This window comes from Opisthocomus hoazin, chromosome Z (assembly GCF_030867145.1).
Source record: "Opisthocomus hoazin isolate bOpiHoa1 chromosome Z, bOpiHoa1.hap1, whole genome shotgun sequence".
NCBI lineage: Eukaryota > Metazoa > Chordata > Aves > Opisthocomiformes > Opisthocomidae > Opisthocomus > Opisthocomus hoazin.
Genome location: NC_134454.1, coordinates 5,843,788 through 5,987,966, shown reverse-complemented (window position 1 = coordinate 5,987,966; position 144,179 = coordinate 5,843,788).

Here is a 144,179-nt window from a genome sequence, read left to right as displayed (position 1 = left end):
CAGCACACGCATGAATGCAAGCTTAGAACAAGTTCTTCCGGATGCGGAGACCGTGAACTGACATTGCTTTGTGTGATGGAAGAACCCCCCCTCAAAACACATCGACATCTTTTAAAGATTTTTTGCTCCTCCATTCAAAAAGTTACAGCCCGAGTGGATGCTTCTTTCATGCGGATTAACATCGTACAGGCTGCCAAGCACTGCTGGTGCGTCCTGAGAACTCTGGGGTGTGTGTGCCAGGGGACACACGTCAGAGACATCAGCCTGAAAGCTTCTGTGTTAAGTCTGTTATCAACATACTTTTTCTAGAGCATTTGTTAAGTAACAAAACCTCCATCGTTTCCTCTATCACATTTTCTGTTATGGTGGTCTTCTTTCTGAACAAACTCAATCTAAAGCACAGGAGCAGTAGAATTTCACATTAAAAAACTACATAAACGTTTTCCTCCCCCTATTGCCACTTATCAATCAAACTGCTGATTATCAATCAATTCTAAAAATCCAATTGTAAAGAGTCCAGTTACAGCTGTCAGTGCTGACAGGTATGATTATATATTGCCACAATGTAGAAAGTGTACAAGAGGAAAGTGTACAAGAGGAAGAGAATAACACACAGGGTTAGGCAGATGCAAGCTCCTCCCAGGTAGACCCCTCCCTCCCCTGTTCTCCAGTTTCATGAACCTCCTCAAAGCTCTGCTGCGGCTGCGCTTCCTGCGCCTCTCCAAATGCTCTTCATCATCACATGAGGGAGAGGATGTGGAGCCACTGTTGTGGACTCTGTGTCTCTGACCGCAAACATTTAAACAAACAAAACTTAATTTTTCTTAGGAAGGTAGAACGCTTCACTGTTTCCCAAAGAAATTTCACAAAAATACCTACTCATTTTGTCCCACCCCTTCCTCTCACACACACACACAAATACAGAACCACAGAATCACAGAATGGTCGGGGTTGGAAGGGACCTCTGTGGGTCATCTAGTCCAACCCTCCTGCCGAAGCAGGGTCACCTACAGCAGGCTGCACAGGACCGCGTCCAGGGGGGGGTCTTGAATGTCTCCAGAGAAGGAGACTCCACAACCTCCCTAGGCAGCCTGTGCCAGGGCTCCGTCAGCCTCAGAGGGAAGAAGTTCTTCCTCATCTTCAGACGGAACTTCCTCTGCTTCAGTTTGTGCCCGTTGCCCCTTGTCCTGTCACTGGGCACCACTGAAAAGAGCTTGGCCCCATCCTCCTGACACCCACCCTTTAGATATTGATAAGCATATATTACGTCCCCTCGCAGCCTTCTCTTCTTCGGGCTGAACAAGCCCACCTCCCTCAGCCTTTCCTCGTAGGAGAGATGCTCCAGTCCCCTCACCATCCTCGTAGCCCTCCGCTGGACTCTCTCCAGTAGCTCCGCATCTTTCTTGAAGTGGGGAGCCCAGAACTGGACAGAGTACTCTAGATGGGGCCTCACTAGGGCAGTGTAGAGGGGAAGGAGAGCCTCCCTCGACCTGCTGGCCACACTCCTCCTAATGCATCCCTCGCCCACCCCAGCCTCCCCCCGGACGCATACTCACTGCTGGCCAAGACTGTACTGGGGCAGTGCTGTTGGCTGGTGCCCTTCTATATCCACCCCCATTGTGACGCGTCCCCTGTGATGTCACGGGTGTCTTAGCGCATCACAGTCTCGCCCGCCGGCCATTGGCCCCACCCCGGCTCAGCGACCCACAGCTGCCCTGGTGTACTGGTTGAGGCTGGCCTGCAGATCATGTTCTTCACAGGAGCTTGCACCATGCTTCATTCTGGAGATGTTATCACCTGCCTGCCACTCGGAATCTCCTAATCATACAATATCCTGAGTTGGAAGGGACCCACGAGGATTCCGAGTCCAACCCCTGAGTCCACACCGGGCAACCTTAAGTTTGATCATCGAATCGTAGAACCATCGAATCATTTAGGTTGGAAAAGATCCTTCAGATCATCGAGTCCAACCGCAAACCCGACACTGCCAACTCCATCACCATACCGTGTCCCAAAGCGCCACGTCCACACAACTTTCAAATACCTGCAGGCATGCTGCCTCAAGCACTTCCCTGGGCAGCCTGTTCCAATGCTCGGCAACCCTTTCAGGGAAGACAGTTTTCCTAATAGCCAACTGGAAAAAGTCTCCTTCTCTGGAGATATTCAAGACCCGCCTGGAGAAGGTCCTCTACAGCCTGCTGTAGGTGACCCTGCTTCGGCAGGAGGGTTGGACTAGATGACCCACAGAGGTGCCTTCCAACCCCTACTATTCTGTGATTCTGTGTGAAACCTCCCCTTGCGGGAGTCGGTTGGGCCGAGGGCGGCCTTGATGGTCTTGATGGAATAGAGTCATATCTCTGAGCTAATTATTTTGCGCACCTGTGGTTGAAAAACAGGAGGAAAGGAGCGAAGAAACAGGATGGGAAAATCCACCTCTTTGATAAGCGTGAAGGTCGTGTGAACGGACACATGATGACCAATCAGAAGAACAAAGGAGTGTGACATGCCAAAAGACCCTCACCAGTGAGACTCTGGGGGTGGGGAACAAGGGGATATAAAAATGTTATGATTAACCATTACAGTGCTTCTGCTGCTGCTTCTGTTTGCTTTTGCTTGCCTTGTGACTGCCGTAACTTCTTGTGGCGTGTCGCCACAACTAACGATGACACGAAGTTTGGGCTCAGCAAGTAACGATTTGCATTGTGCAATTAGGACTTGAATTACAGGACACAAGCTGCGTTTCAGGCCCCTTCCCGCGTCCAGCCCGTGGCTGGCAGGATGCTGCCTGGAAGCAGGAAAGAAGGGGTTTTCCCGGCCGACAGCAAGCGGCCCCGTGGCACCAAGCCTGCCTGCGTACTCCGCACGGCGATTTGGCTCCAAGGCAAGCTACAGAACTCCCGCGACACCTCCCCAGCCTCCGCGCATCTCACTACTGAATTACCTTTTAACTCACATACAGTGTAGTTTGTAATGCTGCAGTATCACCTCCTGTTTCCAAAACAACATTTTCAATTTTCTTGTGTCCTGCACACTCCAGAAAGTCCACGTCACGACGAAACCTGACGTAAGGAGCAGGTTTTCTTGTGCTTATGAGCAGGCTCGAACTCACACTGCCTTCTCCTCAAGCCTGCAAGGAATTCATAGCCTAGCCTGCTATTCGCACCGACCTCTTTTCACAAAACTCGCGGGAAATTCACTACCTTGGTGAAGATCCTCTCTTCTCACCACTTCAGCTGATTTTGGCTGATGAGGTCAGCAGTTTTGGGGGCCAAGTTAAACACACAGTGACCAAACGCAGCCCTTCTCAGAAACCAGGTTAAAAAGGCAATCCCTAAGGAATTACCAGTACTTACCTTCTCGATAGTCTTCTTTTTCTTGGCCTGATTTCAGCTTTGCCAACTGCCTCCATGAAGAAAGAGGACAGAGGAAAGGAGAAAAGAATTCTTGTACAGAAGTATTCTATCGCATCATGCTGTATTGCATTGCATAGTCCCCCCTTAAGGCTGGGAACTTCACCAAGTTTACAACCCGGTGCTCCAGGTCATCCCAAGAAAAGCCTGGAGACAACAAAGAGGGTTCAGATCCCAAGCCTGCTGCGTACCACACACACAAAGTTTTCTCAGGACAGACATTCCCCAACCTGCGTGTCTTCAAGTCTCAACAGGGCAAGTAATATCTCTCTACCCAAAGTGGTGGAGAGATCTCCAAGCAGTTGGGAGAAGATGCATGTTTTTTATACAAGCACAAGATTTTGATGAAGAACAGTGATTCTCGTTCCGAGACACTGGCACTGATATTAACATAATCGTACTCCCCTGCAGATTTTTAGCTGTAGATTTATCACCATGTGACTCCTTGGGCACGCTTTCGCTTTTCCTTTTCATTCTATAAATTCAACAGAGATTAAACACTTAGAAATACCTTGTAAAGTGTCTTTGCTGGACATTTTCACTTAATATTTCCATGCTTTTGTCAAAGCTAGAGTCTGTACAGGGTGGCATGTTTTTTCTCATTGATCTTAAACAGCGTCCATTGAAACATTCAGTTTTGACAACGAATGTTTGGACAAACACATGAGGCAGAAGCAAAGAAAACGGAAACACACCTCCAAAACCAAGCCCACACGGAGGGATTGCACAGTTTGGCATTCAGCGTCACCGCACCTTGCGTATGGGAGGTGGCCTAACGCAACAGCCATGGATCCTGCCACACAGTTTATGGCAACTGAAAGAAAATTTGATTCTCGTAAAATTCAACTTTGCTTATGCTGTTATCAATTTAAAAAAAAAAAAAAACTGTCAAAGGAACTGAGAGACATTTTCTCTGCTCAAGAGGCATGCAGACATCTTCAAAACAGGGTACTGCTTTGCTTTGACTTAAATATAGTTAGCACGATCCTCCAGCACCAAGAAGATTGTCACCGTTACAAGCCAGACTCAACTTTATCTCAGAAAGTTACAGCAGTCAGTCTCGCTTTGTTTCAAGTCTGGTTGCTTTGACAGGCAAAAATATGCCATCACAAAAGCTCTTCTGTTGGTGGAAAAAGGGTTTCTCCGAGATCTCGTCTTGAGATGGTGGATTCTGTGAAAGCCACCTGAGGTGCTACCAGGTCATTAAAAGAAATCACCTCTGAACTGCATGAAGAGGTTTCTAAAGCATTTACTTGTCACAAGCCTAAACGAGATTGCTTGAAAACTTTGATTTAATATGCAGTGGACTGTCCAGCACCACAGACCACTTCAGAAAACTCTATCGCCACAAGCTGAAAACAATGATAAAAGTTCATCAAGTTTTCCATCGTCTCCTTCTAAAGAGAGGCACTGAAACGTCTGGGAGATGTTCAGGTCTGCAGCGTTCCAAAGGCAATCACAGAGGGATGTCTCATAAAAATATGTACCTAGCTGTTGGGCAAAAATATCAAATAAATGCAGCCAAACGTCTACAGCTTTCTTAATAAATTTTAATATATATTTGGTATCTGTATAAATAAATATGTAGCAGTAATCTATTGAATTCTGCAGACAACAAACAGCGCGTCACGAAAAGAACACCTTCCAGAGCTGAAGTCAAGTCTGCTGAAATCCAGTGTCACTGTGTGCGCGTGAAGGCTGCAATTTCTTTCTTCATTTCCTAGTAAGAAAAACAGACAAGCCAGCAGTCAGCATGAAGAAAAGCTCAAGCACCCTGTTTATTTCTTCATCAAAAGAATAGAGAGTCTGTACATACATACAACTGTTAGAAGCATTTAGCAAATACATGTACTCCCACCACCAGCACAGTGTCCTTCCAGCGTCTCTCTAGCTTCAAACGCGTCCTTACGCATCCAAACTAGAGAGCAGGCCAGAGGGAGTGGAGGGATCTGTATCAGCAGTGGCTTCAACAATTGGAAAGAGGAGCCAGTTCCTGAAAAGCCACAGCTAAAAGCTGGAAATTCTGTTTTCTGCATTCTGAATAATAATAAGAGAGACTTGTTCAAGTCTCTCTCTTTGTACGCTACAGCTTGCCCCTGAGCGACTTGCGCAGCCAAGGATCTGAGGATCCTGAATCGGAAGGCCGAAGATCCATCCCATCTAAATCGACTCAGTACTGGGAATGCCTGACTGGGACCACGGGTGCCTCTGCAAGATTTCTGCCACGTTCTGACAACTCAGAAAACCTCTCTTAGAGGAAGAGATCCGAGCATTTGACTCATCAGCATTAAAGCGGCATGGTTTTGCAATAGGGACCAACTTCTTCCAGACTGAAATGAGAAAGTCTTGAAACACAGGCACCTGAGCAGTACAGAGGAACGCTACATAGGCGTGACGTCCGGAGCGCACGCGTACATACCCGTAACACACACATGCGTCACAGTGATGGAAAGGGCTAGAAGACAAAAAAAATTTACCTTCACCAATTCAGTTTTGTCATCATCTTCCCGATGGCGGTAAATGCACTGACTGAGAATAGCGTACAGTCTTTCCAACTGAACTAGAGTGAAGTTGTTTGTTGTCTCAGTGACAAAATGCAGCAGTTTCTGAAGAAAGAAAAATGGAAACTGCAAGTTTAGAATAGCACAGGATCCTTTGAACAAGCTCGTCATGTTTTCCAAAGCTAAACAATAACAGTACAACACAAGGGACATCCTGCTTTCTTATATTGCTAAATAAAATAGGAGTGACACTTCAGAGAACAGATGAAATCTCTCACAAGCTGTAACTGGAGAAAATGCGTTCATTTTTCGTACTTCAAAGTGGCTCTGCCTGTAGCAGATCACCAGCTCTCACACAGTCCTTTCTGGGCCCAAAGCTGTGAATGGCATCGCCTCTGGGAAAGCAACCCCAACAAGCCAGCGGCAGCACCTGCTTCCACTGCGGCCGCTGTGCAGTGGCCACGTGTTGTGTGAGGCTGTAGAGACGGAGCTCAAGAGAGCAGCCACTCCAAAGGAAAATATTACTGCCTCGCCGCTGCCTGTCATCACACTCTGCCTCCCTCACATCAGCCAGCACAGAACCGGAGTATTCCCCTCAGCTTCCTGCTACACAACATGCAGGTTAAGACGCACACAATACACGCAGCGTGCTTTCAGCTGCTGCAAACAGAAAAGGCAGGCTGTGACAGAGGCTTATGGTCAACGTCCCGTGGGAAACTAGTTCTAACTGCTGCCACACAGACGACCGCATGCTCTTCTCTATCTTCCTAAAGTTCTAGTCCTACTGCCAAGCAAAGAAACAAACAAAACTCTCCCCCCAAAAAACCAAGCCGCTCCATTTGGGAGGTTCACCTCGCTTATTCACTGCAAGCAAGCTCCAAAGAGGCTGTCTGGTACGAGCAACTAGTTCCAGCGGCACCCATGTTAATGAGCAAAGTTTTCTAAAAGACGCGTTTCCTGACTGTAGCTCTGCTCAGAGCTGAAAGCTATAGAAGCTGAACCATATATACGGGCTCTACTGTAGCATTTCTCCAATGCAAAATTCTAACAGTAGATTCTGAAAGAATTTCAGAAAAGGAGACAGTAGTATTTTCTCCTGCTGACTTCAGCGTTGAAGTCACCACTGCTAGAAATAAAGGTCCTTTTCAGGTTCTCAATACATGAAAACACGCAAAACCCAACCCAAACCCCCAAAGCCGTCATAAAAACTGTCACCACATTAATAACCAACACTACTACTACTAGTAGGCTGTCAGTGGGCTCTTTGAAAATTCAACAAGCCCTTCTAAATCAACAATCAGCAAGACAACCCAGTCTCCTCAAATGTAGTTCTCCAAAAGCCACAACAGCAGTCTGCACCAGGTGTGCAAACACAACACTCATAGGCCATTACAAGCTGACTTCTTTCACAAGCTCTATATCCTTCCCATACACTGTTTTAAGTGGCATTGGTTAACAACTAACTTCATTTACAACTCTCCATGGAGCAAGAAAACGTTCTTCTTCAGTATTAACAAAATTGAAATGAGACTTACTTTCAGCTGGGTGAGAATTCCCTGTGCTTTCTCCACACCCATCACATGTTGCTCTTCCATGCAAGAACGTCTCGCCCGAGCCACACAGCGTACCCACGAATCTGGAATGACACACAGCTCTTAGGCAGGGATTTTTGTTTCTCTGCCATACAGCATCAGTGAAGTGTCCTGCACCTGGAATGCAGTCTCTCTCTGCAATGACAGACACAGACCCCTTTTTTCCGCTGAGAAATCCCTGACTTGTACTTTCTTTCTGGTAAAAGTCCCTGTTCCATCAAAATTCCAAACTCGGACACAAAAGAAAACCCACCAGAGAAGAAGGCAGGGCAAAACCAGGAAAAAAAAAACGACAGTCCTGTTGCCATTACAGCACTGCATGGTAAAACTCCAAGGTAATTTCGGTTAGGAGACACACCCTATCACAGAATCCCAGAATGCGAGGGTTGGAAGGGACCTCTGTGGGTCACCTAGTCCAACCCCCCTGCCAGCGGAGCAGGGTCACCCAGAGCAGGCTGCACAGGACCCCGCCTGCAACCACGTGGACATAAGTCTCCTATTCCACAGGCGACTCTGGACCCACACTGCTGCTGGAAGAACGTTTCCATTTTCTTCCAGAGAAGAATCCTGGGTGGACCCACCTTCAGTGAAAGTGATCTTAGGAACATGTTTTTCTGAAGGCTCTTCCTGACTCTCGGCTTCATTTTGGTCTTCCAGAACATTCTTCTCTTTCTTGAACTGAAAATTCCTCCTCTTTGCTGCAATACGGGGCTCAGGCAGGGCTCATTGAGAGGGTTTTAAACTAGGTTCGAAGGGGGAAGGGGATATTGCCCAGCTCACTAGGGATGAGCATAGGCTTGGCGTGCCAAGGCCAGGGGTGAGATTGACAGCCCAGCTCAAGTGTGTTTACACCAATGCACGTAGCATGGGCAATAAACAGGAGGAGCTGGAAGCCATTATACAGCAGGACTGCTACGACTTGGTCGCCATCACAGAAACGTGGTGGGACAACTTGCATGACTGGCATGCTGTCATAGATGGCTACAGACTCTTTAGGAAAGACAGACCAACAAGGAGAGGTGGGGGAGTTGCTCTATATGTGAGGGAGCAAGCAGAATGCATTGAGCTTGGCGTGGGGGCAAATGAGGAACAAGTTGAAAGCTTGTGGGTTAGAATTAAGGGACAGGCTCATAAGGGTGACATTACAGTGGGTGTGTACTACAGGCCACCTGAGCAGGAGGAGGAGGTTGATGAGGCCTTCTACAGGCAGCTGCAAGCAGCCTCACAGTCACAGGCCCTGGTTCTCATGGGGGACTTCAACCACCCTGACATCAGCTGGGAAGACCATACAGCTAGGCAGGCGCAATCCAGGAGGTTCCTACAGAGCATCGATGATAACTTTCTGATGCAAGTGGTGGAGGAACCAACAAGGAAAGGCGCGCTGCTGGACCTTGTGTTAACAAACAAGGAGGGACTGGTGGAGGATGTGAAGGTTGGAGGTAGACTCAGCTGCAGTGACCATGAAATGGTCGAGTTCAGGATCCTGCGTGGAGGAAGCAGGGCAATAAGCAGGATCAAAACGCTGGACCTCAGCAGGGCTGACTTTGCCCTCTTCAAGGAGCTACTGGGAGGAATCCCGTGGGCCAGGGCTCTCGAAGGCAGGGGTGTCCATGAGTACTGGTCGCTCTTTAAACAACACTTCTTCCATGCACAGGAGCAATGCATCCGCCTGAGAAAGAAATCTAGCAAAGGAGGCAGGAGACCTGCATGGTTAAACAAGGAGCTTCTAGCAGAGATCAGGCAGAAGAGAAAGGTCCATGGAATGTGGAAAGAGGGGCAGGCCACTTGGGAAGAGTACAGAAACGTGGTGAGAGCATGCAGGGATGCGACGAGGAAGGCCAAGGCCCACCTGGAATTGAAGCTGGCAAGGGATGTCAAAAACAACAAGAAGGGCTTCTTCAACTACATCAGCAGCAAAAGGAAGACTAGGGACAATGTGTGGCCACTGCTGAATGAGGCGGGTGTCCTGGTGACGGAGGATGCGGAGAAGGCAGAGCTACTGAATGCCTTCTTTGCTTCAGTCTTCAGTGCTAAGACTGGCCCTCAGGAATCCCAGGCCCCGGAGGTAAGAGAAGAAGCCTACAAAGAGGATGACTTTCCCTTGGTCGAGGAGGACTGTGTGAGGGATCGCTTAAGCGATCTGGATGTCCACAAATCCATGGGCCCCGATGGAATGCACCCACGAGTGCTGAGAGAGCTGGCGGATGTCATGGATTCACCAAGGGGAAATCATGCCTGACCAATCTAATAGCTTTCTACGATGACATGACTGGCTGTGTAGACGAAGGGAGAGCCGTGGATGTTGTCTACCTGGACTTCAGCAAGGCTTTCGACACAGTCTCCCATGATATCCTCCTAGGGAAGCTGAGGAAGTGTGGGCTGGATGAGTGGTCGGTGAAGTGGATAGAGAACTGGCTGAATGGCAGAACTCAGAGGGTTGTCATCAGCGGCGCTGAGTCTAGTTGGAGGCTGGTAACAAGTGGTGTCCCCCAGGGGTCAGTACTGGGCCCAGTCTTGTTTAACTTCTTCATCAACAACCTGGATGAAGAGTTAGAATGTAACCTCAGCAGGTTTGCTGATGACACCAAACTGGGAGGTGTGGTAGACACACCGGAAGGCTGTGCTGCCATTCAGCGTGACCTGTGATAGGCTGGAAAGCTGGGCAGAGAGGAACCTGATGAGGTTCAACAAAGGCAAACGCAGGGTCCTGCACCTGGGGAGGAACAACCTCATGCACCAGTACAGGCTTGGGACGGACCTGCTGGAGTGCAGCTCTGCGGAGAGGGACCTGGGTATCCTGGTGGACGACAGGTTAACCATGAGCCAGCAGTGTGACCTGGCTGCCAAGAAAGCCAATGGAATCCTGGGGTGCATCAAGAAGAGTGTGGCCAGCAGGACGAGGGAGGTTCTCCTTCCCCTCTACACTGCCCTGGTGAGGCCCGATCTGGAGTACTGTGTCCAGTTCTGGGCTCCCCAGTTCAAGAAAGATGAAGAGCTACTGGAGAGAGTCCAGCGGAAGGCTACGAGGATGATGAGGGGACTGGAACATCTCCCCTACGAGGAGAGGCTGAGGGAGCTGGGCTTGTTCAGCCTGAAGAAGAGAAGGCTGCGAGGGGACCTAATAAATGCTTATAAATATCTGAAGGGTGGGTGTCAGGAGGATGGGGCCAAGCTCTTTTCAGTGGTGCCCAGTGACAGGACAAGGGGCAATGGGCACAAACTGAGGCACAGGAAGTTCCGTCTGAAGATGAGGAAGAACTTCTTCCCTCTGAGGGTGACAGAGCACTGGAACAGGCTGCCCAGGGAGGTTGTGGAGTCTCCTTCTCTAGAGATATTCAAGACCCGCCTGGACGAGGTCCTGTGCAGCCTGCTGCAGGTGACCCTGCTTCAGCAGGAGGGTTGGACTAGATGACCCACAGAGGTCCCTTCCAACCCCTACTATTCTGTGATTCTGTGATTCTGTGATTCTGTAATACCTGAAGATGTTTTGTTCGTTCTGCGCTTTCTTTTTGACCTATCTACAAAGAGATATCAGAAAAAGTAAGCCATCACATTACGAAAACAGTCCTTCCTTCAAAATCCACCATCCTCATCCATGGTAGCAATTTAGAAGCCTTTAAAAGTCAGCTAGGCCGTCAAGGCCAGGGTCTCACACCGTAAAGCAACCACGGCACTTGAACTTCATAACCATCTGGAATGAATCCCCTCTGGCTTTACCTCACATTTTGAAACTTTTAGTCAACTTACGGTACTCAGACACAAGCATATGAAAAAGTATTGATTACCACCAAAGCATGTACTTTCTAGCTGTTAAGTCACCATTAGCAAAGTTTTATACGTGGAATAACCTCACCTGCGTTGCTTTTTGACGCAGGACTTTTAGCAGCTTGATTGATAATGATGTCCTCAAAAAACATTCTTCTTTCTTCCTTGGTAGGTAGCTGGATTTTGAAAACTTGTCCATAAGCATTCATAAACAATTCTTTGATCTAAAGCATGAGGAGAAAATGTATTTCAGATAGAAGGCCACACAAATTCATATTCTATTCCAAAAAGATCAGTATCTCTCTACGTTAAGCTGAATAAACATCTGGATAAGACAAACTGGGAACAGTTATCTTCTTGGCCTCAAAAGGTGAATTAAAATATCTTCTCAAAGGAACACCTCAAGAGAACACACGCTGCTCTGAGAAGGGACCTTATCATACACTGAGGAAGTGGTGACAGTCACCACCTCCAAGACTGCTTATTTTGTGTTTACCTGCCTCACTGTCCTTTCGTTTCAATCGTTATGGCGGCTACAGAGGGAAGAGGCAGGCTTCAAACAAGTGCCAGGGCCTTTTGGTAAGGTGGCTTTTTGGTCTGGGCTTTGTTTTTTCTTTTTTCAATGAATTACTTCAAATGATGTGTCTGAAGTTGCATACTTCCAAGTTTTACTCCCATTTTTCAGTCTCTACTACCATCAGGTCTGGAAGGAATTCCAGTACTTAGTTGAGAAGGCATTTATTAGCAGCATGAAAAACTTCTGCAGAAAGTTAAGCTAACATATCTTTCACTTTTCAGAAACAATGTTTTCGGTCCAAATAGCTTTTTCCCATTTCCATTTCAAGCACCGTGTATTCCTGACTAAGTACATACCGAACCACCTTGAGGTCACTGCAATTACTGTCTCAAGTCAATTTAGACATTTCTCTCCGAAGCATGACGGTGTGAGAAGGGGAGAAAGTTGGGTCAAAGCCAATCTCTTGACTCAGAAAACACTTCAGACACACGCTTTCAGCACTCTTTTGGTTAAGGAAATTTGAAGAGACCTGGTGAGGGTGCTTGAGTAATACCAGCATGAATTTGCTGAAGAGTGCACCGCACTCCAATGCTTAAAGGATTTCTCCACTAACAGGAAGTCGAAGAAAAAAGCAAGAAAAGTATCGACAGAAATACCTCTTCTGGGAGATCTGCGTGACACACATCAGATGTTGCAAGCAGCAAAACTGGAGCAGAAGTCGGGATGTTCTGCAGTAGTGTCCTAAAAGTAAGTCTGAGTGGAATTCCAGCAGCCTCCCACCACAAATGGATATGGGGGATGTAAATTATGCTTGGTGTCGTTCTTTGAGCGTCTCGCATCATCTGGGAAAGTGAAAGCTTGGATCAGAACACTAAACCGTGTAGAACAGGACCTACGTATCGGTCAGATCTGAATCTCTGCCTGGTTTCAAAACTGCTTAGGAGGAAGATAACTCCTGGAGAGCCTCACAACTCAGCCGGTGTGGTGGTCTGCCTGAAAGGACAAGACTGACCCTTCAGCAAGACCTAGACGTGGTAGTTACGTGACCGCAGATGCAAGCATCACAGAACAGAAAAGGGATTACTCCTCTGTGTGACAGAAAGAGTATCCAGCCATGTCATGTGTCTGTCCTTACTCGTACAGCTCTCAAATGCTGCTACAACAGGTCAAAATATTTGAATACAGTGATGCCATCCAGGGAAATGCATTTCCTGCCTAACAGGAAAAAAGAAGACAGCACTAATTCTGCTTCGATTTCCTTTTCCTAGTTAAGAAAAACACACCCGTGTACAAAAGGTCCATCAGTTTTAATGCATTTACTGCATATACTGCAGCAATACCAGCTGTACATTGTTCAGATAAGAAACACTTCTTTTCCACAGAACCTTGATTGCCTTAGAAATACAACAAAAAAGAAGGCTACCAGAAGTGCCTGACCCGCAGTCAGGCTGATGCACAGCCATCTACTGGGAGCACAGAGCCTTAAAAAGCAAGGAAAACAACCTGCTGGGTCCCACCAGGATGGGCAGCATTTCTTGCCCATGAAGAGCGGATTATCAGCAGCACCTCCCAGCTTCCTGAGCTGCTAGCAGCATCCTCACCGTTTCATTTGGAATGGAAAAAATGCGCATGTAAAGCATCCTTACTGGGTGTCATTCAGTCTAGAAGATAAGCGGATTCCCAGGACTAAACCTAACAGCACACTCAAACCAGGCCAACTCCATGAACAATGACTTTTCCTTACTCTACAGACAGTTCATTCATCCCATGACATTAAAGAGAGAAAAAAAGATACCTGTGCACATGTTTCTTCCGGTGGTGTGGTGCTAGCAAACAAAATGGATAGGTCTAGCGTATAAACGGGGAACTTCTCCAGGGCATGTATTACTGCAGGTGCCAGATGAGACGCTTGCCCATATCCTGCCTCTCCAACTAGTAAGAACCGTGGCTTCCAGGACATTGGCTGGTAATAAGCGTTTCTAGAACAACAACAAGAAAATACGTCTAAAAATGAAGTGGAAGTGATCAATAGGCACACAGATCTTCAAATGTTTTTCCTATCTATCTATCTATCTATCTATTGAAATACTCTCCATATTCCAGCACCATATTAATATCCAGACGACTCTCAGAGCCCATTTTGTTACAAACTTGTACCATACCTCCCCGAAGAAATCCTGCCTGGGTGAAGTAACAGCTCTCAAATCACACAGGGGGATTGTCCAGCTAAACACACACACGACAAGCGGTCAGGAGCCTGAGATGGGCAAGAATAACCACTCTCTCTCTCTCTCTCTCAACACACACCAATCTGGATCTCTTCAGCGCCCGTACACACCAATTTTCAGTAGGTCGTGAGCTGAAGTAACTGTGAGATCTCTACACCTGTCAAGTGTAGCTCAAATTTGGCCATGGAGCTAGTGGGAAGAAAGGAGCAGAACAACATTTCTAGAGAAAAATCACCGTGGGCACTGAAACACGCTTGCTGTATCTGAAGAAGTACACAAATGGATTGGTTGAATTTGAGCAGTACTCTAAATAGGCAGAAGATTTATATCTATTCAGTCAGAAATTCTAACTGCTTAATCTTTGAAGCGTGTATTCATTTCCTACTCCTCTTGCTTGACTAGCATGAAACACATTTGGGAAGAGCACTTGTTTTTTCCACCACAATACTGTTGGACATTTGCTGGCTGAAATCCAAGATCCTACAGACCTATTGAAGCTCCGCACGTCAGAAGATTTTCTGGACAGCACAGCAATAGATACTGAGAAAAAGAACTGACCCAACAGTGATGACAACATTCTATTTCTTCAACCCTTGGCTTATATGACTTCCACAGTAAAATGTCAAAAGATTAACATCAGCTTAGGAGGCTAAAGGCACAAACCACAGACATGGTTTAGGTTTTTCTCACGCTGTTGTAACAAACCATTTCTCTATTTTGTTTCTGCTACAGAATTGACGAATGCTTCAACGATCTTGGGAGGCAGAAGGGCAAAAGATGGCTACACAAATCCATACAGCTTTTATCGTTAAAAGGACAGACAGCGCACTTCTTTGGTCTTGAGTCTTTCAAGGAATACCATGGATCAAATCAACACGCTAGAATGGTCTGTGGACCACTCTGACTTCGGAGGAGAGGGCTGGGCCGTTCACTTGGATGGTTTCTGGCCATGTACTCCATTAGAACGTTAGCACCCAGCTGGATCTCCACACTTACTTCTTACAAATAGTGATCAACGCACACGCACACATTTTACTCCTTCAGCTACCACCCATCACACCAAAACTGCTTTCAGACCCAGCCATCTTTCAAATGGAAACATACAGCTGACAAATCTTTACCTGCTAAAATGGAGGCATGTTTTCTGCTGTGTACCAGGCACTTGATGTGTTGCCTGATCTTCAAAGATTGATGGTGATTCCTCATCACTGTCAACTGCACCGTTTCTTAAAACATCATGGAAAGTGTCTGAAAGACAAGAGAGGTTGGTTAACTTTCCTCAATAGTCTGTATCTGGCTCCTGCATTAATACAGCTTCTCAGTAGGTACTGGAGACCCCTTAGCTTGTAGTTCTTCATTTGAGGGCACATGTTGATTGCTGAAGAGTTCTTCCTACCACAGATTTAGGGAGACTGCACAAGTCTCTACAAAGCTGTCCTGCATCCCGTGATTTGCTTAAGGTGTATCTCGCTGGCGGTGAAAACTTGGAGGATTCTTCCTTAGAATAAAAATGACTGCGGACAAGGTCTGTAGTTCCTAGACACCTGAAAAACTCCACAAGGCCACTTCCTTCTGGAGCAGGCTCGCCCACTGGAAGTCGGGGAATTAAGTGAAGGTGATGGCCGCAGACTTCCATTTGTCTGCGACTGGCGAGTCAGAACATACAGACCAACCCATCTTCTAAAGAAGGCTCCTCAAAGATCACCGGGCAGGGAGATAACGGAAGGCGGACAGCGGAGAGGGGACACAGTTACCAATCCGCCGGCCTCTCTGCTTTTATTTTGCTGGTGGATTTCTGCCTCTCTTTTACCAACGCAAACCTGTCTCCCAGCTCTACTGCGGTTGACACTGGTAGGATATTCTCAAGGGATCAGCATCCGAACTCCTCAGGGATCTCCACTAATCAGCAGTGGAGTGAGCTAAACAATTTATTTGCTCTCACCAACAGACAGACTAAATTTGATCCCAGCTGATGCAGTTAGGAGCGTGAACTCACATGTGCTATGCAAGCCAAGCCCCAGAGTACGCACTACTAAAACATTCGGAGCTCACATGCAAGTGCACAGTGTGATCCACAAACATCTAAACGATGAGAACGTGGTTAAAAATCATGAGAGCTAAAACAGTATTTAGCTGAAGCCATTTAGATTTGTATTGTGGTCCTGACATTCTCCAGACAGGAATTAGAAGCATTCCTGGGAAGACGCCCTTCTCCCCCCCGATTTAGGTATTTGTTTTGAAGGAGGTGCCTCTCCTACATGAAGCCTTAAATCCCTCTCTACAAATGATACATCTCAGCTGCTGTCAGAAACAGGGTGCTCTAGCACAGAACGCATCCTTCTCTGCTGCTTTTTGCGAGGCATGCACAGCTCCCACCCAGCACTTCAGTGCAGAATCCAGCATAAAAACTACGCACGGTATTCCTGAAATAAAGGCGTGCACATGCACGCGATAGAATTCTACTGTCATCGCGCCTGGGAGGTTTGTGTATGTCAGTTGCACCAGTCAGAAGTTTTTGCTCTGGCAGAATTTGAAAGAAGTGGATGTTACTGGTCTACCTTGCTGTTGGTTCTTCTCTAGCGCAAGCTCTGCGTGAGGAAATACTTCCTGCAAGGCTTCTAAAATTCTTGCTAGTGTGTTTTCCAGCAGTGGTTTTGACATAGGTGGTAGCGCTCGCCCAGCTGAAGCCACAGCCCTCTGTGAAGCTGGAACAATCTTCTGCATCGCCACCACAAAATCCTTTGCTCTTATTTCAATAGAAGCGACATCTAACTGCAGTTTCTCACGACTTTGGTAGATCTGAGGATAGTGCCGGCGCAAAGCACACAGGGCAGCTTCAGCACACAAGGCTTTAATATCAGCGCCACAGTATCCTAATAAACAAAACAAGAATCAAAGGTTACGTTGGTCTCAGGCAACACAGAAGCCAAGGTTGCCCAAGTGCAACACTGAAAGATTTTGTATGCAGCCACAAATTGAGAGGTTCAGAGAGAACTGACAGAGTTACTGCACTGCAGAGAAGTTCTGTTACGGGGCTCGCAGCCTGAGACCCAGCACCTTGGAAGCAGCCTCCTAAGCAAAGCTCTGCTCCTGAGGAAGATGCCCAAAACCCATTCAATGTTCTGAGAGACAAAGAAAATGAAAAGAAAAGAAGCATCTGACTTTGTCTGCCCGCAGGGCGAGCCAGCTGCCTCACTGCCTCGCCCTGCGGCAAGGCACAGGAGCTCGGGGGCTGCCCGGTAGAAGCTCAGGTTCCCGAGGACTCCAGTCACGCGCAGCAACTCACTTGGTTTTCCAACTTACCAACGCATTTTTCAGCTAGCTCTTCCAGAAACGTGTCCAATGGTTTAGGGGTCCACTCTCGTGTGTGAATCTTGAAAATCTCTTTTCTAGCCTGGAAACAAAATGGTTGCCTTTGAGCTTGTCCTAAGTTTTCTCTTCAAATCCAATCATTCTCAACTTGTTACATTCAACTTTTTTCCTGGGGGCCTGCAGCCAAATAAAAGGCATTTATAGCTTCCATAAAAAGTTCGTTTCCACAGGTATCAAACTTAATGATCCTGAGGAAAAAAAACTGTAGTCCAAAGCTTCTCTGCAATCAGCGATTTTTCCTCACAGAAAATTCTCTCACATTTCTCTGATCTTAACAAGACTTTCACTGAAGGATTTCTTGCTACACAGAATAATTATGGCAGACTTCTAGAATTCTTCCCCAGCAGGGAATCGCACTACTACATCTGTTTCATGGCACCTCCTCTGCTGTCCCGGAAACCAGATAAAGCCGGAGACAAAGGTTTGTGTTAAATACCCTCCTTGGTGCACTTCTACTGGCCTTCAACCCAACAAGCGGTAGTAAAACAAGTAGCAGTGACAGCCAGAGAAAAACCACAAAAACAGGGTTCCGGTTTCGCACAGTATCTTCTCCCCCACACGTATTTTTTGCTTGCTTGATACATATTTTTTCATTGCTTAGCTGTCGCCATTGAACTAGAAGCTTCCCAAACCCTGCACCTGGGCAGTGTACCACATCCTTCTCCAACTCCCTGTTAGGAAGTGCCAGTGAGAAGGTCAGATCCGACAATACGTGATTGGGGAATGAAAAATTTGAATTTGCTCCAGCTGGACCAGCCTCAAGAAGAGTTTTTTGTCAGCAAAAAGGAATTCTTGTGCACGCACCACACCTTTCATTTTCAAGATGAGACTGCAGTAATTGATAGCTAATTCAGACATTCATCCTTACTTACACATTTCAGGGACTAGCAGCATCCCATTTTCCTGGCTGGTCCCAGTCAAACCAAAACTAGTTCTAAAACCAAATCCCTGTTGAAATCAGCTGAATCCTACATACTCAGTACCAGATCTGCCCTCCACAGTACGACACCATCTCTCCAGATAGCCCTCCTTTGCCCAAGTTGCGCGACACTGATTGTGACTTTAACTGCTCCATGATACTGCATTGTCAGGTAGCTCTAGCATAAAGGTGGACTTGGCCACGTCAGCATTAAGGCTGAGCTGAAGTTCTGACCTCTTTATTCGGCAAGCTGAAGAGGAGCTCTCGATCAAAGCGTCCGGGTCTTCGCAAAGCCGGATCTATAGAATCCAGTCTGTTGGTGGCTCCGATGACCACAATTTCTCCTCTGCTGTCTAAGCCATCCATAAGTGTCAGAAGTGTTGATACAATAGAGCTAACAGAAAAATTACTAGTTTAGTAAATTTTGTTCTGTTCTACACACCACCTTCTCCAGTGATCTCACAAAAATGACAAGCTTTTGTTGATGAGACGCTGATTAGTGAAAGATTCATTTTAGCACTTGAAAAAAACAGACAAGGTAACACAGACCGCATGCTGTTATCAAGCTTAGTGAATTGTGTTCGATTATTGCTTAAAAATCATCTGACATTTTGTAGCACTCAGTTACTAGTTTTCAGGAGAAACGAGTGGGTCACATTAAGCTAAATAGGTTGGGGGCTTCTTTTCACAAAGATCAAGCAGCTTCTGTGTAGATACATAAAATGTACTACCTGTGAATGTGGTCTTGTCTACTGGACCGCACCGGAGCAAGACCATCTATCTCATCAAAGAAAATAATGGAAGGTTGCATCTGGTAGGCCTAGAAGGAAAACACAGGAATATCGACTCCAGTAAAACAGCGCCATTTGAAAGAGAAAATGCATGGAATACATGATGGTTGGAAAGTCATTGGAGCTAGATGTTTCACACTAGCATCAGGGATCTCTACTCATTGAGCTAATGCAGTAAGTGGCACGAGTAACACAAGACAGCAGCCTCTGTCAGCCCGCTGAGACGGGGTGACAGGGAGCAAATCACACCAGCAGTTCTTACAGCCATTTGGCAACCGCCGAGAACAGAGCCGGGACTTCATTCAATTACAGCTTCTGGAAGCAACCAAACAACCCTGCTTTCAGCCTGCATCTCTTTCCCTCTGATCTAAGGCCACCATCTCCTGCCTCCTGCAGCCTTTTTTGTGGCTGGACTGTTGTTTTTGGGTTATTTTTAAGGCTGGGGGAGGGGCTTGCTTTGCGAGGTTTTCTCATTGGTTTTATTAACCTTTCCCAATACATCTGGAGATTTCAAGCCCCTAAGAACCCACTGAAAAACAAAACCCTGACAATCCCCTTTCAGTGACAAGAACTGGTGAAACACAAAAAATGAGTGAGTTCTCCTTAAAAACACTGACCGCAGAAAAGGACAGTTACAACTTGGACAGAACACACAGCGCATTTTGGCCTTACCTGATCAAATAATAAATGAAGCTGTCGTTCAGATTCTCCCACCCATTCACTCAGGTAGTCGGCACCATTTCTCATAAAAAAGGCTATTCTCCTGGCACCTTGGCTACATTCATTAGCAAGGGCACGAGCAACCAGTGTCTTTCCAGTTCCTGGTGGACCATGGAATAGAAAGCGTCTGCAATTGAAAGAAAAAAGATTCACCTAGGAAAAAAGCCTCGTGGAAAAGTAGCTCTTACTACCTCCACCCCTAAAACACCCAACTCTTCTCTCCTAACCGAAGCACTTCATGCATTAGACAGTGGTAGCAGCTCAAGTGTGAGAAAAGTCAAAACAGATGGAGGTTTTTGTTCCTACACAATTCAAGAAGGCAGCAAACAAAAAGAGCACAGAGGACAAGGCAGACGTAGAAAAACTCGAGAATAGATGGCAGTGTCCCAGAAGGACCCTTCCAGAGCTGCTGACAAACTAACAGGGGTGCTTACAGCACCGCGGAGCCAAACAGGAACAAACGGCAGCACAAAATCGGAGACTGGGCTAACTCGCGAATCAGCAGCTCACTCTTCAGCGAGACACTGCCCATTCATTTGGGTGTCACAAAAGGCAAGATCTGATATTGAAGCATTGAATTCTCCCTTGAAAAGCTTGAAGTTGCTGGATTTGGTTTCCGGGGAATTCTAAAGCTGGGAAGGTATTCTGCATTTCCAGATAAATATAGCCATAAACTGGAAAAGCCAATGCACTGCTGTTTCAAAGAGCATTTCAACAAATAACGGAGCAAAACACAGATTTCATTTTGTTATTGGCAATACTTTGAACGTTACTGAAAGCAAAGAACTTAAAGTTGCACCTCAATATACCGTGATTGAGTTTTGCTGAGCAAGAACCTATCAAGTCAAGTATTAAATCTCTAAAAATTGCATTTCATAATGCACAACGAGTTTAGCTGGGTAAGGAGCAGATCGATTCCTACTCAGCCCAAGCACAACAAACACTACAAGGTCCTATCCATTGGAAAACTGATACTTCCGCACTTCAAAAACAGAGTTGGTGGGAGAGCCAAGTGGACTTCGAAGAAACCAATTACAGTTGACTAGCAGGAGATAATTCCAATTAGAATTTTTAGGTTTAAACAATCTCTGTTACCTTGGCGGCTGAATTTTGAATCTCTCAAAGACTTCCGGGTAAAGCAAGGGAAAAACGACCGTCTCTTTTAGAGATGAAATGTGGTCAGAAAGGCCACCCACGCCATCAAATCGTACCTAAAGATAAATTCAACAGAACACATTGGATAAGTTAAAGAAAGCTGCAACCTCGATAAGGTTCCATCAGAAATTATCTGTCAGCACAAAGGAAATGTCCTGGGCAATTTTCAAATTGCTCCAGAGAAAACTGTAAACCAAGGCATCTGTAGGCAGCACGCTACTGAAGGCTTTCACCAACACTGACACAATGAACTAGAAATACTTACCGAACAATCTATTTTCATTGGATCCACATCAGCCAGACTTGCTCCGATTTCCATTTGATCCTGGTGAATTCCCTTTAACTCCTCTTCCCCAAAGTTAAGTGGAAGACACCTGATTTCAATGAAGGACAAAGAGAAAGGCACTTTCTAACTTCAGATTTTTGCTTTCAGCATCATGGCAAGGGAATGCGGAAGACCTTATAAATGAGCATAAACTTCCCAAATAGTTAAATATACCTTCAGACTCTCTTGCATTTGATGTCCATGAGTAAATGCAAGAAAATAAAATTGCTCCAGACATTAAACTGAGTTAATGATTTTAACACGAATAGCCATGCTAGTCAGCACAGCACACGCATGAATGCAAGCTTAGAACAAGTTCTTCCGGATGCGGAGACCGTGAACTGACATTGCTTTGTGTGATGGAAGAACCCCCCCTCAAAACACATCGACATCTTTTAAAGATTTTTTGCTCCTCCATTCAAAAAGTTACAGCCCGAGTGGATACTTCTTTCATGCGGATTAACATCGTACAGGCTGCCAAGCACTGCTGGTGCGTCCTGAGAACTCTGGGATGTGTGTGCCAGGGGACACACGTCAGAGACATCAGCCTGAAAGCTTCTGTGTTAAGTCTGTTATCAACATACTTTTTATAGAGCATTTGTTAAGTAACAAAACCTCCATCGTTTCCTCTATCACATTTTCTGTTATGGTGGTCTTCTTTCTGAACAAACTCAATCTAAAGCACAGGAGCAGTAGAATTTCACATTAAAAAACTACATAAACGTTTTCCTCCCCCTATTGCCACTTATCAATCAAACTGCTGATTATCAATCAATTCTAAAAATCCAATTGTAAAGAGTCCAGTTACAGCTGTCAGTGCTGACAGGTATGATTATATATTGCCACAATGTAGAAAGTGTACAAGAGGAAAGTGTACAAGAGGAAGAGAATAACACACAGGGTTAGGCAGATGCAAGCTCCTCCCAGGTAGACCCCTCCCTCCCCTGTTCTCCAGTTTCATGAACCTCCTCAAAGCTCTGCTGCGGCTGCGCTTCCTGCGCCTCTCCAAATGCTCTTCATCATCACATGAGGAAGAGGATGTGGAGCCACTCTTGTGGACTCTGTGTCTCTGACCGCAAACGTTTAAACAAACAAAACTTAATTTTTCTTAGGAAGGTAGAACGCTTCACTGTTTCCCAAAGAAATTTCACAAAAATACCTACTCATTTTGTCCCATCCCTTCCTCTCACACACACACACAAATACAGAACCACAGAATCACAGAATGGTCGGGGTTGGAAGGGACCTCTGTGGGTCATCTAGTCCAACCCTCCTGCCGAAGCAGGGTCACCTACAGCAGGCTGCACAGGACCGCGCCCAGGGGGGGGATCTTGAATGTCTCCAGAGAAGGAGACTCCACAACCTCCCTAGGCAGCCTGTGCCAGGGCTCCGTCAGCCTCAGAGGGAAGAAGTTCCTCCTCATGTTCAGACGGAACTTCCTCTGCTTCAGTTTGTGCCCGTTGCCCCTTGTCCTGTCACTGGGCACCACTGAAAAGAGCTTGGCCCCATCCTCCTGACACCCACCCTGCAGATATTGATAAGCATATATTACGTCCCCTCGCAGCCTTCTCTTCTTCGGGCTGAACAAGCCCACCTCCCTCAGCCTTTCCTCGTAGGAGAGATGCTCCAGTCCCCTCACCATCCTCGTAGCCCTCCGCTGGACTCTCTCCAGTAGCTCCGCATCTTTCTTGAAGTGGGGAGCCCAGAACTGGACAGAGTACTCTAGATGGGGCCTCACTAGGGCAGTGTAGAGGGGAAGGAGAGCCTCCCTCGACCTGCTGGCCACACTCCTCCTAATGCATCCCTCGCCCACCCCAGCCTCCCCCCGGACGCATACTCACTGCTGGCCAAGACTGTACTGGGGCAGTGCTGTTGGCTGGTGCCCTTCTATATCCACCCCCATTGTGACGCGTCCCCTGTGATGTCACGGGTGTCTTAGCGCATCACAGTCTCGCCCGCCGGCCATTGGCCCCACCCCGGCTCAGCAACCCACAGCTGCCCTGGTGTACTGGTTGAGGCTGGCCTGCAGATCATGTTCTTCACAGGAGCTTGCACCATGCTTCATTCTGGAGATGTTATCACCTGCCTGCCACTCGGAATCTCCTAATCATACAATATCCTGAGTTGGAAGGGACCCACGAGAATTCCGAGTCCAACCCCTGAGTCCACACCGGGCAACCTTAAGTTTGATCATCGAATCGTAGAACCATCGAATCATTTAGGTTGGAAAAGATCCTTCAGATCATCGAGTCCAACCGCAAACCCGACACTGCCAACTCCATCACCATACCGTGTCCCAAAGCGCCACGTCCACACAACTTTCAAATACCTGCAGGCATGCTGCCTCAAGCACTTCCCTGGGCAGCCTGTTCCAATGCTTGGCAACCCTTTCAGGGAAGACAGTTTTCCTAATAGCCAACTGGAAAAAGTCTCCTTCTCTGGAGATATTCAAGACCCGCCTGGAGAAGGTCCTCTACAGCCTGCTGTAGGTGACCCTGCTTCGGCAGGAGGGTTGGACTAGATGACCCACAGAGGTGCCTTCCAACCCCAACCATTCTGTGGTTCTGTGATTCTGTGTGAAACCTCCCCTTGCAGGAGTCGGCTGGGCCGAGGGCGGCCTTGATGGTCTTGATGGAATAGAGTCATATCTCTGAGCTAATTATTTTGCGCACCTGTGGTTGAAAAGCAGGAGGAAAGGAGCGAAGAAACAGGATGGGAAAATCCACCTCTTTGATAAGCGTGAAGGTCATGTGAACGGACACATGATGACCAATCAGAAGAACAAAGGAGTGTGACATGCCAAAAGACCCTCACCAGTGAGACTCTGGGGGTGGGGAACAAGGGGATATAAAAATGTTATGATTAACCATTACAGTGCTTCTGCTGCTGCTTCTGTTTGCTTTTGCTTGCCTTGTGACTGCCGTAACTTCTTGTGGCGTGTCGCCACAACTAACGATGACACGAAGTTTGGGCTCAGCAAGTAACGATTTGCATTGTGCAATTAGGACTTGAATTACAGGACACAAGCTGCGTTTCAGGCCCCTTCCCGCATCCAGCCCGTGGCTGGCAGGATGCTGCCTGGAAGCAGGAAAGAAGGGGTTTTCCCGGCCGACAGCAAGCGGCCCCGTGGCACCAAGCCTGCCTGCGTACTCCGCACGGCGATTTGGCTCCAAGGCAAGCCACAGAACTCCCACGACACCTCCCCAGCCTCCGCGCATCTCACTACTGAATTACCTTTTAACTCACATACAATGTAGTTTGTAATGCTGCAGTATCACCTCCTGTTTCCAAAACAACATTTTCAATTTTCTTGTGTCCTGCACACTCCAGAAAGTCCACGTCACGACGAAACCCGACGTAAGGAGCAGGTTTTCTTGTGCTTATGAGCAGGCTGGAACTCACACTGCCTTCTCCTCAAACCTGCAAGGAATTCATAGCCTAGCCTGCTATTCGCACCGACCTCTTTTCACAAAACTCGCGGGAAATTCACTACCTTGGTGAAGATCCTCTCTTCTCACCACTTCAGCTGATTTTGGCTGATGAGGTCAGCAGTTTTGGGGGCCAAGTTAAACACACAGTGACCAAACGCAGCCCTTCTCAGAAACCAGGTTAAAAAGGCAATCCCTAAGGAATTACCAGTACTTACCTTCTCGATAGTCTTCTTTTTCTTGGCCTGATTTCAGCTTTGCCAACTGCCTCCATGAAGAAAGAGGACAGAGGAAAGGAGAAAAGAATTCTTGTATAGAAGTATTCTATCGCATCATGCTGTATTGCATTGCATAGTTCCCCCTTAAGGCTGGGAACTTCACCAAGTTTACAACCCGGTGCTCCAGGTCATCCCAAGAAAAGCCTGGAGACAACAAAGAGGGTTCAGATCCCAAGTCTGCTGCGTACCACACACACAAAGTTTTCTCAGGACAGACATTCCCCAACCTGCGTGTCTTCAAGTCTCAGCAGGGCAAGTAATATCTCTGTACCCAAAGTGGTGGAGAGATCTCCAAGCAGTTGGGAGAAGATGCATGTTTTTTATACAAGCACAAGATTTTGATGAAGAACAGTGATTCTCGTTCCGAGACACTGGCACTGATATTAACATAATCGTACTCCCCTGCAGATTTTTAGCTGTAGATTTATCACCATGTGACTCCTTGGGCACGCTTTCGCTTTTCCTTTTCATTCTATAAATCCAACAGAGATTAAACACTTAGAAATACCTTGTAAAGTGTCTTTGCTGGACATTTTCACTTAATATTTCCATGCTTTTGTCAAAGCTAGAGTCTGTACAGGGTGGCATGTTTTTTCTCATTGATCTTAAACAGCGTCCATTGAAACATTCAGTTTTGACAACGAATGTTTGGACAAACACATGAGGCAGAAGCAAAGAAAACGGAAACACACCTCCAAAACCAAGCCCACACGGAGGGATTGCACAGTTTGGCATTCAGCGTCACCGCACCTTGCGTATGGGAGGTGGCCTAACGCAACAGCCATGGATCCTGCCACACAGTTTATGGCAACTGAAAGAAAATTTGATTCTCGTAAAATTCAACTTTGCTTATGCTGTTATCAATTTAAAAAAAAAAAAAAACTGTCAAAGGAACTGAGAGACATTTTCTCTGCTCAAGAGGCATGCAGACATCTTCAAAACAGGGTACTGCTTTGCTTTGACTTAAATATAGTTATCACGATCCTCCAGCATCAAGAAGATTGTCACCGTTACAAGCCAGACTCAACTTTATCTCAGAAAGTTACAGCAGTCAGTCTCGCTTTGTTTCAAGTCTGGTTGCTTTGACAGGCAAAAATATGCCATCACAAAAGCTCTTCTGTTGGTGGAAAAAGGGTTTCTCCGAGATCTCGTCTTGAGATGGTGGATTCTGTGAAAGCCACCTGAGGTGCTACCAGGTCATTAAAAGAAATCACCTCTGAACTGCATGAAGAGGTTTCTAAAGCATTTACTTGTCACAAGCCTAAACGAGATTGCTTGAAAACTTTGATTTAATATGCAGTGGACTGTCCAGCACCACAGACCACTTCAGAAAACTCTATCGCCACAAGCTGAAAACAATGATAAAAGTTCATCAAGTTTTCCATCGTCTCCTTCTAAAGAGAGGCACTGAAACGTCTGGGAGATGTTCAGGTCTGCAGCGTTCCAAAGGCAATCACAGAGGGATGTCTCATAAAAATATGTACCTAGCTGTTGGGCAAAAATATCAAATAAATGCAGCCAAACGTCTACAGCTTTCTTAATAAATTTTAATGTATATTTGGTATCTGTATAAATAAATATGTAGCAGTAATCTATTGAATTCTGCAGACAACAAACAGCGCGTCACGAAAAGAACACCTTCCAGAGCTGAAGTCAAGTCTGCTGAAATCCAGTGTCACTGTGTGCGCGTGAAGGCTGCAATTTCTTTCTTCATTTCCTAGTAAGAAAAACAGACAAGCCAGCAGTCAGCATGAAGAAAAGCTCAAGCACCCTGTTTATTTCTTCATCAAAAGAATAGAGAGTCTGTACATACATACAACTGTTAGAAGCATTTAGCAAATACATGTACTCCCACCACCAGCACAGTGTCCTTCCAGCTTCTCTCTAGCTTCAAACGCGTCCTTACGCATCCAAACTAGAGAGCAGGCCAGAGGGAGTGGAGGGATCTGTATCAGCAGTGGCTTCAACAATTGGAAAGAGGAGCCAGTTCCTGAAAAGCCACAGCTAAAAGCTGGAAATTCTGTTTTCTGCATTCTGAATAATAATAAGAGAGACTTGTTCAAGTCTCTCTCTTTGTACGCTACAGCTTGCCCCTGAGCGACTTGCGCAGCCAAGGATCTGAGGATCCTGAATCGGAAGGCCGAAGATCCATCCCATCTAAATCGACTCAGTACTGGGAATGCCTGACTGGGACCACGGGTGCCTCTGCAAGATTTCTGCCACGTTCTGACAACTCAGAAAACCTCTCTTAGAGGAAGAGATCCGAGCATTTGACTCATCAGCATTAAAGCGGCATGGTTTTGCAATAGGGACCAACTTCTTCCAGACTGAAATGAGAAAGTCTTGAAACACAGGCACCTGAGCAGTACAGAGGAACGCTACATAGGCGTGACGTCCGGAGCGCACGTGTACATACCCGTAACACACACATGCGTCACAGTGATGGAAAGGGCTAGAAGACAAAAAAAATTTACCTTCACCAATTCGGTTTTGTCATCATCTTCCCGATGGCGGTAAATGCACTGACTGAGAATAGCGTACAGTCTTTCCAACTGAACTAGAGTGAAGTTGTTTGTTGTCTCAGTGACAAAATGCAGCAGTTGCTGAAGAAAGAAAAATGGAAACTGCAAGTTTAGAATAGCACAGGATCCTTTGAACAAGCTCGTCATGTTTTCCAAAGCTAAACAATAACAGTACAACACAAGGGACATCCTGCTTTCTTATATTGCTAAATAAAATAGGAGTGACACTTCAGAGAACAGATGAAATCTCTCACAAGCTGTAACTGGAGAAAATGCGTTCATTTTTCGTACTTCAAAATGGCTCTGCCTGTAGCAGATCACCAGCTCTCACACAGTCCTTTCTGGGCCCAAAGCTGTGAATGGCATCGCCTCTGGGAAAGCAACCCCAACAAGCCAGCGGCAGCACCTGCTTCCACTGCGGCCGCTGTGCAGTGGCCACGTGTTGTGTGAGGCTGTAGAGACGGAGCTCAAGAGAGCAGCCACTCCAAAGGAAAATATTACTGCCTCGCCGCTGCCTGTCATCACACTCTGCCTCCCTCACATCAGCCAGCACAGAACAGGAGTATTCCCCTCAGCTTCCTGCTACACAACATGCATGTTAAGACGCACACAATACACGCAGCGTGCTTTCAGCTGCTGCAAACAGAAAAGGCAGGCTGTGACAGAGGCTTATGGTCAACGTCCCGTGGGAAACTAGTTCTAACTGCTGCCACACAGACGACCGCATGCTCTTCTCTATCTTCCTAAAGTTCTAGTCCTACTGCCAAGCAAAGAAACAAACAAAACTCTCCCCCCAAAAAACCAAGCCGCTCCATTTGGGAGGTTCACCTCGCTTATTCACTGCAAGCAAGCTCCAAAGAGGCTGTCTGGTACGAGCAACTAGTTCCAGCGGCACCCATGTTAATGAGCAAAGTTTTCTAAAAGACGCGTTTCCTGACTGTAGCTCTGCTCAGAGCTGAAAGCTATAGAAGCTGAACCATATATACGGGCTCTACTGTAGCATTTCTCCAATGCAAAATTCTAACAGTAGATTCTGAAAGAATTTCAGAAAAGGAGACAGTAGTATTTTCTCCTGCTGACTTCAGCGTTGAAGTCACCACTGCTAGAAATAAAGGTCCTTTTCAGGTTCTCAATACATGAAAACACGCAAAACCCAACCCAAACCCCCAAAGCCGTCATAAAAACTGTCACCACATTAATAACCAACACTACTACTACTAGTAGGCTGTCAGTGGGCTCTTTGAAAATTCAACAAGCCCTTCTAAATCAACAATCAGCAAGACAACCCAGTCTCCTCAAATGTAGTTCTCCAAAAGCCACAACAGCAGTCTGCACCAGGTGTGCAAACACAACACTCATAGGCCATTACAAGCTGACTTCTTTCACAAGCTCTATATCCTTCCCATACACTGTTTTAAGTGGCATTGGTTAACAACTAACTTCATTTACAACTCTCCATGGAGCAAGAAAACGTTCTTCTTCAGTATTAACAAAATTGAAATGAGACTTACTTTCAGCTGGGTGAGAATTCCCTGTGCTTTCTCCACACCCATCACATGTTGCTCTTCCATGCAAGAACGTCTCGCCCGAGCCACACAGCGTACCCACGAATCTGGAATGACACACAGCTCTTAGGCAGGGATTTTTGTTTCTCTGCCATACAGCATCAGTGAAGTGTCCTGCACCTGGAATGCAGTCTCTCTCTGCAATGACAGACACAGACCCCTTTTTTCCGCTGAGAAATCCCTGACTTGTACTTTCTTTCTGGTAAAAGTCCCTGTTCCATCAAAATTCCAAACTCGGACACAAAAGAAAACCCACCAGAGAAGAAGGCAGGGCAAAACCAGGAAAAAAAAACGACAGTCCTGTTGCCATTACAGCACTGCATGGTAAAACTCCAAGGTAATTTCGGTTAGGAGACACACCCTATCACAGAATCCCAGAATGCGAGGGTTGGAAGGGACCTCTGTGGGTCACCTAGTCCAACCCCCCTGCCGAAGCAGGGTCACCCAGAGCAGGCTGCACAGGACCCCGCCTGCAACCACGTGGACATAAGTCTCCTATTCCACAGGCGACTCTGGACCCACACTGCTGCTGGAAGAACGTTTCCATTTTCTTCCAGAGAAGAATCCTGGGTGGACCCACCTTCAGTGAAAGTGATCTTAGGAACATGTTTTTCTGAAGGCTCTTCCTGACTCTCGGCTTCATTTTGGTCTTCCAGAACATTCTTCTCTTTCTTGAACTGAAAATTCCTCCTCTTTGCTGCAATACGGGGCTCAGGCGGGGCTCATTGAGAGGGTTTTAAACTAGGTTCGAAGGGGGAAGGGGATATTGCCCAGCTCACTAGGGATGAGCATAGGCTTGGCGTGCCAAGGCCAGGGGTGAGATTGACAGCCCAGCTCAAGTGTGTTTACACCAATGCACGTAGCATGGGCAATAAACAGGAGGAGCTGGAAGCCATTATACAGCAGGACTGCTACGACTTGGTCGCCATCACAGAAACGTGGTGGGACAACTTGCATGACTGGCATGCTGTCATAGATGGCTACAGACTCTTTAGGAAAGACAGACCAACAAGGAGAGGTGGGGGAGTTGCTCTATATGTGAGGGAGCAAGCAGAATGCATTGAGCTTGGCGTGGGGGCAAATGAGGAACAAGTTGAAAGCTTGTGGGTTAGAATTAAGGGACAGGCTCATAAGGGTGACATTACAGTGGGTGTGTACTACAGGCCACCTGAGCAGGAGGAGGAGGTTGATGAGGCCTTCTACAGGCAGCTGCAAGCAGCCTCACAGTCACAGGCCCTGGTTCTCATGGGGGACTTCAACCACCCTGACATCAGCTGGGAAGACCATACAGCTAGGCAGGCGCAATCCAGGAGGTTCCTACAGAGCATCGATGATAACTTTCTGATGCAAGTGGTGGAGGAACCAACAAGGAAAGGCGCGCTGCTGGACCTTGTGTTAACAAACAAGGAGGGACTGGTGGAGGATGTGAAGGTTGGAGGTAGACTCAGCTGCAGTGACCATGAAATGGTCGAGTTCAGGATCCTGCGTGGAGGAAGCAGGGCAATAAGCAGGATCAAAACGCTGGACCTCAGCAGGGCTGACTTTGCCCTCTTCAAGGAGCTACTGGGAGGAATCCCGTGGGCCAGGGCTCTCGAAGGCAGGGGTGTCCATGAGTACTGGTCGCTCTTTAAACAACACTTCTTCCATGCACAGGAGCAATGCATCCGCCTGAGAAAGAAATCTAGCAAAGGAGGCAGGAGACCTGCATGGTTAAACAAGGAGCTTCTAGCAGAGATCAGGCAGAAGAGAAAGGTCCATGGAATGTGGAAAGAGGGGCAGGCCACTTGGGAAGAGTACAGAAACGTGGTGAGAGCATGCAGGGATGCGACGAGGAAGGCCAAGGCCCACCTGGAATTGAAGCTGGCAAGGGATGTCAAAAACAACAAGAAGGGCTTCTTCAACTACATCAGCAGCAAAAGGAAGACTAGGGACAATGTGTGGCCACTGCTGAATGAGGCGGGTGTCCTGGTGACGGAGGATGCGGAGAAGGCAGAGCTACTGAATGCCTTCTTTGCTTCAGTCTTCAGTGCTAAGACTGGCCCTCAGGAATCCCAGGCCCCGGAGGTAAGAGAAGAAGCCTACAAAGAGGATGACTTTCCCTTGGTCGAGGAGGACTGTGTGAGGGATCGCTTAAGCGATCTGGATGTCCACAAATCCATGGGCCCCGATGGAATGCACCCACGAGTGCTGAGAGAGCTGGCGGATGTCATGGATTCACCAAGGGGAAATCATGCCTGACCAATCTAATAGCTTTCTACGATGACATGACTGGCTGTGTAGACGAAGGGAGAGCCGTGGATGTTGTCTACCTGGACTTCAGCAAGGCTTTCGACACAGTCTCCCATGATACCCTCCTAGGGAAGCTGAGGAAGTGTGGGCTGGATGAGTGGTCGGTGAAGTGGATAGAGAACTGGCTGAATGGCAGAACTCAGAGGGTTGTCATCAGCGGCGCTGAGTCTAGTTGGAGGCTGGTAACAAGTGGTGTCCCCCAGGGGTCAGTACTGGGCCCAGTCTTGTTTAACTTCTTCATCAACAACCTGGATGAAGAGTTAGAATGTAACCTCAGCAGGTTTGCTGATGACACCAAACTGGGAGGTGTGGTAGACACACCGGAAGGCTGTGCTGCCATTCAGCATGACCTGTGATAGGCTGGAAAGCTGGGCAGAGAGGAACCTGATGAGGTTCAACAAAGGCAAACGCAGGGTCCTGCACCTGGGGAGGAACAACCTCATGCACCAGTACAGGCTTGGGACGGACCTGCTGGAGTGCAGCTCTGCGGAGAGGGACCTGGGTATCCTGGTGGACGACAGGTTAACCATGAGCCAGCAGTGTGACCTGGCTGCCAAGAAAGCCAATGGAATCCTGGGGTGCATCAAGAAGAGTGTGGCCAGCAGGACGAGGGAGGTTCTCCTTCCCCTCTACACTGCCCTGGTGAGGCCCGATCTGGAGTACTGTGTCCAGTTCTGGGCTCCCCAGTTCAAGAAAGATGAAGAGCTACTGGAGAGAGTCCAGCGGAAGGCTACGAGGATGATGAGGGGACTGGAACATCTCCCCTACGAGGAGAGGCTGAGGGAGCTGGGCTTGTTCAGCCTGAAGAAGAGAAGGCTGCGAGGGGACCTAATAAATGCTTATAAATATCTGAAGGGTGGGTGTCAGGAGGATGGGGCCAAGCTCTTTTCAGTGGTGCCCAGTGACAGGACAAGGGGCAATGGGCACAAACTGAGGCACAGGAAGTTCCGTCTGAAGATGAGGAAGAACTTCTTCCCTCTGAGGGTGACAGAGCACTGGAACAGGCTGCCCAGGGAGGTTGTGGAGTCTCCTTCTCTAGAGATATTCAAGACCCGCCTGGACGAGGTCCTGTGCAGCCTGCTGCAGGTGACCCTGCTTCAGCAGGAGGGTTGGACTAGATGACCCACAGAGGTCCCTTCCAACCCCTACTATTCTGTGATTCTGTGATTCTGTGATTCTGTAATACCTGAAGATGTTTTGTTCATTCTGCGCTTTCTTTTTGACCTATCTACAAAGAGATATCAGAAAAAGTAAGCCATCACATTACGAAAACAGTCCTTCCTTCAAAATCCACCATCCTCATCCATGGTAGCAATTTAGAAGCCTTTAAAAGTCAGCTAGGCCGTCAAGGCCAGGGTCTCACACCGTAAAGCAACCACGGCACTTGAACTTCATAACCATCTGGAATGAATCCCCTCTGGCTTTACCTCACATTTTGAAACTTTTAGTCAACTTACGGTACTCAGACACAAGCATATGAAAAAGTATTGATTACCACCAAAGCATGTACTTTCTAGCTGTTAAGTCACCATTAGCAAAGTTTTATACGTGGAATAACCTCACCTGCGTTGCTTTTTGACGCAGGACTTTTAGCAGCTTGATTGATAATGATGTCCTCAAAAAACATTCTTCTTTCTTCCTTGGTAGGCAGCTGGATTTTGAAAACTTGTCCATAAGCATTCATAAACAATTCTTTGATCTAAAGCATGAGGAGAAAATGTATTTCAGATAGAAGGCCACACAAATTCATATTCTATTCCAAAAAGATCAGTATCTCTCTACGTTAAGCTGAATAAACATCTGGATAAGACAAACTGGGAACAGTTATCTTCTTGGCCTCAAAAGGTGAATTAAAATATCTTCTCAAAGGAACACCTCAAGAGAACACGCTGCTCTGAGAAGGGACCTTATCATACACTGAGGAAGTGGTGACAGTCACCACCTCCAAGACTGCTTATTTTGTGTTTACCTGCCTCACTGTCCTTTCGTTTCAATCGTTATGGCGGCTACAGAGGGAAGAGGCAGGCTTCAAACAAGTGCCAGGGCCTTTTGGTAAGGTGGCTTTTTGGTCTGGGCTTTGTTTTTTCTTTTTTCAATGAATTACTTCAAATGATGTGTCTGAAGTTGCATACTTCCAAGTTTTACTCCCATTTTTCAGTCTCTACTACCATCAGGTCTGGAAGGAATTCCAGTACTTAGTTGAGAAGGCATTTATTAGCAGCATGAAAAACTTCTGCAGAAAGTTAAGCTAACATATCTTTCACTTTTCAGAAACAATGTTTTCGGTCCAAATAGCTTTTTCCCATTTCCATTTCAAGCACCGTGTATTCCTGACTAAGTACATACCGAACCACCTTGAGGTCACTGCAATTACTGTCTCAAGTCAATTTAGACATTTCTCTCCGAAGCATGACGGTGTGAGAAGGGGAGAAAGTTGGGTCAAAGCCAATCTCTTGACTCAGAAAACACTTCAGACACACGCTTTCAGCACTCTTTTGGTTAAGGAAATTTGAAGAGACCTGGTGAGGGTGCTTGAGTAATACCAGCATGAATTTGCTGAAGAGTGCACCGTACTCCAATGCTTAAAGGATTTCTCCACTAACAGGAAGTCGAAGAAAAAAGCAAGAAAAGTATCGACAGAAATACCTCTTCTGGGAGATCTGCGTGACACACATCAGATGTTGCAAGCAGCAAAACTGGAGCAGAAGTCGGGATGTTCTGCAGTAGTGTCCTAAAAGTAAGTCTGAGTGGAATTCCAGCAGCCTCCCACCACAAATGGATATGGGGGATGTAAATTATGCTTGGTGTCGTTCTTTGAGCCTCTCGCATCATCTGGGAAAGTGAAAGCTTGGATCAGAACACTAAACCGTGTAGAACAGGACCTACGTATCGGTCAGATCTGAATCTCTGCCTGGTTTCAAAACTGCTTAGGAGGAAGATAACTCCTGGAGAGCCTCACAACTCAGCCGGTGTGGTGGTCTGCCTGAAAGGACAAGACTGACCCTTCAGCAAGACCTAGACGTGGTAGTTACGTGACCGCAGATGCAAGCATCACAGAACAGAAAAGGGATTACTCCTCTGTGTGACAGAAAGAGTATCCAGCCATGTCATGTGTCTGTCCTTACTCGTACAGCTCTCAAATGCTGCTACAACAGGTCAAAATATTTGAATACAGTGATGCCATCCAGGGAAATGCATTTCCTGCCTAACAGGAAAAAAGAAGACAGCACTAATTCTGCTTCGATTTCCTTTTCCTAGTTAAGAAAAACACACCCGTGTACAAAAGGTCCATCAGTTTTAATGCATTTACTGCATATACTGCAGCAATACCAGCTGTACATTGTTCAGATAAGAAACACTTCTTTTCCACAGAACCTTGATTGCCTTAGAAATACAACAAAAAAGAAGGCTACCAGAAGTGCCTGACCCGCAGTCAGGCTGATGCACAGCCATCTACTGGGAGCACAGAGCCTTAAAAAGCAAGGAAAACAACCTGCTGGGTCCCACCAGGATGGGCAGCATTTCTTGCCCATGAAGAGCGGATTATCAGCAGCACCTCCCAGCTTCCTGAGCTGCTAGCAGCATCCTCACCGTTTCATTTGGAATGGAAAAAATGCGCATGTAAAGCATCCTTACTGGGTGTCATTCAGTCTAGAAGATAAGCGGATTCCCAGGACTAAACCTAACAGCACACTCAAACCAGGCCAACTCCATGAACAATGACTTTTCCTTACTCTACAGACAGTTCATTCATCCCATGACATTAAAGAGAGAAAAAAAGATACCTGTGCACATGTTTCTTCCGGTGATGTGGTGCTAGCAAACAAAATGGATAGGTCTAGCGTATAAACGGGGAACTTCTCCAGGGCATGTATTACTGCAGGTGCCAGATGAGACGCTTGCCCATATCCTGCCTCTCCAACTAGTAAGAACCGTGGCTTCCAGGACATTGGCTGGTAATAAGCGTTTCTAGAACAACAACAAGAAAATACGTCTAAAAATGAAGTGGAAGTGATCAATAGGCACACAGATCTTCAAATGTTTTTCCTATCTATCTATCTATCTATCTATTGAAATACTCTCCATATTCCAGCACCATATTAATATCCAGACGACTCTCAGAGCCCATTTTGTTACAAACTTGTACCATACCTCCCCGAAGAAATCCTGCCTGGGTGAAGTAACAGCTCTCAAATCACACAGGGGGATTGTCCAGCTAAACACACACACGACAAGCGGTCAGGAGCCTGAGATGGGCAAGAATAACCACTCTCTCTCTCTCTCTCTCAACACACACCAATCTGGATCTCTTCAGCGCCCGTACACACCAATTTTCAGTAGGTCGTGAGCTGAAGTAACTGTGAGATCTCTACACCTGTCAAGTGTAGCTCAAATTTGGCCATGGAGCTAGTGGGAAGAAAGGAGCAGAACAACATTTCTAGAGAAAAATCACCGTGGGCACTGAAACACGCTTGCTGTATCTGAAGAAGTACACAAATGGATTGGTTGAATTTGAGCAGTACTCTAAATAGGCAGAAGATTTATATCTATTCAGTCAGAAATTCTAACTGCTTAATCTTTGAAGCGTGTATTCATTTCCTACTCCTCTTGCTTGACTAGCATGAAACACATTTGTGAAGAGCACGTGCTTTTTCCACCACAATACTGTTGGACATTTGCTGGCTGAAATCCAAGATCCTACAGACCTATTGAAGCTCCGCACGTCAGAAGATTTTCTGGACAGCACAGCAATAGATACTGAGAAAAAGAACTGACCCAACAGTGATGACAACATTCTATTTCTTCAACCCTTGGCTTATATGACTTCCACAGTAAAATGTCAAAAGATTAACATCAGCTTAGGAGGCTAAAGGCACAAACCACAGACATGGTTTAGGTTTTTCTCACGCTGTTGTAACAAACCATTTCTCTATTTTGTTTCTGCTACAGAATTGACGAATGCTTCAACGATCTTGGGAGGCAGAAGGGCAAAAGATGGCTACACAAATCCATACAGCTTTTATCGTTAAAAGGACAGACAGCGCACTTCTTTGGTCTTGAGTCTTTCAAGGAATACCATGGATCAAATCAACACGCTAGAATGGTCTGTGGACCACTCTGACTTCGGAGGAGAGGGCTGGGCCGTTCACTTGGATGGTTTCTGGCCATGTACTCCATTAGAACGTTAGCACCCAGCTGGATCGCCACACTTACTTCTTACAAATAGTGATCAACGCACACGCACACATTTTACTCCTTCAGCTACCACCCATCACACCAAAACTGCTTTCAGACCCAGCCATCTTTCAAATGGAAACATACAGCTGACAAATCTTTACCTGCTAAAATGGAGGCATGTTTTCTGCTGTGTACCAGGCACTTGATGTGTTGCCTGATCTTCAAAGATTGATGGTGATTCCTCATCACTGTCAACTGCACCGTTTCTTAAAACATCATGGAAAGTGTCTGAAAGACAAGAGAGGTTGGTTAACTTTCCTCAATAGTCTGTATCTGGCTCCTGCATTAATACAGCTTCTCAGTAGGTACTGGAGACCCCTTAGCTTGTAGTTCTTCATTTGAGGGCACATGTTGATTGCTGAAGAGTTCATCCTACCACAGATCTAAGGAGACTGCACAAGTCTCTACAAAGCTGTCCTGCATCCCGTGATTTGCTTAAGGTGTATCTCGCTGGCGGTGAAAACTTGGAGGATTCTTCCTTAGAATAAAAATGACTGCGGACAAGGTCTGTAGTTCCTAGACACCTGAAAAACTCCACAAGGCCACTTCCTTCTGGAGCAGGCTCGCCCACTGGAAGTCGGGGAATTAAGTGAAGGTGATGGCCGCAGACTTCCATTTGTCTGCGACTGGCGAGTCAGAACATACAGACCAACCCATCTTCTAAAGAAGGCTCCTCAAAGATCACCGGGCAGGGAGATAACGGAAGGCGGACAGCGGAGAGGGGACACAGTTACCAATCCGCCGGCCTCTCTGCTTTTATTTTGCTGGTGGATTTCTGCCTCTCTTTTACCAACGCAAACCTGTCTCCCAGCTCTACTGCGGTTGACACTGGTAGGATATTCTCAAGGGATCAGCATCCGAACTCCTCAGGGATCTCCACTAATCAGCAGTGGAGTGAGCTAAACAATTTATTTGCTCTCACCAACAGACAGACTAAATTTGATCCCAGCTGATGCAGTTAGGAGCGTGAACTCACATGTGCTATGCAAGCCAAGCCCCAGAGTACGCACTACTAAACATTCGGAGCTCACATGCAAGTGCACAGTGTGATCCACAAACATCTAAACGATGAGAACGTGGTTAAAAATCATGAGAGCTAAAACAGTATTTAGCTGAAGCCATTTAGATTTGTATTGTGGTCCTGACATTCTCCAGACAGGAATTAGAAGCATTCCTGGGAAGACGCCCTTCTCCCCCCCGATTTAGGTATTTGTTTTGAAGGAGGTGCCTCTCCTACATGAAGCCTTAAATCCCTCTCTACAAATGATACATCTCAGCTGCTGTCAGAAACAGGGTGCTCTAGCACAGAACGCATCCTTCTCTGCTGCTTTTTGCGAGGCATGCACAGCTCCCACCCAGCACTTCAGTGCAGAATCCAGCATAAAAACTACGCACGGTATTCCTGAAATAAAGGCGTGCACATGCACGCGATAGAATTCTACTGTCATCGCGCCTGGGAGGTTTGTGTATGTCAGTTGCACCAGTCAGAAGTTTTTGCTCTGGCAGAATTTGAAAGAAGTGGATGTTACTGGTCTACCTTGCTGTTGGTTCTTCTCTAGCGCAAGCTCTGCGTGAGGAAATACTTCCTGCAAGGCTTCTAAAATTCTTGCTAGTGTGTTTTCCAGCAGTGGTTTTGACATAGGTGGTAGCGCTCGCCCAGCTGAAGCCACAGCCCTCTGTGAAGCTGGAACAATCTTCTGCATCGCCACCACAAAATCCTTTGCTCTTATTTCAATAGAAGCGACATCTAACTGCAGTTTCTCACGACTTTGGTAGATCTGAGGATAGTGCCGGCGCAAAGCACACAGGGCAGCTTCAGCACACAAGGCTTTAATATCAGCGCCACAGTATCCTAATAAACAAAACAAGAATCAAAGGTTACGTTGGTCTCAGGCAACACAGAAGCCAAGGTTGCCCAAGTGCAACACTGAAAGATTTTGTATGCAGCCACAAATTGAGAGGTTCAGAGAGAACTGACAGAGTTACTGCACTGCAGAGAAGTTCTGTTACGGGGCTCGCAGCCTGAGACCCAGCACCTTGGAAGCAGCCTCCTAAGCAAAGCTCTGCTCCTGAGGAAGATGCCCAAAACCCATTCAATGTTCTGAGAGACAAAGAAAATGAAAAGAAAAGAAGCATCTGACTTTGTCTGCCCGCAGGGCGAGCCAGCTGCCTCACTGCCTCGCCCTGCGGCAAGGCACAAGAGCTCGGGGGCTGCCCGGTAGAAGCTCAGGTTCCCGAGGACTCCAGTCACGCGCAGCAACTCACTTGGTTTTCCAACTTACCAACGCATTTTTCAGCTAGCTCTTCCAGAAACGTGTCCAATGGTTTAGGGGTCCACTCTCGTGTGTGAATCTTGAAAATCTCTTTTCTAGCCTGGAAACAAAATGGTTGCCTTTGAGCTTGTCCTAAGTTTTCTCTTCAAATCCAATCATTCTCAACTTGTTACATTCAACTTTTTTCCTGGGGGCCTGCAGCCAAATAAAAGGCATTTATAGCTTCCATAAAAAGTTCGTTTCCACAGGTATCAAACTTAATGATCCTGAGGAAAAAAAACTGTAGTCCAAAGCTTCTCTGCAATCAGCGATTTTTCCTCACAGAAAATTCTCTCACATTTCTCTGATCTTAACAAGACTTTCACTGAAGGATTTCTTGCTACACAGAATAATTATGGCAGATTTCTAGAATTCTTCCCCAGCAGGGAATCGCACTACTACATCTGTTTCATGGCACCTCCTCTGCTGTCCCGGAAACCAGATAAAGCCGGAGACAAAGGTTTGTGTTAAATACCCTCCTTGGTGCACTTCTACTGGCCTTCAACCCAACAAGCGGTAGTAAAACAAGTAGCAGTGACAGCCAGAGAAAAACCACAAAAACAGGGTTCCGGTTTCGCACAGTATCTTCTCCCCCACACGTATTTTTTGCTTGCTTGATACATATTTTTTCATTGCTTAGCTGTCGCCATTGAACTAGAAGCTTCCCAAACCCTGCACCTGGGCAGTGTACCACATCCTTCTCCAACTCCCTGTTAGGAAGTGCCAGTGAGAAGGTCAGATCCGACAATACGTGATTGGGGAATGAAAAATTTGAATTTGCTCCAGCTGGACCAGCCTCAAGAAGAGTTTTTTGTCAGCAAAAAGGAATTCTTGTGCACGCACCACGCCTTTCATTTTCAAGATGAGACTGCAGTAATTGATAGCTAATTCAGACATTCATCCTTACTTACACATTTCAGGGACTAGCAGCATCCCATTTTCCTGGCTGGTCCCAGTCAAACCAAAACTAGTTCTAAAACCAAATCCCTGTTGAAATCAGCTGAATCCTACATACTCAGTACCAGATCTGCCCTCCACAGTACGACACCATCTCTCCAGATAGCCCTCCTTTGCCCAAGTTGCGCAACACTGATTGTGACTTTAACTGCTCCATGATACTGCATTGTCAGGTAGCTCTAGCATAAAGGTGGACTTGGCCACGTCAGCATTAAGGCTGAGCTGAAGTTCTGACCTCTTTATTCGGCAAGCTGAAGAGGAGCTCTCGATCAAAGCGTCCGGGTCTTCGCAAAGCCGGATCTATAGAATCCAGTCTGTTGGTGGCTCCGATGACCACAATTTCTCCTCTGCTGTCTAAGCCATCCATAAGTGTCAGAAGTGTTGATACAATAGAGCTAACAGAAAAATTACTAGTTTAGTAAATTTTGTTCTGTTCTACACACCACCTTCTCCAGTGATCTCACAAAAATGACAAGCTTTTGTTGATGAGACGCTGATTAGTGAAAGATTCATTTTAGCACTTGAAAAAAACAGACAAGGTAACACAGACCGCATGCTGTTATCAAGCTTAGTGAATTGTGTTCGATTATTGCTTAAAAATCATCTGACATTTTGTAGCACTCAGTTACTAGTTTTCAGGAGAAACGAGTGGGTCACATTAAGCTAAATAGGTTGGGGGCTTCTTTTCACAAAGATCAAGCAGCTTCTGTGTAGATACATAAAATGTACTACCTGTGAATGTGGTCTTGTCTACTGGACCGCACCGGAGCAAGACCATCTATCTCATCAAAGAAAATAATGGAAGGTTGCATCTGGTAGGCCTAGAAGGAAAACACAGGAATATCGACTCCAGTAAAACAGCGCCATTTGAAAGAGAAAATGCATGGAATACATGATGGTTGGAAAGTCATTGGAGCTAGATGTTTCACACTAGCATCAGGGATCTCTACTCATTGAGCTAATGCAGTAAGTGGCACGAGTAACACAAGACAGCAGCCTCTGTCAGCCCGCTGAGACGGGGTGACAGGGAGCAAATCACACCAGCAGTTCTTACAGCCATTTGGCAACCGCCGAGAACAGAGCCGGGACTTCATTCAATTACAGCTTCTGGAAGCAACCAAACAACCCTGCTTTCAGCCTGCATCTCTTTCCCTCTGATCTAAGGCCACCATCTCCTGCCTCCTGCAGCCTTTTTTGTGGCTGGACTGTTGTTTTTGGGTTATTTTTAAGGCTGGGGGAGGGGCTTGCTTTGCGAGGTTTTCTCATTGGTTTTATTAACCTTTCCCAATACATCTGGAGATTTCAAGCCCCTAAGAACCCACTGAAAAACAAAACCCTGACAATCCCCTTTCAGTGACAAGAACTGGTGAAACACAAAAAATGAGTGAGTTCTCCTTAAAAACACTGACCGCAGAAAAGGACAGTTACAACTTGGACAGAACACACAGCGCATTTTGGCCTTACCTGATCAAATAATAAATGAAGCTGTCGTTCAGATTCTCCCACCCATTCACTCAGGTAGTCGGCACCATTTCTCATAAAAAAGGCTATTCTCCTGGCACCTTGGCTACATTCATTAGCAAGGGCACGAGCAACCAGTGTCTTTCCAGTTCCTGGTGGACCATGGAATAGAAAGCGTCTGCAATTGAAAGAAAAAAGATTCACCTAGGAAAAAAGCCTCGTGGAAAAGTAGCTCTTACTACCTCCACCCCTAAAACACCCAACTCTTCTCTCCTAACCGAAGCACTTCATGCATTAGACAGTGGTAGCAGCTCAAGTGTGAGAAAAGTCAAAACAGATGGAGGTTTTTGTTCCTACACAATTCAAGAAGGCAGCAAACAAAAAGAGCACAGAGGACAAGGCAGACGTAGAAAAACTCGAGAATAGATGGCAGTGTCCCAGAAGGACCCTTCCAGAGCTGCTGACAAACTAACAGGGGTGCTTACAGCACCGCGGAGCCAAACAGGAACAAACGGCAGCACAGAATCGGAGACTGGGCTAACTCGCGAATCAGCAGCTCACTCTTCAGCGAGACACTGCCCATTCATTTGGGTGTCACAAAAGGCAAGATCTGATATTGAAGCATTGAATTCTCCCTTGAAAAGCTTGAAGTTGCTGGATTTGGTTTCCGGGGAATTCTAAAGCTGGGAAGGTATTCTGCATTTCCAGATAAATATAGCCATAAACTGGAAAAGCCAATGCACTGCTGTTTCAAAGAGCATTTCAACAAATAACGGAGCAAAACACAGATTTCATTTTGTTATTGGCAATACTTTGAACGCTACTGAAAGCAAAGAACTTAAAGTTGCACCTCAATATACCGTGATTGAGTTTTGCTGAGCAAGAACCTATCAAGTCAAGTATTAAATCTCTAAAAATTGCATTTCATAATGCACAACGAGTTTAGCTGGGTAAGGAGCAGATCGATTCCTACTCAGCCCAAGCACAACAAACACTACAAGGTCCTATCCATTGGAAAACTGATACTTCCGCACTTCAAAAACAGAGTTGGTGGGAGAGCCAAGTGGACTTCGAAGAAACCAATTACAGTTGACTAGCAGGAGATAATTCCAATTAGAATTTTTAGGTTTAAACAATCTCTGTTACCTTGGCGGCTGAATTTTGAATCTCTCAAAGACTTCCGGGTAAAGCAAGGGAAAAACGACCGTCTCTTTTAGAGATGAAATGTGGTCAGAAAGGCCACCCACGCCATCAAATCGTACCTAAAGATAAATTCAACAGAACACATTGGATAAGTTAAAGAAAGCTGCAACCTCGATAAGGTTCCATCAGAAATTATCTGTCAGCACAAAGGAAATGTCCTGGGCAATTTTCAAATTGCTCCAGAGAAAACTGTAAACCAAGGCATCTGTAGGCAGCACGCTACTGAAGGCTTTCACCAACACTGACACAATGAACTAGAAATACTTACCGAACAATCTATTTTCATTGGATCCACATCAGCCAGACTTGCTCCGATTTCCATTTGATCCTGGTGAATTCCCTTTAACTCCTCTTCCCCAAAGTTAAGTGGAAGACACCTGATTTCAATGAAGGACAAAGAGAAAGGCACTTTCTAACTTCAGATTTTTGCTTTCAGCATCATGGCAAGGGAATGCGGAAGACCTTATAAATGAGCATAAACTTCCCAAATAGTTAAATCTGCCTTCAGACTCTCTTGCATTTAATGTCCATGAGTAAATGCAAGAAAATAAAATTGCTCCAGACATTAAACTGAGTTAATGATTTCAACACGAATAGCCATGCTAGTCAGCACAGCACACGCATGAATGCAAGCTTAGAACAAGTTCTTCCGGATGCGGAGACCGTGAACTGACATTGCTTTGTGTGATGGAAGAACCCCCCCTCAAAACACATCGACATCTTTTAAAGATTTTTTGCTCCTCCATTCAAAAAGTTACAGCCCGAGTGGATACTTCTTTCATGCGGATTAACATCGTACAGGCTGCCAAGCACTGCTGGTGCGTCCTGAGAACTCTGGGGTGTGTGTGCCAGGGGACACACGTCAGAGACATCAGCCTGAAAGCTTCTGTGTTAAGTCTGTTATCAACATACTTTTTATAGAGCATTTGTTAAGTAACAAAACCTCCATCATTTCCTCTATCACATTTTCTGTTATGGGGGTCTTCTTTCTGAACAAACTCAATCTAAAGCACAGGAGCAGTAGAATTTCACATTAAAAAACTACATAAACGTTTTCCTCCCCCTATTGCCACTTATCAATCAAACTGCTGATTATCAATCAATTCTAAAAATCCAATTGTAAAGAGTCCAGTTACAGCTGTCAGTGCTGACAGGTATGATTAAATATTGCCACAATGTAGAAAGTGTACAAGAGGAAAGTGTACAAGAGGAAGAGAATAACACACAGGGTTAGGCAGATGCAAGCTCCTCCCAGGTAGACCCCTCCCTCCCCTGTTCTCCAGTTTCATGAACCTCCTCAAAGCTCTGCTGCGGCTGCGCTTCCTGCGCCTCTCCAAATGCTCTTCATCATCACATGAGGAAGAGGATGTGGAGCCACTCTTGTGGACTCTGTGTCTCTGACCGCAAACGTTTAAACAAACAAAACTTAATTTTTCTTAGGAAGGTAGAACGCTTCACTGTTTCCCAAAGAAATTTCACAAAAATACCTACTCATTTTGTCCCATCCCTTCCTCTCACACACACACACAAATACAGAACCACAGAATCACAGAATGGTCGGGGTTGGAAGGGACCTCTGTGGGTCATCTAGTCCAACCCTCCTGCCGAAGCAGGGTCACCTACAGCAGGCTGCACAGGACCGCGTCCACGGGGGGGTCTTGAATGTCTCCAGAGAAGGAGACTCCACAACCTCCCTAGGCAGCCTGTGCCAGGGCTCCGTCAGCCTCAGAGGGAAGAAGTTCTTCCTCATCTTCAGACGGAACTTCCTCTGCTTCAGTTTGTGCCCGTTGCCCCTTGTCCTGTCACTGGGCACCACTGAAAAGAGCTTGGCCCCATCCTCCTGACACCCACCCTTTAGATATTGATAAGCATATATTACGTCCCCTCGCAGCCTTCTCTTCTTCGGGCTGAACAAGCCCACCTCCCTCAGCCTTTCCTCGTAGGAGAGATGCTCCAGTCCCCTCACCATCCTCGTAGCCCTCCGCTGGACTCTCTCCAGTAGCTCCGCATCTTTCTTGAAGTGGGGAGCCCAGAACTGGACAGAGTACTCTAGATGGGGCCTCACTAGGGCAGTGTAGAGGGGAAGGAGAGCCTCCCTCGACCTGCTGGCCACACTCCTCCTAATGCATCCCTCGCCCACCCCAGCCTCCCCCCGGATGCATACTCACTGCTGGCCAAGACTGTACTGGGGCAGTGCTGTTGGCTGGTGCCCTTCTATATCCACCCCCATTGTGACGCGTCCCCTGTGATGTCACGGGTGTCTTAGCGCATCACAGTCTCGCCCGCCGGCCATTGGCCCCACCCCGGCTCAGCGACCCACAGCTGCCCTGGTGTACTGGTTGAGGCTGGCCTGCAGATCATGTTCTTCACAGGAGCTTGCACCATGCTTCATTCTGGAGATGTTATCACCTGCCTGCCACTCGGAATCTCCTAATCATACAATACCCTGAGTTGGAAGGGACCCACGAGGATTCCGAGTCCAACCCCTGAGTCCACACCGGGCATCCTTAAGTTTGATCATCGAATCGTAGAACCATCGAATCATTTAGGTTGGAAAAGATCCTTCAGATCATCGAGTCCAACCGCAAACCCGACACTGCCAACTGCATCACCATACCGTGTCCCAAAGCGCCACGTCCACACAGCTTTCAAATACCTGCAGGCATGCTGCCTCAAGCACTTCCCTGGGCAGCCTGTTCCAATGCTCGGCAACCCTTTCAGGGAAGACAGTTTTCCTAATAGCCAACTGGAAAAAGTCTCCTTCTCTGGAGATATTCAAGACCCGCCTGGAGAAGGTCCTCTACAGCCTGCTGTAGGTGACCCTGCTTCGGCAGGAGGGTTGGACTAGATGACCCACAGAGGTGCCTTCCAACCCCTACTATTCTGTGATTCTGTGTGAAACCTCCCCTTGCGGGAGTCGGCTGGGCCGAGGGCGGCCTTGATGGTCTTGATGGAATAGAGTCATATCTCTGAGCTAATTATTTTGCGCACCTGTGGTTGAAAAGCAGGAGGAAAGGAGCGAAGAAACAGGATGGGAAAATCCATCTCTTTGATAAGCGTGAAGGTCATGTGAACGGACACATGATGACCAATCAGAAGAACAAAGGAGTGTGACATGCCAAAAGACCCTCACCAGTGAGACTCTGGGGGTGGGGAACAAGGGGATATAAAAATGTTATGATTAACCATTACAGTGCTTCTGCTGCTGCTTCTGTTTGCTTTTGCTTGCCTTGTGACTGCCGTAACTTCTTGTGGCGTGTCGCCACAACTAACGATGACACGAAGTTTGGGCTCAGCAAGTAACGATTTGCATTGTGCAATTAGGACTTGAATTACAGGACACAAGCTGCGTTTCAGGCCCCTTCCCGCGTCCAGCCCGTGGCTGGCAGGATGCTGCCTGGAAGCAGGAATGAAGGGGTTTTCCCGGCCGACAGCAAGCGGCCCCGTGGCACCAAGCCTGCCTGCGTACTCCGCACGGCGATTTGGCTCCAAGGCAAGCCACAGAACTCCCGCGACACCTCCCCAGCCTCCGCGCATCTCACTACTGAATTACCTTTTAACTCACATACAATGTAGTTTGTAATGCTGCAGTATCACCTCCTGTTTCCAAAACAACATTTTCAATTTTCTTGTGTCCTGCACACTCCAGAAAGTCCACGTCACGACGAAACCCGACGTAAGGAGCAGGTTTTCTTGTGCTTATGAGCAGGCTGGAACTCACACTGCCTTCTCCTCAAACCTGCAAGGAATTCATAGCCTAGCCTGCTATTCGCACCGACCTCTTTTCACAAAACTCGCGGGAAATTCACTACCTTGGTGAAGATCCTCTCTTCTCACCACTTCAGCTGATTTTGGCTGATGAGGTCAGCAGTTTTGGGGGCCAAGTTAAACACACAGTGACCAAACGCAGCCCTTCTCAGAAACCAGATTAAAAAGGCAATCCCTAAGGAATTACCAGTACTTACCTTCTCGATAGTCTTCTTTTTCTTGGCCTGATTTCAGCTTTGCCAACTGCCTCCATGAAGAAAGAGGACAGAGGAAAGGAGAAAAGAATTCTTGTACAGAAGTATTCTATCGCATCATGCTGTATTGCATTGCATAGTTCCCCCTTAAGGCTGGGAACTTCACCAAGTTTACAACCCGGTGCTCCAGGTCATCCCAAGAAAAGCCTGGAGACAACAAAGAGGGTTCAGATCCCAAGTCTGCTGCGTACCACACACACAAAGTTTTCTCAGGACAGACATTCCCCAACCTGCGTGTCTTCAAGTCTCAGCAGGGCAAGTAATATCTCTGTACCCAAAGTGGTGGAGAGATCTCCAAGCAGTTGGGAGAAGATGCATGTTTTTTATACAAGCACAAGATTTTGATGAAGAACAGTGATTCTCGTTCCGAGACACTGGCACCGATATTAACATAATCGTACTCCCCTGCAGATTTTTAGCTGTAGATTTATCACCATGTGACTCCTTGGGCACGCTTTCGCTTTTCCTTTTCATTCTATAAATCCAACAGAGATTAAACACTTAGAAATACCTTGTAAAGTGTCTTTGCTGGACATTTTCACTTAATATTTCCATGCTTTTGTCAAAGCTAGAGTCTGTACAGGGTGGCATGTTTTTTCTCATTGATCTTAAACAGCGTCCATTGAAACATTCAGTTTTGACAACGAATGTTTGGACAAACACATGAGGCAGAAGCAAAGAAAACGGAAACACACCTCCAAAACCAAGCCCACACGGAGGGATTGCACAGTTTGGCATTCAGCGTCACCGCACCTTGCGTATGGGAGGTGGCCTAACGCAACAGCCATGGATCCTGCCACACAGTTTATGGCAACTGAAAGAAAATTTGATTCTCGTAAAATTCAACTTTGCTTATGCTGTTATCATTAAAAAAAAAAAAATAACTGTCAAAGGAACTGAGAGACATTTTCTCTGCTCAAGAGGCATGCAGACATCTTCAAAACAGGGTACTGCTTTGCTTTGACTTAAATATAGTTATCACGATCCTCCAGCATCAAGAAGATTGTCACCGTTACAAGCCAGACTCAACTTTATCTCAGAAAGTTACAGCAGTCAGTCTCGCTTTGTTTCAAGTCTGGTTGCTTTGACAGGCAAAAATATGCCATCACAAAAGCTCTTCTGTTGGTGGAAAAAGGGTTTCTCCGAGATCTCGTCTTGAGATGGTGGATTCTGTGAAAGCCACCTGAGGTGCTACCAGGTCATTAAAAGAAATCACCTCTGAACTGCATGAAGAGGTTTCTAAAGCATTTACTTGTCACAAGCCTAAACGAGATTGCTTGAAAACTTTGATTTAATATGCAGTGGACTGTCCAGCACCACAGACCACTTCAGAAAACTCTATCGCCACAAGCTGAAAACAATGATAAAAGTTCATCAAGTTTTCCATCGTCTCCTTCTAAAGAGAGGCACTGAAACGTCTGGGAGATGTTCAGGTCTGCAGCGTTCCAAAGGCAATCACAGAGGGATGTCTCATAAAAATATGTACCTAGCTGTTGGGCAAAAATATCAAATAAATGCAGCCAAACGTCTACAGCTTTCTTAATAAATTTTAATATATATTTGGTATCTGTATAAATAAATATGTAGCAGTAATCTATTGAATTCTGCAGACAACAAACAGCGCGTCACGAAAAGAACACCTTCCAGAGCTGAAGTCAAGTCTGCTGAAATCCAGTGTCACTGTGTGCGCGTGAAGGCTGCAATTTCTTTCTTCATTTCCTAGTAAGAAAAACAGACAAGCCAGCAGTCAGCGTGAAGAAAAGCTCAAGCACCCTGTTTATTTCTTCATCAAAAGAATAGAGAGTCTGTACATACATACAACTGTTAGAAGCATTTAGCAAATACATGTACTCCCACCACCAGCACAGTGTCCTTCCAGCGTCTCTCTAGCTTCAAACGCGTCCTTACGCATCCAAACTAGAGAGCAGGCCAGAGGGAGTGGAGGGATCTGTATCAGCAGTGGCTTCAACAATTGGAAAGAGGAGCCAGTTCCTGAAAAGCCACAGCTAAAAGCTGGAAATTCTGTTTTCTGCATTCTGAATAATAATAAGAGAGACTTGTTCAAGTCTCTCTCTTTGTACGCTACAGCTTGCCCCTGAGCGACTTGCGCAGCCAAGGATCTGAGGATCCTGAATCGGAAGGCCGAAGATCCATCCCATCTAAATCGACTCAGTACTGGGAATGCCTGACTGGGACCACGGGTGCCTCTGCAAGATTTCTGCCACGTTCTGACAACTCAGAAAACCTCTCTTAGAGGAAGAGATCCGAGCATTTGACTCATCAGCATTAAAGCGGCATGGTTTTGCAATAGGGACCAACTTCTTCCAGACTGAAATGAGAAAGTCTTGAAACACAGGCACCTGAGCAGTACAGAGGAACGCTACATAGGCGTGACGTCCGGAGCGCACGCGTACATACCCGTAACACACACATGCGTCACAGTGATGGAAAGGGCTAGAAGACAAAAAAAATTTACCTTCACCAATTCAGTTTTGTCATCATCTTCCCGATGGCGGTAAATGCACTGACTGAGAATAGCGTACAGTCTTTCCAACTGAACTAGAGTGAAGTTGTTTGTTGTCTCAGTGACAAAATGCAGCAGTTTCTGAAGAAAGAAAAATGGAAACTGCAAGTTTAGAATAGCACAGGATCCTTTGAACAAGCTCGTCATGTTTTCCAAAGCTAAACAATAACAGTACAACACAAGGGACATCCTGCTTTCTTATATTGCTAAATAAAATAGGAGTGACACTTCAGAGAACAGATGAAATCTCTCACAAGCTGTAACTGGAGAAAATGCGTTCATTTTTCGTACTTCAAAGTGGCTCTGCCTGTAGCAGATCACCAGCTCTCACACAGTCCTTTCTGGGCCCAAAGCTGTGAATGGCATCGCCTCTGGGAAAGCAACCCCAACAAGCCAGCGGCAGCACCTGCTTCCACTGCGGCCGCTGTGCAGTGGCCACGTGTTGTGTGAGGCTGTAGAGACGGAGCTCAAGAGAGCAGCCACTCCAAAGGAAAATATTACTGCCTCGCCGCTGCCTGTCATCACACTCTGCCTCCCTCACATCAGCCAGCACAGAACCGGAGTATTCCCCTCAGCTTCCTGCTACACAACATGCAGGTTAAGACGCACACAATACACGCAGCGTGCTTTCAGCTGCTGCAAACAGAAAAGGCAGGCTGTGACAGAGGCTTATGGTCAACGTCCCGTGGGAAACTAGTTCTAACTGCTGCCACACAGACGACCGCATGCTCTTCTCTATCTTCCTAAAGTTCTAGTCCTACTGCCAAGCAAAGAAACAAACAAAACTCTCCCCCCAAAAAACCAAGCCGCTCCATTTGGGAGGTTCACCTCGCTTATTCACTGCAAGCAAGCTCCAAAGAGGCTGTCTGGTACGAGCAACTAGTTCCAGCGGCACCCATGTTAATGAGCAAAGTTTTCTAAAAGACGCGTTTCCTGACTGTAGCTCTGCTCAGAGCTGAAAGCTATAGAAGCTGAACCATATATACGGGCTCTACTGTAGCATTTCTCCAATGCAAAATTCTAACAGTAGATTCTGAAAGAATTTCAGAAAAGGAGACAGTAGTATTTTCTCCTGCTGACTTCAGCGTTGAAGTCACCACTGCTAGAAATAAAGGTCCTTTTCAGGTTCTCAATACATGAAAACACGCAAAACCCAACCCAAACCCCCAAAGCCGTCATAAAAACTGTCACCACATTAATAACCAACACTACTACTACTAGTAGGCTGTCAGTGGGCTCTTTGAAAATTCAACAAGCCCTTCTAAATCAACAATCAGCAAGACAACCCAGTCTCCTCAAATGTAGTTCTCCAAAAGCCACAACAGCAGTCTGCACCAGGTGTGCAAACACAACACTCATAGGCCATTACAAGCTGACTTCTTTCACAAGCTCTATATCCTTCCCATACACTGTTTTAAGTGGCATTGGTTAACAACTAACTTCATTTACAACTCTCCATGGAGCAAGAAAACGTTCTTCTTCAGTATTAACAAAATTGAAATGAGACTTACTTTCAGCTGGGTGAGAATTCCCTGTGCTTTCTCCACACCCATCACATGTTGCTCTTCCATGCAAGAACGTCTCGCCCGAGCCACACAGCGTACCCACGAATCTGGAATGACACACAGCTCTTAGGCAGGGATTTTTGTTTCTCTGCCATACAGCATCAGTGAAGTGTCCTGCACCTGGAATGCAGTCTCTCTCTGCAATGACAGACACAGACCCCTTTTTTCCGCTGAGAAATCCCTGACTTGTACTTTCTTTCTGGTAAAAGTCCCTGTTCCATCAAAATTCCAAACTCGGACACAAAAGAAAACCCACCAGAGAAGAAGGCAGGGCAAAACCAGGAAAAAAAAACGACAGTCCTGTTGCCATTACAGCACTGCATGGTAAAACTCCAAGGTAATTTCGGTTAGGAGACACACCCTATCACAGAATCCCAGAATGCGAGGGTTGGAAGGGACCTCTGTGGGTCACCTAGTCCAACCCCCCTGCCAAAGCAGGGTCACCCAGAGCAGGCTGCACAGGACCCCGCCTGCAACCACGTGGACATAAGTCTCCTATTCCACAGGCGACTCTGGACCCACACTGCTGCTGGAAGAACGTTTCCATTTTCTTCCAGAGAAGAATCCTGGGTGGACCCACCTTCAGTGAAAGTGATCTTAGGAACATGTTTTTCTGAAGGCTCTTCCTGACTCTCGGCTTCATTTTGGTCTTCCAGAACATTCTTCTCTTTCTTGAACTGAAAATTCCTCCTCTTTGCTGCATTACGGGGCTCAGGCGGGGCTCATTGAGAGGGTTTTAAACTAGGTTCGAAGGGGGAAGGGGATATTGCCCAGCTCACTAGGGATGAGCATAGGCTTGGCGTGCCAAGGCCAGGGGTGAGATTGACAGCCCAGCTCAAGTGTGTTTACACCAATGCACGTAGCATGGGCAATAAACAGGAGGAGCTGGAAGCCATTATACAGCAGGACTGCTACGACTTGGTCGCCATCACAGAAACGTGGTGGGACAACTTGCATGACTGGCATGCTGTCATAGATGGCTACAGACTCTTTAGGAAAGACAGACCAACAAGGAGAGGTGGGGGAGTTGCTCTATATGTGAGGGAGCAAGCAGAATGCATTGAGCTTGGCGTGGGGGCAAATGAGGAACAAGTTGAAAGCTTGTGGGTTAGAATTAAGGGACAGGCTCATAAGGGTGACATTACAGTGGGTGTGTACTACAGGCCACCTGAGCAGGAGGAGGAGGTTGATGAGGCCTTCTACAGGCAGCTGCAAGCAGCCTCACAGTCACAGGCCCTGGTTCTCATGGGGGACTTCAACCACCCTGACATCAGCTGGGAAGACCATACAGCTAGGCAGGCGCAATCCAGGAGGTTCCTACAGAGCATCGATGATAACTTTCTGATGCAAGTGGTGGAGGAACCAACAAGGAAAGGCGCGCTGCTGGACCTTGTGTTAACAAACAAGGAGGGACTGGTGGAGGATGTGAAGGTTGGAGGTAGACTCAGCTGCAGTGACCATGAAATGCTCGAGTTCAGGATCCTGCGTGGAGGAAGCAGGGCAATAAGCAGGATCAAAACGCTGGACCTCAGCAGGGCTGACTTTGCCCTCTTCAAGGAGCTACTGGGAGGAATCCCGTGGGCCAGGGCTCTCGAAGGCAGGGGTGTCCATGAGTACTGGTCGCTCTTTAAACAACACTTCTTCCATGCACAGGAGCAATGCATCCGCCTGAGAAAGAAATCTAGCAAAGGAGGCAGGAGACCTGCATGGTTAAACAAGGAGCTTCTAGCAGAGATCAGGCAGAAGAGAAAGGTCCATGGAATGTGGAAAGAGGGGCAGGCCACTTGGGAAGACTACAGAAACGTGGTGAGAGCATGCAGGGATGCGACGAGGAAGGCCAAGGCCCACCTGGAATTGAAGCTGGCAAGGGATGTCAAAAACAACAAGAAGGGCTTCTTCAACTACATCAGCAGCAAAAGGAAGACTAGGGACAATGTGTGGCCACTGCTGAATGAGGCGGGTGTCCTGGTGACGGAGGATGCGGAGAAGGCAGAGCTACTGAATGCCTTCTTTGCTTCAGTCTTCAGTGCTAAGACTGGCCCTCAGGAATCCCAGGCCCCGGAGGTAAGAGAAGAAGCCTACAAAGAGGATGACTTTCCCTTGGTCGAGGAGGACTGTGTGAGGGATCGCTTAAGCGATCTGGATGTCCACAAATCCATGGGCCCCGATGGAATGCACCCACGAGTGCTGAGAGAGCTGGCGGATGTCATGGATTCACCAAGGGGAAATCATGCCTGACCAATCTAATAGCTTTCTACGATGACATGACTGGCTGTGTAGACGAAGGGAGAGCCGTGGATGTTGTCTACCTGGACTTCAGCAAGGCTTTCGACACAGTCTCCCATGATACCCTCCTAGGGAAGCTGAGGAAGTGTGGGCTGGATGAGTGGTCGGTGAAGTGGATAGAGAACTGGCTGAATGGCAGAACTCAGAGGGTTGTCATCAGCGGCGCTGAGTCTAGTTGGAGGCTGGTAACAAGTGGTGTCCCCCAGGGGTCAGTACTGGGCCCAGTCTTGTTTAACTTCTTCATCAACAACCTGGATGAAGAGTTAGAATGTAACCTCAGCAGGTTTGCTGATGACACCAAACTGGGAGGTGTGGTAGACACACCGGAAGGCTGTGCTGCCATTCAGCGTGACCTGTGATAGGCTGGAAAGCTGGGCAGAGAGGAACCTGATGAGGTTCAACAAAGGCAAACGCAGGGTCCTGCACCTGGGGAGGAACAACCTCATGCACCAGTACAGGCTTGGGACGGACCTGCTGGAGTGCAGCTCTGCGGAGAGGGACCTGGGTATCCTGGTGGACGACAGGTTAACCATGAGCCAGCAGTGTGACCTGGCTGCCAAGAAAGCCAATGGAATCCTGGGGTGCATCAAGAAGAGTGTGGCCAGCAGGACGAGGGAGGTTCTCCTTCCCCTCTACACTGCCCTGGTGAGGCCCGATCTGGAGTACTGTGTCCAGTTCTGGGCTCCCCAGTTCAAGAAAGATGAAGAGCTAGTGGAGAGAGTCCAGCGGAAGGCTACGAGGATGATGAGGGGACTGGAACATCTCCCCTACGAGGAGAGGCTGAGGGAGCTGGGCTTGTTCAGCCTGAAGAAGAGAAGGCTGCGAGGGGACCTAATAAATGCTTATAAATATCTGAAGGGTGGGTGTCAGGAGGATGGGGCCAAGCTCTTTTCAGTGGTGCCCAGTGACAGGACAAGGGGCAATGGGCACAAACTGAGGCACAGGAAGTTCCGTCTGAAGATGAGGAAGAACTTCTTCCCTCTGAGGGTGACAGAGCACTGGAACAGGCTGCCCAGGGAGGTTGTGGAGTCTCCTTCTCTAGAGATATTCAAGACCCGCCTGGACGAGGTCCTGTGCAGCCTGCTGCAGGTGACCCTGCTTCAGCAGGAGGGTTGGACTAGATGACCCACAGAGGTCCCTTCCAACCCCTACTATTCTGTGATTCTGTGATTCTGTGATTCTGTAATACCTGAAGATGTTTTGTTCATTCTGCGCTTTCTTTTTGACCTATCTACAAAGAGATATCAGAAAAAGTAAGCCATCACATTACGAAAACAGTCCTTCCTTCAAAATCCACCATCCTCATCCATGGTAGCAATTTAGAAGCCTTTAAAAGTCAGCTAGGCCGTCAAGGCCAGGGTCTCACACCGTAAAGCAACCACGGCACTTGAACTTCATAACCATCTGGAATGAATCCCCTCTGGCTTTACCTCACATTTTGAAACTTTTAGTCAACTTACGGTACTCAGACACAAGCATATGAAAAAGTATTGATTACCACCAAAGCATGTACTTTCTAGCTGTTAAGTCACCATTAGCAAAGTTTTATACGTGGAATAACCTCACCTGCGTTGCTTTTTGACGCAGGACTTTTAGCAGCTTGATTGATAATGATGTCCTCAAAAAACATTCTTCTTTCTTCCTTGGTAGGCAGCTGGATTTTGAAAACTTGTCCATAAGCATTCATAAACAATTCTTTGATCTAAAGCATGAGGAGAAAATGTATTTCAGATAGAAGGCCACACAAATTCATATTCTATTCCAAAAAGATCAGTATCTCTCTACGTTAAGCTGAATAAACATCTGGATAAGACAAACTGGGAACAGTTATCTTCTTGGCCTCAAAAGGTGAATTAAAATATCTTCTCAAAGGAACACCTCAAGAGAACACGCTGCTCTGAGAAGGGACCTTATCATACACTGAGGAAGTGGTGACAGTCACCACACCTCCAAGACTGCTTATTTTGTGTTTACCTGCCTCGCTGTCCTTTCGTTTCAATCGTTATGGCGGCTACAGAGGGAAGAGGCAGGCTTCAAACAAGTGCCAGGGCCTTTTGGTAAGGTGGCTTTTTGGTCTGGGCTTTGTTTTTTCTTTTTTCAATGCATTACTTCAAATGATGTGTCTGAAGTTGCATACTTCCAAGTTTTACTCCCATTTTTCAATCTCTACTACCATCAGGTCTGGAAGGAATTCCAGTACTTAGTTGAGAAGGCATTTATTAGCAGCATGAAAAACTTCTGCAGAAAGTTAAGCTAACATATCTTTCACTTTTCAGAAACAATGTTTTCGGTCCAAATAGCTTTTTCCCATTTCCATTTCAAGCACCGTGTATTCCTGACTAAGTACATACCGAACCACCTTGAGGTCACTGCAATTAGTGTCTCAAGTCAATTTAGACATTTCTCTCCGAAGCATGACGGTGTGAGAAGGGGAGAAAGTTGGGTCAAAGCCAATCTCTTGACTCAGAAAACACTTCAGACACACGCTTTCAGCACTCTTTTGGTTAAGGAAATTTGAAGAGACCTGGTGAGGGTGCTTGAGTAATACCAGCATGAATTTGCTGAAGAGTGCACCGTACTCCAATGCTTAAAGGATTTCTCCACTAACAGGAAGTCGAAGAAAAAAGCAAGAAAAGTATCGACAGAAATACCTCTTCTGGGAGATCTGCGTGACACACATCAGATGTTGCAAGCAGCAAAACTGGAGCAGAAGTCGGGATGTTCTGCAGTAGTGTCCTAAAAGTAAGTCTGAGTGGAATTCCAGCAGCCTCCCACCACAAATGGATATGGGGGATGTAAATTATGCTTGGTGTCGTTCTTTGAGCCTCTCGCATCATCTGGGAAAGTGAAAGCTTGGATCAGAACACTAAACCGTGTAGAACAGGACCTACGTATCGGTCAGATCTGAATCTCTGCCTGGTTTCAAAACTGCTTAGGAGGAAGATAACTCCTGGAGAGCCTCACAACTCAGCCGGTGTGGTGGTCTGCCTGAAAGGACAAGACTGACCCTTCAGCAAGACCTAGACGTGGTAGTTACGTGACCGCAGATGCAAGCATCACAGAACAGAAAAGGGATTACTCCTCTGTGTGACAGAAAGAGTATCCAGCCATGTCATGTGTCTGTCCTTACTCGTACAGCTCTCAAATGCTGCTACAACAGGTCAAAATATTTGAATACAGTGATGCCATCCAGGGAAATGCATTTCCTGCCTAACAGGAAAAAAGAAGACAGCACTAATTCTGCTTCGATTTCCTTTTCCTAGTTAAGAAAAACACACCCGTGTACAAAAGGTCCATCAGTTTTAATGCATTTACTGCATATACTGCAGCAATACCAGCTGTACATTGTTCAGATAAGAAACACTTCTTTTCCACAGAACCTTGATTGCCTTAGAAATACAACAAAAAAGAAGGCTACCAGAAGTGCCTGACCCGCAGTCAGGCTGATGCACAGCCATCTACTGGGAGCACAGAGCCTTAAAAAGCAAGGAAAACAACCTGCTGGGTCCCACCAGGATGGGCAGCATTTCTTGCCCATGAAGAGCGGATTATCAGCAGCACCTCCCAGCTTCCTGAGCTGCTAGCAGCATCCTCACCGTTTCATTTGGAATGGAAAAAATGCGCATGTAAAGCATCCTTACTGGGTGTCATTCAGTCTAGAAGATAAGCGGATTCCCAGGACTAAACCTAACAGCACACTCAAACCAGGCCAACTCCATGAACAATGACTTTTCCTTACTCTACAGACAGTTCATTCATCCCATGACATTAAAGAGAGAAAAAAAGATACCTGTGCACATGTTTCTTCCGGTGATGTGGTGCTAGCAAACAAAATGGATAGGTCTAGCGTATAAACGGGGAACTTCTCCAGGGCATGTATTACTGCAGGTGCCAGATGAGACGCTTGCCCATATCCTGCCTCTCCAACTAGTAAGAACCGTGGCTTCCAGGACATTGGCTGGTAATAAGCGTTTCTAGAACAACAACAAGAAAATACGTCTAAAAATGAAGTGGAAGTGATCAATAGGCACACAGATCTTCAAATGTTTTTCCTATCTATCTATCTATCTATCTATTGAAATACTCTCCATATTCCAGCACCATATTAATATCCAGACGACTCTCAGAGCCCATTTTGTTACAAACTTGTACCATACCTCCCCGAAGAAATCCTGCCTGGGTGAAGTAACAGCTCTCCAATCACACAGGGGGATTGTCCAGCTAAACACACACACGACAAGCGGTCAGGAGCCTGAGATGGGCAAGAATAACCACTCTCTCTCTCTCTCTCTCAACACACACCAATCTGGATCTCTTCAGCGCCCGTACACACCAATTTTCAGTAGGTCGTGAGCTGAAGTAACTGTGAGATCTCTACACCTGTCAAGTGTAGCTCAAATTTGGCCATGGAGCTAGTGGGAAGAAAGGAGCAGAACAACATTTCTAGAGAAAAATCACCGTGGGCACTGAAACACGCTTGCTGTATCTGAAGAAGTACACAAATGGATTGGTTGAATTTGAGCAGTACTCTAAATAGGCAGAAGATTTATATCTATTCAGTCAGAAATTCTAACTGCTTAATCTTTGAAGCGTGTATTCATTTCCTACTCCTCTTGCTTGACTAGCATGAAACACATTTGTGAAGAGCACTTGTTTTTTCCACCACAATACTGTTGGACATTTGCTGGCTGAAATCCAAGATCCTACAGACCTATTCAAGCTCCGCACGTCAGAAGATTTTCTGGACAGCACAGCAATAGATACTGAGAAAAAGAACTGACCCAACAGTGATGACAACATTCTATTTCTTCAACCCTTGGCTTATATGACTTCCACAGTAAAACGTCAAAAGATTAACATCAGCTTAGGAGGCTAAAGGCACAAACCACAGACATGGTTTAGGTTTTTCTCACGCTGTTGTAACAAACCATTTCTCTATTTTGTTTCTGCTACAGAATTGACGAATGCTTCAACGATCTTGGGAGGCAGAAGGGCAAAAGATGGCTACACAAATCCATACAGCTTTTATCGTTAAAAGGACAGACAGCGCACTTCTTTGGTCTTGAGTCTTTCAAGGAATACCATGGATCAAATCAACACGCTAGAATGGTCTGTGGACCACTCTGACTTCGGAGGAGAGGGCTGGGCCGTTCACTTGGATGGTTTCTGGCCATGTACTCCATTAGAACGTTAGCACCCAGCTGGATCTCCACACTTACTTCTTACAAATAGTGATCAACGCACACGCACACATTTTACTCCTTCAGCTACCACCCATCACACCAAAACTGCTTTCAGACCCAGCCATCTTTCAAATGGAAACATACAGCTGACAAATCTTTACCTGCTAAAATGGAGGCATGTTTTCTGCTGTGTACCAGGCACTTGATGTGTTGCCTGATCTTCAAAGATTGATGGTGATTCCTCATCACTGTCAACCGCACCGTTTCTTAAAACATCATGGAAAGTGTCTGAAAGACAAGAGAGGTTGGTTAACTTTCCTCAATAGTCTGTATCTGGCTCCTGCATTAATACAGCTTCTCAGTAGGTGCTGGAGACCCCTTAGCTTGTAGTTCTTCATTTGAGGGCACATGTTGATTGCTGAAGAGTTCTTCCTACCACAGATCTAAGGAGACTGCACAAGTCTCTACAAAGCTGTCCTGCATCCCGTGATTTGCTTAAGGTGTATCTCGCTGGCGGTGAAAACTTGGAGGATTCTTCCTTAGAATAAAAATGACTGCGGACAAGGTCTGTAGTTCCTAGACACCTGAAAAACTCCACAAGGCCACTTCCTTCTGGAGCAGGCTCGCCCACTGGAAGTCGGGGAATTAAGTGAAGGTGATGGCCGCAGACTTCCATTTGTCTGCGACTGGCGAGTCAGAACATACAGACCAACCCATCTTCTAAAGAAGGCTCCTCAAAGATCACCGGGCAGGGAGATAACGGAAGGCGGACAGCGGAGAGGGGACACAGTTACCAATCCACCGGCCTCTCTGCTTTTATTTTGCTGGTGGATTTCTGCCTCTCTTTTACCAACGCAAACCTGTCTCCCAGCTATACTGCGGTTGACACTGGTAGGATATTCTCAAGGGATCAGCATCCGAACTCCTCAGGGATCTCCACTAATCAGCAGTGGAGTGAGCTAAACAATTTATTTGCTCTCACCAACAGACAGACTAAATTTGATCCCAGCTGATGCAGTTAGGAGCGTGAACTCACATGTGCTATGCAAGCCAAGCCCCAGAGTACGCACTACTAAAACATTCGGAGCTCACATGCAAGTGCACAGTGTGATCCACAAACATCTAAACAATGAGAACGTGGTTAAAAATCATGAGAGCTAAAACAGTATTTAGCTGAAGCCATTTAGATTTGTATTGTGGTCCTGACATTCTCCAGACAGGAATTAGAAGCATTCCTGGGAAGACGCCCTTCTCCCCCCCGATTTAGGTATTTGTTTTGAAGGAGGTGCCTCTCCTACATGAAGCCTTAAATCCCTCTCTACAAATGATACATCTCAGCTGCTGTCAGAAACAGGGTGCTCTAGCACAGAACGCATCCTTCTCTGCTGCTTTTTGCGAGGCATGCACAGCTCCCACCCAGCACTTCAGTGCAGAATCCAGCATAAAAACTACGCACGGTATTCCTGAAATAAAGGCGTGCACATGCACGCGATAGAATTCTACTGTCATCGTGCCTGGGAGGTTTGTGTATGTCAGTTGCACCAGTCAGAAGTTTTTGCTCTGGCAGAATTTGAAAGAAGTGGATGTTACTGGTCTACCTTGCTGTTGGTTCTTCTCTAGCGCAAGCTCTGCGTGAGGAAATACTTCCTGCAAGGCTTCTAAAATTCTTGCTAGTGTGTTTTCCAGCAGTGGTTTTGACATAGGTGGTAGCGCTCGCCCAGCTGAAGCCACAGCCCTCTGTGAAGCTGGAACAATCTTCTGCATCGCCACCACAAAATCCTTTGCTCTTATTTCAATAGAAGCGACATCTAACTGCAGTTTCTCACGACTTTGGTAGATCTGAGGATAGTGCCGGCGCAAAGCACACAGGGCAGCTTCAGCACACAAGGCTTTAATATCAGCGCCACAGTATCCTAATAAACAAAACAAGAATCAAAGAAACGTAAGTTGGTCTCAGGCAACACAGAAGCCAAGGTTGCCCAAGTGCAACACTGAAAGATTTTGTATGCAGCCACAAATTGAGAGGTTCAGAGAGAACTGACAGAGTTACTGCACTGCAGAGAAGTTCTGTTACGGGGCTCGCAGCCTGAGACCCAGCACCTTGGAAGCAGCCTCCTAAGCAAAGCTCTGCTCCTGAGGAAGATGCCCAAAACCCATTCAATGTTCTGAGAGACAAAGAAAATGAAAAGAAAAGAAGCATCTGACTTTGTCTGCCCGCAGGGCGAGCCAGCTGCCTCACTGCCTCGCCCTGCGGCAAGGCACAAGAGCTCGGGGGCTGCCCGGTAGAAGCTCAGGTTCCCGAGGACTCCAGTCACGCGCAGCAACTCACTTGGTTTTCCAACTTACCAACGCATTTTTCAGCTAGCTCTTCCAGAAACGTGTCCAATGGTTTAGGGGTCCACTCTCGTGTGTGAATCTTGAAAATCTCTTTTCTAGCCTGGAAACAAAATGGTTGCCTTTGAGCTTGTCCTAAGTTTTCTCTTCAAATCCAATCATTCTCAACTTGTTACATTCAACTTTTTTCCTGGGGGCCTGCAGCCAAATAAAAGGCATTTATAGCTTCCATAAAAAGTTCGTTTCCACAGGTATCAAACTTAATGATCCTGAGGAAAAAAAACTGTAGTCCAAAGCTTCTCTGCAATCAGCGATTTTTCCTCACAGAAAATTCTCTCACATTTCTCTGATCTTAACAAGACTTTCACTGAAGGATTTCTTGCTACACAGAATAATTATGGCAGATTTCTAGAATTCTTCCCCAGCAGGGAATCGCACTACTACATCTGTTTCATGGCACCTCCTCTGCTGTCCCGGAAACCAGATAAAGCCGGAGACAAAGGTTTGTGTTAAATACCCTCCTTGGTGCACTTCTACTGGCCTTCAACCCAACAAGCGGTAGTAAAACAAGTAGCAGTGACAGCCAGAGAAAAACCACAAAAACAGGGTTCCGGTTTTGCACAGTATCTTCTCCCCCACACGTATTTTTTGCTTGCTTGATACATATTTTTTCATTGCTTAGCTGTCGCCATTGAACTAGAAGCTTCCCAAACCCTGCACCTGGGCAGTGTACCACATCCTTCTCCAACTCCCTGTTAGGAAGTGCCAGTGAGAAGGTCAGATCCGACAATACGTGATTGGGGAATGAAAAATTTGAATTTGCTCCAGCTGGACCAGCCTCAAGAAGAGTTTTTTGTCAGCAAAAAGGAATTCTTGTGCACGCACCACACCTTTCATTTTCAAGATGAGACTGCAGTAATTGATAGCTAATTCAGACATTCATCCTTACTTACACATTTCAGGGACTAGCAGCATCCCATTTTCCTGGCTGGTCCCAGTCAAACCAAAACTAGTTCTAAAACCAAATCCCTGTTGAAATCAGCTGAATCCTACATACTCAGTACCAGATCTGCCCTCCACAGTACGACACCATCTCTCCAGATAGCCCTCCTTTGCCCAAGTTGCGCAACACTGATTGTGACTTTAACTGCTCCATGATACTGCATTGTCAGGTAGCTCTAGCATAAAGGTGGACTTGGCCACGTCAGCATTAAGGCTGAGCTGAAGTTCTGACCTCTTTATTCGGCAAGCTGAAGAGGAGCTCTCGATCAAAGCGTCCGGGTCTTCGCAAAGCCGGATCTATAGAATCCAGTCTGTTGGTGGCTCCGATGACCACAATTTCTCCTCTGCTGTCTAAGCCATCCATAAGTGTCAGAAGTGTTGATACAATAGAGCTAACAGAAAAATTACTAGTTTAGTAAATTTTGTTCTGTTCTACACACCACCTTCTCCAGTGATCTCACAAAAATGACAAGCTTTTGTTGATGAGACGCTGATTAGTGAAAGATTCATTTTAGCACTTGAAAAAAACAGACAAGGTAACACAGACCGCATGCTGTTATCAAGCTTAGTGAATTGTGTTCGATTATTGCTTAAAAATCATCTGACATTTTGTAGCACTCAGTTACTAGTTTTCAGGAGAAACGAGTGGGTCACATTAAGCTAAATAGGTTGGGGGCTTCTTTTCACAAAGATCAAGCAGCTTCTGTGTAGATACATAAAATGTACTACCTGTGAATGTGGTCTTGTCTACTGGACCGCACCGGAGCAAGACCATCTATCTCATCAAAGAAAATAATGGAAGGTTGCATCTGGTAGGCCTAGAAGGAAAACACAGGAATATCGACTCCAGTAAAACAGCGCCATTTGAAAGAGAAAATGCATGGAATACATGATGGTTGGAAAGTCATTGGAGCTAGATTTTTCACACTAGCATCAGGGATCTCTACTCATTGAGCTAATGCAGTAAGTGGCACGAGTAACACAAGACAGCAGCCTCTGTCAGCCCGCTGAGACGGGGTGACAGGGAGCAAATCACACCAGCAGTTCTTACAGCCATTTGGCAACCGCCGAGAACAGAGCCGGGACTTCATTCAATTACAGCTTCTGGAAGCAACCAAACAACCCTGCTTTCAGCCTGCATCTCTTTCCCTCTGATCTAAGGCCACCATCTCCTGCCTCCTGCAGCCTTTTTTGTGGCTGGACTGTTGTTTTTGGGTTATTTTTAAGGCTGGGGGAGGGGCTTGCTTTGCGAGGTTTTCTCATTGGTTTTATTAACCTTTCCCAATACATCTGGAGATTTCAAGCCCCTAAGAACCCACTGAAAAACAAAACCCTGACAATCCCCTTTCAGTGACAAGAACTGGTGAAACACAAAAAATGAGTGAGTTCTCCTTAAAAACACTGACCGCAGAAAAGGACAGTTACAACTTGGACAGAACACACAGCGCATTTTGGCCTTACCTGATCAAATAATAAATGAAGCTGTCGTTCAGATTCTCCCACCACTTCACTCAGGTAGTCGGCACCATTTCTCATAAAAAAGGCTGTTCTCCTGGCACCTTGGCTACATTCATTAGCAAGGGCACGAGCAACCAGTGTCTTTCCAGTTCCTGGTGGACCATGGAATAGAAAGCGTCTGCAATTGAAAGAAAAAAGATTCACCTAGGAAAAAAGCCTCGTGGAAAAGTAGCTCTTACTACCTCCACCCCTAAAACACCCAACTCTTCTCTCCTAACCGAAGCACTTCATGCATTAGACAGTGGTAGCAGCTCAAGTGTGAGAAAAGTCAAAACAGATGGAGGTTTTTGTTCCTACACAATTCAAGAAGGCAGCAAACAAAAAGAGCACAGAGGACAAGGCAGACGTAGAAAAACTCGAGAATAGATGGCAGTGTCCCAGAAGGACCCTTCCAGAGCTGCTGACAAACTAACAGGGGTGCTTACAGCACCGCGGAGACAAACAGGAACAAACGGCAGCACAGAATCGGAGACTGGGCTAACTCGCGAATCAGCAGCTCACTCTTCAGCGAGACACTGCCCATTCATTTGGGTGTCACAAAAGGCAAGATCTGATATTGAAGCATTGAATTCTCCCTTGAAAAGCTTGAAGTTGCTGGATTTGGTTTCCGGGGAATTCTAAAGCTGGGAAGGTATTCTGCATTTCCAGATAAATATAGCCATAAACTGGAAAAGCCAATGCACTGCTGTTTCAAAGAGCATTTCAACAAATAACGGAGCAAAACACAGATTTCATTTTGTTATTGGCAATACTTTGAACGTTACTGAAAGCAAAGAACTTAAAGTTGCACCTCAATATACCGTGATTGAGTTTTGCTGAGCAAGAACCTATCAAGTCAAGTATTAAATCTCTAAAAATTGCATTTCATAATGCACAACGAGTTTAGCTGGGTAAGGAGCAGATCGATTCCTACTCAGCCCAAGCACAACAAACACTACAAGGTCCTATCCATTGGAAAACTGATACTTCCGCACTTCAAAAACAGAGTTGGTGGGAGAGCCAAGTGGACTTCGAAGAAACCAATTACAGTTGACTAGCAGGAGATAATTCCAATTAGAATTTTTAGGTTTAAACAATCTCTGTTACCTTGGCGGCTGAATTTTGAATCTCTCAAAGACTTCCGGGTAAAGCAAGGGAAAAACGACCGTCTCTTTTAGAGATGAAATGTGGTCAGAAAGGCCACCCACGCCATCAAATCGTACCTAAAGATAAATTCAACAGAACACATTGGATAAGTTAAAGAAAGCTGCAACCTCGATAAGGTTCCATCAGAAATTATCTGTCAGCACAAAGGAAATGTCCTGGGCAATTTTCAAATTGCTCCAGAGAAAACTGTAAACCAAGGCATCTGTAGGCAGCACGCTACTGAAGGCTTTCACCAACACTGACACAATGAACTAGAAATACTTACCGAACAATCTATTTTCATTGGATCCACATCAGCCAGACTTGCTCCGATTTCCATTTGATCCTGGTGAATTCCCTTTAACTCCTCTTCCCCAAAGTTAAGTGGAAGACACCTGATTTCAATGAAGGACAAAGAGAAAGGCACTTTCTAACTTCAGATTTTTGCTTTCAGCATCATGGCAAGGGAATGCGGAAGACCTTATAAATGAGCATAAACTTCCCAAATAGTTAAATATACCTTCAGACTCTCTTGCATTTGATGTCCATGAGTAAATGCAAGAAAATAAAATTGCTCCAGACATTAAACTGAGTTAATGATTTTAACACGAATAGCCATGCTAGTCAGCACAGCACACGCATGAATGCAAGCTTAGAACAAGTTCTTCCGGATGCGGAGACCGTGAACTGACATTGCTTTGTGTGATGGAAGAACCCCCCCTCAAAACACATCGACATCTTTTAAAGATTTTTTGCTCCTCCATTCAAAAAGTTACAGCCCGAGTGGATACTTCTTTCATGCGGATTAACATCGTACAGGCTGCCAAGCACTGCTGGTGCGTCCTGAGAACTCTGGGGTGTGTGTGCCAGGGGACACACGTCAGAGACATCAGCCTGAAAGCTTCTGTGTTAAGTCTGTTATCAACATACTTTTTCTAGAGCATTTGTTAAGTAACAAAACCTCCATCATTTCCTCTATCACATTTTCTGTTATGGGGGTCTTCTTTCTGAACAAACTCAATCTAAAGCACAGGAGCAGTAGAATTTCACATTAAAAAACTACATAAACGTTTTCCTCCCCCTATTGCCACTTATCAATCAAACTGCTGATTATCAATCAATTCTAAAAATCCAATTGTAAAGAGTCCAGTTACAGCTGTCAGTGCTGACAGGTATGATTAAATATTGCCACAATGTAGAAAGTGTACAAGAGGAAAGTGTACAAGAGGAAGAGAATAACACACAGGGTTAGGCAGATGCAAGCTCCTCCCAGGTAGACCCCTCCCTCCCCTGTTCTCCAGTTTCATGAACCTCCTCAAAGCTCTGCTGCGGCTGCGCTTCCTGCGCCTCTCCAAATGCTCTTCATCATCACATGAGGAAGAGGATGTGGAGCCACTCTTGTGGACTCTGTGTCTCTGACCGCAAACATTTAAACAAACAAAACTTAATTTTTCTTAGGAAGGTAGAACGCTTCACTGTTTCCCAAAGAAATTTCACAAAAATACCTACTCATTTTGTCCCATCCCTTCCTCTCACACACACACACAAATACAGAACCACAGAATCACAGAATGGTCGGGGTTGGAAGGGACCTCTGTGGGTCATCTAGTCCAACCCTCCTGCCGAAGCAGGGTCACCTACAGCAGGCTGCACAGGACCGCGCCCAGGGGGGGGATCTTGAATGTCTCCAGAGAAGGAGACTCCACAACCTCCCTAGGCAGCCTGTGCCAGGGCTCCGTCAGCCTCAGAGGGAAGAAGTTCCTCCTCATGTTCAGACGGAACTTCCTCTGCTTCAGTTTGTGCCCGTTGCCCCTTGTCCTGTCACTGGGCACCACTGAAAAGAGCTTGGCCCCATCCTCCTGACACCCACCCTTTAGATATTGATAAGCATATATTACGTCCCCTCGCAGCCTTCTCTTCTTCGGGCTGAACAAGCCCACCTCCCTCAGCCTTTCCTCGTAGGAGAGATGCTCCAGTCCCCTCACCATCCTCGTAGCCCTCCGCTGGACTCTCTCCAGTAGCTCCGCATCTTTCTTGAAGTGGGGAGCCCAGAACTGGACAGAGTACTCTAGATGGGGCCTCACTAGGGCAGTGTAGAGGGGAAGGAGAACCTCCCTCGACCTGCTGGCCACACTCCTCCTAATGCATCCCTCGCCCACCCCAGCCTCCCCCCGGACGCATACTCACTGCTGGCCAAGACTGTACTGGGGCAGTGCTGTTGGCTGGTGCCCTTCTATATCCACCCCCATTGTGACGCGTCCCCTGTGATGTCACGGGTGTCTTAGCGCATCACAGTCTCGCCCGCCGGCCATTGGCCCCACCCCGGCTCAGCGACCCACAGCTGCCCTGGTGTACTGGTTGAGGCTGGCCTGCAGATCATGTTCTTCACAGGAGCTTGCACCATGCTTCATTCTGGAGATGTTATCACCTGCCTGCCACTCGGAATCTCCTAATCATACAATATCCTGAGTTGGAAGGGACCCACGAGGATTCCGAGTCCAACCCCTGAGTCCACACCGGGCATCCTTAAGTTTGATCATCGAATCGTAGAACCATCGAATCATTTAGGTTGGAAAAGATCCTTCAGATCATCGAGTCCAACCGCAAACCCGACACTGCCAACTCCATCACCATACCGTGTCCCAAAGCGCCACGTCCACACAACTTTCAAATACCTGCAGGCATGCTGCCTCAAGCACTTCCCTGGGCAGCCTGTTCCAATGCTCGGCAACCCTTTCAGGGAAGACAGTTTTCCTAATAGCCAACTGGAAAAAGTCTCCTTCTCTGGAGATATTCAAGACCCGCCTGGAGAAGGTCCTCTACAGCCTGCTGTAGGTGACCCTGCTTCGGCAGGAGGGTTGGACTAGATGACCCACAGAGGTGCCTTCCAACCCCTACTATTCTGTGATTCTGTGTGAAACCTCCCCTTGCGGGAGTAGGTTGGGCCGAGGGCGGCCTTGATGGTCTTGATGGAATAGAGTCATATCTCTGAGCTAATTATTTTGCGCACCTGTGGTTGAAAAACAGGAGGAAAGGAGCGAAGAAACAGGATGGGAAAATCCACCTCTTTGATAAGCGTGAAGGTCGTGTGAACGGACACATGATGACCAATCAGAAGAACAAAGGAGCGACATGCCAAAAGACCCTCACCAGTGAGACTCTGGGGGTGGGGAACAAGGGGATATAAAAATGTTATGATTAACCATTACAGTGCTTCTGCTGCTGCTTCTGTTTGCTTTTGCTTGCCTTGTGACTGCCGTAACTTCTTGTGGCGTGTCGCCACAACTAACGATGACACGAAGTTTGGGCTCAGCAAGTAACGATTTGCATTGTGCAATTAGGACTTGAATTACAGGACACAAGCTGCGTTTCAGGCCCCTTCCCGCGTCCAGCGCATGGCTGGCAGGATGCTGCCTGGAAGCAGGAAAGAAGGGGTTTTCCCGGCCGACAGCAAGCGGCCCCGTGGCACCAAGCCTGCCTGCGTACTCCGCACGGCGATTTGGCTCCAAGGCAAGCTACAGAACTCCCGCGACACCTCCCCAGCCTCCGCGCATCTCACTACTGAATTACCTTTTAACTCACATACAGTGTAGTTTGTAATGCTGCAGTATCACCTCCTGTTTCCAAAACAACATTTTCAATTTTCTTGTGTCCTGCACACTCCAGAAAGTCCACGTCACGACGAAACCCGACGTAAGGAGCAGGTTTTCTTGTGCTTATGAGCAGGCTGGAACTCACACTGCCTTCTCCTCAAGCCTGCAAGGAATTCATAGCCTAGCCTGCTATTCGCACCGACCTCTTTTCACAAAACTCGCGGGAAATTCACTACCTTGGTGAAGATCCTCTCTTCTCACCACTTCAGCTGATTTTGGCTGATGAGGTCAGCAGTTTTGGGGGCCAAGTTAAACACACAGTGACCAAACGCAGCCCTTCTCAGAAACCAGGTTAAAAAGGCAATCCCTAAGGAATTACCAGTACTTACCTTCTCGATAGTCTTCTTTTTCTTGGCCTGATTTCAGCTTTGCCAACTGCCTCCATGAAGAAAGAGGACAGAGGAAAGGAGAAAAGAATTCTTGTACAGAAGTATTCTATCGCATCATGCTGTATTGCATTGCATAGTCCCCCCTTAAGGCTGGGAACTTCACCAAGTTTACAACCCGGTGCTCCAGGTCATCCCAAGAAAAGCCTGGAGACAACAAAGAGGGTTCAGATCCCAAGCCTGCTGCGTACCACACACACAAAGTTTTCTCAGGACAGACATTCCCCAACCTGCGTGTCTTCAAGTCTCAACAGGGCAAGTAATATCTCTCTACCCAAAGTGGTGGAGAGATCTCCAAGCAGTTGGGAGAAGATGCATGTTTTTTATACAAGCACAAGATTTTGATGAAGAACAGTGATTCTCGTTCCGAGACACTGGCACCGATATTAACATAATCGTACTCCCCTGCAGATTTTTAGCTGTAGATTTATCACCATGTGACTCCTTGGGCACGCTTTCGCTTTTCCTTTTCATTCTATAAATCCAACAGAGATTAAACACTTAGAAATACCTTGTAAAGTGTCTTTGCTGGACATTTTCACTTAATATTTCCATGCTTTTGTCAAAGCTAGAGTCTGTACAGGGTGGCATGTTTTTTCTCATTGATCTTAAACAGCGTCCATTGAAACATTCAGTTTTGACAACGAATGTTTGGACAAACACATGAGGCAGAAGCAAAGAAAACGGAAACACACCTCCAAAACCAAGCCCACACGGAGGGATTGCACAGTTTGGCATTCAGCGTCACCGCACCTTGCGTATGGGAGGTGGCCTAACGCAACAGCCATGGATCCTGCCACACAGTTTATGGCAACTGAAAGAAAATTTGATTCTCGTAAAATTCAACTTTGCTTATGCTGTTATCATTAAAAAAAAAAAAATAACTGTCAAAGGAACTGAGAGACATTTTCTCTGCTCAAGAGGCATGCAGACATCTTCAAAACAGGGTACTGCTTTGCTTTGACTTAAATATAGTTATCACGATCCTCCAGCATCAAGAAGATTGTCACCGTTACAAGCCAGACTCAACTTTATCTCAGAAAGTTACAGCAGTCAGTCTCGCTTTGTTTCAAGTCTGGTTGCTTTGACAGGCAAAAATATGCCATCACAAAAGCTCTTCTGTTGGTGGAAAAAGGGTTTCTCCGAGATCTCGTCTTGAGATGGTGGATTCTGTGAAAGCCACCTGAGGTGCTACCAGGTCATTAAAAGAAATCACCTCTGAACTGCATGAAGAGGTTTCTAAAGCATTTACTTGTCACAAGCCTAAACGAGATTGCTTGAAAACTTTGATTTAATATGCAGTGGACTGTCCAGCACCACAGACCACTTCAGAAAACTCTATCGCCACAAGCTGAAAACAATGATAAAAGTTCATCAAGTTTTCCATCGTCTCCTTCTAAAGAGAGGCACTGAAACGTCTGGGAGATGTTCAGGTCTGCAGCGTTCCAAAGGCAATCACAGAGGGATGTCTCATAAAAATATGTACCTAGCTGTTGGGCAAAAATATCAAATAAATGCAGCCAAACGTCTACAGCTTTCTTAATAAATTTTAATATATATTTGGTATCTGTATAAATAAATATGTAGCAGTAATCTATTGAATTCTGCAGACAACAAACAGCGCGTCACGAAAAGAACACCTTCCAGAGCTGAAGTCAAGTCTGCTGAAATCCAGTGTCACTGTGTGCGCGTGAAGGCTGCAATTTCTTTCTTCATTTCCTAGTAAGAAAAACAGACAAGCCAGCAGTCAGCGTGAAGAAAAGCTCAAGCACCCTGTTTATTTCTTCATCAAAAGAATAGAGAGTCTGTACATACATACAACTGTTAGAAGCATTTAGCAAATACATGTACTCCCACCACCAGCACAGTGTCCTTCCAGCGTCTCTCTAGCTTCAAACGCGTCCTTACGCATCCAAACTAGAGAGCAGGCCAGAGGGAGTGGAGGGATCTGTATCAGCAGTGGCTTCAACAATTGGAAAGAGGAGCCAGTTCCTGAAAAGCCACAGCTAAAAGCTGGAAATTCTGTTTTCTGCATTCTGAATAATAATAAGAGAGACTTGTTCAAGTCTCTCTCTTTGTACGCTACAGCTTGCCCCTGAGCGACTTGCGCAGCCAAGGATCTGAGGATCCTGAATCGGAAGGCCGAAGATCCATCCCATCTAAATCGACTCAGTACTGGGAATGCCTGACTGGGACCACGGGTGCCTCTGCAAGATTTCTGCCACGTTCTGACAACTCAGAAAACCTCTCTTAGAGGAAGAGATCCGAGCATTTGACTCATCAGCATTAAAGCGGCATGGTTTTGCAATAGGGACCAACTTCTTCCAGACTGAAATGAGAAAGTCTTGAAACACAGGCACCTGAGCAGTACAGAGGAACGCTACATAGGCGTGACGTCCGGAGCGCACGCGTACATACCCGTAACACACACATGCGTCACAGTGATGGAAAGGGCTAGAAGACAAAAAAAATTTACCTTCACCAATTCGGTTTTGTCATCATCTTCCCGATGGCGGTAAATGCACTGACTGAGAATAGCGTACAGTCTTTCCAACTGAACTAGAGTGAAGTTGTTTGTTGTCTCAGTGACAAAATGCAGCAGTTTCTGAAGAAAGAAAAATGGAAACTGCAAGTTTAGAATAGCACAGGATCCTTTGAACAAGCTCGTCATGTTTTCCAAAGCTAAACAATAACAGTACAACACAAGGGACATCCTGCTTTCTTATATTGCTAAATAAAATAGGAGTGACACTTCAGAGAACAGATGAAATCTCTCACAAGCTGTAACTGGAGAAAATGCGTTCATTTTTCGTACTTCAAAGTGGCTCTGCCTGTAGCAGATCACCAGCTCTCACACAGTCCTTTCTGGGCCCAAAGCTGTGAATGGCATCGCCTCTGGGAAAGCAACCCCAACAAGCCAGCGGCAGCACCTGCTTCCACTGCGGCCGCTGTGCAGTGGCCACGTGTTGTGTGAGGCTGTAGAGACGGAGCTCAAGAGAGCAGCCACTCCAAAGGAAAATATTACTGCCTCGCCGCTGCCTGTCATCACACTCTGCCTCCCTCACATCAGCCAGCACAGAACCGGAGTATTCCCCTCAGCTTCCTGCTACACAACATGCAGGTTAAGACGCACACAATACACGCAGCGTGCTTTCAGCTGCTGCAAACAGAAAAGGCAGGCTGTGACAGAGGCTTATGGTCAACGTCCCGTGGGAAACTAGTTCTAACTGCTGCCACACAGACGACCGCATGCTCTTCTCTATCTTCCTAAAGTTCTAGTCCTACTGCCAAGCAAAGAAACAAACAAAACTCTCCCCCCAAAAAACCAAGCCGCTCCATTTGGGAGGTTCACCTCGCTTATTCACTGCAAGCAAGCTCCAAAGAGGCTGTCTGGTACGAGCAACTAGTTCCAGCGGCACCCATGTTAATGAGCAAAGTTTTCTAAAAGACGCGTTTCCTGACTGTAGCTCTGCTCAGAGCTGAAAGCTATAGAAGCTGAACCATATATACGGGCTCTACTGTAGCATTTCTCCAATGCAAAATTCTAACAGTAGATTCTGAAAGAATTTCAGAAAAGGAGACAGTAGTATTTTCTCCTGCTGACTTCAGCGTTGAAGTCACCACTGCTAGAAATAAAGGTCCTTTTCAGGTTCTCAATACATGAAAACACGCAAAACCCAACCCAAACCCCCAAAGCCGTCATAAAAACTGTCACCACATTAATAACCAACACTACTACTACTAGTAAGCTGTCAGTGGGCTCTTTGAAAATTCAACAAGCCCTTCTAAATCAACAATCAGCAAGACAACCCAGTCTCCTCAAATGTAGTTCTCCAAAAGCCACAACAGCAGTCTGCACCAGGTGTGCAAACACAACACTCATAGGCCATTACAAGCTGACTTCTTTCACAAGCTCTATATCCTTCCCATACACTGTTTTAAGTGGCATTGGTTAACAACTTACTTCATTTACAACTCTCCATGGAGCAAGAAAACGTTCTTCTTCAGTATTAACAAAATTGAAATGAGACTTACTTTCAGCTGGGTGAGAATTCCCTGTGCTTTCTCCACACCCATCACATGTTGCTCTTCCATGCAAGAACGTCTCGCCCGAGCCACACAGCGTACCCACGAATCTGGAATGACACACAGCTCTTAGGCAGGGATTTTTGTTTCTCTGCCATACAGCATCAGTGAAGTGTCCTGCACCTGGAATGCAGTCTCTCTCTGCAATGACAGACACAGACCCCTTTTTTCCGCTGAGAAATCCCTGACTTGTACTTTCTTTCTGGTAAAAGTCCCTGTTCCATCAAAATTCCAAACTCGGACACAAAAGAAAACCCACCAGAGAAGAAGGCAGGGCAAAACCAGGAAAAAAAAACGACAGTCCTGTTGCCATTACAGCACTGCATGGTAAAACTCCAAGGTAATTTCGGTTAGGAGACACACCCTATCACAGAATCCCAGAATGCGAGGGTTGGAAGGGACCTCTGTGGGTCACCTAGTCCAACCCCCCTGCCAAAGCAGGGTCACCCAGAGCAGGCTGCACAGGACCCCGCCTGCAACCACGTGGACATAAGTCTCCTATTCCACAGGCGACTCTGGACCCACACTGCTGCTGGAAGAACGTTTCCATTTTCTTCCAGAGAAGAATCCTGGGTGGACCCACCTTCAGTGAAAGTGATCTTAGGAACATGTTTTTCTGAAGGCTCTTCCTGACTCTCGGCTTCATTTTGGTCTTCCAGAACATTCTTCTCTTTCTTGAACTGAAAATTCCTCCTCTTTGCTGCAATACGGGGCTCAGGCGGGGCTCATTGAGAGGGTTTTAAACTAGGTTCGAAGGGGGAAGGGGATATTGCCCAGCTCACTAGGGATGAGCATAGGCTTGGCGTGCCAAGGCCAGGGGTGAGATTGACAGCCCAGCTCAAGTGTGTTTACACCAATGCACGTAGCATGGGCAATAAACAGGAGGAGCTGGAAGCCATTATACAGCAGGACTGCTACGACTTGGTCGCCATCACAGAAACGTGGTGGGACAACTTGCATGACTGGCATGCTGTCATAGATGGCTACAGACTCTTTAGGAAAGACAGACCAACAAGGAGAGGTGGGGGAGTTGCTCTATATGTGAGGGAGCAAGCAGAATGCATTGAGCTTGGCGTGGGGGCAAATGAGGAACAAGTTGAAAGCTTGTGGGTTAGAATTAAGGGACAGGCTCATAAGGGTGACATTACAGTGGGTGTGTACTACAGGCCACCTGAGCAGGAGGAGGAGGTTGATGAGGCCTTCTACAGGCAGCTGCAAGCAGCCTCACAGTCACAGGCCCTGGTTCTCATGGGGGACTTCAACCACCCTGACATCAGCTGGGAAGACCATACAGCTAGGCAGGCGCAATCCAGGAGGTTCCTACAGAGCATCGATGATAACTTTCTGATGCAAGTGGTGGAGGAACCAACAAGGAAAGGCGCGCTGCTGGACCTTGTGTTAACAAACAAGGAGGGACTGGTGGAGGATGTGAAGGTTGGAGGTAGACTCAGCTGCAGTGACCATGAAATGCTCGAGTTCAGGATCCTGTGTGGAGGAAGCAGGGCAATAAGCAGGATCAAAACGCTGGACCTCAGCAGGGCTGACTTTGCCCTCTTCAAGGAGCTACTGGGAGGAATCCCGTGGGCCAGGGCTCTCGAAGGCAGGGGTGTCCATGAGTACTGGTCGCTCTTTAAACAACACTTCTTCCATGCACAGGAGCAATGCATCCGCCTGAGAAAGAAATCTAGCAAAGGAGGCAGGAGACCTGCATGGTTAAACAAGGAGCTTCTAGCAGAGATCAGGCAGAAGAGAAAGGTCCATGGAATGTGGAAAGAGGGGCAGGCCACTTGGGAAGACTACAGAAACGTGGTGAGAGCATGCAGGGATGCGACGAGGAAGGCCAAGGCCCACCTGGAATTGAAGCTGGCAAGGGATGTCAAAAACAACAAGAAGGGCTTCTTCAACTACATCAGCAGCAAAAGGAAGACTAGGGACAATGTGTGGCCACTGCTGAATGAGGTGGGTGTCCTGGTGACGGAGGATGCGGAGAAGGCAGAGCTACTGAATGCCTTCTTTGCTTCAGTCTTCAGTGCTAAGACTGGCCCTCAGGAATCCCAGGCCCCGGAGGTAAGAGAAGAAGCCTACAAAGAGGATGACTTTCCCTTGGTCGAGGAGGACTGTGTGAGGGATCGCTTAAGCGATCTGGATGTCCACAAATCCATGGGCCCCGATGGAATGCACCCACGAGTGCTGAGAGAGCTGGCGGATGTCATGGATTCACCAAGGGGAAATCATGCCTGACCAATCTAATAGCTTTCTACGATGACATGACTGGCTGTGTAGACGAAGGGAGAGCCGTGGATGTTGTCTACCTGGACTTCAGCAAGGCTTTCGACACAGTCTCCCATGATACCCTCCTAGGGAAGCTGAGGAAGTGTGGGCTGGATGAGTGGTCGGTGAAGTGGATAGAGAACTGGCTGAATGGCAGAACTCAGAGGGTTGTCATCAGCGGCGCTGAGTCTAGTTGGAGGCTGGTAACAAGTGGTGTCCCCCAGGGGTCAGTACTGGGCCCAGTCTTGTTTAACTTCTTCATCAACAACCTGGATGAAGAGTTAGAATGTAACCTCAGCAGGTTTGCTGATGACACCAAACTGGGAGGTGTGGTAGACACACCGGAAGGCTGTGCTGCCATTCAGCGTGACCTGTGATAGGCTGGAAAGCTGGGCAGAGAGGAACCTGATGAGGTTCAACAAAGGCAAACGCAGGGTCCTGCACCTGGGGAGGAACAACCTCATGCACCAGTACAGGCTTGGGACGGACCTGCTGGAGTGCAGCTCTGCGGAGAGGGACCTGGGTATCCTGGTGGACGACAGGTTAACCATGAGCCAGCAGTGTGACCTGGCTGCCAAGAAAGCCAATGGAATCCTGGGGTGCATCAAGAAGAGTGTGGCCAGCAGGACGAGGGAGGTTCTCCTTCCCCTCTACACTGCCCTGGTGAGGCCCGATCTGGAGTACTGTGTCCAGTTCTGGGCTCCCCAGTTCAAGAAAGATGAAGAGCTAGTGGAGAGAGTCCAGCGGAAGGCTACGAGGATGATGAGGGGACTGGAACATCTCCCCTACGAGGAGAGGCTGAGGGAGCTGGGCTTGTTCAGCCTGAAGAAGAGAAGGCTGCGAGGGGACCTAATAAATGCTTATAAATATCTGAAGGGTGGGTGTCAGGAGGATGGGGCCAAGCTCTTTTCAGTGGTGCCCAGTGACAGGACAAGGGGCAATGGGCACAAACTGAGGCACAGGAAGTTCCGTCTGAAGATGAGGAAGAACTTCTTCCCTCTGAGGGTGACAGAGCACTGGAACAGGCTGCCCAGGGAGGTTGTGGAGTCTCCTTCTCTAGAGATATTCAAGACCCGCCTGGACGAGGTCCTGTGCAGCCTGCTGCAGGTGACCCTGCTTCAGCAGGAGGGTTGGACTAGATGACCCACAGAGGTCCCTTCCAACCCCTACTATTCTGTGATTCTGTGATTCTGTAATACCTGAAGATGTTTTGTTCATTCTGCGCTTTCTTTTTGACCTATCTACAAAGAGATATCAGAAAAAGTAAGCCATCACATTACGAAAACAGTCCTTCCTTCAAAATCCACCATCCTCATCCATGGTAGCAATTTAGAAGCCTTTAAAAGTCAGCTAGGCCGTCAAGGCCAGGGTCTCACACCGTAAAGCAACCACGGCACTTGAACTTCATAACCATCTGGAATGAATCCCCTCTGGCTTTACCTCACATTTTGAAACTTTTAGTCAACTTACGGTACTCAGACACAAGCATATGAAAAAGTATTGATTACCACCAAAGCATGTACTTTCTAGCTGTTAAGTCACCATTAGCAAAGTTTTATACGTGGAATAACCTCACCTGCGTTGCTTTTTGACGCAGGACTTTTAGCAGCTTGATTGATAATGATGTCCTCAAAAAACATTCTTCTTTCTTCCTTGGTAGGCAGCTGGATTTTGAAAACTTGTCCATAAGCATTCATAAACAATTCTTTGATCTAAAGCATGAGGAGAAAATGTATTTCAGATAGAAGGCCACACAAATTCATATTCTATTCCAAAAAGATCAGTATCTCTCTACGTTAAGCTGAATAAACATCTGGATAAGACAAACTGGGAACAGTTATCTTCTTGGCCTCAAAAGGTGAATTAAAATATCTTCTCAAAGGAACACCTCAAGAGAACACGCTGCTCTGAGAAGGGACCTTATCATACACTGAGGAAGTGGTGACAGTCACCACACCTCCAAGACTGCTTATTTTGTGTTTACCTGCCTCGCTGTCCTTTCGTTTCAATCGTTATGGCGGCTACAGAGGGAAGAGGCAGGCTTCAAACAAGTGCCAGGGCCTTTTGGTAAGGTGGCTTTTTGGTCTGGGCTTTGTTTTTTCTTTTTTCAATGCATTACTTCAAATGATGTGTCTGAAGTTGCATACTTCCAAGTTTTACTCCCATTTTTCAGTCTCTACTACCATCAGGTCTGGAAGGAATTCCAGTACTTAGTTGAGAAGGCATTTATTAGCAGCATGAAAAACTTCTGCAGAAAGTTAAGCTAACATATCTTTCACTTTTCAGAAACAATGTTTTCGGTCCAAATAGCTTTTTCCCATTTCCATTTCAAGCACCGTGTATTCCTGACTAAGTACATACCGAACCACCTTGAGGTCACTGCAATTACTGTCTCAAGTCAATTTAGACATTTCTCTCCGAAGCATGACGGTGTGAGAAGGGGAGAAAGTTGGGTCAAAGCCAATCTCTTGACTCAGAAAACACTTCAGACACACGCTTTCAGCACTCTTTTGGTTAAGGAAATTTGAAGAGACCTGGTGAGGGTGCTTGAGTAATACCAGCATGAATTTGCTGAAGAGTGCACCGTACTCCAATGCTTAAAGGATTTCTCCACTAACAGGAAGTCGAAGAAAAAAGCAAGAAAAGTATCGACAGAAATACCTCTTCTGGGAGATCTGCGTGACACACATCAGATGTTGCAAGCAGCAAAACTGGAGCAGAAGTCGGGATGTTCTGCAGTAGTGTCCTAAAAGTAAGTCTGAGTGGAATTCCAGCAGCCTCCCACCACAAATGGATATGGGGGATGTAAATTATGCTTGGTGTCGTTCTTTGAGCCTCTCGCATCATCTGGGAAAGTGAAAGCTTGGATCAGAACACTAAACCGTGTAGAACAGGACCTACGTATCGGTCAGATCTGAATCTCTGCCTGGTTTCAAAACTGCTTAGGAGGAAGATAACTCCTGGAGAGCCTCACAACTCAGCCGGTGTGGTGGTCTGCCTGAAAGGACAAGACTGACCCTTCAGCAAGACCTAGACGTGGTAGTTACGTGACCGCAGATGCAAGCATCACAGAACAGAAAAGGGATTACTCCTCTGTGTGACAGAAAGAGTATCCAGCCATGTCATGTGTCTGTCCTTACTCGTACAGCTCTCAAATGCTGCTACAACAGGTCAAAATATTTGAATACAGTGATGCCATCCAGGGAAATGCATTTCCTGCCTAACAGGAAAAAAGAAGACAGCACTAATTCTGCTTCGATTTCCTTTTCCTAGTTAAGAAAAACACACCCGTGTACAAAAGGTCCATCAGTTTTAATGCATTTACTGCATATACTGCAGCAATACCAGCTGTACATTGTTCAGATAAGAAACACTTCTTTTCCCCAGAACCTTGATTGCCTTAGAAATACAACAAAAAAGAAGGCTACCAGAAGTGCCTGACCCGCAGTCAGGCTGATGCACAGCCATCTACTGGGAGCACAGAGCCTTAAAAAGCAAGGAAAACAACCTGCTGGGTCCCACCAGGATGGGCAGCATTTCTTGCCCATGAAGAGCGGATTATCAGCAGCACCTCCCAGCTTCCTGAGCTGCTAGCAGCATCCTCACCGTTTCATTTGGAATGGAAAAAATGCGCATGTAAAGCATCCTTACTGGGTGTCATTCAGTCTAGAAGATAAGCGGATTCCCAGGACTAAACCTAACAGCACACTCAAACCAGGCCAACTCCATGAACAATGACTTTTCCTTACTCTACAGACAGTTCATTCATCCCATGACATTAAAGAGAGAAAAAAAGATACCTGTGCACATGTTTCTTCCGGTGATGTGGTGCTAGCAAACAAAATGGATAGGTCTAGCGTATAAACGGGGAACTTCTCCAGGGCATGTATTACTGCAGGTGCCAGATGAGACGCTTGCCCATATCCTGCCTCTCCAACTAGTAAGAACCGTGGCTTCCAGGACATTGGCTGGTAATAAGCGTTTCTAGAACAACAACAAGAAAATACGTCTAAAAATGAAGTGGAAGTGATCAATAGGCACACAGATCTTCAAATGTTTTTCCTATCTATCTATCTATCTATCTATTGAAATACTCTCCATATTCCAGCACCATATTAATATCCAGACGACTCTCAGAGCCCATTTTGTTACAAACTTGTACCATACCTCCCCGAAGAAATCCTGCCTGGGTGAAGTAACAGCTCTCCAATCACACAGGGGGATTGTCCAGCTAAACACACACACGACAAGCGGTCAGGAGCCTGAGATGGGCAAGAATAACCACTCTCTCTCTCTCTCTCTCAACACACACCAATCTGGATCTCTTCAGCGCCCGTACACACCAATTTTCAGTAGGTCGTGAGCTGAAGTAACTGTGAGATCTCTACACCTGTCAAGTGTAGCTCAAATTTGGCCATGGAGCTAGTGGGAAGAAAGGAGCAGAACAACATTTCTAGAGAAAAATCACCGTGGGCACTGAAACACGCTTGCTGTATCTGAAGAAGTACACAAATGGATTGGTTGAATTTGAGCAGTACTCTAAATAGGCAGAAGATTTATATCTATTCAGTCAGAAATTCTAACTGCTTAATCTTTGAAGCGTGTATTCATTTCCTACTCCTCTTGCTTGACTAGCATGAAACACATTTGTGAAGAGCACTTGTTTTTTCCACCACAATACTGTTGGACATTTGCTGGCTGAAATCCAAGATCCTACAGACCTATTGAAGCTCCGCACGTCAGAAGATTTTCTGGACAGCACAGCAATAGATACTGAGAAAAAGAACTGACCCAACAGTGATGACAACATTCTATTTCTTCAACCCTTGGCTTATATGACTTCCACAGTAAAACGTCAAAAGATTAACATCAGCTTAGGAGGCTAAAGGCACAAACCACAGACATGGTTTAGGTTTTTCTCACGCTGTTGTAACAAACCATTTCTCTATTTTGTTTCTGCTACAGAATTGACGAATGCTTCAACGATCTTGGGAGGCAGAAGGGCAAAAGATGGCTACACAAATCCATACAGCTTTTATCGTTAAAAGGACAGACAGCGCACTTCTTTGGTCTTGAGTCTTTCAAGGAATACCATGGATCAAATCAACACGCTAGAATGGTCTGTGGACCACTCTGACTTCGGAGGAGAGGGCTGGGCCGTTCACTTGGATGGTTTCTGGCCATGTACTCCATTAGAACGTTAGCACCCAGCTGGATCTCCACACTTACTTCTTACAAATAGTGATCAACGCACACGCACACATTTTACTCCTTCAGCTACCACCCATCACACCAAAACTGCTTTCAGACCCAGCCATCTTTCAAATGGAAACATACAGCTGACAAATCTTTACCTGCTAAAATGGAGGCATGTTTTCTGCTGTGTACCAGGCACTTGATGTGTTGCCTGATCTTCAAAGATTGATGGTGATTCCTCATCACTGTCAACCGCACCGTTTCTTAAAACATCATGGAAAGTGTCTGAAAGACAAGAGAGGTTGGTTAACTTTCCTCAATAGTCTGTATCTGGCTCCTGCATTAATACAGCTTCTCAGTAGGTGCTGGAGACCCCTTAGCTTGTAGTTCTTCATTTGAGGGCACATGTTGATTGCTGAAGAGTTCATCCTACCACAGATCTAAGGAGACTGCACAAGTCTCTACAAAGCTGTCCTGCATCCCGTGATTTGCTTAAGGTGTATCTCGCTGGCGGTGAAAACTTGGAGGATTCTTCCTTAGAATAAAAATGACTGCGGACAAGGTCTGTAGTTCCTAGACACCTGAAAAACTCCACAAGGCCACTTCCTTCTGGAGCAGGCTCGCCCACTGGAAGTCGGGGAATTAAGTGAAGGTGATGGCCGCAGACTTCCATTTGTCTGCGACTGGCGAGTCAGAACATACAGACCAACCCATCTTCTAAAGAAGGCTCCTCAAAGATCACCGGGCAGGGAGATAACGGAAGGCGGACAGCGGAGAGGGGACACAGTTACCAATCCGCCGGCCTCTCTGCTTTTATTTTGCTGGTGGATTTCTGCCTCTCTTTTACCAACGCAAACCTGTCTCCCAGCTCTACTGCGGTTGACACTGGTAGGATATTCTCAAGGGATCAGCATCCGAACTCCTCAGGGATCTCCACTAATCAGCAGTGGAGTGAGCTAAACAATTTATTTGCTCTCACCAACAGACAGACTAAATTTGATCCCAGCTGATGCAGTTAGGAGCGTGAACTCACATGTGCTATGCAAGCCAAGCCCCAGAGTACGCACTACTAAAACATTCGGAGCTCACATGCAAGTGCACAGTGTGATCCACAAACATCTAAACGATGAGAACGTGGTTAAAAATCATGAGAGCTAAAACAGTATTTAGCTGAAGCCATTTAGATTTGTATTGTGGTCCTGACATTCTCCAGACAGGAATTAGAAGCATTCCTGGGAAGACGCCCTTCTCCCCCCCGATTTAGGTATTTGTTTTGAAGGAGGTGCCTCTCCTACATGAAGCCTTAAATCCCTCTCTACAAATGATACATCTCAGCTGCTGTCAGAAACAGGGTGCTCTAGCACAGAACGCATCCTTCTCTGCTGCTTTTTGCGAGGCATGCACAGCTCCCACCCAGCACTTCAGTGCAGAATCCAGCATAAAAACTACGCACGGTATTCCTGAAATAAAGGCGTGCACATGCACGCGATAGAATTCTACTGTCATCGCGCCTGGGAGGTTTGTGTATGTCAGTTGCACCAGTCAGAAGTTTTTGCTCTGGCAGAATTTGAAAGAAGTGGATGTTACTGGTCTACCTTGCTGTTGGTTCTTCTCTAGCGCAAGCTCTGCGTGAGGAAATACTTCCTGCAAGGCTTCTAAAATTCTTGCTAGTGTGTTTTCCAGCAGTGGTTTTGACATAGGTGGTAGCGCTCGCCCAGCTGAAGCCACAGCCCTCTGTGAAGCTGGAACAATCTTCTGCATCGCCACCACAAAATCCTTTGCTCTTATTTCAATAGAAGCGACATCTAACTGCAGTTTCTCACGACTTTGGTAGATCTGAGGATAGTGCCGGCGCAAAGCACACAGGGCAGCTTCAGCACACAAGGCTTTAATATCAGCGCCACAGTATCCTAATAAACAAAACAAGAATCAAAGAAACGTAAGTTGGTCTCAGGCAACACAGAAGCCAAGGTTGCCCAAGTGCAACACTGAAAGATTTTGTATGCAGCCACAAATTGAGAGGTTCAGAGAGAACTGACAGAGTTACTGCACTGCAGAGAAGTTCTGTTACGGGGCTCGCAGCCTGAGACCCAGCACCTTGGAAGCAGCCTCCTAAGCAAAGCTCTGCTCCTGAGGAAGATGCCCAAAACCCATTCAATGTTCTGAGAGACAAAGAAAATGAAAAGAAAAGAAGCATCTGACTTTGTCTGCCCGCAGGGCGAGCCAGCTGCCTCACTGCCTCGCCCTGCGGCAAGGCACAAGAGCTCGGGGGCTGCCCGGTAGAAGCTCAGGTTCCCGAGGACTCCAGTCACGCGCAGCAACTCACTTGGTTTTCCAACTTACCAACGCATTTTTCAGCTAGCTCTTCCAGAAACGTGTCCAATGGTTTAGGGGTCCACTCTCGTGTGTGAATCTTGAAAATCTCTTTTCTAGCCTGGAAACAAAATGGTTGCCTTTGAGCTTGTCCTAAGTTTTCTCTTCAAATCCAATCATTCTCAACTTGTTACATTCAACTTTTTTCCTGGGGGCCTGCAGCCAAATAAAAGGCATTTATAGCTTCCATAAAAAGTTCGTTTCCACAGGTATCAAACTTAATGATCCTGAGGAAAAAAAACTGTAGTCCAAAGCTTCTCTGCAATCAGCGATTTTTCCTCACAGAAAATTCTCTCACATTTCTCTGATCTTAACAAGACTTTCACTGAAGGATTTCTTGCTACACAGAATAATTATGGCAGATTTCTAGAATTCTTCCCCAGCAGGGAATCGCACTACTACATCTGTTTCATGGCACCTCCTCTGCTGTCCCGGAAACCAGATAAAGCCGGAGACAAAGGTTTGTGTTAAATACCCTCCTTGGTGCACTTCTACTGGCCTTCAACCCAACAAGCGGTAGTAAAACAAGTAGCAGTGACAGCCAGAGAAAAACCACAAAAACAGGGTTCCGGTTTCGCACAGTATCTTCTCCCCCACACGTATTTTTTGCTTGCTTGATACATATTTTTTCATTGCTTAGCTGTCGCCATTGAACTAGAAGCTTCCCAAACCCTGCACCTGGGCAGTGTACCACATCCTTCTCCAACTCCCTGTTAGGAAGTGCCAGTGAGAAGGTCAGATCCGACAATACGTGATTGGGGAATGAAAAATTTGAATTTGCTCCAGCTGGACCAGCCTCAAGAAGAGTTTTTTGTCAGCAAAAAGGAATTCTTGTGCACGCACCACGCCTTTCATTTTCAAGATGAGACTGCAGTAATTGATAGCTAATTCAGACATTCATCCTTACTTACACATTTCAGGGACTAGCAGCATCCCATTTTCCTGGCTGGTCCCAGTCAAACCAAAACTAGTTCTAAAACCAAATCCCTGTTGAAATCAGCTGAATCCTACATACTCAGTACCAGATCTGCCCTCCACAGTACGACACCATCTCTCCAGATAGCCCTCCTTTGCCCAAGTTGCGCAACACTGATTGTGACTTTAACTGCTCCATGATACTGCATTGTCAGGTAGCTCTAGCATAAAGGTGGACTTGGCCACGTCAGCATTAAGGCTGAGCTGAAGTTCTGACCTCTTTATTCGGCAAGCTGAAGAGGAGCTCTCGATCAAAGCGTCCGGGTCTTCGCAAAGCCGGATCTATAGAATCCAGTCTGTTGGTGGCTCCGATGACCACAATTTCTCCTCTGCTGTCTAAGCCATCCATAAGTGTCAGAAGTGTTGATACAATAGAGCTAACAGAAAAATTACTAGTTTAGTAAATTTTGTTCTGTTCTACACACCACCTTCTCCAGTGATCTCACAAAAATGACAAGCTTTTGTTGATGAGACGCTGATTAGTGAAAGATTCATTTTAGCACTTGAAAAAAACAGACAAGGTAACACAGACCGCATGCTGTTATCAAGCTTAGTGAATTGTGTTCGATTATTGCTTAAAAATCATCTGACATTTTGTAGCACTCAGTTACTAGTTTTCAGGAGAAACGAGTGGGTCACATTAAGCTAAATAGGTTGGGGGCTTCTTTTCACAAAGATCAAGCAGCTTCTGTGTAGATACATAAAATGTACTACCTGTGAATGTGGTCTTGTCTACTGGACCGCACCGGAGCAAGACCATCTATCTCATCAAAGAAAATAATGGAAGGTTGCATCTGGTAGGCCTAGAAGGAAAACACAGGAATATCGACTCCAGTAAAACAGCGCCATTTGAAAGAGAAAATGCATGGAATACATGATGGTTGGAAAGTCATTGGAGCTAGATGTTTCACACTAGCATCAGGGATCTCTACTCATTGAGCTAATGCAGTAAGTGGCACGAGTAACACAAGACAGCAGCCTCTGTCAGCCCGCTGAGACGGGGTGACAGGGAGCAAATCACACCAGCAGTTCTTACAGCCATTTGGCAACCGCCGAGAACAGAGCCGGGACTTCATTCAATTACAGCTTCTGGAAGCAACCAAACAACCCTGCTTTCAGCCTGCATCTCTTTCCCTCTGATCTAAGGCCACCATCTCCTGCCTCCTGCAGCCTTTTTTGTGGCTGGACTGTTGTTTTTGGGTTATTTTTAAGGCTGGGGGAGGGGCTTGCTTTGCGAGGTTTTCTCATTGGTTTTATTAACCTTTCCCAATACATCTGGAGATTTCAAGCCCCTAAGAACCCACTGAAAAACAAAACCCTGACAATCCCCTTTCAGTGACAAGAACTGGTGAAACACAAAAAATGAGTGAGTTCTCCTTAAAAACACTGACCGCAGAAAAGGACAGTTACAACTTGGACAGAACACACAGCGCATTTTGGCCTTACCTGATCAAATAATAAATGAAGCTGTCGTTCAGATTCTCCCACCCATTCACTCAGGTAGTCGGCACCATTTCTCATAAAAAAGGCTATTCTCCTGGCACCTTGGCTACATTCATTAGCAAGGGCACGAGCAACCAGTGTCTTTCCAGTTCCTGGTGGACCATGGAATAGAAAGCGTCTGCAATTGAAAGAAAAAAGATTCACCTAGGAAAAAAGCCTCGTGGAAAAGTAGCTCTTACTACCTCCACCCCTAAAACACCCAACTCTTCTCTCCTAACCGAAGCACTTCATGCATTAGACAGTGGTAGCAGCTCAAGTGTGAGAAAAGTCAAAACAGATGGAGGTTTTTGTTCCTACACAATTCAAGAAGGCAGCAAACAAAAAGAGCACAGAGGACAAGGCAGACGTAGAAAAACTCGAGAATAGATGGCAGTGTCCCAGAAGGACCCTTCCAGAGCTGCTGACAAACTAACAGGGGTGCTTACAGCACCGCGGAGCCAAACAGGAACAAACGGCAGCACAGAATCGGAGACTGGGCTAACTCGCGAATCAGCAGCTCACTCTTCAGCGAGACACTGCCCATTCATTTGGGTGTCACAAAAGGCAAGATCTGATATTGAAGCATTGAATTCTCCCTTGAAAAGCTTGAAGTTGCTGGATTTGGTTTCCGGGGAATTCTAAAGCTGGGAAGGTATTCTGCATTTCCAGATAAATATAGCCATAAACTGGAAAAGCCAATGCACTGCTGTTTCAAAGAGCATTTCAACAAATAACGGAGCAAAACACAGATTTCATTTTGTTATTGGCAATACTTTGAACGTTACTGAAAGCAAAGAACTTAAAGTTGCACCTCAATATACCGTGATTGAGTTTTGCTGAGCAAGAACCTATCAAGTCAAGTATTAAATCTCTAAAAATTGCATTTCATAATGCACAACGAGTTTAGCTGGGTAAGGAGCAGATCGATTCCTACTCAGCCCAAGCACAACAAACACTACAAGGTCCTATCCATTGGAAAACTGATACTTCCGCACTTCAAAAACAGAGTTGGTGGGAGAGCCAAGTGGACTTCGAAGAAACCAATTACAGTTGACTAGCAGGAGATAATTCCAATTAGAATTTTTAGGTTTAAACAATCTCTGTTACCTTGGCGGCTGAATTTTGAATCTCTCAAAGACTTCCGGGTAAAGCAAGGGAAAAACGACCGTCTCTTTTAGAGATGAAATGTGGTCAGAAAGGCCACCCACGCCATCAAATCGTACCTAAAGATAAATTCAACAGAACACATTGGATAAGTTAAAGAAAGCTGCAACCTCGATAAGGTTCCATCAGAAATTATCTGTCAGCACAAAGGAAATGTCCTGGGCAATTTTCAAATTGCTCCAGAGAAAACTGTAAACCAAGGCATCTGTAGGCAGCACGCTACTGAAGGCTTTCACCAACACTGACACAATGAACTAGAAATACTTACCGAACAATCTATTTTCATTGGATCCACATCAGCCAGACTTGCTCCGATTTCCATTTGATCCTGGTGAATTCCCTTTAACTCCTCTTCCCCAAAGTTAAGTGGAAGACACCTGATTTCAATGAAGGACAAAGAGAAAGGCACTTTCTAACTTCAGATTTTTGCTTTCAGCATCATGGCAAGGGAATGCGGAAGACCTTATAAATGAGCATAAACTTCCCAAATAGTTAAATATACCTTCAGACTCTCTTGCATTTGATGTCCATGAGTAAATGCAAGAAAATAAAATTGCTCCAGACATTAAACTGAGTTAATGATTTTAACACGAATAGCCATGCTAGTCAGCACAGCACACGCATGAATGCAAGCTTAGAACAAGTTCTTCCGGATGCGGAGACCGTGAACTGACATTGCTTTGTGTGATGGAAGAACCCCCCCTCAAAACACATCGACATCTTTTAAAGATTTTTTGCTCCTCCATTCAAAAAGTTACAGCCCGAGTGGATACTTCTTTCATGCGGATTAACATCGTACAGGCTGCCAAGCACTGCTGGTGCGTCCTGAGAACTCTGGGGTGTGTGTGCCAGGGGACACACGTCAGAGACATCAGCCTGAAAGCTTCTGTGTTAAGTCTGTTATCAACATACTTTTTCTAGAGCATTTGTTAAGTAACAAAACCTCCATCATTTCCTCTATCACATTTTCTGTTATGGGGGTCTTCTTTCTGAACAAACTCAATCTAAAGCACAGGAGCAGTAGAATTTCACATTAAAAAACTACATAAACGTTTTCCTCCCCCTATTGCCACTTATCAATCAAACTGCTGATTATCAATCAATTCTAAAAATCCAATTGTAAAGAGTCCAGTTACAGCTGTCAGTGCTGACAGGTATGATTAAATATTGCCACAATGTAGAAAGTGTACAAGAGGAAAGTGTACAAGAGGAAGAGAATAACACACAGGGTTAGGCAGATGCAAGCTCCTCCCAGGTAGACCCCTCCCTCCCCTGTTCTCCAGTTTCATGAACCTCCTCAAAGCTCTGCTGCGGCTGCGCTTCCTGCGCCTCTCCAAATGCTCTTCATCATCACATGAGGAAGAGGATGTGGAGCCACTCTTGTGGACTCTGTGTCTCTGACCGCAAACATTTAAACAAACAAAACTTAATTTTTCTTAGGAAGGTAGAACGCTTCACTGTTTCCCAAAGAAATTTCACAAAAATACCTACTCATTTTGTCCCATCCCTTCCTCTCACACACACACACAAATACAGAACCACAGAATCACAGAATGGTCGGGGTTGGAAGGGACCTCTGTGGGTCATCTAGTCCAACCCTCCTGCCGAAGCAGGGTCACCTACAGCAGGCTGCACAGGACCGCGCCCAGGGGGGGGATCTTGAATGTCTCCAGAGAAGGAGACTCCACAACCTCCCTAGGCAGCCTGTGCCAGGGCTCCGTCAGCCTCAGAGGGAAGAAGTTCCTCCTCATGTTCAGACGGAACTTCCTCTGCTTCAGTTTGTGCCCGTTGCCCCTTGTCCTGTCACTGGGCACCACTGAAAAGAGCTTGGCCCCATCCTCCTGACACCCACCCTTTAGATATTGATAAGCATATATTACGTCCCCTCGCAGCCTTCTCTTCTTCGGGCTGAACAAGCCCACCTCCCTCAGCCTTTCCTCGTAGGAGAGATGCTCCAGTCCCCTCACCATCCTCGTAGCCCTCCGCTGGACTCTCTCCAGTAGCTCCGCATCTTTCTTGAAGTGGGGAGCCCAGAACTGGACAGAGTACTCTAGATGGGGCCTCACTAGGGCAGTGTAGAGGGGAAGGAGAGCCTCCCTCGACCTGCTGGCCACACTCCTCCTAATGCATCCCTCGCCCACCCCAGCCTCCCCCCGGACGCATACTCACTGCTGGCCAAGACTGTACTGGGGCAGTGCTGTTGGCTGGTGCCCTTCTATATCCACCCCCATTGTGACGCGTCCCCTGTGATGTCACGGGTGTCTTAGCGCATCACAGTCTCGCCCGCCGGCCATTGGCCCCACCCCGGCTCAGCAACCCACAGCTGCCCTGGTGTACTGGTTGAGGCTGGCCTGCAGATCATGTTCTTCACAGGAGCTTGCACCATGCTTCATTCTGGAGATGTTATCACCTGCCTGCCACTCGGAATCTCCTAATCATACAATATCCTGAGTTGGAAGGGACCCACGAGGATTCCGAGTCCAACCCCTGAGTCCACACCGGGCAACCTTAAGTTTGATCATCGAATCGTAGAACCATCGAATCATTTAGGTTGGAAAAGATCCTTCAGATCATCGAGTCCAACCGCAAACCCGACACTGCCAACTCCATCACCATACCGTGTCCCAAAGCGCCACGTCCACACAACTTTCAAATACCTGCAGGCATGCTGCCTCAAGCACTTCCCTGGGCAGCCTGTTCCAATGCTTGGCAACCCTTTCAGGGAAGACAGTTTTCCTAATAGCCAACTGGAAAAAGTCTCCTTCTCTGGAGATATTCAAGACCCGCCTGGAGAAGGTCCTCTACAGCCTGCTGTAGGTGACCCTGCTTCGGCAGGAGGGTTGGACTAGATGACCCACAGAGGTGCCTTCCAACCCCAACCATTCTGTGGTTCTGTGATTCTGTGTGAAACCTCCCCTTGCAGGAGTCGGCTGGGCCGAGGGCGGCCTTGATGGTCTTGATGGAATAGAGTCATATCTCTGAGCTAATTATTTTGCGCACCTGTGGTTGAAAAGCAGGAGGAAAGGAGCGAAGAAACAGGATGGGAAAATCCACCTCTTTGATAAGCGTGAAGGTCATGTGAACGGACACATGATGACCAATCAGAAGAACAAAGGAGTGTGACATGCCAAAAGACCCTCACCAGTGAGACTCTGGGGGTGGGGAACAAGGGGATATAAAAATGTTATGATTAACCATTACAGTGCTTCTGCTGCTGCTTCTGTTTGCTTTTGCTTGCCTTGTGACTGCCGTAACTTCTTGTGGCGTGTCGCCACAACTAACGATGACACGAAGTTTGGGCTCAGCAAGTAACGATTTGCATTGTGCAATTAGGACTTGAATTACAGGACACAAGCTGCGTTTCAGGCCCCTTCCCGCATCCAGCCCGTGGCTGGCAGGATGCTGCCTGGAAGCAGGAATGAAGGGGTTTTCCCGGACGACAGCAAGCGGCCCCGTGGCACCAAGCCTGCCTGCGTACTCCGCACGGCGATTTGGCTCCAAGGCAAGCCACAGAACTCCCACGACACCTCCCCAGCCTCCGCGCATCTCACTACTGAATTACCTTTTAACTCACATACAATGTAGTTTGTAATGCTGCAGTATCACCTCCTGTTTCCAAAACAACATTTTCAATTTTCTTGTGTCCTGCACACTCCAGAAAGTCCACGTCACGACGAAACCCGACGTAAGGAGCAGGTTTTCTTGTGCTTATGAGCAGGCTGGAACTCACACTGCCTTCTCCTCAAGCCTGCAAGGAATTCATAGCCTAGCCTGCTATTCGCACCGACCTCTTTTCACAAAACTCGCGGGAAATTCACTACCTTGGTGAAGATCCTCTCTTCTCACCACTTCAGCTGATTTTGGCTGATGAGGTCAGCAGTTTTGGGGGCCAAGTTAAACACACAGTGACCAAACGCAGCCCTTCTCAGAAACCAGGTTAAAAAGGCAATCCCTAAGGAATTACCAGTACTTACCTTCTCGATAGTCTTCTTTTTCTTGGCCTGATTTCAGCTTTGCCAACTGCCTCCATGAAGAAAGAGGACAGAGGAAAGGAGAAAAGAATTCTTGTATAGAAGTATTCTATCGCATCATGCTGTATTGCATTGCATAGTTCCCCCTTAAGGCTGGGAACTTCACCAAGTTTACAACCCGGTGCTCCAGGTCATCCCAAGAAAAGCCTGGAGACAACAAAGAGGGTTCAGATCCCAAGTCTGCTGCGTACCACACACACAAAGTTTTCTCAGGACAGACATTCCCCAACCTGCGTGTCTTCAAGTCTCAGCAGGGCAAGTAATATCTCTGTACCCAAAGTGGTGGAGAGATCTCCAAGCAGTTGGGAGAAGATGCATGTTTTTTATACAAGCACAAGATTTTGATGAAGAACAGTGATTCTCGTTCCGAGACACTGGCACCGATATTAACATAATCGTACTCCCCTGCAGATTTTTAGCTGTAGATTTATCACCATGTGACTCCTTGGGCACGCTTTCGCTTTTCCTTTTCATTCTATAAATCCAACAGAGATTAAACACTTAGAAATACCTTGTAAAGTGTCTTTGCTGGACATTTTCACTTAATATTTCCATGCTTTTGTCAAAGCTAGAGTCTGTACAGGGTGGCATGTTTTTTCTCATTGATCTTAAACAGCGTCCATTGAAACATTCAGTTTTGACAACGAATGTTTGGACAAACACATGAGGCAGAAGCAAAGAAAACGGAAACACACCTCCAAAACCAAGCCCACACGGAGGGATTGCACAGTTTGGCATTCAGCGTCACCGCACCTTGCGTATGGGAGGTGGCCTAACGCAACAGCCATGGATCCTGCCACACAGTTTATGGCAACTGAAAGAAAATTTGATTCTCGTAAAATTCAACTTTGCTTATGCTGTTATCATTAAAAAAAAAAAAAAAACTGTCAAAGGAACTGAGAGACATTTTCTCTGCTCAAGAGGCATGCAGACATCTTCAAAACAGGGTACTGCTTTGCTTTGACTTAAATATAGTTAGCACGATCCTCCAGCATCAAGAAGATTGTCACCGTTACAAGCCAGACTCAACTTTATCTCAGAAAGTTACAGCAGTCAGTCTCGCTTTGTTTCAAGTCTGGTTGCTTTGACAGGCAAAAATATGCCATCACAAAAGCTCTTCTGTTGGTGGAAAAAGGGTTTCTCCGAGATCTCGTCTTGAGATGGTGGATTCTGTGAAAGCCACCTGAGGTGCTACCAGGTCATTAAAAGAAATCACCTCTGAACTGCATGAAGAGGTTTCTAAAGCATTTACTTGTCACAAGCCTAAACGAGATTGCTTGAAAACTTTGATTTAATATGCAGTGGACTGTCCAGCACCACAGACCACTTCAGAAAACTCTATCGCCACAAGCTGAAAACAATGATAAAAGTTCATCAAGTTTTCCATCGTCTCCTTCTAAAGAGAGGCACTGAAACGTCTGGGAGATGTTCAGGTCTGCAGCGTTCCAAAGGCAATCACAGAGGGATGTCTCATAAAAATATGTACCTAGCTGTTGGGCAAAAATATCAAATAAATGCAGCCAAACGTCTACAGCTTTCTTAATAAATTTTAATGTATATTTGGTATCTGTATAAATAAATATGTAGCAGTAATCTATTGAATTCTGCAGACAACAAACAGCGCGTCACGAAAAGAACACCTTCCAGAGCTGAAGTCAAGTCTGCTGAAATCCAGTGTCACTGTGTGCGCGTGAAGGCTGCAATTTCTTTCTTCATTTCCTAGTAAGAAAAACAGACAAGCCAGCAGTCAGCATGAAGAAAAGCTCAAGCACCCTGTTTATTTCTTCATCAAAAGAATAGAGAGTCTGTACATACATACAACTGTTAGAAGCATTTAGCAAATACATGTACTCCCACCACCAGCACAGTGTCCTTCCAGCGTCTCTCTAGCTTCAAACGCGTCCTTACGCATCCAAACTAGAGAGCAGGCCAGAGGGAGTGGAGGGATCTGTATCAGCAGTGGCTTCAACAATTGGAAAGAGGAGCCAGTTCCTGAAAAGCCACAGCTAAAAGCTGGAAATTCTGTTTTCTGCATTCTGAATAATAATAAGAGAGACTTGTTCAAGTCTCTCTCTTTGTACGCTACAGCTTGCCCCTGAGCGACTTGCGCAGCCAAGGATCTGAGGATCCTGAATCGGAAGGCCGAAGATCCATCCCATCTAAATCGACTCAGTACTGGGAATGCCTGACTGGGACCACGGGTGCCTCTGCAAGATTTCTGCCACGTTCTGACAACTCAGAAAACCTCTCTTAGAGGAAGAGATCCGAGCATTTGACTCATCAGCATTAAAGCGGCATGGTTTTGCAATAGGGACCAACTTCTTCCAGACTGAAATGAGAAAGTCTTGAAACACAGGCACCTGAGCAGTACAGAGGAACGCTACATAGGCGTGACGTCCGGAGCGCACGCGTACATACCCGTAACACACACATGCGTCACAGTGATGGAAAGGGCTAGAAGACAAAAAAAATTTACCTTCACCAATTCAGTTTTGTCATCATCTTCCCGATGGCGGTAAATGCACTGACTGAGAATAGCGTACAGTCTTTCCAACTGAACTAGAGTGAAGTTGTTTGTTGTCTCAGTGACAAAATGCAGCAGTTTCTGAAGAAAGAAAAATGGAAACTGCAAGTTTAGAATAGCACAGGATCCTTTGAACAAGCTCGTCATGTTTTCCAAAGCTAAACAATAACAGTACAACACAAGGGACATCCTGCTTTCTTATATTGCTAAATAAAATAGGAGTGACACTTCAGAGAACAGATGAAATCTCTCACAAGCTGTAACTGGAGAAAATGCGTTCATTTTTCGTACTTCAAAGTGGCTCTGCCTGTAGCAGATCACCAGCTCTCACACAGTCCTTTCTGGGCCCAAAGCTGTGAATGGCATCGCCTCTGGGAAAGCAACCCCAACAAGCCAGCGGCAGCACCTGCTTCCACTGCGGCCGCTGTGCAGTGGCCACGTGTTGTGTGAGGCTGTAGAGACGGAGCTCAAGAGAGCAGCCACTCCAAAGGAAAATATTACTGCCTCGCCGCTGCCTGTCATCACACTCTGCCTCCCTCACATCAGCCAGCACAGAACCGGAGTATTCCCCTCAGCTTCCTGCTACACAACATGCAGGTTAAGACGCACACAATACACGCAGCGTGCTTTCAGCTGCTGCAAACAGAAAAGGCAGGCTGTGACAGAGGCTTATGGTCAACGTCCCGTGGGAAACTAGTTCTAACTGCTGCCACACAGACGACCGCATGCTCTTCTCTATCTTCCTAAAGTTCTAGTCCTACTGCCAAGCAAAGAAACAAACAAAACTCTCCCCCCAAAAAACCAAGCCGCTCCATTTGGGAGGTTCACCTCGCTTATTCACTGCAAGCAAGCTCCAAAGAGGCTGTCTGGTACGAGCAACTAGTTCCAGCGGCACCCATGTTAATGAGCAAAGTTTTCTAAAAGACGCGTTTCCTGACTGTAGCTCTGCTCAGAGCTGAAAGCTATAGAAGCTGAACCATATATACGGGCTCTACTGTAGCATTTCTCCAATGCAAAATTCTAACAGTAGATTCTGAAAGAATTTCAGAAAAGGAGACAGTAGTATTTTCTCCTGCTGACTTCAGCGTTGAAGTCACCACTGCTAGAAATAAAGGTCCTTTTCAGGTTCTCAATACATGAAAACACGCAAAACCCAACCCAAACCCCCAAAGCCGTCATAAAAACTGTCACCACATTAATAACCAACACTACTACTACTAGTAGGCTGTCAGTGGGCTCTTTGAAAATTCAACAAGCCCTTCTAAATCAACAATCAGCAAGACAACCCAGTCTCCTCAAATGTAGTTCTCCAAAAGCCACAACAGCAGTCTGCACCAGGTGTGCAAACACAACACTCATAGGCCATTACAAGCTGACTTCTTTCACAAGCTCTATATCCTTACCATACACTGTTTTAAGTGGCATTGGTTAACAACTTACTTCATTTACAACTCTCCATGGAGCAAGAAAACGTTCTTCTTCAGTATTAACAAAATTGAAATGAGACTTACTTTCAGCTGGGTGAGAATTCCCTGTGCTTTCTCCACACCCATCACATGTTGCTCTTCCATGCAAGAACGTCTCGCCCGAGCCACACAGCGTACCCACGAATCTGGAATGACACACAGCTCTTAGGCAGGGATTTTTGTTTCTCTGCCATACAGCATCAGTGAAGTGTCCTGCACCTGGAATGCAGTCTCTCTCTGCAATGACAGACACAGACCCCTTTTTTCCGCTGAGAAATCCCTGACTTGTACTTTCTTTCTGGTAAAAGTCCCTGTTCCATCAAAATTCCAAACTCGGACACAAAAGAAAACCCACCAGAGAAGAAGGCAGGGCAAAACCAGGAAAAAAAAACGACAGTCCTGTTGCCATTACAGCACTGCATGGTAAAACTCCAAGGTAATTTCGGTTAGGAGACACACCCTATCACAGAATCCCAGAATGCGAGGGTTGGAAGGGACCTCTGTGGGTCACCTAGTCCAACCCCCCTGCCAAAGCAGGGTCACCCAGAGCAGGCTGCACAGGACCCCGCCTGCAACCACGTGGACATAAGTCTCCTATTCCACAGGCGACTCTGGACCCACACTGCTGCTGGAAGAACGTTTCCATTTTCTTCCAGAGAAGAATCCTGGGTGGACCCACCTTCAGTGAAAGTGATCTTAGGAACATGTTTTTCTGAAGGCTCTTCCTGACTCTCGGCTTCATTTTGGTCTTCCAGAACATTCTTCTCTTTCTTGAACTGAAAATTCCTCCTCTTTGCTGCATTACGGGGCTCAGGCGGGGCTCATTGAGAGGGTTTTAAACTAGGTTCGAAGGGGGAAGGGGATATTGCCCAGCTCACTAGGGATGAGCATAGGCTTGGCGTGCCAAGGCCAGGGGTGAGATTGACAGCCCAGCTCAAGTGTGTTTACACCAATGCACGTAGCATGGGCAATAAACAGGAGGAGCTGGAAGCCATTATACAGCAGGACTGCTACGACTTGGTCGCCATCACAGAAACGTGGTGGGACAACTTGCATGACTGGCATGCTGTCATAGATGGCTACAGACTCTTTAGGAAAGACAGACCAACAAGGAGAGGTGGGGGAGTTGCTCTATATGTGAGGGAGCAAGCAGAATGCATTGAGCTTGGCGTGGGGGCAAATGAGGAACAAGTTGAAAGCTTGTGGGTTAGAATTAAGGGACAGGCTCATAAGGGTGACATTACAGTGGGTGTGTACTACAGGCCACCTGAGCAGGAGGAGGAGGTTGATGAGGCCTTCTACAGGCAGCTGCAAGCAGCCTCACAGTCACAGGCCCTGGTTCTCATGGGGGACTTCAACCACCCTGACATCAGCTGGGAAGACCATACAGCTAGGCAGGCGCAATCCAGGAGGTTCCTACAGAGCATCGATGATAACTTTCTGATGCAAGTGGTGGAGGAACCAACAAGGAAAGGCGCGCTGCTGGACCATGTGTTAACAAACAAGGAGGGACTGGTGGAGGATGTGAAGGTTGGAGGTAGACTCAGCTGCAGTGACCATGAAATGCTCGAGTTCAGGATCCTGCGTGGAGGAAGCAGGGCAATAAGCAGGATCAAAACGCTGGACCTCAGCAGGGCTGACTTTGCCCTCTTCAAGGAGCTACTGGGAGGAATCCCGTGGGCCAGGGCTCTCGAAGGCAGGGGTGTCCATGAGTACTGGTCGCTCTTTAAACAACACTTCTTCCATGCACAGGAGCAATGCATCCGCCTGAGAAAGAAATCTAGCAAAGGAGGCAGGAGACCTGCATGGTTAAACAAGGAGCTTCTAGCAGAGATCAGGCAGAAGAGAAAGGTCCATGGAATGTGGAAAGAGGGGCAGGCCACTTGGGAAGACTACAGAAACGTGGTGAGAGCATGCAGGGATGCGACGAGGAAGGCCAAGGCCCACCTGGAATTGAAGCTGGCAAGGGATGTCAAAAACAACAAGAAGGGCTTCTTCAACTACATCAGCAGCAAAAGGAAGACTAGGGACAATGTGTGGCCACTGCTGAATGAGGCGGGTGTCCTGGTGACGGAGGATGCGGAGAAGGCAGAGCTACTGAATGCCTTCTTTGCTTCAGTCTTCAGTGCTAAGACTGGCCCTCAGGAATCCCAGGCCCCGGAGGTAAGAGAAGAAGCCTACAAAGAGGATGACTTTCCCTTGGTCGAGGAGGACTGTGTGAGGGATCGCTTAAGCGATCTGGATGTCCACAAATCCATGGGCCCCGATGGAATGCACCCACGAGTGCTGAGAGAGCTGGCGGATGTCATGGATTCACCAAGGGGAAATCATGCCTGACCAATCTAATAGCTTTCTACGATGACATGACTGGCTGTGTAGACGAAGGGAGAGCCGTGGATGTTGTCTACCTGGACTTCAGCAAGGCTTTCGACACAGTCTCCCATGATACCCTCCTAGGGAAGCTGAGGAAGTGTGGGCTGGATGAGTGGTCGGTGAAGTGGATAGAGAACTGGCTGAATGGCAGAACTCAGAGGGTTGTCATCAGCGGCGCTGAGTCTAGTTGGAGGCTGGTAACAAGTGGTGTCCCCCAGGGGTCAGTACTGGGCCCAGTCTTGTTTAACTTCTTCATCAACAACCTGGATGAAGAGTTAGAATGTAACCTCAGCAGGTTTGCTGATGACACCAAACTGGGAGGTGTGGTAGACACACCGGAAGGCTGTGCTGCCATTCAGCGTGACCTGTGATAGGCTGGAAAGCTGGGCAGAGAGGAACCTGATGAGGTTCAACAAAGGCAAACGCAGGGTCCTGCACCTGGGGAGGAACAACCTCATGCACCAGTACAGGCTTGGGACGGACCTGCTGGAGTGCAGCTCTGCGGAGAGGGACCTGGGTATCCTGGTGGACGACAGGTTAACCATGAGCCAGCAGTGTGACCTGGCTGCCAAGAAAGCCAATGGAATCCTGGGGTGCATCAAGAAGAGTGTGGCCAGCAGGACGAGGGAGGTTCTCCTTCCCCTCTACACTGCCCTGGTGAGGCCCGATCTGGAGTACTGTGTCCAGTTCTGGGCTCCCCAGTTCAAGAAAGATGAAGAGCTACTGGAGAGAGTCCAGCGGAAGGCTACGAGGATGATGAGGGGACTGGAACATCTCCCCTACGAGGAGAGGCTGAGGGAGCTGGGCTTGTTCAGCCTGAAGAAGAGAAGGCTGCGAGGGGACCTAATAAATGCTTATAAATATCTGAAGGGTGGGTGTCAGGAGGATGGGGCCAAGCTCTTTTCAGTGGTGCCCAGTGACAGGACAAGGGGCAATGGGCACAAACTGAGGCACAGGAAGTTCCGTCTGAAGATGAGGAAGAACTTCTTCCCTCTGAGGGTGACAGAGCACTGGAACAGGCTGCCCAGGGAGGTTGTGGAGTCTCCTTCTCTAGAGATATTCAAGACCCGCCTGGACGAGGTCCTGTGCAGCCTGCTGCAGGTGACCCTGCTTCAGCAGGAGGGTTGGACTAGATGACCCACAGAGGTCCCTTCCAACCCCTACTATTCTGTGATTCTGTGATTCTGTGATTCTGTAATACCTGAAGATGTTTTGTTCATTCTGCGCTTTCTTTTTGACCTATCTACAAAGAGATATCAGAAAAAGTAAGCCATCACATTACGAAAACAGTCCTTCCTTCAAAATCCACCATCCTCATCCATGGTAGCAATTTAGAAGCCTTTAAAAGTCAGCTAGGCCGTCAAGGCCAGGGTCTCACACCGTAAAGCAACCACGGCACTTGAACTTCATAACCATCTGGAATGAATCCCCTCTGGCTTTACCTCACATTTTGAAACTTTTAGTCAACTTACGGTACTCAGACACAAGCATATGAAAAAGTATTGATTACCACCAAAGCATGTACTTTCTAGCTGTTAAGTCACCATTAGCAAAGTTTTATACGTGGAATAACCTCACCTGCGTTGCTTTTTGACGCAGGACTTTTAGCAGCTTGATTGATAATGATGTCCTCAAAAAACATTCTTCTTTCTTCCTTGGTAGGCAGCTGGATTTTGAAAACTTGTCCATAAGCATTCATAAACAATTCTTTGATCTAAAGCATGAGGAGAAAATGTATTTCAGATAGAAGGCCACACAAATTCATATTCTATTCCAAAAAGATCAGTATCTCTCTACGTTAAGCTGAATAAACATCTGGATAAGACAAACTGGGAACAGTTATCTTCTTGGCCTCAAAAGGTGAATTAAAATATCTTCTCAAAGGAACACCTCAAGAGAACACGCTGCTCTGAGAAGGGACCTTATCATACACTGAGGAAGTGGTGACAGTCACCACCTCCAAGACTGCTTATTTTGTGTTTACCTGCCTCACTGTCCTTTCGTTTCAATCGTTATGGCGGCTACAGAGGGAAGAGGCAGGCTTCAAACAAGTGCCAGGGCCTTTTGGTAAGGTGGCTTTTTGGTCTGGGCTTTGTTTTTTCTTTTTTCAATGCATTACTTCAAATGATGTGTCTGAAGTTGCATACTTCCAAGTTTTACTCCCATTTTTCAGTCTCTACTACCATCAGGTCTGGAAGGAATTCCAGTACTTAGTTGAGAAGGCATTTATTAGCAGCATGAAAAACTTCTGCAGAAAGTTAAGCTAACATATCTTTCACTTTTCAGAAACAATGTTTTCGGTCCAAATAGCTTTTTCCCATTTCCATTTCAAGCACCGTGTATTCCTGACTAAGTACATACCGAACCACCTTGAGGTCACTGCAATTACTGTCTCAAGTCAATTTAGACATTTCTCTCCGAAGCATGACGGTGTGAGAAGGGGAGAAAGTTGGGTCAAAGCCAATCTCTTGACTCAGAAAACACTTCAGACACACGCTTTCAGCACTCTTTTGGTTAAGGAAATTTGAAGAGACCTGGTGAGGGTGCTTGAGTAATACCAGCATGAATTTGCTGAAGAGTGCACCGTACTCCAATGCTTAAAGGATTTCTCCACTAACAGGAAGTCGAAGAAAAAAGCAAGAAAAGTATCGACAGAAATACCTCTTCTGGGAGATCTGCGTGACACACATCAGATGTTGCAAGCAGCAAAACTGGAGCAGAAGTCGGGATGTTCTGCAGTAGTGTCCTAAAAGTAAGTCTGAGTGGAATTCCAGCAGCCTCCCACCACAAATGGATATGGGGGATGTAAATTATGCTTGGTGTCGTTCTTTGAGCCTCTCGCATCATCTGGGAAAGTGAAAGCTTGGATCAGAACACTAAACCGTGTAGAACAGGACCTACGTATCGGTCAGATCTGAATCTCTGCCTGGTTTCAAAACTGCTTAGGAGGAAGATAACTCCTGGAGAGCCTCACAACTCAGCCGGTGTGGTGGTCTGCCTGAAAGGACAAGACTGACCCTTCAGCAAGACCTAGACGTGGTAGTTACGTGACCGCAGATGCAAGCATCACAGAACAGAAAAGGGATTACTCCTCTGTGTGACAGAAAGAGTATCCAGCCATGTCATGTGTCTGTCCTTACTCGTACAGCTCTCAAATGCTGCTACAACAGGTCAAAATATTTGAATACAGTGATGCCATCCAGGGAAATGCATTTCCTGCCTAACAGGAAAAAAGAAGACAGCACTAATTCTGCTTCGATTTCCTTTTCCTAGTTAAGAAAAACACACCCGTGTACAAAAGGTCCATCAGTTTTAATGCATTTACTGCATATACTGCAGCAATACCAGCTGTACATTGTTCAGATAAGAAACACTTCTTTTCCCCAGAACCTTGATTGCCTTAGAAATACAACAAAAAAGAAGGCTACCAGAAGTGCCTGACCCGCAGTCAGGCTGATGCACAGCCATCTACTGGGAGCACAGAGCCTTAAAAAGCAAGGAAAACAACCTGCTGGGTCCCACCAGGATGGGCAGCATTTCTTGCCCATGAAGAGCGGATTATCAGCAGCACCTCCCAGCTTCCTGAGCTGCTAGCAGCATCCTCACCGTTTCATTTGGAATGGAAAAAATGCGCATGTAAAGCATCCTTACTGGGTGTCATTCAGTCTAGAAGATAAGCGGATTCCCAGGACTAAACCTAACAGCACACTCAAACCAGGCCAACTCCATGAACAATGACTTTTCCTTACTCTACAGACAGTTCATTCATCCCATGACATTAAAGAGAGAAAAAAAGATACCTGTGCACATGTTTCTTCCGGTGATGTGGTGCTAGCAAACAAAATGGATAGGTCTAGCGTATAAACGGGGAACTTCTCCAGGGCATGTATTACTGCAGGTGCCAGATGAGACGCTTGCCCATATCCTGCCTCTCCAACTAGTAAGAACCGTGGCTTCCAGGACATTGGCTGGTAATAAGCGTTTCTAGAACAACAACAAGAAAATACGTCTAAAAATGAAGTGGAAGTGATCAATAGGCACACAGATCTTCAAATGTTTTTCCTATCTATCTATCTATCTATCTATTGAAATACTCTCCATATTCCAGCACCATATTAATATCCAGACGACTCTCAGAGCCCATTTTGTTACAAACTTGTACCATACCTCCCCGAAGAAATCCTGCCTGGGTGAAGTAACAGCTCTCCAATCACACAGGGGGATTGTCCAGCTAAACACACACACGACAAGCGGTCAGGAGCCTGAGATGGGCAAGAATAACCACTCTCTCTCTCTCTCTCTCAACACACACCAATCTGGATCTCTTCAGCGCCCGTACACACCAATTTTCAGTAGGTCGTGAGCTGAAGTAACTGTGAGATCTCTACACCTGTCAAGTGTAGCTCAAATTTGGCCATGGAGCTAGTGGGAAGAAAGGAGCAGAACAACATTTCTAGAGAAAAATCACCGTGGGCACTGAAACACGCTTGCTGTATCTGAAGAAGTACACAAATGGATTGGTTGAATTTGAGCAGTACTCTAAATAGGCAGAAGATTTATATCTATTCAGTCAGAAATTCTAACTGCTTAATCTTTGAAGCGTGTATTCATTTCCTACTCCTCTTGCTTGACTAGCATGAAACACATTTGTGAAGAGCACTTGTTTTTTCCACCACAATACTGTTGGACATTTGCTGGCTGAAATCCAAGATCCTACAGACCTATTGAAGCTCCGCACGTCAGAAGATTTTCTGGACAGCACAGCAATAGATACTGAGAAAAAGAACTGACCCAACAGTGATGACAACATTCTATTTCTTCAACCCTTGGCTTATATGACTTCCACAGTAAAACGTCAAAAGATTAACATCAGCTTAGGAGGCTAAAGGCACAAACCACAGACATGGTTTAGGTTTTTCTCACGCTGTTGTAACAAACCATTTCTCTATTTTGTTTCTGCTACAGAATTGACGAATGCTTCAACGATCTTGGGAGGCAGAAGGGCAAAAGATGGCTACACAAATCCATACAGCTTTTATCGTTAAAAGGACAGACAGCGCACTTCTTTGGTCTTGAGTCTTTCAAGGAATACCATGGATCAAATCAACACGCTAGAATGGTCTGTGGACCACTCTGACTTCGGAGGAGAGGGCTGGGCCGTTCACTTGGATGGTTTCTGGCCATGTACTCCATTAGAACGTTAGCACCCAGCTGGATCTCCACACTTACTTCTTACAAATAGTGATCAACGCACACGCACACATTTTACTCCTTCAGCTACCACCCATCACACCAAAACTGCTTTCAGACCCAGCCATCTTTCAAATGGAAACATACAGCTGACAAATCTTTACCTGCTAAAATGGAGGCATGTTTTCTGCTGTGTACCAGGCACTTGATGTGTTGCCTGATCTTCAAAGATTGATGGTGATTCCTCATCACTGTCAACCGCACCGTTTCTTAAAACATCATGGAAAGTGTCTGAAAGACAAGAGAGGTTGGTTAACTTTCCTCAATAGTCTGTATCTGGCTCCTGCATTAATACAGCTTCTCAGTAGGTGCTGGAGACCCCTTAGCTTGTAGTTCTTCATTTGAGGGCACATGTTGATTGCTGAAGAGTTCATCCTACCACAGATCTAAGGAGACTGCACAAGTCTCTACAAAGCTGTCCTGCATCCCGTGATTTGCTTAAGGTGTATCTCGCTGGCGGTGAAAACTTGGAGGATTCTTCCTTAGAATAAAAATGACTGCGGACAAGGTCTGTAGTTCCTAGACACCTGAAAAACTCCACAAGGCCACTTCCTTCTGGAGCAGGCTCGCCCACTGGAAGTCGGGGAATTAAGTGAAGGTGATGGCCGCAGACTTCCATTTGTCTGCGACTGGCGAGTCAGAACATACAGACCAACCCATCTTCTAAAGAAGGCTCCTCAAAGATCACCGGGCAGGGAGATAACGGAAGGCGGACAGCGGAGAGGGGACACAGTTACCAATCCGCCGGCCTCTCTGCTTTTATTTTGCTGGTGGATTTCTGCCTCTCTTTTACCAACGCAAACCTGTCTCCCAGCTCTACTGCGGTTGACACTGGTAGGATATTCTCAAGGGATCAGCATCCGAACTCCTCAGGGATCTCCACTAATCAGCAGTGGAGTGAGCTAAACAATTTATTTGCTCTCACCAACAGACAGACTAAATTTGATCCCAGCTGATGCAGTTAGGAGCGTGAACTCACATGTGCTATGCAAGCCAAGCCCCAGAGTACGCACTACTAAAACATTCGGAGCTCACATGCAAGTGCACAGTGTGATCCACAAACATCTAAACGATGAGAACGTGGTTAAAAATCATGAGAGCTAAAACAGTATTTAGCTGAAGCCATTTAGATTTGTATTGTGGTCCTGACATTCTCCAGACAGGAATTAGAAGCATTCCTGGGAAGACGCCCTTCTCCCCCCCGATTTAGGTATTTGTTTTGAAGGAGGTGCCTCTCCTACATGAAGCCTTAAATCCCTCTCTACAAATGATACATCTCAGCTGCTGTCAGAAACAGGGTGCTCTAGCACAGAACGCATCCTTCTCTGCTGCTTTTTGCGAGGCATGCACAGCTCCCACCCAGCACTTCAGTGCAGAATCCAGCATAAAAACTACGCACGGTATTCCTGAAATAAAGGCGTGCACATGCACGCGATAGAATTCTACTGTCATCGTGCCTGGGAGGTTTGTGTATGTCAGTTGCACCAGTCAGAAGTTTTTGCTCTGGCAGAATTTGAAAGAAGTGGATGTTACTGGTCTACCTTGCTGTTGGTTCTTCTCTAGCGCAAGCTCTGCGTGAGGAAATACTTCCTGCAAGGCTTCTAAAATTCTTGCTAGTGTGTTTTCCAGCAGTGGTTTTGACATAGGTGGTAGCGCTCGCCCAGCTGAAGCCACAGCCCTCTGTGAAGCTGGAACAATCTTCTGCATCGCCACCACAAAATCCTTTGCTCTTATTTCAATAGAAGCGACATCTAACTGCAGTTTCTCACGACTTTGGTAGATCTGAGGATAGTGCCGGCGCAAAGCACACAGGGCAGCTTCAGCACACAAGGCTTTAATATCAGCGCCACAGTATCCTAATAAACAAAACAAGAATCAAAGAAACGTAAGTTGGTCTCAGGCAACACAGAAGCCAAGGTTGCCCAAGTGCAACACTGAAAGATTTTGTATGCAGCCACAAATTGAGAGGTTCAGAGAGAACTGACAGAGTTACTGCACTGCAGAGAAGTTCTGTTACGGGGCTCGCAGCCTGAGACCCAGCACCTTGGAAGCAGCCTCCTAAGCAAAGCTCTGCTCCTGAGGAAGATGCCCAAAACCCATTCAATGTTCTGAGAGACAAAGAAAATGAAAAGAAAAGAAGCATCTGACTTTGTCTGCCCGCAGGGCGAGCCAGCTGCCTCACTGCCTCGCCCTGCGGCAAGGCACAAGAGCTCGGGGGCTGCCCGGTAGAAGCTCAGGTTCCCGAGGACTCCAGTCACGCGCAGCAACTCACTTGGTTTTCCAACTTACCAACGCATTTTTCAGCTAGCTCTTCCAGAAACGTGTCCAATGGTTTAGGGGTCCACTCTCGTGTGTGAATCTTGAAAATCTCTTTTCTAGCCTGGAAACAAAATGGTTGCCTTTGAGCTTGTCCTAAGTTTTCTCTTCAAATCCAATCATTCTCAACTTGTTACATTCAACTTTTTTCCTGGGGGCCTGCAGCCAAATAAAAGGCATTTATAGCTTCCATAAAAAGTTCGTTTCCACAGGTATCAAACTTAATGATCCTGAGGAAAAAAAACTGTAGTCCAAAGCTTCTCTGCAATCAGCGATTTTTCCTCACAGAAAATTCTCTCACATTTCTCTGATCTTAACAAGACTTTCACTGAAGGATTTCTTGCTACACAGAATAATTATGGCAGATTTCTAGAATTCTTCCCCAGCAGGGAATCGCACTACTACATCTGTTTCATGGCACCTCCTCTGCTGTCCCGGAAACCAGATAAAGCCGGAGACAAAGGTTTGTGTTAAATACCCTCCTTGGTGCACTTCTACTGGCCTTCAACCCAACAAGCGGTAGTAAAACAAGTAGCAGTGACAGCCAGAGAAAAACCACAAAAACAGGGTTCCGGTTTCGCACAGTATCTTCTCCCCCACACGTATTTTTTGCTTGCTTGATACATATTTTTTCATTGCTTAGCTGTCGCCATTGAACTAGAAGCTTCCCAAACCCTGCACCTGGGCAGTGTACCACATCCTTCTCCAACTCCCTGTTAGGAAGTGCCAGTGAGAAGGTCAGATCCGACAATACGTGATTGGGGAATGAAAAATTTGAATTTGCTCCAGCTGGACCAGCCTCAAGAAGAGTTTTTTGTCAGCAAAAAGGAATTCTTGTGCACGCACCACACCTTTCATTTTCAAGATGAGACTGCAGTAATTGATAGCTAATTCAGACATTCATCCTTACTTACACATTTCAGGGACTAGCAGCATCCCATTTTCCTGGCTGGTCCCAGTCAAACCAAAACTAGTTCTAAAACCAAATCCCTGTTGAAATCAGCTGAATCCTACATACTCAGTACCAGATCTGCCCTCCACAGTACGACACCATCTCTCCAGATAGCCCTCCTTTGCCCAAGTTGCGCAACACTGATTGTGACTTTAACTGCTCCATGATACTGCATTGTCAGGTAGCTCTAGCATAAAGGTGGACTTGGCCACGTCAGCATTAAGGCTGAGCTGAAGTTCTGACCTCTTTATTCGGCAAGCTGAAGAGGAGCTCTCGATCAAAGCGTCCGGGTCTTCGCAAAGCCGGATCTATAGAATCCAGTCTGTTGGTGGCTCCGATGACCACAATTTCTCCTCTGCTGTCTAAGCCATCCATAAGTGTCAGAAGTGTTGATACAATAGAGCTAACAGAAAAATTACTAGTTTAGTAAATTTTGTTCTGTTCTACACACCACCTTCTCCAGTGATCTCACAAAAATGACAAGCTTTTGTTGATGAGACGCTGATTAGTGAAAGATTCATTTTAGCACTTGAAAAAAACAGACAAGGTAACACAGACCGCATGCTGTTATCAAGCTTAGTGAATTGTGTTCGATTATTGCTTAAAAATCATCTGACATTTTGTAGCACTCAGTTACTAGTTTTCAGGAGAAACGAGTGGGTCACATTAAGCTAAATAGGTTGGGGGCTTCTTTTCACAAAGATCAAGCAGCTTCTGTGTAGATACATAAAATGTACTACCTGTGAATGTGGTCTTGTCTACTGGACCGCACCGGAGCAAGACCATCTATCTCATCAAAGAAAATAATGGAAGGTTGCATCTGGTAGGCCTAGAAGGAAAACACAGGAATATCGACTCCAGTAAAACAGCGCCATTTGAAAGAGAAAATGCATGGAATACATGATGGTTGGAAAGTCATTGGAGCTAGATTTTTCACACTAGCATCAGGGATCTCTACTCATTGAGCTAATGCAGTAAGTGGCACGAGTAACACAAGACAGCAGCCTCTGTCAGCCCGCTGAGACGGGGTGACAGGGAGCAAATCACACCAGCAGTTCTTACAGCCATTTGGCAACCGCCGAGAACAGAGCCGGGACTTCATTCAATTACAGCTTCTGGAAGCAACCAAACAACCCTGCTTTCAGCCTGCATCTCTTTCCCTCTGATCTAAGGCCACCATCTCCTGCCTCCTGCAGCCTTTTTTGTGGCTGGACTGTTGTTTTTGGGTTATTTTTAAGGCTGGGGGAGGGGCTTGCTTTGCGAGGTTTTCTCATTGGTTTTATTAACCTTTCCCAATACATCTGGAGATTTCAAGCCCCTAAGAACCCACTGAAAAACAAAACCCTGACAATCCCCTTTCAGTGACAAGAACTGGTGAAACACAAAAAATGAGTGAGTTCTCCTTAAAAACACTGACCGCAGAAAAGGACAGTTACAACTTGGACAGAACACACAGCGCATTTTGGCCTTACCTGATCAAATAATAAATGAAGCTGTCGTTCAGATTCTCCCACCCATTCACTCAGGTAGTCGGCACCATTTCTCATAAAAAAGGCTATTCTCCTGGCACCTTGGCTACATTCATTAGCAAGGGCACGAGCAACCAGTGTCTTTCCAGTTCCTGGTGGACCATGGAATAGAAAGCGTCTGCAATTGAAAGAAAAAAGATTCACCTAGGAAAAAAGCCTCGTGGAAAAGTAGCTCTTACTACCTCCACCCCTAAAACACCCAACTCTTCTCTCCTAACCGAAGCACTTCATGCATTAGACAGTGGTAGCAGCTCAAGTGTGAGAAAAGTCAAAACAGATGGAGGTTTTTGTTCCTACACAATTCAAGAAGGCAGCAAACAAAAAGAGCACAGAGGACAAGGCAGACGTAGAAAAACTCGAGAATAGATGGCAGTGTCCCAGAAGGACCCTTCCAGAGCTGCTGACAAACTAACAGGGGTGCTTACAGCACCGCGGAGCCAAACAGGAACAAACGGCAGCACAGAATCGGAGACTGGGCTAACTCGCGAATCAGCAGCTCACTCTTCAGCGAGACACTGCCCATTCATTTGGGTGTCACAAAAGGCAAGATCTGATATTGAAGCATTGAATTCTCCCTTGAAAAGCTTGAAGTTGCTGGATTTGGTTTCCGGGGAATTCTAAAGCTGGGAAGGTATTCTGCATTTCCAGATAAATATAGCCATAAACTGGAAAAGCCAATGCACTGCTGTTTCAAAGAGCATTTCAACAAATAACGGAGCAAAACACAGATTTCATTTTGTTATTGGCAATACTTTGAACGTTACTGAAAGCAAAGAACTTAAAGTTGCACCTCAATATACCGTGATTGAGTTTTGCTGAGCAAGAACCTATCAAGTCAAGTATTAAATCTCTAAAAATTGCATTTCATAATGCACAACGAGTTTAGCTGGGTAAGGAGCAGATCGATTCCTACTCAGCCCAAGCACAACAAACACTACAAGGTCCTATCCATTGGAAAACTGATACTTCCGCACTTCAAAAACAGAGTTGGTGGGAGAGCCAAGTGGACTTCGAAGAAACCAATTACAGTTGACTAGCAGGAGATAATTCCAATTAGAATTTTTAGGTTTAAACAATCTCTGTTACCTTGGCGGCTGAATTTTGAATCTCTCAAAGACTTCCGGGTAAAGCAAGGGAAAAACGACCGTCTCTTTTAGAGATGAAATGTGGTCAGAAAGGCCACCCACGCCATCAAATCGTACCTAAAGATAAATTCAACAGAACACATTGGATAAGTTAAAGAAAGCTGCAACCTCGATAAGGTTCCATCAGAAATTATCTGTCAGCACAAAGGAAATGTCCTGGGCAATTTTCAAATTGCTCCAGAGAAAACTGTAAACCAAGGCATCTGTAGGCAGCACGCTACTGAAGGCTTTCACCAACACTGACACAATGAACTAGAAATACTTACCGAACAATCTATTTTCATTGGATCCACATCAGCCAGACTTGCTCCGATTTCCATTTGATCCTGGTGAATTCCCTTTAACTCCTCTTCCCCAAAGTTAAGTGGAAGACACCTGATTTCAATGAAGGACAAAGAGAAAGGCACTTTCTAACTTCAGATTTTTGCTTTCAGCATCATGGCAAGGGAATGCGGAAGACCTTATAAATGAGCATAAACTTCCCAAATAGTTAAATATACCTTCAGACTCTCTTGCATTTGATGTCCATGAGTAAATGCAAGAAAATAAAATTGCTCCAGACATTAAACTGAGTTAATGATTTTAACACGAATAGCCATGCTAGTCAGCACAGCACACGCATGAATGCAAGCTTAGAACAAGTTCTTCCGGATGCGGAGACCGTGAACTGACATTGCTTTGTGTGATGGAAGAACCCCCCCTCAAAACACATCGACATCTTTTAAAGATTTTTTGCTCCTCCATTCAAAAAGTTACAGCCCGAGTGGATACTTCTTTCATGCGGATTAACATCGTACAGGCTGCCAAGCACTGCTGGTGCGTCCTGAGAACTCTGGGGTGTGTGTGCCAGGGGACACACGTCAGAGACATCAGCCTGAAAGCTTCTGTGTTAAGTCTGTTATCAACATACTTTTTCTAGAGCATTTGTTAAGTAACAAAACCTCCATCATTTCCTCTATCACATTTTCTGTTATGGGGGTCTTCTTTCTGAACAAACTCAATCTAAAGCACAGGAGCAGTAGAATTTCACATTAAAAAACTACATAAACGTTTTCCTCCCCCTATTGCCACTTATCAATCAAACTGCTGATTATCAATCAATTCTAAAAATCCAATTGTAAAGAGTCCAGTTACAGCTGTCAGTGCTGACAGGTATGATTAAATATTGCCACAATGTAGAAAGTGTACAAGAGGAAAGTGTACAAGAGGAAGAGAATAACACACAGGGTTAGGCAGATGCAAGCTCCTCCCAGGTAGACCCCTCCCTCCCCTGTTCTCCAGTTTCATGAACCTCCTCAAAGCTCTGCTGCGGCTGCGCTTCCTGCGCCTCTCCAAATGCTCTTCATCATCACATGAGGAAGAGGATGTGGAGCCACTCTTGTGGACTCTGTGTCTCTGACCGCAAACATTTAAACAAACAAAACTTAATTTTTCTTAGGAAGGTAGAACGCTTCACTGTTTCCCAAAGAAATTTCACAAAAATACCTACTCATTTTGTCCCATCCCTTCCTCTCACACACACACACAAATACAGAACCACAGAATCACAGAATGGTCGGGGTTGGAAGGGACCTCTGTGGGTCATCTAGTCCAACCCTCCTGCCGAAGCAGGGTCACCTACAGCAGGCTGCACAGGACCGCGCCCAGGGGGGGGATCTTGAATGTCTCCAGAGAAGGAGACTCCACAACCTCCCTAGGCAGCCTGTGCCAGGGCTCCGTCAGCCTCAGAGGGAAGAAGTTCCTCCTCATGTTCAGACGGAACTTCCTCTGCTTCAGTTTGTGCCCGTTGCCCCTTGTCCTGTCACTGGGCACCACTGAAAAGAGCTTGGCCCCATCCTCCTGACACCCACCCTTTAGATATTGATAAGCATATATTACGTCCCCTCGCAGCCTTCTCTTCTTCGGGCTGAACAAGCCCACCTCCCTCAGCCTTTCCTCGTAGGAGAGATGCTCCAGTCCCCTCACCATCCTCGTAGCCCTCCGCTGGACTCTCTCCAGTAGCTCCGCATCTTTCTTGAAGTGGGGAGCCCAGAACTGGACAGAGTACTCTAGATGGGGCCTCACTAGGGCAGTGTAGAGGGGAAGGAGAGCCTCCCTCGACCTGCTGGCCACACTCCTCCTAATGCATCCCTCGCCCACCCCAGCCTCCCCCCGGACGCATACTCACTGCTGGCCAAGACTGTACTGGGGCAGTGCTGTTGGCTGGTGCCCTTCTATATCCACCCCCATTGTGACGCGTCCCCTGTGATGTCACGGGTGTCTTAGCGCATCACAGTCTCGCCCGCCGGCCATTGGCCCCACCCCGGCTCAGCAACCCACAGCTGCCCTGGTGTACTGGTTGAGGCTGGCCTGCAGATCATGTTCTTCACAGGAGCTTGCACCATGCTTCATTCTGGAGATGTTATCACCTGCCTGCCACTCGGAATCTCCTAATCATACAATATCCTGAGTTGGAAGGGACCCACGAGGATTCCGAGTCCAACCCCTGAGTCCACACCGGGCAACCTTAAGTTTGATCATCGAATCGTAGAACCATCGAATCATTTAGGTTGGAAAAGATCCTTCAGATCATCGAGTCCAACCGCAAACCCGACACTGCCAACTCCATCACCATACCGTGTCCCAAAGCGCCACGTCCACACAACTTTCAAATACCTGCAGGCATGCTGCCTCAAGCACTTCCCTGGGCAGCCTGTTCCAATGCTTGGCAACCCTTTCAGGGAAGACAGTTTTCCTAATAGCCAACTGGAAAAAGTCTCCTTCTCTGGAGATATTCAAGACCCGCCTGGAGAAGGTCCTCTACAGCCTGCTGTAGGTGACCCTGCTTCGGCAGGAGGGTTGGACTAGATGACCCACAGAGGTGCCTTCCAACCCCAACCATTCTGTGGTTCTGTGATTCTGTGTGAAACCTCCCCTTGCAGGAGTCGGCTGGGCCGAGGGCGGCCTTGATGGTCTTGATGGAATAGAGTCATATCTCTGAGCTAATTATTTTGCGCACCTGTGGTTGAAAAGCAGGAGGAAAGGAGCGAAGAAACAGGATGGGAAAATCCACCTCTTTGATAAGCGTGAAGGTCATGTGAACGGACACATGATGACCAATCAGAAGAACAAAGGAGTGTGACATGCCAAAAGACCCTCACCAGTGAGACTCTGGGGGTGGGGAACAAGGGGATATAAAAATGTTATGATTAACCATTACAGTGCTTCTGCTGCTGCTTCTGTTTGCTTTTGCTTGCCTTGTGACTGCCGTAACTTCTTGTGGCGTGTCGCCACAACTAACGATGACACGAAGTTTGGGCTCAGCAAGTAACGATTTGCATTGTGCAATTAGGACTTGAATTACAGGACACAAGCTGCGTTTCAGGCCCCTTCCCGCATCCAGCCCGTGGCTGGCAGGATGCTGCCTGGAAGCAGGAATGAAGGGGTTTTCCCGGACGACAGCAAGCGGCCCCGTGGCACCAAGCCTGCCTGCGTACTCCGCACGGCGATTTGGCTCCAAGGCAAGCCACAGAACTCCCACGACACCTCCCCAGCCTCCGCGCATCTCACTACTGAATTACCTTTTAACTCACATACAATGTAGTTTGTAATGCTGCAGTATCACCTCCTGTTTCCAAAACAACATTTTCAATTTTCTTGTGTCCTGCACACTCCAGAAAGTCCACGTCACGACGAAACCCGACGTAAGGAGCAGGTTTTCTTGTGCTTATGAGCAGGCTGGAACTCACACTGCCTTCTCCTCAAGCCTGCAAGGAATTCATAGCCTAGCCTGCTATTCGCACCGACCTCTTTTCACAAAACTCGCGGGAAATTCACTACCTTGGTGAAGATCCTCTCTTCTCACCACTTCAGCTGATTTTGGCTGATGAGGTCAGCAGTTTTGGGGGCCAAGTTAAACACACAGTGACCAAACGCAGCCCTTCTCAGAAACCAGATTAAAAAGGCAATCCCTAAGGAATTACCAGTACTTACCTTCTCGATAGTCTTCTTTTTCTTGGCCTGATTTCAGCTTTGCCAACTGCCTCCATGAAGAAAGAGGACAGAGGAAAGGAGAAAAGAATTCTTGTACAGAAGTATTCTATCGCATCATGCTGTATTGCATTGCATAGTTCCCCCTTAAGGCTGGGAACTTCACCAAGTTTACAACCCGGTGCTCCAGGTCATCCCAAGAAAAGCCTGGAGACAACAAAGAGGGTTCAGATCCCAAGTCTGCTGCGTACCACACACACAAAGTTTTCTCAGGACAGACATTCCCCAACCTGCGTGTCTTCAAGTCTCAGCAGGGCAAGTAATATCTCTGTACCCAAAGTGGTGGAGAGATCTCCAAGCAGTTGGGAGAAGATGCATGTTTTTTATACAAGCACAAGATTTTGATGAAGAACAGTGATTCTCGTTCCGAGACACTGGCACCGATATTAACATAATCGTACTCCCCTGCAGATTTTTAGCTGTAGATTTATCACCATGTGACTCCTTGGGCACGCTTTCGCTTTTCCTTTTCATTCTATAAATCCAACAGAGATTAAACACTTAGAAATACCTTGTAAAGTGTCTTTGCTGGACATTTTCACTTAATATTTCCATGCTTTTGTCAAAGCTAGAGTCTGTACAGGGTGGCATGTTTTTTCTCATTGATCTTAAACAGCGTCCATTGAAACATTCAGTTTTGACAACGAATGTTTGGACAAACACATGAGGCAGAAGCAAAGAAAACGGAAACACACCTCCAAAACCAAGCCCACACGGAGGGATTGCACAGTTTGGCATTCAGCGTCACCGCACCTTGCGTATGGGAGGTGGCCTAACGCAACAGCCATGGATCCTGCCACACAGTTTATGGCAACTGAAAGAAAATTTGATTCTCGTAAAATTCAACTTTGCTTATGCTGTTATCATTAAAAAAAAAAAAAAACTGTCAAAGGAACTGAGAGACATTTTCTCTGCTCAAGAGGCATGCAGACATCTTCAAAACAGGGTACTGCTTTGCTTTGACTTAAATATAGTTAGCACGATCCTCCAGCATCAAGAAGATTGTCACCGTTACAAGCCAGACTCAACTTTATCTCAGAAAGTTACAGCAGTCAGTCTCGCTTTGTTTCAAGTCTGGTTGCTTTGACAGGCAAAAATATGCCATCACAAAAGCTCTTCTGTTGGTGGAAAAAGGGTTTCTCCGAGATCTCGTCTTGAGATGGTGGATTCTGTGAAAGCCACCTGAGGTGCTACCAGGTCATTAAAAGAAATCACCTCTGAACTGCATGAAGAGGTTTCTAAAGCATTTACTTGTCACAAGCCTAAACGAGATTGCTTGAAAACTTTGATTTAATATGCAGTGGACTGTCCAGCACCACAGACCACTTCAGAAAACTCTATCGCCACAAGCTGAAAACAATGATAAAAGTTCATCAAGTTTTCCATCGTCTCCTTCTAAAGAGAGGCACTGAAACGTCTGGGAGATGTTCAGGTCTGCAGCGTTCCAAAGGCAATCACAGAGGGATGTCTCATAAAAATATGTACCTAGCTGTTGGGCAAAAATATCAAATAAATGCAGCCAAACGTCTACAGCTTTCTTAATAAATTTTAATGTATATTTGGTATCTGTATAAATAAATATGTAGCAGTAATCTATTGAATTCTGCAGACAACAAACAGCGCGTCACGAAAAGAACACCTTCCAGAGCTGAAGTCAAGTCTGCTGAAATCCAGTGTCACTGTGTGCGCGTGAAGGCTGCAATTTCTTTCTTCATTTCCTAGTAAGAAAAACAGACAAGCCAGCAGTCAGCATGAAGAAAAGCTCAAGCACCCTGTTTATTTCTTCATCAAAAGAATAGAGAGTCTGTACATACATACAACTGTTAGAAGCATTTAGCAAATACATGTACTCCCACCACCAGCACAGTGTCCTTCCAGCGTCTCTCTAGCTTCAAACGCGTCCTTACGCATCCAAACTAGAGAGCAGGCCAGAGGGAGTGGAGGGATCTGTATCAGCAGTGGCTTCAACAATTGGAAAGAGGAGCCAGTTCCTGAAAAGCCACAGCTAAAAGCTGGAAATTCTGTTTTCTGCATTCTGAATAATAATAAGAGAGACTTGTTCAAGTCTCTCTCTTTGTACGCTACAGCTTGCCCCTGAGCGACTTGCGCAGCCAAGGATCTGAGGATCCTGAATCGGAAGGCCGAAGATCCATCCCATCTAAATCGACTCAGTACTGGGAATGCCTGACTGGGACCACGGGTGCCTCTGCAAGATTTCTGCCACGTTCTGACAACTCAGAAAACCTCTCTTAGAGGAAGAGATCCGAGCATTTGACTCATCAGCATTAAAGCGGCATGGTTTTGCAATAGGGACCAACTTCTTCCAGACTGAAATGAGAAAGTCTTGAAACACAGGCACCTGAGCAGTACAGAGGAACGCTACATAGGCGTGACGTCCGGAGCGCACGCGTACATACCCGTAACACACACATGCGTCACAGTGATGGAAAGGGCTAGAAGACAAAAAAAATTTACCTTCACCAATTCAGTTTTGTCATCATCTTCCCGATGGCGGTAAATGCACTGACTGAGAATAGCGTACAGTCTTTCCAACTGAACTAGAGTGAAGTTGTTTGTTGTCTCAGTGACAAAATGCAGCAGTTTCTGAAGAAAGAAAAATGGAAACTGCAAGTTTAGAATAGCACAGGATCCTTTGAACAAGCTCGTCATGTTTTCCAAAGCTAAACAATAACAGTACAACACAAGGGACATCCTGCTTTCTTATATTGCTAAATAAAATAGGAGTGACACTTCAGAGAACAGATGAAATCTCTCACAAGCTGTAACTGGAGAAAATGCGTTCATTTTTCGTACTTCAAAGTGGCTCTGCCTGTAGCAGATCACCAGCTCTCACACAGTCCTTTCTGGGCCCAAAGCTGTGAATGGCATCGCCTCTGGGAAAGCAACCCCAACAAGCCAGCGGCAGCACCTGCTTCCACTGCGGCCGCTGTGCAGTGGCCACGTGTTGTGTGAGGCTGTAGAGACGGAGCTCAAGAGAGCAGCCACTCCAAAGGAAAATATTACTGCCTCGCCGCTGCCTGTCATCACACTCTGCCTCCCTCACATCAGCCAGCACAGAACCGGAGTATTCCCCTCAGCTTCCTGCTACACAACATGCAGGTTAAGACGCACACAATACACGCAGCGTGCTTTCAGCTGCTGCAAACAGAAAAGGCAGGCTGTGACAGAGGCTTATGGTCAACGTCCCGTGGGAAACTAGTTCTAACTGCTGCCACACAGACGACCGCATGCTCTTCTCTATCTTCCTAAAGTTCTAGTCCTACTGCCAAGCAAAGAAACAAACAAAACTCTCCCCCCAAAAAACCAAGCCGCTCCATTTGGGAGGTTCACCTCGCTTATTCACTGCAAGCAAGCTCCAAAGAGGCTGTCTGGTACGAGCAACTAGTTCCAGCGGCACCCATGTTAATGAGCAAAGTTTTCTAAAAGACGCGTTTCCTGACTGTAGCTCTGCTCAGAGCTGAAAGCTATAGAAGCTGAACCATATATACGGGCTCTACTGTAGCATTTCTCCAATGCAAAATTCTAACAGTAGATTCTGAAAGAATTTCAGAAAAGGAGACAGTAGTATTTTCTCCTGCTGACTTCAGCGTTGAAGTCACCACTGCTAGAAATAAAGGTCCTTTTCAGGTTCTCAATACATGAAAACACGCAAAACCCAACCCAAACCCCCAAAGCCGTCATAAAAACTGTCACCACATTAATAACCAACACTACTACTACTAGTAGGCTGTCAGTGGGCTCTTTGAAAATTCAACAAGCCCTTCTAAATCAACAATCAGCAAGACAACCCAGTCTCCTCAAATGTAGTTCTCCAAAAGCCACAACAGCAGTCTGCACCAGGTGTGCAAACACAACACTCATAGGCCATTACAAGCTGACTTCTTTCACAAGCTCTATATCCTTACCATACACTGTTTTAAGTGGCATTGGTTAACAACTTACTTCATTTACAACTCTCCATGGAGCAAGAAAACGTTCTTCTTCAGTATTAACAAAATTGAAATGAGACTTACTTTCAGCTGGGTGAGAATTCCCTGTGCTTTCTCCACACCCATCACATGTTGCTCTTCCATGCAAGAACGTCTCGCCCGAGCCACACAGCGTACCCACGAATCTGGAATGACACACAGCTCTTAGGCAGGGATTTTTGTTTCTCTGCCATACAGCATCAGTGAAGTGTCCTGCACCTGGAATGCAGTCTCTCTCTGCAATGACAGACACAGACCCCTTTTTTCCGCTGAGAAATCCCTGACTTGTACTTTCTTTCTGGTAAAAGTCCCTGTTCCATCAAAATTCCAAACTCGGACACAAAAGAAAACCCACCAGAGAAGAAGGCAGGGCAAAACCAGGAAAAAAAAACGACAGTCCTGTTGCCATTACAGCACTGCATGGTAAAACTCCAAGGTAATTTCGGTTAGGAGACACACCCTATCACAGAATCCCAGAATGCGAGGGTTGGAAGGGACCTCTGTGGGTCACCTAGTCCAACCCCCCTGCCAAAGCAGGGTCACCCAGAGCAGGCTGCACAGGACCCCGCCTGCAACCACGTGGACATAAGTCTCCTATTCCACAGGCGACTCTGGACCCACACTGCTGCTGGAAGAACGTTTCCATTTTCTTCCAGAGAAGAATCCTGGGTGGACCCACCTTCAGTGAAAGTGATCTTAGGAACATGTTTTTCTGAAGGCTCTTCCTGACTCTCGGCTTCATTTTGGTCTTCCAGAACATTCTTCTCTTTCTTGAACTGAAAATTCCTCCTCTTTGCTGCATTACGGGGCTCAGGCGGGGCTCATTGAGAGGGTTTTAAACTAGGTTCGAAGGGGGAAGGGGATATTGCCCAGCTCACTAGGGATGAGCATAGGCTTGGCGTGCCAAGGCCAGGGGTGAGATTGACAGCCCAGCTCAAGTGTGTTTACACCAATGCACGTAGCATGGGCAATAAACAGGAGGAGCTGGAAGCCATTATACAGCAGGACTGCTACGACTTGGTCGCCATCACAGAAACGTGGTGGGACAACTTGCATGACTGGCATGCTGTCATAGATGGCTACAGACTCTTTAGGAAAGACAGACCAACAAGGAGAGGTGGGGGAGTTGCTCTATATGTGAGGGAGCAAGCAGAATGCATTGAGCTTGGCGTGGGGGCAAATGAGGAACAAGTTGAAAGCTTGTGGGTTAGAATTAAGGGACAGGCTCATAAGGGTGACATTACAGTGGGTGTGTACTACAGGCCACCTGAGCAGGAGGAGGAGGTTGATGAGGCCTTCTACAGGCAGCTGCAAGCAGCCTCACAGTCACAGGCCCTGGTTCTCATGGGGGACTTCAACCACCCTGACATCAGCTGGGAAGACCATACAGCTAGGCAGGCGCAATCCAGGAGGTTCCTACAGAGCATCGATGATAACTTTCTGATGCAAGTGGTGGAGGAACCAACAAGGAAAGGCGCGCTGCTGGACCATGTGTTAACAAACAAGGAGGGACTGGTGGAGGATGTGAAGGTTGGAGGTAGACTCAGCTGCAGTGACCATGAAATGCTCGAGTTCAGGATCCTGCGTGGAGGAAGCAGGGCAATAAGCAGGATCAAAACGCTGGACCTCAGCAGGGCTGACTTTGCCCTCTTCAAGGAGCTACTGGGAGGAATCCCGTGGGCCAGGGCTCTCGAAGGCAGGGGTGTCCATGAGTACTGGTCGCTCTTTAAACAACACTTCTTCCATGCACAGGAGCAATGCATCCGCCTGAGAAAGAAATCTAGCAAAGGAGGCAGGAGACCTGCATGGTTAAACAAGGAGCTTCTAGCAGAGATCAGGCAGAAGAGAAAGGTCCATGGAATGTGGAAAGAGGGGCAGGCCACTTGGGAAGACTACAGAAACGTGGTGAGAGCATGCAGGGATGCGACGAGGAAGGCCAAGGCCCACCTGGAATTGAAGCTGGCAAGGGATGTCAAAAACAACAAGAAGGGCTTCTTCAACTACATCAGCAGCAAAAGGAAGACTAGGGACAATGTGTGGCCACTGCTGAATGAGGCGGGTGTCCTGGTGACGGAGGATGCGGAGAAGGCAGAGCTACTGAATGCCTTCTTTGCTTCAGTCTTCAGTGCTAAGACTGGCCCTCAGGAATCCCAGGCCCCGGAGGTAAGAGAAGAAGCCTACAAAGAGGATGACTTTCCCTTGGTCGAGGAGGACTGTGTGAGGGATCGCTTAAGCGATCTGGATGTCCACAAATCCATGGGCCCCGATGGAATGCACCCACGAGTGCTGAGAGAGCTGGCGGATGTCATGGATTCACCAAGGGGAAATCATGCCTGACCAATCTAATAGCTTTCTACGATGACATGACTGGCTGTGTAGACGAAGGGAGAGCCGTGGATGTTGTCTACCTGGACTTCAGCAAGGCTTTCGACACAGTCTCCCATGATACCCTCCTAGGGAAGCTGAGGAAGTGTGGGCTGGATGAGTGGTCGGTGAAGTGGATAGAGAACTGGCTGAATGGCAGAACTCAGAGGGTTGTCATCAGCGGCGCTGAGTCTAGTTGGAGGCTGGTAACAAGTGGTGTCCCCCAGGGGTCAGTACTGGGCCCAGTCTTGTTTAACTTCTTCATCAACAACCTGGATGAAGAGTTAGAATGTAACCTCAGCAGGTTTGCTGATGACACCAAACTGGGAGGTGTGGTAGACACACCGGAAGGCTGTGCTGCCATTCAGCGTGACCTGTGATAGACTGGAAAGCTGGGCAGAGAGGAACCTGATGAGGTTCAACAAAGGCAAACGCAGGGTCCTGCACCTGGGGAGGAACAACCTCATGCACCAGTACAGGCTTGGGACGGACCTGCTGGAGTGCAGCTCTGCGGAGAGGGACCTGGGTATCCTGGTGGACGACAGGTTAACCATGAGCCAGCAGTGTGACCTGGCTGCCAAGAAAGCCAATGGAATCCTGGGGTGCATCAAGAAGAGTGTGGCCAGCAGGACGAGGGAGGTTCTCCTTCCCCTCTACACTGCCCTGGTGAGGCCCGATCTGGAGTACTGTGTCCAGTTCTGGGCTCCCCAGTTCAAGAAAGATGAAGAGCTACTGGAGAGAGTCCAGCGGAAGGCTACGAGGATGATGAGGGGACTGGAACATCTCCCCTACGAGGAGAGGCTGAGGGAGCTGGGCTTGTTCAGCCTGAAGAAGAGAAGGCTGCGAGGGGACCTAATAAATGCTTATAAATATCTGAAGGGTGGGTGTCAGGAGGATGGGGCCAAGCTCTTTTCAGTGGTGCCCAGTGACAGGACAAGGGGCAATGGGCACAAACTGAGGCACAGGAAGTTCCGTCTGAAGATGAGGAAGAACTTCTTCCCTCTGAGGGTGACAGAGCACTGGAACAGGCTGCCCAGGGAGGTTGTGGAGTCTCCTTCTCTAGAGATATTCAAGACCCGCCTGGACGAGGTCCTGTGCAGCCTGCTGCAGGTGACCCTGCTTCAGCAGGAGGGTTGGACTAGATGACCCACAGAGGTCCCTTCCAACCCCTACTATTCTGTGATTCTGTGATTCTGTGATTCTGTAATACCTGAAGATGTTTTGTTCATTCTGCGCTTTCTTTTTGACCTATCTACAAAGAGATATCAGAAAAAGTAAGCCATCACATTACGAAAACAGTCCTTCCTTCAAAATCCACCATCCTCATCCATGGTAGCAATTTAGAAGCCTTTAAAAGTCAGCTAGGCCGTCAAGGCCAGGGTCTCACACCGTAAAGCAACCACGGCACTTGAACTTCATAACCATCTGGAATGAATCCCCTCTGGCTTTACCTCACATTTTGAAACTTTTAGTCAACTTACGGTACTCAGACACAAGCATATGAAAAAGTATTGATTACCACCAAAGCATGTACTTTCTAGCTGTTAAGTCACCATTAGCAAAGTTTTATACGTGGAATAACCTCACCTGCGTTGCTTTTTGACGCAGGACTTTTAGCAGCTTGATTGATAATGATGTCCTCAAAAAACATTCTTCTTTCTTCCTTGGTAGGCAGCTGGATTTTGAAAACTTGTCCATAAGCATTCATAAACAATTCTTTGATCTAAAGCATGAGGAGAAAATGTATTTCAGATAGAAGGCCACACAAATTCATATTCTATTCCAAAAAGATCAGTATCTCTCTACGTTAAGCTGAATAAACATCTGGATAAGACAAACTGGGAACAGTTATCTTCTTGGCCTCAAAAGGTGAATTAAAATATCTTCTCAAAGGAACACCTCAAGAGAACACGCTGCTCTGAGAAGGGACCTTATCATACACTGAGGAAGTGGTGACAGTCACCACCTCCAAGACTGCTTATTTTGTGTTTACCTGCCTCACTGTCCTTTCGTTTCAATCGTTATGGCGGCTACAGAGGGAAGAGGCAGGCTTCAAACAAGTGCCAGGGCCTTTTGGTAAGGTGGCTTTTTGGTCTGGGCTTTGTTTTTTCTTTTTTCAATGCATTACTTCAAATGATGTGTCTGAAGTTGCATACTTCCAAGTTTTACTCCCATTTTTCAGTCTCTACTACCATCAGGTCTGGAAGGAATTCCAGTACTTAGTTGAGAAGGCATTTATTAGCAGCATGAAAAACTTCTGCAGAAAGTTAAGCTAACATATCTTTCACTTTTCAGAAACAATGTTTTCGGTCCAAATAGCTTTTTCCCATTTCCATTTCAAGCACCGTGTATTCCTGACTAAGTACATACCGAACCACCTTGAGGTCACTGCAATTACTGTCTCAAGTCAATTTAGACATTTCTCTCCGAAGCATGACGGTGTGAGAAGGGGAGAAAGTTGGGTCAAAGCCAATCTCTTGACTCAGAAAACACTTCAGACACACGCTTTCAGCACTCTTTTGGTTAAGGAAATTTGAAGAGACCTGGTGAGGGTGCTTGAGTAATACCAGCATGAATTTGCTGAAGAGTGCACCGTACTCCAATGCTTAAAGGATTTCTCCACTAACAGGAAGTCGAAGAAAAAAGCAAGAAAAGTATCGACAGAAATACCTCTTCTGGGAGATCTGCGTGACACACATCAGATGTTGCAAGCAGCAAAACTGGAGCAGAAGTCGGGATGTTCTGCAGTAGTGTCCTAAAAGTAAGTCTGAGTGGAATTCCAGCAGCCTCCCACCACAAATGGATATGGGGGATGTAAATTATGCTTGGTGTCGTTCTTTGAGCCTCTCGCATCATCTGGGAAAGTGAAAGCTTGGATCAGAACACTAAACCGTGTAGAACAGGACCTACGTATCGGTCAGATCTGAATCTCTGCCTGGTTTCAAAACTGCTTAGGAGGAAGATAACTCCTGGAGAGCCTCACAACTCAGCCGGTGTGGTGGTCTGCCTGAAAGGACAAGACTGACCCTTCAGCAAGACCTAGACGTGGTAGTTACGTGACCGCAGATGCAAGCATCACAGAACAGAAAAGGGATTACTCCTCTGTGTGACAGAAAGAGTATCCAGCCATGTCATGTGTCTGTCCTTACTCGTACAGCTCTCAAATGCTGCTACAACAGGTCAAAATATTTGAATACAGTGATGCCATCCAGGGAAATGCATTTCCTGCCTAACAGGAAAAAAGAAGACAGCACTAATTCTGCTTCGATTTCCTTTTCCTAGTTAAGAAAAACACACCCGTGTACAAAAGGTCCATCAGTTTTAATGCATTTACTGCATATACTGCAGCAATACCAGCTGTACATTGTTCAGATAAGAAACACTTCTTTTCCCCAGAACCTTGATTGCCTTAGAAATACAACAAAAAAGAAGGCTACCAGAAGTGCCTGACCCGCAGTCAGGCTGATGCACAGCCATCTACTGGGAGCACAGAGCCTTAAAAAGCAAGGAAAACAACCTGCTGGGTCCCACCAGGATGGGCAGCATTTCTTGCCCATGAAGAGCGGATTATCAGCAGCACCTCCCAGCTTCCTGAGCTGCTAGCAGCATCCTCACCGTTTCATTTGGAATGGAAAAAATGCGCATGTAAAGCATCCTTACTGGGTGTCATTCAGTCTAGAAGATAAGCGGATTCCCAGGACTAAACCTAACAGCACACTCAAACCAGGCCAACTCCATGAACAATGACTTTTCCTTACTCTACAGACAGTTCATTCATCCCATGACATTAAAGAGAGAAAAAAAGATACCTGTGCACATGTTTCTTCCGGTGATGTGGTGCTAGCAAACAAAATGGATAGGTCTAGCGTATAAACGGGGAACTTCTCCAGGGCATGTATTACTGCAGGTGCCAGATGAGACGCTTGCCCATATCCTGCCTCTCCAACTAGTAAGAACCGTGGCTTCCAGGACATTGGCTGGTAATAAGCGTTTCTAGAACAACAACAAGAAAATACGTCTAAAAATGAAGTGGAAGTGATCAATAGGCACACAGATCTTCAAATGTTTTTCCTATCTATCTATCTATCTATCTATTGAAATACTCTCCATATTCCAGCACCATATTAATATCCAGACGACTCTCAGAGCCCATTTTGTTACAAACTTGTACCATACCTCCCCGAAGAAATCCTGCCTGGGTGAAGTAACAGCTCTCAAATCACACAGGGGGATTGTCCAGCTAAACACACACACGACAAGCGGTCAGGAGCCTGAGATGGGCAAGAATAACCACTCTCTCTCTCTCTCTCTCAACACACACCAATCTGGATCTCTTCAGCGCCCGTACACACCAATTTTCAGTAGGTCGTGAGCTGAAGTAACTGTGAGATCTCTACACCTGTCAAGTGTAGCTCAAATTTGGCCATGGAGCTAGTGGGAAGAAAGGAGCAGAACAACATTTCTAGAGAAAAATCACCGTGGGCACTGAAACACGCTTGCTGTATCTGAAGAAGTACACAAATGGATTGGTTGAATTTGAGCAGTACTCTAAATAGGCAGAAGATTTATATCTATTCAGTCAGAAATTCTAACTGCTTAATCTTTGAAGCGTGTATTCATTTCCTACTCCTCTTGCTTGACTAGCATGAAACACATTTGTGAAGAGCACTTGTTTTTTCCACCACAATACTGTTGGACATTTGCTGGCTGAAATCCAAGATCCTACAGACCTATTGAAGCTCCGCACGTCAGAAGATTTTCTGGACAGCACAGCAATAGATACTGAGAAAAAGAACTGACCCAACAGTGATGACAACATTCTATTTCTTCAACCCTTGACTTATATGACTTCCACAGTAAAATGTCAAAAGATTAACATCAGCTTAGGAGGCTAAAGGCACAAACCACAGACATGGTTTAGGTTTTTCTCACGCTGTTGTAACAAACCATTTCTCTATTTTGTTTCTGCTACAGAATTGACGAATGCTTCAACGATCTTGGGAGGCAGAAGGGCAAAAGATGGCTACACAAATCCATACAGCTTTTATCGTTAAAAGGACAGACAGCGCACTTCTTTGGTCTTGAGTCTTTCAAGGAATACCATGGATCAAATCAACACGCTAGAATGGTCTGTGGACCACTCTGACTTCGGAGGAGAGGGCTGGGCCGTTCACTTGGATGGTTTCTGGCCATGTACTCCATTAGAACGTTAGCACCCAGCTGGATCTCCACACTTACTTCTTACAAATAGTGATCAACGCACACGCACACATTTTACTCCTTCAGCTACCACCCATCACACCAAAACTGCTTTCAGACCCAGCCATCTTTCAAATGGAAACATACAGCTGACAAATCTTTACCTGCTAAAATGGAGGCATGTTTTCTGCTGTGTACCAGGCACTTGATGTGTTGCCTGATCTTCAAAGATTGATGGTGATTCCTCATCACTGTCAACCGCACCGTTTCTTAAAACATCATGGAAAGTGTCTGAAAGACAAGAGAGGTTGGTTAACTTTCCTCAATAGTCTGTATCTGGCTCCTGCATTAATACAGCTTCTCAGTAGGTGCTGGAGACCCCTTAGCTTGTAGTTCTTCATTTGAGGGCACATGTTGATTGCTGAAGAGTTCATCCTACCACAGATCTAAGGAGACTGCACAAGTCTCTACAAAGCTGTCCTGCATCCCGTGATTTGCTTAAGGTGTATCTCGCTGGCGGTGAAAACTTGGAGGATTCTTCCTTAGAATAAAAATGACTGCGGACAAGGTCTGTAGTTCCTAGACACCTGAAAAACTCCACAAGGCCACTTCCTTCTGGAGCAGGCTCGCCCACTGGAAGTCGGGGAATTAAGTGAAGGTGATGGCCGCAGACTTCCATTTGTCTGCGACTGGCGAGTCAGAACATACAGACCAACCCATCTTCTAAAGAAGGCTCCTCAAAGATCACCGGGCAGGGAGATAACGGAAGGCGGACAGCGGAGAGGGGACACATTGGTAACTACCAATCCGCCGGCCTCTCTGCTTTTATTTTGCTGGTGGATTTCTGCCTCTCTTTTACCAACGCAAACCTGTCTCCCAGCTCTACTGCGGTTGACACTGGTAGGATATTCTCAAGGGATCAGCATCCGAACTCCTCAGGGATCTCCACTAATCAGCAGTGGAGTGAGCTAAACAATTTATTTGCTCTCACCAACAGACAGACTAAATTTGATCCCAGCTGATGCAGTTAGGAGCGTGAACTCACATGTGCTATGCAAGCCAAGCCCCAGAGTACGCACTACTAAAACATTCGGAGCTCACATGCAAGTGCACAGTGTGATCCACAAACATCTAAACGATGAGAACGTGGTTAAAAATCATGAGAGCTAAAACAGTATTTAGCTGAAGCCATTTAGATTTGTATTGTGGTCCTGACATTCTCCAGACAGGAATTAGAAGCATTCCTGGGAAGACGCCCTTCTCCCCCCCGATTTAGGTATTTGTTTTGAAGGAGGTGCCTCTCCTACATGAAGCCTTAAATCCCTCTCTACAAATGATACATCTCAGCTGCTGTCAGAAACAGGGTGCTCTAGCACAGAACGCATCCTTCTCTGCTGCTTTTTGCGAGGCATGCACAGCTCCCACCCAGCACTTCAGTGCAGAATCCAGCATAAAAACTACGCACGGTATTCCTGAAATAAAGGCGTGCACATGCACGCGATAGAATTCTACTGTCATCGCGCCTGGGAGGTTTGTGTATGTCAGTTGCACCAGTCAGAAGTTTTTGCTCTGGCAGAATTTGAAAGAAGTGGATGTTACTGGTCTACCTTGCTGTTGGTTCTTCTCTAGCGCAAGCTCTGCGTGAGGAAATACTTCCTGCAAGGCTTCTAAAATTCTTGCTAGTGTGTTTTCCAGCAGTGGTTTTGACATAGGTGGTAGCGCTCGCCCAGCTGAAGCCACAGCCCTCTGTGAAGCTGGAACAATCTTCTGCATCGCCACCACAAAATCCTTTGCTCTTATTTCAATAGAAGCGACATCTAACTGCAGTTTCTCACGACTTTGGTAGATCTGAGGATAGTGCCGGCGCAAAGCACACAGGGCAGCTTCAGCACACAAGGCTTTAATATCAGCGCCACAGTATCCTAATAAACAAAACAAGAATCAAAGGTTACGTTGGTCTCAGGCAACACAGAAGCCAAGGTTGCCCAAGTGCAACACTGAAAGATTTTGTATGCAGCCACAAATTGAGAGGTTCAGAGAGAACTGACAGAGTTACTGCACTGCAGAGAAGTTCTGTTACGGGGCTCGCAGCCTGAGACCCAGCACCTTGGAAGCAGCCTCCTAAGCAAAGCTCTGCTCCTGAGGAAGATGCCCAAAACCCATTCAATGTTCTGAGAGACAAAGAAAATGAAAAGAAAAGAAGCATCTGACTTTGTCTGCCCGCAGGGCGAGCCAGCTGCCTCACTGCCTCGCCCTGCGGCAAGGCACAAGAGCTCGGGGGCTGCCCGGTAGAAGCTCAGGTTCCCGAGGACTCCAGTCACGCGCAGCAACTCACTTGGTTTTCCAACTTACCAACGCATTTTTCAGCTAGCTCTTCCAGAAACGTGTCCAATGGTTTAGGGGTCCACTCTCGTGTGTGAATCTTGAAAATCTCTTTTCTAGCCTGGAAACAAAATGGTTGCCTTTGAGCTTGTCCTAAGTTTTCTCTTCAAATCCAATCATTCTCAACTTGTTACATTCAACTTTTTTCCTGGGGGCCTGCAGCCAAATAAAAGGCATTTATAGCTTCCATAAAAAGTTCGTTTCCACAGGTATCAAACTTAATGATCCTGAGGAAAAAAAACTGTAGTCCAAAGCTTCTCTGCAATCAGCGATTTTTCCTCACAGAAAATTCTCTCACATTTCTCTGATCTTAACAAGACTTTCACTGAAGGATTTCTTGCTACACAGAATAATTATGGCAGATTTCTAGAATTCTTCCCCAGCAGGGAATCGCACTACTACATCTGTTTCATGGCACCTCCTCTGCTGTCCCGGAAACCAGATAAAGCCGGAGACAAAGGTTTGTGTTAAATACCCTCCTTGGTGCACTTCTACTGGCCTTCAACCCAACAAGCGGTAGTAAAACAAGTAGCAGTGACAGCCAGAGAAAAACCACAAAAACAGGGTTCCGGTTTCGCACAGTATCTTCTCCCCCACACGTATTTTTTGCTTGCTTGATACATATTTTTTCATTGCTTAGCTGTCGCCATTGAACTAGAAGCTTCCCAAACCCTGCACCTGGGCAGTGTACCACATCCTTCTCCAACTCCCTGTTAGGAAGTGCCAGTGAGAAGGTCAGATCCGACAATACGTGATTGGGGAATGAAAAATTTGAATTTGCTCCAGCTGGACCAGCCTCAAGAAGAGTTTTTTGTCAGCAAAAAGGAATTCTTGTGCACGCACCACACCTTTCATTTTCAAGATGAGACTGCAGTAATTGATAGCTAATTCAGACATTCATCCTTACTTACACATTTCAGGGACTAGCAGCATCCCATTTTCCTGGCTGGTCCCAGTCAAACCAAAACTAGTTCTAAAACCAAATCCCTGTTGAAATCAGCTGAATCCTACATACTCAGTACCAGATCTGCCCTCCACAGTACGACACCATCTCTCCAGATAGCCCTCCTTTGCCCAAGTTGCGCAACACTGATTGTGACTTTAACTGCTCCATGATACTGCATTGTCAGGTAGCTCTAGCATAAAGGTGGACTTGGCCACGTCAGCATTAAGGCTGAGCTGAAGTTCTGACCTCTTTATTCGGCAAGCTGAAGAGGAGCTCTCGATCAAAGCGTCCGGGTCTTCGCAAAGCCGGATCTATAGAATCCAGTCTGTTGGTGGCTCCGATGACCACAATTTCTCCTCTGCTGTCTAAGCCATCCATAAGTGTCAGAAGTGTTGATACAATAGAGCTAACAGAAAAATTACTAGTTTAGTAAATTTTGTTCTGTTCTACACACCACCTTCTCCAGTGATCTCACAAAAATGACAAGCTTTTGTTGATGAGACGCTGATTAGTGAAAGATTCATTTTAGCACTTGAAAAAAACAGACAAGGTAACACAGACCGCATGCTGTTATCAAGCTTAGTGAATTGTGTTCGATTATTGCTTAAAAATCATCTGACATTTTGTAGCACTCAGTTACTAGTTTTCAGGAGAAACGAGTGGGTCACATTAAGCTAAATAGGTTGGGGGCTTCTTTTCACAAAGATCAAGCAGCTTCTGTGTAGATACATAAAATGTACTACCTGTGAATGTGGTCTTGTCTACTGGACCGCACCGGAGCAAGACCATCTATCTCATCAAAGAAAATAATGGAAGGTTGCATCTGGTAGGCCTAGAAGGAAAACACAGGAATATCGACTCCAGTAAAACAGCGCCATTTGAAAGAGAAAATGCATGGAATACATGATGGTTGGAAAGTCATTGGAGCTAGATTTTTCACACTAGCATCAGGGATCTCTACTCATTGAGCTAATGCAGTAAGTGGCACGAGTAACACAAGACAGCAGCCTCTGTCAGCCCGCTGAGACGGGGTGACAGGGAGCAAATCACACCAGCAGTTCTTACAGCCATTTGGCAACCGCCGAGAACAGAGCCGGGACTTCATTCAATTACAGCTTCTGGAAGCAACCAAACAACCCTGCTTTCAGCCTGCATCTCTTTCCCTCTGATCTAAGGCCACCATCTCCTGCCTCCTGCAGCCTTTTTTGTGGCTGGACTGTTGTTTTTGGGTTATTTTTAAGGCTGGGGGAGGGGCTTGCTTTGCGAGGTTTTCTCATTGGTTTTATTAACCTTTCCCAATACATCTGGAGATTTCAAGCCCCTAAGAACCCACTGAAAAACAAAACCCTGACAATCCCCTTTCAGTGACAAGAACTGGTGAAACACAAAAAATGAGTGAGTTCTCCTTAAAAACACTGACCGCAGAAAAGGACAGTTACAACTTGGACAGAACACACAGCGCATTTTGGCCTTACCTGATCAAATAATAAATGAAGCTGTCGTTCAGATTCTCCCACCCATTCACTCAGGTAGTCGGCACCATTTCTCATAAAAAAGGCTATTCTCCTGGCACCTTGGCTACATTCATTAGCAAGGGCACGAGCAACCAGTGTCTTTCCAGTTCCTGGTGGACCATGGAATAGAAAGCGTCTGCAATTGAAAGAAAAAAGATTCACCTAGGAAAAAAGCCTCGTGGAAAAGTAGCTCTTACTACCTCCACCCCTAAAACACCCAACTCTTCTCTCCTAACCGAAGCACTTCATGCATTAGACAGTGGTAGCAGCTCAAGTGTGAGAAAAGTCAAAACAGATGGAGGTTTTTGTTCCTACACAATTCAAGAAGGCAGCAAACAAAAAGAGCACAGAGGACAAGGCAGACGTAGAAAAACTCGAGAATAGATGGCAGTGTCCCAGAAGGACCCTTCCAGAGCTGCTGACAAACTAACAGGGGTGCTTACAGCACCGCGGAGCCAAACAGGAACAAACGGCAGCACAGAATCGGAGACTGGGCTAACTCGCGAATCAGCAGCTCACTCTTCAGCGAGACACTGCCCATTCATTTGGGTGTCACAAAAGGCAAGATCTGATATTGAAGCATTGAATTCTCCCTTGAAAAGCTTGAAGTTGCTGGATTTGGTTTCCGGGGAATTCTAAAGCTGGGAAGGTATTCTGCATTTCCAGATAAATATAGCCATAAACTGGAAAAGCCAATGCACTGCTGTTTCAAAGAGCATTTCAACAAATAACGGAGCAAAACACAGATTTCATTTTGTTATTGGCAATACTTTGAACGTTACTGAAAGCAAAGAACTTAAAGTTGCACCTCAATATACCGTGATTGAGTTTTGCTGAGCAAGAACCTATCAAGTCAAGTATTAAATCTCTAAAAATTGCATTTCATAATGCACAACGAGTTTAGCTGGGTAAGGAGCAGATCGATTCCTACTCAGCCCAAGCACAACAAACACTACAAGGTCCTATCCATTGGAAAACTGATACTTCCGCACTTCAAAAACAGAGTTGGTGGGAGAGCCAAGTGGACTTCGAAGAAACCAATTACAGTTGACTAGCAGGAGATAATTCCAATTAGAATTTTTAGGTTTAAACAATCTCTGTTACCTTGGCGGCTGAATTTTGAATCTCTCAAAGACTTCCGGGTAAAGCAAGGGAAAAACGACCGTCTCTTTTAGAGATGAAATGTGGTCAGAAAGGCCACCCACGCCATCAAATCGTACCTAAAGATAAATTCAACAGAACACATTGGATAAGTTAAAGAAAGCTGCAACCTCGATAAGGTTCCATCAGAAATTATCTGTCAGCACAAAGGAAATGTCCTGGGCAATTTTCAAATTGCTCCAGAGAAAACTGTAAACCAAGGCATCTGTAGGCAGCACGCTACTGAAGGCTTTCACCAACACTGACACAATGAACTAGAAATACTTACCGAACAATCTATTTTCATTGGATCCACATCAGCCAGACTTGCTCCGATTTCCATTTGATCCTGGTGAATTCCCTTTAACTCCTCTTCCCCAAAGTTAAGTGGAAGACACCTGATTTCAATGAAGGACAAAGAGAAAGGCACTTTCTAACTTCAGATTTTTGCTTTCAGCATCATGGCAAGGGAATGCGGAAGACCTTATAAATGAGCATAAACTTCCCAAATAGTTAAATCTGCCTTCAGACTCTCTTGCATTTAATGTCCATGAGTAAATGCAAGAAAATAAAATTGCTCCAGACATTAAACTGAGTTAATGATTTTAACACGAATAGCCATGCTAGTCAGCACAGCACACGCATGAATGCAAGCTTAGAACAAGTTCTTCCGGATGCGGAGACCGTGAACTGACATTGCTTTGTGTGATGGAAGAACGCCCCCTCAAAACACATCGACATCTTTTAAAGATTTTTTGCTCCTCCATTCAAAAAGTTACAGCCCGAGTGGATACTTCTTTCATGCGGATTAACATCGTACAGGCTGCCAAGCACTGCTGGTGCGTCCTGAGAACTCTGGGGTGTGTGTGCCAGGGGACACACGTCAGAGACATCAGCCTGAAAGCTTCTGTGTTAAGTCTGTTATCAACATACTTTTTATAGAGCATTTGTTAAGTAACAAAACCTCCATCATTTCCTCTATCACATTTTCTGTTATGGTGGTCTTCTTTCTGAACAAACTCAATCTAAAGCACAGGAGCAGTAGAATTTCACATTAAAAAACTACATAAACGTTTTCCTCCCCCTATTGCCACTTATCAATCAAACTGCTGATTATCAATCAATTCTAAAAATCCAATTGTAAAGAGTCCAGTTACAGCTGTCAGTGCTGACAGGTATGATTAAATATTGCCACCATGTAGAAAGTGTACAAGAGGAAAGTGTACAAGAGGAAGAGAATAACACACAGGGTTAGGCAGATGCAAGCTCCTCCCAGGTAGACCCCTCCCTCCCCTGTTCTCCAGTTTCATGAACCTCCTCAAAGCTCTGCTGCGGCTGCGCTTCCTGCGCCTCTCCAAATGCTCTTCATCATCACATGAGGAAGAGGATGTGGAGCCACTCTTGTGGACTCTGTGTCTCTGACCGCAAACGTTTAAACAAACAAAACTTAATTTTTCTTAGGAAGGTAGAACGCTTCACTGTTTCCCAAAGAAATTTCACAAAAATACCTACTCATTTTGTCCCATCCCTTCCTCTCACACACACACACAAATACAGAACCACAGAATCACACAATGGTCGGGGTTGGAAGGGACCTCTGTGGGTCATCTAGTCCAACCCTCCTGCCGAAGCAGGGTCACCTACAGCAGGCTGCACAGGACCGCGTCCAGGGGGGGGTCTTGAATGTCTCCAGAGAAGGAGACTCCACAACCTCCCTAGGCAGCCTGTGCCAGGGCTCCGTCAGCCTCAGAGGGAAGAAGTTCTTCCTCATCTTCAGACGGAACTTCCTCTGCTTCAGTTTGTGCCCGTTGCCCCTTGTCCTGTCACTGGGCACCACTGAAAAGAGCTTGGCCCCATCCTCCTGACACCCACCCTTTAGATATTGATAAGCATATATTACGTCCCCTCGCAGCCTTCTCTTCTTCGGGCTGAACAAGCCCACCTCCCTCAGCCTTTCCTCGTAGGAGAGATGCTCCAGTCCCCTCACCATCCTCGTAGCCCTCCGCTGGACTCTCTCCAGTAGCTCCGCATCTTTCTTGAAGTGGGGAGCCCAGAACTGGACAGAGTACTCTAGATGGGGCCTCACTAGGGCAGTGTAGAGGGGAAGGAGAGCCTCCCTCGACCTGCTGGCCACACTCCTCCTAATGCATCCCTCGCCCACCCCAGCCTCCCCCCGGATGCATACTCACTGCTGGCCAAGACTGTACTGGGGCAGTGCTGTTGGCTGGTGCCCTTCTATATCCACCCCCATTGTGACGCGTCCCCTGTGATGTCACGGGTGTCTTAGCGCATCACAGTCTCGCCCGCCGGCCATTGGCCCCACCCCGGCTCAGCGACCCACAGCTGCCCTGGTGTACTGGTTGAGGCTGGCCTGCAGATCATGTTCTTCACAGGAGCTTGCACCATGCTTCATTCTGGAGATGTTATCACCTGCCTGCCACTCGGAATCTCCTAATCATACAATACCCTGAGTTGGAAGGGACCCACGAGGATTCCGAGTCCAACCCCTGAGTCCACACCGGGCATCCTTAAGTTTGATCATCGAATCGTAGAACCATCGAATCATTTAGGTTGGAAAAGATCCTTCAGATCATCGAGTCCAACCGCAAACCCGACACTGCCAACTCCATCACCATACCGTGTCCCAAAGCGCCACGTCCACACAACTTTCAAATACCTGCAGGCATGCTGCCTCAAGCACTTCCCTGGGCAGCCTGTTCCAATGCTCGGCAACCCTTTCAGGGAAGACAGTTTTCCTAATAGCCAACTGGAAAAAGTCTCCTTCTCTGGAGATATTCAAGACCCGCCTGGAGAAGGTCCTCTACAGCCTGCTGTAGGTGACCCTGCTTCGGCAGGAGGGTTGGACTAGATGACCCACAGAGGTGCCTTCCAACCCCTACTATTCTGTGATTCTGTGTGAAACCTCCCCTTGCGGGAGTCGGTTGGGCCGAGGGCGGCCTTGATGGTCTTGATGGAATAGAGTCATATCTCTGAGCTAATTATTTTGCGCACCTGTGGTTGAAAAACAGGAGGAAAGGAGCGAAGAAACAGGATGGGAAAATCCACCTCTTTGATAAGCGTGAAGGTCGTGTGAACGGACACATGATGACCAATCAGAAGAACAAAGGAGCGACATGCCAAAAGACCCTCACCAGTGAGACTCTGGGGGTGGGGAACAAGGGGATATAAAAATGTTATGATTAACCATTACAGTGCTTCTGCTGCTGCTTCTGTTTGCTTTTGCTTGCCTTGTGACTGCCGTATCTTCTTGTGGCGTGTCGCCACAACTAACGATGACACGAAGTTTGGGCTCAGCAAGTAACGATTTGCATTGTGCAATTAGGACTTGAATTACAGGACACAAGCTGCGTTTCAGGCCCCTTCCCGCGTCCAGCCCGTGGCTGGCAGGATGCTGCCTGGAAGCAGGAAAGAAGGGGTTTTCCCGGCCGACAGCAAGCGGCCCCGTGGCACCAAGCCTGCCTGCGTACTCCGCACGGCGATTTGGCTCCAAGGCAAGCTACAGAACTCCCGCGACACCTCCCCAGCCTCCGCGCATCTCACTACTGAATTACCTTTTAACTCACATACAGTGTAGTTTGTAATGCTGCAGTATCACCTCCTGTTTCCAAAACAACATTTTCAATTTTCTTGTGTCCTGCACACTCCAGAAAGTCCACGTCACGACGAAACCCGACGTAAGGAGCAGGTTTTCTTGTGCTTATGAGCAGGCTCGAACTCACACTGCCTTCTCCTCAAGCCTGCAAGGAATTCATAGCCTAGCCTGCTATTCGCACCGACCTCTTTTCACAAAACTCACGGGAAATTCACTACCTTGGTGAAGATCCTCTCTTCTCACCACTTCAGCTGATTTTGGCTGATGAGGTCAGCAGTTTTGGGGGCCAAGTTAAACACACAGTGACCAAACGCAGCCCTTCTCAGAAACCAGGTTAAAAAGGCAATCCCTAAGGAATTACCAGTACTTACCTTCTCGATAGTCTTCTTTTTCTTGGCCTGATTTCAGCTTTGCCAACTGCCTCCATGAAGAAAGAGGACAGAGGAAAGGAGAAAAGAATTCTTGTACAGAAGTATTCTATCGCATCATGCTGTATTGCATTGCATAGTCCCCCCTTAAGGCTGGGAACTTCACCAAGTTTACAACCCGGTGCTCCAGGTCATCCCAAGAAAAGCCTGGAGACAACAAAGAGGGTTCAGATCCCAAGCCTGCTGCGTACCACACACACAAAGTTTTCTCAGGACAGACATTCCCCAACCTGCGTGTCTTCAAGTCTCAACAGGGCAAGTAATATCTCTCTACCCAAAGTGGTGGAGAGATCTCCAAGCAGTTGGGAGAAGATGCATGTTTTTTATACAAGCACAAGATTTTGATGAAGAACAGTGATTCTCGTTCCGAGACACTGGCACTGATATTAACATAATCGTACTCCCCTGCAGATTTTTAGCTGTAGATTTATCACCATGTGACTCCTTGGGCACGCTTTCGCTTTTCCTTTTCATTCTATAAATCCAACAGAGATTAAACACTTAGAAATACCTTGTAAAGTGTCTTTGCTGGACATTTTCACTTAATATTTCCATGCTTTTGTCAAAGCTAGAGTCTGTACAGGGTGGCATGTTTTTTCTCATTGATCTTAAACAGCGTCCATTGAAACATTCAGTTTTGACAACGAATGTTTGGACAAACACATGAGGCAGAAGCAAAGAAAACGGAAACACACCTCCAAAACCAAGCCCACACGGAGGGATTGCACAGTTTGGCATTCAGCGTCACCGCACCTTGCGTATGGGAGGTGGCCTAACGCAACAGCCATGGATCCTGCCACACAGTTTATGGCAACTGAAAGAAAATTTGATTCTCGTAAAATTCAACTTTGCTTATGCTGTTATCATTAAAAAAAAAAAAATAACTGTCAAAGGAACTGAGAGACATTTTCTCTGCTCAAGAGGCATGCAGACATCTTCAAAACAGGGTACTGCTTTGCTTTGACTTAAATATAGTTAGCACGATCCTCCAGCATCAAGAAGATTGTCACCGTTACAAGCCAGACTCAACTTTATCTCAGAAAGTTACAGCAGTCAGTCTCGCTTTGTTTCAAGTCTGGTTGCTTTGACAGGCAAAAATATGCCATCACAAAAGCTCTTCTGTTGGTGGAAAAAGGGTTTCTCCGAGATCTCGTCTTGAGATGGTGGATTCTGTGAAAGCCACCTGAGGTGCTACCAGGTCATTAAAAGAAATCACCTCTGAACTGCATGAAGAGGTTTCTAAAGCATTTACTTGTCACAAGCCTAAACGAGATTGCTTGAAAACTTTGATTTAATATGCAGTGGACTGTCCAGCACCACAGACCACTTCAGAAAACTCTATCGCCACAAGCTGAAAACAATGATAAAAGTTCATCAAGTTTTCCATCGTCTCCTTCTAAAGAGAGGCACTGAAACGTCTGGGAGATGTTCAGGTCTGCAGCGTTCCAAAGGCAATCACAGAGGGATGTCTCATAAAAATATGTACCTAGCTGTTGGGCAAAAATATCAAATAAATGCAGCCAAACGTCTACAGCTTTCTTAATAAATTTTAATATATATTTGGTATCTGTATAAATAAATATGTAGCAGTAATCTATTGAATTCTGCAGACAACAAACAGCGCGTCACGAAAAGAACACCTTCCAGAGCTGAAGTCAAGTCTGCTGAAATCCAGTGTCACTGTGTGCGCGTGAAGGCTGCAATTTCTTTCTTCATTTCCTAGTAAGAAAAACAGACAAGCCAGCAGTCAGCGTGAAGAAAAGCTCAAGCACCCTGTTTATTTCTTCATCAAAAGAATAGAGAGTCTGTACATACATACAACTGTTAGAAGCATTTAGCAAATACATGTACTCCCACCACCAGCACAGTGTCCTTCCAGCGTCTCTCTAGCTTCAAACACGTCCTTACGCATCCAAACTAGAGAGCAGGCCAGAGGGAGTGGAGGGATCTGTATCAGCAGTGGCTTCAACAATTGGAAAGAGGAGCCAGTTCCTGAAAAGCCACAGCTAAAAGCTGGAAATTCTGTTTTCTGCATTCTGAATAATAATAAGAGAGACTTGTTCAAGTCTCTCTCTTTGTACGCTACAGCTTGCCCCTGAGCGACTTGCGCAGCCAAGGATCTGAGGATCCTGAATCGGAAGGCCGAAGATCCATCCCATCTAAATCGACTCAGTACTGGGAATGCCTGACTGGGACCACGGGTGCCTCTGCAAGATTTCTGCCACGTTCTGACAACTCAGAAAACCTCTCTTAGAGGAAGAGATCCGAGCATTTGACTCATCAGCATTAAAGCGGCATGGTTTTGCAATAGGGACCAACTTCTTCCAGACTGAAATGAGAAAGTCTTGAAACACAGGCACCTGAGCAGTACAGAGGAACGCTACATAGGCGTGACGTCCGGAGCGCACGCGTACATACCCGTAACACACACATGCGTCACAGTGATGGAAAGGGCTAGAAGACAAAAAAAATTTACCTTCACCAATTCAGTTTTGTCATCATCTTCCCGATGGCGGTAAATGCACTGACTGAGAATAGCGTACAGTCTTTCCAACTGAACTAGAGTGAAGTTGTTTGTTGTCTCAGTGACAAAATGCAGCAGTTGCTGAAGAAAGAAAAATGGAAACTGCAAGTTTAGAATAGCACAGGATCCTTTGAACAAGCTCGTCATGTTTTCCAAAGCTAAACAATAACAGTACAACACAAGGGACATCCTGCTTTCTTATATTGCTAAATAAAATAGGAGTGACACTTCAGAGAACAGATGAAATCTCTCACAAGCTGTAACTGGAGAAAATGCGTTCATTTTTCGTACTTCAAAGTGGCTCTGCCTGTAGCAGATCACCAGCTCTCACACAGTCCTTTCTGGGCCCAAAGCTGTGAATGGCATCGCCTCTGGGAAAGCAAGCCCAACAAGCCAGCGGCAGCACCTGCTTCCACTGCGGCCGCTGTGCAGTGGCCACGTGTTGTGTGAGGCTGTAGAGACGGAGCTCAAGAGAGCAGCCACTCCAAAGGAAAATATTACTGCCTCGCCGCTGCCTGTCATCACACTCTGCCTCCCTCACATCAGCCAGCACAGAACCGGAGTATTCCCCTCAGCTTCCTGCTACACAACATGCAGGTTAAGACGCACACAATACACGCAGCGTGCTTTCAGCTGCTGCAAACAGAAAAGGCAGGCTGTGACAGAGGCTTATGGTCAACGTCCCGTGGGAAACTAGTTCTAACTGCTGCCACACAGACGACCGCATGCTCTTCTCTATCTTCCTAAAGTTCTAGTCCTACTGCCAAGCAAAGAAACAAACAAAACTCTCCCCCCAAAAAACCAAGCCGCTCCATTTGGGAGGTTCACCTCGCTTATTCACTGCAAGCAAGCTCCAAAGAGGCTGTCTGGTACGAGCAACTAGTTCCAGCGGCACCCATGTTAATGAGCAAAGTTTTCTAAAAGACGCGTTTCCTGACTGTAGCTCTGCTCAGAGCTGAAAGCTATAGAAGCTGAACCATATATACGGGCTCTACTGTAGCATTTCTCCAATGCAAAATTCTAACAGTAGATTCTGAAAGAATTTCAGAAAAGGAGACAGTAGTATTTTCTCCTGCTGACTTCAGCGTTGAAGTCACCACTGCTAGAAATAAAGGTCCTTTTCAGGTTCTCAATACATGAAAACACGCAAAACCCAACCCAAACCCCCAAAGCCGTCATAAAAACTGTCACCACATTAATAACCAACACTACTACTACTAGTAGGCTGTCAGTGGGCTCTTTGAAAATTCAACAAGCCCTTCTAAATCAACAATCAGCAAGACAACCCAGTCTCCTCAAATGTAGTTCTCCAAAAGCCACAACAGCAGTCTGCACCAGGTGTGCAAACACAACACTCATAGGCCATTACAAGCTGACTTCTTTCACAAGCTCTATATCCTTACCATACACTGTTTTAAGTGGCATTGGTTAACAACTAACTTCATTTACAACTCTCCATGGAGCAAGAAAATGTTCTTCTTCAGTATTAACAAAATTGAAATGAGACTTACTTTCAGCTGGGTGAGAATTCCCTGTGCTTTCTCCACACCCATCACATGTTGCTCTTCCATGCAAGAACGTCTCGCCCGAGCCACACAGCGTACCCACGAATCTGGAATGACACACAGCTCTTAGGCAGGGATTTTTGTTTCTCTGCCATACAGCATCAGTGAAGTGTCCTGCACCTGGAATGCAGTCTCTCTCTGCAATGACAGACACAGACCCCTTTTTTCCGCTGAGAAATCCCTGACTTGTACTTTCTTTCTGGTAAAAGTCCCTGTTCCATCAAAATTCCAAACTCGGACACAAAAGAAAACCCACCAGAGAAGAAGGCAGGGCAAAACCAGGAAAAAAAAACGACAGTCCTGTTGCCATTACAGCACTGCATGGTAAAACTCCAAGGTAATTTCGGTTAGGAGACACACCCTATCACAGAATCCCAGAATGCGAGGGTTGGAAGGGACCTCTGTGGGTCACCTAGTCCAACCCCCCTGCCGAAGCAGGGTCACCCAGAGCAGGCTGCACAGGACCCCGCCTGCAACCACGTGGACATAAGTCTCCTATTCCACAGGCGACTCTGGACCCACACTGCTGCTGGAAGAACGTTTCCATTTTCTTCCAGAGAAGAATCCTGGGTGGACCCACCTTCAGTGAAAGTGATCTTAGGAACATGTTTTTCTGAAGGCTCTTCCTGACTCTCGGCTTCATTTTGGTCTTCCAGAACATTCTTCTCTTTCTTGAACTGAAAATTCCTCCTCTTTGCTGCAATACGGGGCTCAGGCGGGGCTCATTGAGAGGGTTTTAAACTAGGTTCGAAGGGGGAAGGGGATATTGCCCAGCTCACTAGGGATGAGCATAGGCTTGGCGTGCCAAGGCCAGGGGTGAGATTGACAGCCCAGCTCAAGTGTGTTTACACCAATGCACGTAGCATGGGCAATAAACAGGAGGAGCTGGAAGCCATTATACAGCAGGACTGCTACGACTTGGTCGCCATCACAGAAACGTGGTGGGACAACTTGCATGACTGGCATGCTGTCATAGATGGCTACAGACTCTTTAGGAAAGACAGACCAACAAGGAGAGGTGGGGGAGTTGCTCTATATGTGAGGGAGCAAGCAGAATGCATTGAGCTTGGCGTGGGGGCAAATGAGGAACAAGTTGAAAGCTTGTGGGTTAGAATTAAGGGACAGGCTCATAAGGGTGACATTACAGTGGGTGTGTACTACAGGCCACCTGAGCAGGAGGAGGAGGTTGATGAGGCCTTCTACAGGCAGCTGCAAGCAGCCTCACAGTCACAGGCCCTGGTTCTCATGGGGGACTTCAACCACCCTGACATCAGCTGGGAAGACCATACAGCTAGGCAGGCGCAATCCAGGAGGTTCCTACAGAGCATCGATGATAACTTTCTGATGCAAGTGGTGGAGGAACCAACAAGGAAAGGCGCGCTGCTGGACCTTGTGTTAACAAACAAGGAGGGACTGGTGGAGGATGTGAAGGTTGGAGGTAGACTCAGCTGCAGTGACCATGAAATGCTCGAGTTCAGGATCCTGCGTGGAGGAAGCAGGGCAATAAGCAGGATCAAAACGCTGGACCTCAGCAGGGCTGACTTTGCCCTCTTCAAGGAGCTACTGGGAGGAATCCCGTGGGCCAGGGCTCTCGAAGGCAGGGGTGTCCATGAGTACTGGTCGCTCTTTAAACAACACTTCTTCCATGCACAGGAGCAATGCATCCGCCTGAGAAAGAAATCTAGCAAAGGAGGCAGGAGACCTGCATGGTTAAACAAGGAGCTTCTAGCAGAGATCAGGCAGAAGAGAAAGGTCCATGGAATGTGGAAAGAGGGGCAGGCCACTTGGGAAGACTACAGAAACGTGGTGAGAGCATGCAGGGATGCGACGAGGAAGGCCAAGGCCCACCTGGAATTGAAGCTGGCAAGGGATGTCAAAAACAACAAGAAGGGCTTCTTCAACTACATCAGCAGCAAAAGGAAGACTAGGGACAATGTGTGGCCACTGCTGAATGAGGCGGGTGTCCTGGTGACGGAGGATGCGGAGAAGGCAGAGCTACTGAATGCCTTCTTTGCTTCAGTCTTCAGTGCTAAGACTGGCCCTCAGGAATCCCAGGCCCCGGAGGTAAGAGAAGAAGCCTACAAAGAGGATGACTTTCCCTTGGTCGAGGAGGACTGTGTGAGGGATCGCTTAAGCGATCTGGATGTCCACAAATCCATGGGCCCCGATGGAATGCACCCACGAGTGCTGAGAGAGCTGGCGGATGTCATGGATTCACCAAGGGGAAATCATGCCTGACCAATCTAATAGCTTTCTACGATGACATGACTGGCTGTGTAGACGAAGGGAGAGCCGTGGATGTTGTCTACCTGGACTTCAGCAAGGCTTTCGACACAGTCTCCCATGATATCCTCCTAGGGAAGCTGAGGAAGTGTGGGCTGGATGAGTGGTCCGTGAAGTGGATAGAGAACTGGCTGAATGGCAGAACTCAGAGGGTTGTCATCAGCGGCGCTGAGTCTAGTTGGAGGCTGGTAACAAGTGGTGTCCCCCAGGGGTCAGTACTGGGCCCAGTCTTGTTTAACTTCTTCATCAACAACCTGGATGAAGAGTTAGAATGTAACCTCAGCAGGTTTGCTGATGACACCAAACTGGGAGGTGTGGTAGACACACCGGAAGGCTGTGCTGCCATTCAGCGTGACCTGTGATAGGCTGGAAAGCTGGGCAGAGAGGAACCTGATGAGGTTCAACAAAGGCAAACGCAGGGTCCTGCACCTGGGGAGGAACAACCTCATGCACCAGTACAGGCTTGGGACAGACCTGCTGGAGTGCAGCTCTGCGGAGAGGGACCTGGGTATCCTGGTGGACGACAGGTTAACCATGAGCCAGCAGTGTGACCTGGCTGCCAAGAAAGCCAATGGAATCCTGGGGTGCATCAAGAAGAGTGTGGCCAGCAGGACGAGGGAGGTTCTCCTTCCCCTCTACACTGCCCTGGTGAGGCCCGATCTGGAGTACTGTGTCCAGTTCTGGGCTCCCCAGTTCAAGAAAGATGAAGAGCTACTGGAGAGAGTCCAGCGGAAGGCTACGAGGATGATGAGGGGACTGGAACATCTCCCCTACGAGGAGAGGCTGAGGGAGCTGGGCTTGTTCAGCCTGAAGAAGAGAAGGCTGCGAGGGGACCTAATAAATGCTTATAAATATCTGAAGGGTGGGTGTCAGGAGGATGGGGCCAAGCTCTTTTCAGTGGTGCCCAGTGACAGGACAAGGGGCAATGGGCACAAACTGAGGCACAGGAAGTTCCGTCTGAAGATGAGGAAGAACTTCTTCCCTCTGAGGGTGACAGAGCACTGGAACAGGCTGCCCAGGGAGGTTGTGGAGTCTCCTTCTCTAGAGATATTCAAGACCCGCCTGGACGAGGTCCTGTGCAGCCTGCTGCAGGTGACCCTGCTTCAGCAGGAGGGTTGGACTAGATGACCCACAGAGGTCCCTTCCAACCCCTACTATTCTGTGATTCTGTGATTCTGTGATTCTGTAATACCTGAAGATGTTTTGTTCATTCTGCGCTTTCTTTTTGACCTATCTACAAAGAGATATCAGAAAAAGTAAGCCATCACATTACGAAAACAGTCCTTCCTTCAAAATCCACCATCCTCATCCATGGTAGCAATTTAGAAGCCTTTAAAAGTCAGCTAGGCCGTCAAGGCCAGGGTCTCACACCGTAAAGCAACCACGGCACTTGAACTTCATAACCATCTGGAATGAATCCCCTCTGGCTTTACCTCACATTTTGAAACTTTTAGTCAACTTACGGTACTCAGACACAAGCATATGAAAAAGTATTGATTACCACCAAAGCATGTACTTTCTAGCTGTTAAGTCACCATTAGCAAAGTTTTATACGTGGAATAACCTCACCTGCGTTGCTTTTTGACGCAGGACTTTTAGCAGCTTGATTGATAATGATGTCCTCAAAAAACATTCTTCTTTCTTCCTTGGTAGGCAGCTGGATTTTGAAAACTTGTCCATAAGCATTCATAAACAATTCTTTGATCTAAAGCATGAGGAGAAAATGTATTTCAGATAGAAGGCCACACAAATTCATATTCTATTCCAAAAAGATCAGTATCTCTCTACGTTAAGCTGAATAAACATCTGGATAAGACAAACTGGGAACAGTTATCTTCTTGGCCTCAAAAGGTGAATTAAAATATCTTCTCAAAGGAACACCTCAAGAGAACACGCTGCTCTGAGAAGGGACCTTATCATACACTGAGGAAGTGGTGACAGTCACCACCTCCAAGACTGCTTATTTTGTGTTTACCTGCCTCACTGTCCTTTCGTTTCAATCGTTATGGCGGCTACAGAGGGAAGAGGCAGGCTTCAAACAAGTGCCAGGGCCTTTTGGTAAGGTGGCTTTTTGGTCTGGGCTTTGTTTTTTCTTTTTTCAATGCATTACTTCAAATGATGTGTCTGAAGTTGCATACTTCCAAGTTTTACTCCCATTTTTCAGTCTCTACTACCATCAGGTCTGGAAGGAATTCCAGTACTTAGTTGAGAAGGCATTTATTAGCAGCATGAAAAACTTCTGCAGAAAGTTAAGCTAACATATCTTTCACTTTTCAGAAACAATGTTTTCGGTCCAAATAGCTTTTTCCCATTTCCATTTCAAGCACCGTGTATTCCTGACTAAGTACATACCGAACCACCTTGAGGTCACTGCAATTACTGTCTCAAGTCAATTTAGACATTTCTCTCCGAAGCATGACGGTGTGAGAAGGGGAGAAAGTTGGGTCAAAGCCAATCTCTTGACTCAGAAAACACTTCAGACACACGCTTTCAGCACTCTTTTGGTTAAGGAAATTTGAAGAGACCTGGTGAGGGTGCTTGAGTAATACCAGCATGAATTTGCTGAAGAGTGCACCGTACTCCAATGCTTAAAGGATTTCTCCACTAACAGGAAGTCGAAGAAAAAAGCAAGAAAAGTATCGACAGAAATACCTCTTCTGGGAGATCTGCGTGACACACATCAGATGTTGCAAGCAGCAAAACTGGAGCAGAAGTCGGGATGTTCTGCAGTAGTGTCCTAAAAGTAAGTCTGAGTGGAATTCCAGCAGCCTCCCACCACAAATGGATATGGGGGATGTAAATTATGCTTGGAGTCGTTCTTTGAGCCTCTCGCATCATCTGGGAAAGTGAAAGCTTGGATCAGAACACTAAACCGTGTAGAACAGGACCTACGTATCGGTCAGATCTGAATCTCTGCCTGGTTTCAAAACTGCTTAGGAGGAAGATAACTCCTGGAGAGCCTCACAACTCAGCCGGTGTGGTGGTCTGCCTGAAAGGACAAGACTGACCCTTCAGCAAGACCTAGACGTGGTAGTTACGTGACCGCAGATGCAAGCATCACAGAACAGAAAAGGGATTACTCCTCTGTGTGACAGAAAGAGTATCCAGCCATGTCATGTGTCTGTCCTTACTCGTACAGCTCTCAAATGCTGCTACAACAGGTCAAAATATTTGAATACAGTGATGCCATCCAGGGAAATGCATTTCCTGCCTAACAGGAAAAAAGAAGACAGCACTAATTCTGCTTCGATTTCCTTTTCCTAGTTAAGAAAAACACACCCGTGTACAAAAGGTCCATCAGTTTTAATGCATTTACTGCATATACTGCAGCAATACCAGCTGTACATTGTTCAGATAAGAAACACTTCTTTTCCCCAGAACCTTGATTGCCTTAGAAATACAACAAAAAAGAAGGCTACCAGAAGTGCCTGACCCGCAGTCAGGCTGATGCACAGCCATCTACTGGGAGCACAGAGCCTTAAAAAGCAAGGAAAACAACCTGCTGGGTCCCACCAGGATGGGCAGCATTTCTTGCCCATGAAGAGCGGATTATCAGCAGCACCTCCCAGCTTCCTGAGCTGCTAGCAGCATCCTCACCGTTTCATTTGGAATGGAAAAAATGCGCATGTAAAGCATCCTTACTGGGTGTCATTCAGTCTAGAAGATAAGCGGATTCCCAGGACTAAACCTAACAGCACACTCAAACCAGGCCAACTCCATGAACAATGACTTTTCCTTACTCTACAGACAGTTCATTCATCCCATGACATTAAAGAGAGAAAAAAAGATACCTGTGCACATGTTTCTTCCGGTGATGTGGTGCTAGCAAACAAAATGGATAGGTCTAGCGTATAAACGGGGAACTTCTCCAGGGCATGTATTACTGCAGGTGCCAGATGAGACGCTTGCCCATATCCTGCCTCTCCAACTAGTAAGAACCGTGGCTTCCAGGACATTGGCTGGTAATAAGCGTTTCTAGAACAACAACAAGAAAATACGTCTAAAAATGAAGTGGAAGTGATCAATAGGCACACAGATCTTCAAATGTTTTTCCTATCTATCTATCTATCTATCTATTGAAATACTCTCCATATTCCAGCACCATATTAATATCCAGACGACTCTCAGAGCCCATTTTGTTACAAACTTGTACCATACCTCCCCGAAGAAATCCTGCCTGGGTGAAGTAACAGCTCTCAAATCACACAGGGGGATTGTCCAGCTAAACACACACACGACAAGCGGTCAGGAGCCTGAGATGGGCAAGAATAACCACTCTCTCTCTCTCTCTCTCAACACACACCAATCTGGATCTCTTCAGCGCCCGTACACACCAATTTTCAGTAGGTCGTGAGCTGAAGTAACTGTGAGATCTCTACACCTGTCAAGTGTAGCTCAAATTTGGCCATGGAGCTAGTGGGACGGAAGGAGCAGAACAACATTTCTAGAGAAAAATCACCGTGGGCACTGAAACACGCTTGCTGTATCTGAAGAAGTACACAAATGGATTGGTTGAATTTGAGCAGTACTCTAAATAGGCAGAAGATTTATATCTATTCAGTCAGAAATTCTAACTGCTTAATCTTTGAAGCGTGTATTCATTTCCTACTCCTCTTGCTTGACTAGCATGAAACACATTTGTGAAGAGCACTTGTTTTTTCCACCACAATACTGTTGGACATTTGCTGGCTGAAATCCAAGATCCTACAGACCTATTCAAGCTCCGCACGTCAGAAGATTTTCTGGACAGCACAGCAATAGATACTGAGAAAAAGAACTGACCCAACAGTGATGACAACATTCTATTTCTTCAACCCTTGGCTTATATGACTTCCACAGTAAAATGTCAAAAGATTAACATCAGCTTAGGAGGCTAAAGGCACAAACCACAGACATGGTTTAGGTTTTTCTCACGCTGTTGTAA